The following is a 114,779-nucleotide window of genomic DNA, read 5'->3' as shown; positions in this document are numbered from 1 at the left end:
GAGTCGTTCACCAGACTCGGGAGGCTAGGGCTTGCTGCTGTCGGGTTATTTTTTTTGGGGGGGTGCGGGAGGAGGAGGGACCATAGCCCCTCGGTGTATGAGCTGCCTGCTCAAACAGTGTCCTGGAGCCATGACTGAAGCGGCCTACACGTCAGGCTAGCTATCCTCACCACATAGGTGCAGGCCATCCTGTGCCCTATCCCTTGTCGGCAACCTTTGGCTGTTGTCATAGGGCGTTTGTGCATGTGGCCCATCCTGAGGAAGTCTGTCCCACAGCAGGACTAGGGCAAGAAGCTCTGGTCCGGGAAGCAACTGGTCACGCCCATGCATTCCGTAGGCTGCACCTGAGTTAAAGTGAACTTTGTGAGTTTACCAGCAGGACCCTGCTAGTCACAAGAGATGCCTGACTGGCTCACCCTGCTCCAGACTTGGGACCTGGGCCTGTCTGAGCAGAGCTACCCCTGCCAGGCCTTCAGTAAATACCATCGGCCAAGCAACAGACCGCGGGGTAAGCCGTAAAGCGTTAGAGGGAGTCACCCTTATGAAGTGGGGGAACCTTTGAGGATGTGTGTCCATGACATCCAGGGCGGCATACAGAGCTCCTGTTCCCACTACTGGACCTGGGGAGACCATGCGAGACCTGAGCCCCTTGTTTGGTATTTGTGTGATGACATAGGTCTGTCACCATCCTCAAATTCCCACCCGCCCTTTTTTTTTGGGAGGGTGGGGAGAACGAGGAAATATCTCGAGGAGCACCTCTTCCGCCATCGCCTGTGGGACCTCTTCTGCTGCTCCTGGCTGAGGTGGCCTCAATCTCCTGCCTTATCTTGCCAAGCTATCTTAGGGGCCCAGTGAGCCGAATTCTGGTTCACCCACACCTAAAGGAGAGTATAGGCTAGGGCGCTGCCCTTACCTTCACCAGCAGGGGGGCCTTTCTGATTGCCCGGTAGCCAAGAGGACCTTTATTGAGGGCCTAAGGAGCCAGTCAGGGTGGATGGTATCTCGTAGACCCCCTGACTCGGTCCCCTTGCCTATAGGTCGCAAGACGGCCATGGCTGGCACCTTCACTGCTGCTGTCCCTGGAGACCTCCCTGACACCTGACGGTCTGTGGAGCGTAGCGGCCCAGGGAACGGAGCATGATCTAGGAGTCCCTGAGACCATGCAGCTCCGCCTCTATGCAAACGAAGAGAAGGCTGACCTGTCGATGGAAGAGCCTCTGGTGTGTTGCTGGACCTTTTTGGGATAGCCTGGGATTGCAGCCACTAACCTCCGGCCATGCTGATGGTGGAGGTAATGGCTCTGCCCACCGAATAATCAGCAACTGAGGGTGGCAGGAGCGCTGCTCTAGCTTCCGCGGTAACCTGTTCTGCAATGGCCTACAGGCTCAGCATCTGCTTCCGGGCAGAGCCTCAGCAAAACAGCTCACTGAGGTGAGCACCTTCCACTTGCTGGTAGTGTTATTGAATAAAGTTTTCCCAAACAAGTCTGGCTTGCAGTCGCCCTTATTGTCTGGAGTAGAGCCCATTTGCCCTGCCTATCCCTGTGGCTGGCGGCAACCACCACCAGGGACCTGGGGCAGGGTGGCAAACAGTATTCAAACCCCTTGGCTGAGCGTAATACTTTTCACGGCTCATTTAGGCATCGGGATACGGAGGAGGGGTTTTGCCACGAGACCCTCGCTATGTTGGGCGTCCCTCTGTAGTCCAGGGTGGCTACCACTCTGTAGAGCCCCTTGGTAGCATATTAAAGGTTGTCTGATGCCCCTTTTGCTCCTTCACCTCCAGCCCCCAGGTGGAGGCCATCTCCTGAGCAGCTCCCGGTGTGCCCTAGAAACACCCAGGGCTCGGGAGCATGTTTCTTTTGGCCGGGGGGGGGGGGCCTGCAGGCCGCAGCCCCTCTTCCTGCCGACAGGCGGTCCCCACAGAAGTCGCTGCCCATGGGGCTGAGTCATTGTGTGAGGGCGTGTGGTGTCCTTGTACTTGAGGCACTGACTGCATCCCTGAGGGGTTGACGGACCAAGGTCCCGTCCCCCCTTGGGAAATCCCTTGGGCCCCCATACAGCTATTGGAGTGACCATTGCCTTTGAGGCCATCCGCCTGGGGTTCTGACACCTTCGTTGATGGTTGCTCCCCCAGGTACTGCATCCCCAAAGGAATACTGAGGCACTGTTGACAGACCACTGCTGGGGCTGCCCAAAGCCTGTTACTGTGCAGTGCCGTCGCTCAAGAGAACGACCCCTCGGCAATGACCACCTCGACTACAAGGTTCATCGTGAGTGCCGTGGCCAGAGCAGGGGTAGGGACCATGCTCCGGCAAGCTGGGGTGACCCGAGCATCATCTCTGCACCAAGGACTTTTTGCACTCTGCATGTGTCTCGGCGCTGAGTCAAGCTCCAGGGACCAGCTCTGCCCGCATGCGTCTCAGTGCTGAGTCAAGCTCCAGTGACCAGCTCTGCCCGGCCTCGGTGCAGGGCAAACTCCTCAGTGCTGAGTCTGTCTCCGGCCACCGGGTTTGGCGCAGCCTCGGTACGGGGGCGAAACCTTGGTGCCAAACCTGTCTCCGGCATCCGGGCTTGCCTCAGTGCCAGGTTCATCTCTGGCATCCGAGTTGGTGCAGCCTTGGTACGGGGGGGGGAAGAGGGGGAAGACCTCGGTGCCGAGGCTGTCTCCAGCATCTGGCCTTTACCTCGGCGCGGGGTTGAACTTCTCAGGGCTGAGTCCGTCTCCGGCATCTGGGTTCTGCACTACCCGGCTCCTCGGTACCGAGACTGTCTCCAGTGACCGGGATCAGCACCATGTATTTACTGGCAAACTCTTTGGTGCTTAAGCGGTGGGATGGACCTCACCCGGTGCCGGGGGGGGTCGAGACCGGTGTTGGGCGGGTGATTTCGCTCTCCACCTCGATGCAGGTTGGTCTGGCGACTGCGACCTAAGATGACTTCTAGGGGAGCGATCCTGCTCTACCCTAGGAAACCGGTCTGCAGATTTTCCTCCCCATACCGGGGATCTCCTGAGCCATTCAGGGGTCCCAACGTGGGCTTCCCCTTAACGCCAGCCCCTTCTCTCTCGTGGAGGTATGGGCAGCGACGGCATATGCAAGGCCAGCATGGCTCTTGCCACCCTTTGGCCACTGAAGTCGACAGTGCCGGTAAGTGCCGAGGGGCTCCCCCACTCCTCGAGTCAGGGGAGGCTCCCTGGCTGGAGACGCTGGCTCCAGCAGCGGGTCTCCATGATCCGACCTTGGTGTGGATCGGTGCTGCACCCCGCCTGCTCCGACAATGCAGGGGAGTCCGAGTGCTTCCGTCTCTGCGGTGCGTTGGATACTGCAGTGAAGCGGTTGGCTTGGAGCCGCTCAGGGCTCCGTGAGCCAGGCTTTCAGGTGGAGTTTCCAGAGGTCTGAAAGCCTTATGATCCGTTCTCTTACTTACAAAGAGCTTCCCCCTCCCCCCCCACACTTCAGGCAATGGGGGTCAGTTAGCGCTGGAGCGCACAGCTTGAAGCCATGACACCGGAGCATACCCGCTCCCAGTAAAAAACTAAGCTAGACTATCTTCAAGTGTCTAACTACCACTGCAGCAGTTACTAATCTAACTAACTAACTAACAAACACAAAAAATCTAGTTTAAAGTTTAAACATGGGGAATAAAGCGCTTACAATGGAAGTGCAGGCAGTTCTAGTAACCGCCATGGGCGGAGAGAAGGAACTGAGGGGCCGGAGGGCCAGCAGTGCCTCATATACTGCGGCATGTGCGTGGGACTCCGGGGGCACCAGAGCCGGCCCTACGGGATCTACTAAGGGAAAAAAAGTTCTGGTAGCTGTGCACGGAGGTGTGCACACACCTATAATGGAATGGGCATGAGCAATCACTTGAAGAAGAACTTGATGTTCTTGTCATTTGGCTCTAACTATTTTTAAAAGTTAAATGGATTCATTCAAAGATTGAAATTAAAGTGTAATATTTCTAGTATCCAAAAATCTTTCAAATATGTTCATGTAAGTGTTTGAGTGACGCAGAAGTTAAAAAAAATGGAAAAACCTAAAAATACATTTTTTCTGGAAAAACAAAGTTTCCCCTAAGCATATGTGTGTTATTCATAAACCTGGATCTGACACTTTTGAGAGGTGGAATCAGTTGTCACTGTAGCAATATTTACAAGTGACCTTTTTATTTATTTATCAAGGTTTAACAACAGAACTGACAAGATTGTGTTTTTAAACTAGTCACATATGCTAGCAGACAGCACTTTCCCCTTTGCTGCTATGGTGGTGAGAAACAATTTCAGCAAATGACACTCAAAAACAGTAGGGTGGGAGAGCTCAGTACATGAAAGAAATATGCTGTTCATCTTTTACTTGTTGCAGTGGTTAAACAAATGTACATGCAAATTTAAATCAAAACAGATCAATCTTGATTATATTTCCAAATCTATTTCATACAAATGTGCTGGCATATTAGATCGAAAAAAAGGGATCACCTGTGGGAGATAGGAACTCAAAGAACTCTACAAGTAACATTTTGAAATTGTAGCAGCTTTTATAAACATTAAAGCTACACAATCCCTTTATATGTAGGCATCATTAAACATAAATATATTACCATGCCAAAAACTATATTTAAATGGTTGTTTTTGAATACATAGTCATTACTTTGAAACATAATTAGAATGTTGTAGTTAAACACAAAGAGTTATTTGAAAGTCAGGAAATTTGGAGTTGAAGTTATAAACATTTCAAAAATAAAAATTAATACTTGACTGATAGTTCTAAAATCATATGTCAGGTAGTCTGGAAATTCTTAAGGTTGCAGTTCAAAACAGAACTCTACCCCTTTGCCTTTACTTTCCAATAAGAGAACTCCACTAGTGTCAACGTGAAAGAAACTCACATCTTCACTGTTTTGAATGGTTAGATCTCAATTAGCCATACTCCAGTTACCGTAACTTCAATCCTTGGTTATCCTGTATGTTACCTGGTGAAATTCCAAAATGAATGAAACTTCACAGACCAGAGCTCTTGTGCAGTTTAGTAGGGCACAGCTTCTAAACAGCTCCACAGGAAATGAGCTCATCCGGTGGAGCATCTAAAACTCTTTAGGATAGAATCTGCAGAATTAGTAGTTTTGGGGATGCCTGCCAATCTAATAGTATGCTTTATGCAGTATAGTTGTATCTGTATTGGTTCCAGGATATTAAAGAGACAAGATAGGTGAGGTAATATCTTTTATTGGACTATTGTTGGTAAGAGACAGAAGCTTTCAAGACACACAGCGCTCTTCTTCAGGTCTGGGAAAGATACCCTGAGCACACAGCTAAATGCAAGGTGGAACAGATTGTTTAGCATCTTTCCCAGACCTGTGTGGCTTGAAAGCTCTCTCTCACCAACAGAAGTTAGTCCAATAAAAGATATTATCTCACCCACCTTGTCTCTCTAATCTACCCATATAATCAAATAATTTCTAATTGTGGGAACTGCTATGAACACAGGCTTCCAGGCCTGGCAGTTTGGCTCTCTCAATTTTCCAAACCCCCAACTATCTGAAGGTTTCAGAATATTTAACAAGGAGAATTCCAATGCCCAATTCATACATTCTGCCATGATGAAATGAACTGTATTGATTATCTCCCACCCCATCCCCACACTCCTAGTTAATTTAGAAAGTTAATCTGAGCAACCTTTACTAACAACCCTATCACTAAAAATCAAAACAATTGCTAGTTAAGCCAGTATCAACAGCCAGAACATCTTCAACTTCAACATCACCACCCAAACATTATAATACCCAACCAGAACAACGAATGCCACAGATGTGCAAGACTCCTTTTCAATTCCAACATAGAATCACTCCACAATGCACACATCCAATACCTCAGAATTACATTGAAACGCAAAAACTTAACTGTCTTCATATAAAGATATATTTCTTATAGATATGCATGTAGTGAAAAGTATGATGTGTTATTTGTACATTAATAAATAAGAGATGAAAGCTAGCGCTTTGCATTTAAGTGCTTGGGGGAAGGGGAAGCAGGGCTGATGGTCACAGGAGATGAGAGTTGTCCCGAGGCATTCATGGCTTTCATGGCTTTTTTGTGTGTGTGTGTTTTTATCTTAAAAAAAAAACAAAACAGGAGTGAGTCCATGGAGAAAGAGTGCATGTGATTGGGAGGATGTAGAAAATCAGAGGGAGTGGGAATTAATAGGAGAGGTATGGAAGGAGAGTGAATGTGTGTGATACAGATCATCGGACAGAAAAAACTGGAGTTTCTGCTGAGGAAGGAAAGAAGCCGGAGGAGGAAAAAGCTGGAGAGAAGCTGTGCACCAATAAGCTTCCTATTATTCCACAGGATACCAGAGGATCACTTTTTCCCCAAAGTTCCTCTCTAGCCTCATTTTTTACCTTCTTAGGTGAACAGGGAGCTGTGGGAGGGAAAATGGAATAGGAAGCAATAATGAGAGATATAGAGATTGGCAGGGATGGGATACTGGACTCTGCAAAAAGGTTGAGATCAGAGCCAGAGTCAGCCACAGATTTAAATATTTTGGGGGGCCGGGGGAAGGAGGACTCCTTGTTCTCTCCTTTTGCAGTCAGGCAACCCTCTGCCCCTCTCAAAACCAACATCCACCTCTGCCCCTAACAATGATGGATAAACACATTAACTGAATGTCTCTGGGCAGCAAAACAGGTAGCTTTGACATTTACATTATCACACCTATATTTCAGACTTAACATTTGAAATAAATGGCAGTTCATTCCCTTGGGCTATTGTTTCAGGTTACGAGCACGCTCAGGTGGACACCACATTAGTTTATATTCAGAAGACTGTCTTGTGGTTGGCAAAGGATTAGATATTTAATTTTTTAAATATTTAAGCTACCAGTGAGAAGCTAAATTCTGTGACAAGGGATGGATCCTTGGGCCAGTTCCACAATGGTAAATATGGGACCCTGACTATTTTAATGTTTTCTCCAAGAACTATTGTGGCCTTCAACACTTAAAACCAAGATAAACCAAGACCAAAATCAAAATTGCTCCTGTAATTTGTACTTCATTCTTAAACAAAACCTTCCAATTCCTATCCAAAATTGATTCAACACAGTCTTTTAGTCCTGATGGTGTTGAATATATTAAAATATAAATTATCATAATATGTGACATGAACAACCATTAACAGAATTCCTAATGGCATGTTTCTATAATTATCAATGTATTGTGCTTTAAAAGCAAAGCTTTAAAAGCTTAGTCAAAGTTTTACAATAAATTATCAGATGTATTATCTATGCAAACCCATAAGCTAAAATGTAGAGAATCCAAGTGTTAATGGCAAATTACTAGCAATGTCCCAATGTCTTATAATTGACAATATTACATTGCACAACAGTGTATCCACAACCTATATGAAATTGAATACAGTCATAGTCTATATATCAGTTCATGTAAAATACTACAAATTTATAGGTAATTGCAGTTGTTATTCTATAATAAAAAGTTACAATTTATTTTAAAAAATACAGCCAAAATAGAATTTACAATTTTAGTCAGGTTTCAAGACATTTACAGTAGCTTTTATACAACAGCAAGACAATCACTGTGACATTCTGATGCTTACATTAAAACTGAACTACTAGTAAGCTGTAGATGTGGGATGGAATGAGCAAACTAATGACTTCCAATGGCACTGAAGAGAGAGGAAACAGAACAAATGCACTAACAGGACAGGAGAGGTTTGTGATGCAGCTGACGTTACAATAAGGTTTTTTTTTTGAAAGAGTTCAAAATGTAACTGTAAGCTGTCCCAGGAAAAATACCAGTAAGAAACATAATATAGCACATTGTGCAATAAATATTTTTAAGAAAAAATGATTTTTGAACTACTTAGTTCATTATTTAGAACAGTGCTCCCATCTTTAATTGACAGGAATCTGAAATGTGTAAAACTATTCACTTTTCCATTCAAACTGTTTACACTAAAATTCAATTTTTTTCCTTAAATAAAAAATTATAAACCTGTTGCAAATAATTTTATCCTTCAAATGGCAAAGAGGCCATTCTTTATTGTCTGGTAAAGACTATAGTTCAACATGTCTTGACTAGATGCAAACAAGTCAGATTGGTAAAGATTGAATGCTGATAATAAATAAAGTGTGTGTGATGGAGGGCATCCTCCAAAAACTTGTCAAGCTACAGAAGTTTTAAAAATGTCTTTAATGCACATGATTTAGTCAGTTCCAGATTTTTATTTTCACTAGTAGGCCAACTGATGTTACTGGACTGTAACAAAATAGGAATTAAATTGACCAGCCTTTTATCCAACTTAGCTCAGAAAAAATTTAAGGGCAGACAGCAGAAGCTGAAAACAATCAAAATGGCAATAATTTGAGAATTTGTGGACACTTTGTGATCAGAAAAATGTGACTGTTTAGAAAAAAGTTATAGGCTTCAGCTGAAACTCGTTTAAGCTGGTACCTTTATCTAAGCAGCAGTAAATTTCAAAGCAAGTGTCACTGCTGAAAAAAGCCCATAAGACACCAAAGTGCAATGATAACTGCAACAGTTAAAATAAATGTTGATAAATGAACAAAAAATGAATATAAAAATAAAACAATCCCTTCATTCATCTGTTTTATTAAGATTATCCCTACTAAGAAAACCCAGCTCCCCCCAGCTCCTGATCAGAAGCATGAATTTATATAACAAGAAGTGAAAATGATTTATTCAAACCCTGGGAGAGGGAGAGAATGTGGTGGAGAGGACAGAAAAATCTGCATTACAGGACCTCAGCCTCAGGTCATAATAAATAGAAGAATGATGGCCTACCAGGCACAGAACAACCTGAACTCTAGGCTCAGTCATTACTAAAAACTTATTTAGTTAGAAAAATACAACTGAAATCCGATACAATAATAAACTGTCTTGGAAAATAGTTTAGTCAGTTTCCCACTGTATAAAACAAATAACTGGTATCTACCAACATACAACACTAGAACATATCAACCCCTTGACATCCAGAATATCATCAATCTGATTGCCAATAATGGAGGTACACTATGATCAGCTGCATTGAGGCATTAACAGAACATAAACAAATCTGTATGCTTTCTATGATTTCCCTGCCCTTTTCATGGTACCAACTGCTTCATTAAACAAGAACTTCATCTCTTTTCAAAGTAGCTGAAAGAAAATTGAATTTGATTACAAAGGTCTCATTTCAACTGAAATATTTTTGCCCTTTTAGGATTTGACCATCATGTTCCTTTCAATCAGTGAGAATGAACTATAGCAAAACACTGAAAACACAACTCAGAGAGGAAGGTTAATTTATTTTTTCTAAAATTAGGTTGTGACACCTTAGTTCAGTCAACACTCTTCTTCACCAGGCTGGATTTTCCTATTTGTTTTGGAATTCATAAACAGTATTCCAGGTTCATCTACCTACAAAAATAGGGTGGATAATTCTTGATTTTCATTAAATGCCAAATAATTTACAAGTCCTTGAAAACCAGACGAAAAAAGAAAGTCATCCTGGATCCCTCAAGACACCTTCTCAGCACTTCCCAAATGTACAGGAAAGGAGGAATTTTAGGTCTTCTTTAAATTTTTAAAGTTGCTGGGGAAGGCTTTTTGCCATCTCTTGGAGACAGAGTATGCATTTACATCACCATGACTGCCATGGCATAGAATCCTTGTTTTCCACCTTTATACAGAATGACCAATAATTTGAGAGTTGTAGTCTGCTGTCTCCATTCTTAGAATATATGGGATGATGCTGTCAATCTGAACATTTCCAATCAGTCCTGCAAAGAACAACTCTTCTGTGATGGTAGCACTCATCAGTCTGAGGGCAGGCAATCGAAGAAGAAGCCTAGATAGCCTGAAAAACAGGTTTGGTAAAACAGAATTACAGTTTAATAGGCAAAGTGAGGCTTTCTTTTGATGTTATCCAGTTATCAGTAAAAAAAACAAACATATAAAGGGCTACACTTTTGGTCTGGTTCAATAAAAGCCCAGTTCTGAGGAGGTCTAGTATTAAGCTTTTGTATGCATGGAAGACAGATCAAGTTTTAAATTAATCCAGTATTTAAATTTATAGCCAGTCACATCTTTGACAGCAGCGCAAACAAAGATCTTAATAGCCGTTTCAATATATGTGGGTTGCACAACTTGCTAAGGCCTGCAGCAGGCAAAAGAAAACAAATGGAAGACCCGTCTTCAAAGAGTCAGGTACGTACAATTTAAAAAATTTAAATAATCTGCATAAAGTTTAAATTTTAAATGTAAAATGCACTAAGTTATTTTTAAAATGATTGGAAGTAAAAATAAAGTCATATACATACAGTGACTAAGAGAGGGACGGACTAAGGTTTGTCAACACTTATTACTTAACTGATTCTCACACTTCTTAAAATGAAATACTTCTCAAATCAAGATAAATGAAGCTCTGAAGAAAAAAATCAAGCATGTGATGATTATAATTTACATACCTGTATGTATCATCTGGATATGCTTTTGTTACATAATCTTGGAACTCCATGTAAGCCTTTTCTTGAAACTTCTCAATTTGTATCACATTTTCTAGACCTGGGTGATCTGAAACACAATCTATATTGTTATACCTGTTCTGGATAAGATGCACAAAAAACAATAAAGCCCATCTGAGGCAAACATCCTATTAATTCTTTTGCAGCTATAGTAACTTCTGGTTGTCTGACAACTTTTTATATGCTGGGTTCCTCCCCATATTTCGATTCTTTTCTTAGATGACTGTTGGAGGCCCAGTGCAATTTGAGTTGCCTGACCACTGTCCTACAGGCCTACCGTAGCTTTAGTTGGTTGTTTGGCTATTCTGACCTCTGTAGCATGACATCTTTTGGTTGGCAGAGATGAATAGGACTACTGAGTAACCTTGCAGATGTCTCAGTTTCTGCACACCATGGCACATAAGACAAAATACACAACATGTATGCTTGCAGCTGCACATAGATAATGGTGATGGGAACAACAAGTTATCCTTGAACATCTGGGGGTACACTTTTTCATTGCCAAGGGGCATATTTTTACACCGCCCCTCCTATCACCAGATTTTTTTTGACGACCCCAATTATGGTGAGAATGGAATGTAGTCAATCGTAAAAATCCAATGTAGGTAATTAGCACATATGATAATGAGTAGACAGGTAATTAGGTGAAAGCTGTTTATGGAAAGGTATAAGAAGTTACCATCAACATCTGACTCCACAGGAGGTGCTGCTGGTCAGACCAGAGCCACTGACTCCCTGGCGGGGCCCCTGAAAAAAGCCGTTCCTGTATACGGCCTTCTGAGTAACTGCTTAGCTCTCCAGACTTAGTGATATATTGTAGTTAATTTTAGGCTTTGTATTCAACTAGTATATCTATAAAAAATCTTGTACATTAAACTTTATTGATCTGCAAATCAGGCGTACCGTGTCTCACTGGTATTCACACTGATCACTAAGCGTCCAGTATCAACAATGACGATCTATTTTATTTAAATTGCTCAGATGAATATATCAAACAGCTCTAGTAGTCCAAGCAAATGCAGTTCTTGCCATGTGTAAAACTATTCATATAATCTCATTCACTTCTGATCCAGTTTCTGCATTGCAACAGAATATAGCAGCATTATTTTGATGTGTTGACAGTTCATTGGAAAGTTGTGTGCTTAAACATTACATGGAGTCTACAGCAAAATGGTTTACAGCTGAGATTATTTGAAAAAGCTGAATAAAGGCTATGCAACATTTGAATTCCCTAGTCTTGGATGATGATTTGAAGCAGATAATTCTTTTCCAACAATCCAGAGTAACATTTTAAAAAACGCCTAAGTCCTATTTTCAAAAATGACATAGGCACTTAGGTTCATTGGCTTTCAAATTGGCTTTGAAAACAAGACTTAGACATTTCTGAAAATGTTATCCCTTGTCTATAATTTTTAATCCACCTTGTTTCATGGATGTTTCTTACTGTGAATAGATCATGACAGATTATGTGGATTTTATTCTTCAGAAATGGAATAATAAACAAACTGCCACACCACATCAGAAAGAGAGATAACTTACCAACAGCAATTCTTGTGCTCTGAATGTATTGCCTGCATAAACCCATGATTGGATTTGTGGGCTTAGTTACCTGCCCACAGCATGGCAGTTAGGTGGTACACACAACAGAGTTCTGCATGGGCCTAATTTTAAAGCCTGACCTGAACTCAACTAGACCACAGCCAATATGAACCTGACTGGAGCCTGAGCAAGTTGGGTTGTTTTCATACCTGACCTGAATCTGACACTTGTAATAGGGTCCCACTGGGTTTGGGTTGGGTTACTGCCATCCCAGACTCCATTTTCTTTACTTTGTTTCTTTTGAGGAACAGCCGGGGCTAGGTACCCCCCAACTCTGCTCCCCTACCTGCAAACCAACTTCCTCCAGCCCATTATCTGCTTCCCGTTTTGGTCCAGCCCCGCACATCTGAAGGGTGGCCAGTTCCCCCAAATCTGTGTCAGTGTTGATGCCTTGTCCTATGGGCTTGGTGTGCTGGAGGCTTCCCACTCCCCAAGCCTTGTGCCTGTGATTTTGTCTGCGGCTACCTCCTGCCTATGAAGTCAGTGCAGTGGCCGCTGTATGCCCTGTTCCTGTGAGCCATTGTAGCCTCACTCTGCTGTAAGCATTGTGGACTGAAAGGTGGCGGCGGCGGCCAACACAAATAGGCCACACAGCCACTGCCGCACCGACCCCCCACAGGCAGGAAGAGGTGATTAGAGACGACCTGACCCAACCCAGGGAACATCGGGTTGTTTCTATACCCAGCCTGAACCTGACACTTGTAGTCAGGTGCCATCAGGTTTGGATTGGGTTGCAAGGTGCTACCATTCCCTCAAACCCAATATTTTACAGTTCAATGGTATAAATCCTGTCCTGTCTGATGATCCCTTAATTTCTTAACTCCAGAAACGTATATAAAGCATGGTTCCAAAGTAAAGAGCAGAAGGCAAGGTCAAGTGTGACTGTGTAAAGGCAGTGCTTCTCCTTCATGACATTGCTTTCAGAACCCAACTGCAGATCAGCTAGGAATGAACTCCCTAAAATGGTAGGCTGAGGAACTCTGCTATGTCAACAATGACTGAAGCATTGCCCTGCTGCTCCTAACATGTATTCTTGATACCATGTGGAAAGAACAGCCATTTGTGAAAGTGTGAATTGAACTCTGTGTAGCAGCCGTACAGATTTTAGATAAGGGCATACTGTAATACACTGCCACTGGAGCTGCTATCCCCCACTAGGTCAGTTAGTCTTGAGGCATTGAAGGCACAGAACCATCAGCTAGTTCAGAACTTGACTGGATGAACATTCCTTTCCAGTTAGAAAAGACTTCCAGGGATATTTCTGACAACACAGGAGACAGGAGAAAGCAACTGGAAACAGACAGGAAGCTAGGTCAAGCCTTTGACATTTGAGCAAACTTTTAAAACCTGTTCCACTTGACAGCGTTCCACTTCCTAGTGAAATGTTTTCTAAACTCCCACGACTCTTCAGATAAGACAAAACATCTTGTCCTAAAACCTAGCAGTCATGCCGTCAAGTAAAGGGCTTTGAGGCGTGTTTGCATCACCTTGTTGCTGTGTTGGAGCAAGATATATCAACACAGGGAGGGTGAATGGATAATTTTTGGATAGAGAAGCAAGCGTCCCACAAGGAATAAACTACCCCCTTGTAAGATTAGGCTCTTATGAGCCAATTGTGCCCACAGGAAGACTTTGATGAATCAGATTAGTTGCAATACCATCAAGCAACAGGTGAATACAGGGGCAATACTTTGTATTAGTTGTGGCTGCTGCACTGCTCATGAAACTAAGGTACTTCTTGTGTTTCTTATCTGAATGTAGAAGCAAGCATATTAAAGATCAAGGATACAAATCAGCTCTGACATTTGAGAGCAAGGATTATGCTCCCCCACTTTTTTTTTTTTTTTTTTTAACTTTTCTTAGGTATCTGTTCAATATAAGGAGGCTCAGAATAGGGGTATGCCTTTACTTTTGGGACTTCTTTCTGGTACCTTTCTTCCAGGGTGACTTCCATTTCCAACATGTCCTTTTCTCCCACTAGTTTTTCATGAGAGATCTCAAAAATAAATCAGAAGGTAGGTAAAGTTTTGTCATGCTATGAACTGCAAGGAGTACTCCTTTAAATGCCATTATCTTTAGGACTCAACTGCCTGAAGAAATGTCCTCTTATGTCTGAAAATATTGGAACAAAGAATCCTAAAAGTCTGGGGTAGAAGAGGAAGAAGGATGAGGACTTGGGTACCCCAAAGCTCATTAAAGGCCCTGGCACATCCTCAACTAGCTGCCTACATGTAGCACCACCAGTAAATGGAACTACTGAGGCAGAAAAGGACACCTTTTCTTTCTACTGAAGACAAAAGGGCTTCGCAGATTGTCTCTGTGTTTGCTGGTACTACACTTCTGAGCCTGAAATCTCTCTTCGACATGACAACCATAGCCAAAGATCTGGCTGTAGCATCCATGATATCATGGGAAGTCTCCAGATAATTTTTGGACAGCTCCTAGCTTTTCTGGTGTAAGTCTAGAAATTCCTTGGTTTGGGGAACATACTGGGTCCAAGTAACAGCTTTGGACCAGAACAAAACATCTTATCTTAGCTTATAACTCTAGCAATTTGGTCTCTCTGTGCCCACATTTTGATGACACTGTCCCAGATCTAGGTTTGTCATTTACAGCAGAATTCACAACTGGCCCATAAAATACTGGAAAAATAACTGACACTTATGCTGGGAACCTGGTATAAGGAATCTGGCTTCCTTGAGACAGAAGCAGCAAAGGAAGAGTGATTCCAGACCTCTTTAACCAGCTCATTGACAAGGAGAACTGTTTTTTACTCTTTGTTCTCCAAGATTTTTAAAAAATGTATGTGGCTTGCTAAACAAAACTGCCAGTGGAATACCAATATCATAGCCATTCTACCCACCAAATTCTGAAAGGCCTTGGCATAACTTACAGAAGAGGACTTCTTAAGACTGCGTCACCAGTTCCTGCTCCTCAGAGAGAATGCATCTGATTTCAAATCAGGCACTACTACTGCTCTTGAAAATTTAAAGTAGAGGAGTCCCAGGGACTTCTGCAGAGGCCTTCACTTTCTTTGCAGGAGAAAGCTTCCTTTAGGGGAAGAAGACAATGTTGGTCTTCCATCATCTCATCACAGAGGCCACTTAAGAAGGAAGAGAACCACAGGACCAAAAGCCCCAAATCAAGTTATCTTTGAGGTGGAGCTGCAGCAGACTGGGAAGTGCCTGATTTTCTCAGTTCCAGGAAATCTACAGCACAATCTTGGAAAAGGCAGGAACCATGGATCCAATGATGGCTCCTCCATATAATAACCTGGGGCAGATTCATTGTGGGATCCTTACCATAGCACCGCTTTCTCTCAGAGTACAACTTTTTAGAATGACCAGTGCCACAAGATGTGCCTTCTTTGGCTCCATCTGAAGAATTCATGTCTAGCTGGGGGAATGTGCTTCATCAGCCTGGGATTTTATGGTAGACATTAGCACGAAGGAAGGCTTAAGTGTCTACATTACTTGTGCCTGTGAATAATAATTTTTACAGAGGGGCACACTCCACCAATTTTGGTAAGTCGTCACGGGCTGCACATTTCTGTGCGGCTGGGAGCAGGGATCAGGCGGGAGGAGTCCCACTGGTTTGTGCTGGGAGCGGCAGGGCGGAGCTGAGAGCGGCTACTGGGCAGGAGGTGAGCAGCTGCAGCATGCCTCCCAGCTGCGTGCCAGGACCTGGCAGGAGCCCACAACCCCCCTAGGAACAGCCGATTGCCAGGAGTCATGGTGGGCTGGACTGAAATGTTAAACTTGCTGGATATGGCCCGTGCCTTTGCCCACCCCTGGTGTAGATAATGTCATGAAGAATGTAGAGGCATAGTGTGATGACTAGTGTGTATGGTGGGGGGAGGAGGGGAGAAACTTCCTTCTTATTACTTCCTGTTCCTTGTTCCCGTTTGTTTGTGGTTCCTGCTCCAGGGGTGCCATTTAGGGGGGAGGATTCCCCCCACGAGTTTTGTACAGGAAGTCTGATTGCTGTGCACATCCTAGCCCCAGGAGGCAACCTGAGTGTGTAATGTGAGTTCTGCAGAGGAGAGGGGCTACTCCCAACTTGTTCCCCTGGGGCAGGGAGTGAGGCCTGGTCTACGCTAGGGTGTTTTATTGAAAAAAGTCAGCTTTTTTCAACAAAACAGTGCTGGTGCACACACTGCAATCACCCCCTGCTGACAAAAATGCCCTGGTTTTTTTTTTTTTGACAAAATAAAACCACCTTGATGAGAGGTGTAGGGCTTTTGTCAGCATAGTTAGGGCAATGCATTGTCAAAGTAGACACTATGTACCCTTACATCAGTGGTGGGGTTGTCACACTCGTCAATTAAATTGACAAGAAAACCAGGGTGGCTGGTTCCTGGTCCCGGCTGAGGGTGGGGGCGAGAAGCCCGAGCTGCTACAAGCCGGGGTGCTGGTTTCAGCTCAGGCTGGAAGGGGCAGCCATGTCAATTTCACGGCTCAGCGGGGAGCAGGTGGAGAAGCTCCCTGTCTTCTCTGAGACTAGCAGCCCTGGCTTCCTGTCTTGCTCCTAGCTGGGACTGGAAACCCAGCCGCCCCGGCTTGCAGCAGCCTGGGCTTCTTGACCTGGTCCCACCTTGGAGAAGGGTCAGAAGCCAGGGCTGCTGGTCTCCACTCTCAGCTGGGAGCTGGGGCCAGAAGGCTGGGAGCTTCTCCACTAGCTCCCCACTGGGGCAGCCTTGTCAATTACACGGTTGAGCCATGAAATTGACTTGACTGCCCATTCCAGCTAAGAGTGGGGAACTGAGAAGCCCCGTGCCCCCAGCAGGGAGAGGGGAGAAGTCCTCGCTTGGCTGCCCCCGACTGGGACTGGGGAGGGGAGAGGTCCCCACCATCTGCCCCTGGCTCCCGGCTGGGATTGAGGACTATGGGGGCAGCCTACAGGGAGCCCGGGAGCCTGTGGGATCCCAGCAGGGATCTCAGAGACGGTGCTCTCAGCTCCCCACGCTGCCCCTTAGGTCGGTGGAAGAGCTCCTGGTGAGAACACACTCCACCGACCCAAGGAGAGCAGTGTGGAAATTAGCTACCCCTATAATTATAGCTGTGGCTGTAAGCTGACATAACATATGTCAACTTATTTTTTTAGTGTAGAGAAGGTCTTGGTATTTTTGTTTACAAACAGAGGCAGGCTGATTAAGATAAGAAAGGGTGGTTAGATTAAGGATCTGGAAGTCCTTAGATGAGCCTGTACACAGGAATCCCTGGGGGAATAAGGGATGGGGGATTAAGGGTGTTGAAGAGTGAACACAAGGGACTCAGAAGAAGCCCTCTGAGCCAAGATTACATTTAGAAAAGAGGGAGATGTGAGATATCTAGAAGTGGAGACGCTGACGGCAATAGAAGTTTTACCTGATTAAAGACTGGAAGATTTGACTAGCCAACTTCTTTTCAAGAGCAACAGCTGCCCAGAGCTCCTGTGCCTATTTATTTTCCTTTCCTGCCTGCAGTGGCCCTGATATACTTCAGAAGACTCAATTTTTTTCTCAACTTTAAAATATGGAATTTTCTTGGTGTTCGGTTTTAAATAGTCTCCTGTGATAACTGCAACTCAGTCACTGTAGTATTGTGTTTAAGAGTCTTCTGGAAAGTAACTAGCCTTTGAACAGAAGTGAAGGCAGTGTTGCCAACTCTCATGATGTCATGAGTCTCATGATAATTATATCTTCCTTAAAGCCCTAGCTCCTGGAGTCAGGTGGATATGTGATGATTTCAGCCTTCATTCTTATGGCTGTGGAGAAAGCTTCAAAATGTGACCCCAGTGTGCTCTAATGGCTCAAAACGCAGAAGGCAAATAAAAAGAACACCAAATCTATTATTTTTTACATAATCTCATGATTTAAAGCCAATCGTATGATTTTTGGTGAGCCTGACTCATGAGTTTTGAACATTTGAGATTGGCAATACTGTGAAAGTAACTTGAAAGTGTCAGTTTAATGCCTGCTTAAAGTCAGTTTCTAGTCTATTATTTGTAGTATTGTAACACCCCCAATAGCCCCAGGCAGGTGCAGTATAAACTCACAGGACCTTGCCATAGTAGAACGCTTCCAAAAGTTATATTATCTATTCCAAGCTTGGTGAACTGCAAAAAGCAAGTTGCCTAAATGATAGAAAGTAATCTAGATTTTTCTACCATTGTTTCAATTGTATTAAAGAATTGGTAACAAAAAAAGTAGCCTCTGGAATCACAGTTAAAGTTGCCCCCCAACCTCTAATCTGAAACGGCATCTCTGTTCTGTTCCCCGAACTCAGTGTTCCAGTTCCTGTTCCTGTGCATATATAGTGTTGGGTGTGATAGGCTGAAGACAATGGAAAAACCTAAACAGGAAAATAGAATGTTTTCCAGTCTGAGTGATCAATGGTTAAGTATAACAAATTCCTGGTGTTTAAATAATCTATAGTGAAGTGTTATATAACACAGATATAACCACTGTAATTCTACTGTTGTCTTTATTGTCTATATTCATAGATACAGCACACATAGTAAAAGCTACACAGCAGCTGCCTTGTATTCCTAAAGACTTACAAGTATGCAAATATAGGATACAGATTATGATGCTATTAGCATAGATGCTAAAATGATACTACTACTAACAGAGTGGTATCCAAGGGGAATTAATGACTTTTTAAAATTCACTTCTGTTGGATATCATCTTCAGAAAAGGCAGAGCAATGAGGAGGACATACTTGTTGTTGATTTTAGAACTTTTATGAGAAAAATAAAAACACTGCAGACTTGCTCAATAAATATCACAGAGTGAAAAACTATTCTAAACACAGAAAAATATTTGGCAGATCATGTCTCCCTATAACAATTTTTGTTTTTTTCTTTTTGATTATAAATCTTTGGATCTGTAAATGATGGATGAAAATCCTGGGGTCAAGAGATGGCATCTTGGAGTAAATCAAATTACACACAAAAAACTACAATAATAGAACATTAAGGTTGCAAAGTCAAGTGCTCAAAAGTCAGGAAAAGCCAGAATTAAGGTTAACTTGGACCCCTTGCAAGTATGCTATATGATACTGTCTTTAATTACATCATCATCACACTTTTCACAGGACCTCTGCTTCAAACAGTGAACATGACAGACCATGCTCAATGAATGAGCAGCTATTCAATATTTTATTTCATCCTCATTGTTCAATGTGTGCTGCTTCCTCTTCCCCCTTTATATACTGCACACTGTTCAAACCCTGGCTCTGAATACAGAATTATTTATTTCTTCATGAGGCTTTCTATGTTGCTAATCACTACATTATCTGAGTATTTCACAAACACTAAATTAATTTAATTTCACAACCTTCCTGAGAGATGAGGGAATAGTGTTCTCCCTCCATTTTTCACCTGGGGAACTGAGGAGCAGAGGGATTAAGGTCAGAAGTATCCATTAATTTTGAATGCCCAATCTGACATATCTAGGACCTGATTTTTCAAAGCATTATATAGCAGCTTATACATTCAAAGAACACCTTCCATTGACTTCTGTGGCAGCAGAGATTGATCAATACTTCTGCAAATCAGGCCCTATAGTCTCATTTTGGGCATCCAGAAAATAAGGAAGACACAACTAGTAACAAACTGTGAAAAGTTTGGTTTAAGTGACCTGTTTACCATCACACTGGAACTCTGGCAGAGGCAAGGATAGAATCCCTGTCCAATTCTCTAAGACAGCATTCAATTTCCTTATCCATCCTTTCTTTTCCTGATATTCCCTGCCTCATTCACTATATCCCTTCCAACTTCTGCAACAAATGAGGCAGGAGTCTTACAGACGACAGCCTCCTTTTCTACCCAACACTAAATCATTGCCAGAGAAGGTCCACCTTGTGCACTGAATGGGGCATGGGTCCTGTGGAAAAATAATATGTGATCCTATAATAAAGGTTAAGGTTTTGTCACCGTTATTTTTAGTAAAAGTCACAGACAGGTCACAGGCTTCCGTGAATTTTGGTGTATTGCCCGTGACCTGTCTCTGACTTTCACTAAAAATAACAGGGCAGCAGCCGGGAGTTACTGGGGCTTGGGGGCGGGACCACAGCGGCTGGGAACTGGAGAGGAGGGATGGGGACAGGCAGAGCAGCTGAGAGGCCTGCTGCCCGCTCCAGGGTCCCCCCTGCAGTGGCTTGGGGCTGCGAAGTCCCCCCGCCGTGGCTGGGAACTGCGGCTGGGAGCACCCAGGGCAGTTGAGAGCTCCGGGACTCTCTGGCATCAGTTGCCATGGGCAGCGGTGGGACCCTGGAGGTCTGAGCCACAGCGGGCAGCAGAGACCCCAGGGCTCTGATGTCCCCCTGCTGCCCGGGGCATGGAGCTGCAGGGCCCACCACCTGCATTGGCTTGGGGCTCCACCCGTGGTGGCTGGGAGCTGCGGCTGGGAGCACCTATGGCAGCTGAGAGACCCACCGGCTCTGAGGCCCTCCCACTGCCCACAGCTCAGAGCCGCTGGGTCTCTGCCGCTGCTGGCAGCTTAAAGTTGGGGGGTCCCAGCGCCATGGCCTGGAGCTGTGGAGTGTCTGCTGCCCACGCTGCCGGGGATCCACGCTGCTTGCTCTGGCAGACAGCAGCAGGGCCCCTGTAGCCGCGATGGCTCGAAGCTGGGGATCCCCACCATGGCTGAGAGCTGCTGTCTCCCTTTCTCCCTCTCTTCCCCCAAAATCCGGTACCCTTGCCGTCTTTGGTGGCTGAGAGCTCCGGTCCTCAGAGCCCCCAGAAGCTGAAAATGATAATTTCATGGAGGTCTCTGGAAGTCACAGAATCCATGGTCTCCATGACAAAAACCTTATCCTTACCTATAATTAAAGATTGTATCATAATGCATATGCACAAAGCAGCTGAATCAAGGTTGCACAGGCATTTTCTAACTTCTGAATGCTGGACTTTGCAACCTTAGCATTCTTTTAATACATGCCACTTTCTCATCCCCTGCCCCCCACTCTTCATCTGATCTCTGCATCCCCCAATCCTGTCTCAGTCTCCCCTTCCCCTCCCCCCCTCCAAAGGCTTTTTGTCACAGTCTCCTAGTGCTGCCTGCCCGCCCCCTCCTCTACTTATCTAATGTCATCCCCCAACTACCTAACTGGCTCCTAAGTCTTCCCTCTTCCCAATCTCTCCCCGCTCCAACTGATTCTCAGGAGCAGAATTAGAGAACATGACCGTAAAAACCACTGGTAGTCAGTCTACCTTAGCACATCTACCATTGCTAGCAACTGTTGAGCTGCACTGCTGTTACAGCAACTGTGGGAGAATTGCCTAAAATTCTCAGTGTAGACGGAACCTTTGGTAGACTGAGAGGGATGACTTTTATATTTGAAATTAGCATCTAATTAAAATAAAAACAGGTTCACAGATTTGTTGCAGCTATACAACCAAAATGTCAGTAATGCATGAATTTACATACAAAATCACTCTCCCCTCACACCTTAACTGAAAGCTTGGATTTTAGAAAAGGCAAATTTTACATATACCGTAAATACTCAGATCTCAATTGTCACAGAAAAGAACAAAATTTTAAGTTAAAAATAATTACATACCAGGACTGAAGAGGACGATTGCTTTCAGATAAGCATACTCATACCCATCTAGGCAAAGCTTAACCATACTGTTACAGAACTCTTGCAGTTTGAAGATATGTTCCATCACTAGCTTTCCTCTATCTGTAGACAGCTTATCTAGATTAGTACAAAAAATTGCAAAATGGGTATTTTGGATAAATGGACTCCTGATTTTTAATGATTAATACAGCTGATAATATAAGCCATCTATGAATCAATATTCTTCTTCTGAAGGAAAAAACTACACACCAATTAATATATATTTTTTTATACTTCATGATTAGTCTGATAATCCTGCTAAAGAGTATAATGATCAGAGGTCAACTAGAACCTGAAATATTAATCACTAGAAGGGGGAAGATGACTTACCATAAATGGGATTCCCCAAAAGCATTACGTCCCTGCAGATGTACTCCATAAGAGTGACGTGCCATGCTCACTCATCACAGAAGCGTTAGCTGTATCAAATCTATTAAAGTGCACTCCTTCCATATTAGGATCTGAATGTTCTAGAATCAGAGTCTATAAAAGGATCCATCCCATGCCTGTCTTAGCTGTATTCCTAAACTATCATTTTAAAATATATGACTGCATTGGGAAAGGCTTTTTGGATAGTAGCATGATTATTTTCCTTTCCTTAGAAGTGAGATGAATCAATTTTTAGGAAACCAAACCAAGCTGCTAGGTGAAGACTTACAAAACATTCAAGATCTGGATAAAGAATCTGGCCCCATTTAGGGGTATGAGATCTGTCACTATTACGAGACATATAGGGAATTCTCTGGAGTGGTCTATGAGGCTATGTCTACACTGATGGCGGCAAAGTCACCGCCGTCAGATCGACTTATCTGGATCGACTGAGCGGTCAGTGAAGAGCCGCTCAGTTGATCCAGAAGTCAACGTACTAAAACCACCTCAAGTGGTGTAGCGCTGCATCGATGGGAATGCGGTTCCTGTCAGCGCAGTGCAGTGAAGACGGCACGCAGAAGAGAAGCACAGAAGTCGACAGGAGTTACGCAAGTTCTTTGCGTACTTTGCGTAACTCCTGTCAACTTGCACCAAATCGCCGAGGTAAGTGTAGACCAAGCCTGAGTTTAATACCACAAGAGCCTGGCCCATGCTAGAACAATTAAAGTAACTTGAGCCTCAACTTAACGATTATAACTGTAAAACATAAAAGCAAATCTATTTATTTTTTAGACATACAGAAAAATCGAATGTGCGAATGTGCCCCAAAATGAAAATTAGCTGGATATTTCCACTAAAAGTATCAGCAGTTAAAAAATTATTACAGAATCATAGAATAAAATCATAGAAATGTAAGACTGGAAGGGACCTCAACAGGTCTTCTAGTCCAATCCCCTGCCCTGAGGCAGGACTAGGTTTTGTCTAGACCAGTGGTTCTCAACCATTCCAGATTTTCAGGAGTCTGAAGCCTGACTGACCCTGCCACCTGGGGCTCAAGCCCGAGCCCTGCTGCCTGGGGCTGAAACATGCAACTTAGCTTTGCAGGGCCCCCTGTGGTGTGGGGACCCAGGCAATTGCCTTGATTGCCAACCCCTAACACTGGCCCTGCACATGCAACCCCCATAAACCTGTCCTTCGACACCGCCCTACCCTGGGGTTCACAACCCCCCAGGTTGAGAAACACTACTCTAGTTGAGCTGGCATACCCCCTGGAAGACCTCTATGTATGTATCCCTGGTTGAGAACCACTGGGCTAGACAATCCCTAACAGGTGTTTGTCTAACCCAGTGGTCTTCAACCTGTGGCCCAGCCCAATCAGCACACAACTGTGGCCCATGTGACATCTTCAAGGCCATACAGGTAGTATTGGATGCGGCCTATATAACACATTGTGAGCGGCATATGTGGCCCAAAATGGTAAATAGGTTGAGAACCACTGGTCTAACCCGGTCTTAAAACATCCAATGAGGGAGATTTCACAAACCTTCCTAGATAATTTGTTCAGTGCTTAATGACCCTTACACTTAGGAAGTTTTCCTAATATCTAACCTACATCTCCCTTGCTGCAGTTTCTTGTCCTGTCCTCAGTGGATAAGGAGAACAATTTATCACCTTCCTCTTTATGCCGACCTTTTAGGTACTCAAAAACAATTATCTCCCCCCTCAGTCTTCTGATCTCCAGAGTAAACAAACCCACTTTTTAAAAAAACTTTCCTCACAGATCATGTTTTCTACACCTTTAATCATTTTTGGTGCTCTTCTCTGGATTTTCTCCATTGACATTTATATTGTCCGGCTGTAGTGTAACTACCCTGAATGAAGGAAGGCGGTTCACATCTATTTTTGAGCTTTTATCTATTGCCATCTGCATCCTCAGGCAGCTATCACTGAATCAGTTTGCATCCAGTCCACATTCAGAAGGATATTTTTCCATACACAAAAGGTTTAGAAACTTACTTGTTTTTTTTGGAGGGAGGAGGTAGCGTTAAATTAAAACAAATTCTTGGGCACAGTTATGGGGCAGCTATAAATAGAGCCCTGACTAGCATAGCTCCTTGGATCATGAGTATGTTATACCAATTCATGAAGGAGAAAAAGAATTGTTACCTTTCCCTTAACACATTTCAGTCAAATTCAAGTACATTTTAAAGTTAGGACTAGGGTAGTGAGGTGCCTGGTTGAAAAGGGAACATGGCAGCATCCCATCAGCTATGTTGACTAGATACTAAAAGTCCAGTTACTTGCAGCAATTGGCATCTGTCTCTGGGGGGTGGGAAGAGCAGCAGGTGCTACTCCAGCTGCTTGGAGGAGCTGCTCTCTGCTTAGCACCTCAGTGGAACAGTGGCTGGCTTCTGGACCAGACTGCAAGAGGTAAGTACCAACGCTCCCACCGCCACCCGGGGGAAGGAGGAGGTGGATCCTGTCTCCCCAATTGCCCTGGCCCCTTGCTCTGGGGACCCACCCCCACCATGCCCCAATTGCCCTGGCCCTAGCCCCTTGCTCTAAGGACCGACCCCCATCGTGCCCCAACTCGTTGCTCCAGGGACCAACCCCTGCCATGCCCCAATTGCCCCAGCCCTTCTCTCCAGGGACCAACCCCTCCCTAACCCAGCCCCTTGCTGCAAGGACTGACCCCTACCGTGCCCCAACTGCTCCAACCTGTTGCTCCGGGGACCAACCCCTTCTGTGCCTCTTACTCTGGGGACCAACCCTTGCCATGCCCCAAATTCCCCAGCTCTGGCCCCTTGCTTCAGGGACCGACCCCCACCGTGCCCTGACTGAGCAGGCAGGCAGGCTCTGCATCAGCTTCTCCCAGCTTGGCTCTGCACTGCAGTCAGCATGTGAGTGCTGGGGGAAGAGGGAGTGAGTGGGGTGGGGAAGGAGTAAACAGAGGACAGAGCCTCAGGGGAAAAAGTGGGGCCTCAGGGGGAGAGGTAGGGTGGGACAGGGGTGTTCAGTTTTCAGAAACTAGTTAGGACTGAAAAGAAGCAACTAAAGAAAAAATACTTAAGTCTCCATGAACATGGAGAATCAAAATAAGAGCCCAGTTGATACGCTAAAAGTTCTTACACTATAATCTGTTTCTAGATTTAGGAACATATTTTCCATGATTTGTCATAATGGAACTTGGGCAATAATAGATTTTAAGATCAGAAGGGACCATTGTGATTGTCTAGTCTGACCTCCTGAATAACACAAACCATAGGATTTCCATGTATTAATTCCTGTTTTAAGTCAACAGTAGCTGTGCTTGAATGAGCATGTAATCTTTTAGAAAAACATTCAATCTTGATTTAAAAATTTCCAGTGATGGAGAATCAACCACAACCCTTCGTAAGTTGTTCCAATGATTAACTATCCCCACTTAAAAGCTTGCGACTTATTACTCTTTCACTTCTCAAATCATATAAGCTAGCTGAGTACATACTGCCCACTAAGTTTGTGAAATCTCAATTCTACTGAAACTCAAAGATTGCTTTATACCACACAAAACAGTAAGACAATTTTATAGAGACTGATGACTGAATGCAGGATGTAAGTCAATTGTCATTACACATGTTTTCCTTGTAGTTGCTCAGCACGTCTCACTGAACCTTCCATTTTTAATTAGAACAATTATTTGTATATAAAATTTTGAGAGGGGAAGGGAGAATGAAAAGGAAGGGGATGTATTTTAATAGAGTTTTTTTTTTCATTAAATGTGACTGACCTCTACGTTTTCTAAAATTTTCCACATTTTTGATGGACCTTATAATATTATTTCAACAGTGGCCATTCAACTGTGTACATAATAAATTCCCATTAACAATTCACAGACATCTAGTAAACTTCTGTGCAGTACAGAAATTAAGCAAACATTTAGCTCATGCTATTATTTAACTCCCCACCCATGCCTTGAAAAATGACAGGATGCATCTTACCTTGCTGTAGGCTACCATGCAGGTGATTAACAAATGCAGTTAATATCGTTGCCACATTCATCACTTGTGAACACTGTGCAAGACCAAGTGTAAAAAGTTCATTCCAGCAGGCTTTTACTAATGATATGCTGTTCTCTTGCCTATTTAAAGGAACAAAAAATTTCAGTTAATTAAATTGTTTAGTTGCAATTATAGAGTGCTTCACATCTGCAGAGCACCGTACAAATAGTAACAATTAGCCATTGCTACCACTCCCAACAAATCAAGACCCAGGTCAAAAATATTTTTATTTGCATGTTACAATTAAAATTCTCAGTTTGATGTTAAAAGTGGCATTTGTGTAGAAGTTGGTTTGATTTTAAAGAACTAAAAATTAATAGACCGCAGCACAGAATGGACCACCTGAATACACTGAGAGAACCTGCTTAATTGAATTAAAGTACCCTCCAATTGCACACCCCTAGTTGTCATCTACCTTTCCATGTCAGAACCCATAGGGGATATCAAACAACTACACCCATAGTCCTGAAAACCCCTCTTGTAGCCTTCAAATAACCCCCAACCTCTCCAAGCTCAGAAGCAGCAGTGAAGCTCCCCACAGACCTGGATACACCAACTTAAAGTGGCACCAGACCCTGCCAAAATAGATGCAAAACCTGCAGACATATCTCCATTGCTACAATGAGCAACACCCCCATAGCACACCTTTCAAGATCCCTCGGTCATATACATGCCTTTCACAACATGTGATGCACGAAATGCCCCAATAACAATTATGTGGGTGAAACCAGGTGCTCTTGAATGAACTCACACAGGAAAACGATAAAAGACAAAAACAAAGTATCACCTGCAGGTAAACACTTTTCATAAAACGATCACTCTATCTGACCAATCAGTCCTCATTCTCAAAAGAAACCTGCACAACACTTTCAAAAGATGAGCCTGGGAGCTTAAATTCGCTAGACACTAAAATCATGGATTGAATAAAGACACTGGATTTATGGCTTATTACAACTAGCTATAAACCACTAATAGCTCCTCCCAACTGTCTCCCCCTCTTTTCTCCCTCCTCCCCACATAACTGGAGGGCTGTTAATTGGCCACTTCACCTTGACATATGTGTTAACTACCTCTGCTAAACAATCTGTTCCACCTTGTATTTAGCTATGACACACTGAGCATGTATCCCAGACTTGAAGAAGAGCTCTGTGTAAGCTCGAAACTTTACTCTCTCACTACAGAAGTTGGTCCAATAAAATATATTACCTCACCCACCTTGTCTCTCTACACATCTCTAGCACAAGCAAGCTGATAGACATGATTAGTTGCATTTTCAATGCATGCTCTATCACTTTAATTTGCTCAGGGTTTACACTAGTTTTTAAATAATATTTACATGCAGTGTCAGAAGTTTATATGGCACCAGTGTTGAAGATGCTGAATGCAAGTTGAAGGTCTTTTTTTTTTTTTTTAAATCTGAAAGCTGGCATGTTGTTGGATTTTTTTTTTTTTTTTTTAATAAATTGAGCTGAAAGTCAACACTGAACATTGAGTCACTGGCCTTCTCATTGGCATCCTCCACACCCTTCTCAAGTTCAGTTCCAGTTTTGAAATTTGGATTTTGGGGTACTATATATATAGAAATTAATTTTGGGGTGTTAAACTCTAAAATAGATGTCTAAAGTAATGGCCAATATTTTCAAATTTGGATGCCTAAAATGAGACAAATCCATATTCAGTAACCTCTGAAATATCCTGATTTTCAATAGTGTTGAGCACCTAAACTTACTGTCAACAAGAACTCAGCACCTGTGTAAAGGAGTTTACTTTATTGAGATGTCTTACTTCAGGCACCTCTATTTGAAAATTTTGGCTAATAAATACAAATTATGGGAGGTAAAAAATCTATCTAAGGAGAGAAGTGTTCTAAAGCTAAGACTTCATTTGAGAAGATACAACAGACAACTGAATCTTTGTACGAAGGTTAATGGAATTCTCCAAGAAGCAGCATTTATTATTGATTGTAATGCTATTTATAAACTGAATGAGTGATTAATGTAGAAAGCTTTCTAGAACAGTCCAATGCTGTATTAAGCCTTACCAGGCTAGATTCTTTGGTTTGACCCAGTTCCCTTTGTGCTGCAGGCTGTCTCTCTCCAGTGGGCATAGAGCTGAAGCAGTCCATTCCTACAACTGTTGCACTCCCCTGCAGCCCTGGCACAGGATGTGTGGTGGGGCATTACTGTAACATGATGCACTCTGCCATTTCTCAGTTGGTGTACATTAGGGATTATAGCCACGTAGCATAGGTTACAAGCAGCTTTTAGGCTGTCCTAGTGAGGCAGAACAGGTAGACCCAAAGAGCTGGGGGAGCTGTAGCTGGCTACTTGAAAATCCTACCACCAGTGTCTTCGGCACCAAACAGCTCCTGGCACAGGAGTGAACTCAGACTCCTATTATTACATCATTAACCAAATGAATACACAAAACCAACAAACCCAGCTTGCTGGGGGTAAAGAGCCCAAACCAACTTCCTTAAAACTCTTATTACTGGAGGGTCATTATGGAATTTGGGGGGAATCACTGAGCCCTGGGGGGAGATGAAACAGAGAGAAGGAAGAAAAAGCAGTGACCAGGCTTTCTGTTCAAGACTGTGCTGTTCTGAGCAGGAAAATAAGCTAGATACAGTTCTGTATTCCCTGACAAATAACTGTTGGCTGTGGTTTGGGCCATCAGCTCCTCCCAACCAATCATTAGTCAGGAATTTGTACTGTAACAGTTGTTGCTTAAACATACAAAAATAGAAAATAAAATAAGGTGTCAATTAAGACACAATTCCCCCTCCTAAAATAGTTAACAAATACAGTAGAAAACATGCTGAACAAAAATGTGAACAATATGTTAAAAATGTTAAACAAACCTCTGGCAGCCACCATTAAAAAAAATCTATCAAGATTTAAGTTGTCACGGCAAAAATTATATCTTAGTATGTACTTGAGCAGTGCCTATAGCTTTACAGGCCCCCAATCTTGATGATGGTGTTACTGCAAAATAAATATTAATAAATAAGCTCTTCTGTCTTTTCTAAATATATTCCCTTTCCTCAGCAAAGCAGCCAAACTCTTCAAAGAAAGGATTATTCTCCTAATACCTTGATGAATGTGGTAGGATTTTCATAAGCTTTTTGTCACTTCCTTTGCAAAGATTCAATCTTTGAAACAGAAAAGTCTTCTGTGCTTTGGATTTCTCTCAATAGTTTATCTTCATTGTTTTTATTCTAAAACCTTCTGTAAAGGAACATATGCTATTTACTACTTTATTAATTTGTAAAGTGCTTTGGAATCCTACTGGATAAAGTAAGCTATTTAAATAAACTTCAGTGTTGTATTTAAGATATCTTATTCCACTTCTTTATTCTTTGTATTTTTTCATTTTATGGCACTTCATTTTCTGGAGGAATTATTTTTACTCCCCTCCCCTACCTTTCACAGGGGAAGATTTCAGTTACATGAGACAATATTTTTCCTTACGATTATACTCTGTGTATAATCAACTGTACTTCAATTAAGTAAGCAAACAGGCCTGGTTCGAAATCAAGCCTTAGACAAGCAGGCTGGAAAACGGGCAGCTCACCATTTTCATAAACAATGCTCCAATACCATAGATTTGCAAATAATTTTGACTGCAGAGAGGAACAGTCTGTGTTTTCCTCTTTGTGCTCCAACAGATATGTGAATCTACTCACAATACCACTTAAAGCCTTGATCAGCTCTCATCAGCTGTTTCAGTATCTGATTCAGTGACAAAGGGGAAACTGAGACATCACATAAGATAATCACAAAGAATTTATCCAAGGCATTTTAGATGTGAGCAGAGACCAATATGACTTATGTCTGGATGAAGGTTAACTTGCATTTTTCTACATTTTTATCACAGTTGCTACAGTATTTTTAACCATTTGATTTTTTTTAAGGAGTATATTCTGAAATTACTTTTTTCTCATAAAATGACATCTAACTGGAAAGTTACAGAATGCACACAAGATGTTTCCCTTTATCTTGGAATGAAATGCATTTCCTCTTGTGATACAGATCTACATTATACCAGCTAAAAATTTTAAAAGAGTTAATGGATTTTGCTGGACGAAGTGCAAGCTCATAAGAAAATATAAAGAGAATGATAAAAACTGCTTTTAGCTGAGAGAGGCAATTTATTTCTGGTAATTCCCATGATCAGCAATAAACCCCCCCTACCTCTCAATGTTTGGTAAAACTTGCTAATACTTCTCACTATCTTCCAGAATAGGTTAATAATGGTACAATGCCTACCACTAATTGAGATGCAACAGAAGAACAATATCTGATGCCCCAGACACACAGCGTCTCTCTCTACCTTTCTTTGGTGATTCTCGTCAGCATCCCAGCTGCAATTGCAGGCTGAGTGCAATCTCACCACTTACAACTCAAAGTGCCACTGGAAATCATGAGATATTAAAAGATGATTTATTCAAGAAATAATTATATGCATATACAAGTTCAGCTCTCTGGCAACAACCAAACATGGGTTTTCATTTTCTAATGCAATGCAATGATCTTCACTTTACGCTTAATGTTTCTAATGCAAACTACTCAACAGTTCTAACAAATGCATTTAAATTGTTTAGTTGTATTGTCAGGGATTTTTTTAAACAGCAATATAAAAGTGATTTTTCAAATGTGCAAGTTTACAATAATCCAAACCTAATTCAAGAACATAAGAATGGCCATACTGGGTCAGACCAATGGTCTATCTAGCCCAGTATCCCTTCTCCTGACAGTGGCTGGTACCAGATGCTTCAGAATGAACAGAATGGGACAATTTATCCAGTGATCAATCCACTGTCATCCAGTCCCAGCTTCTTGCAGTCAAAGGTTTATGAACACCCAGAGCATGGGGTTGCATCTCTGACTATCTTGGCTAATAGCCACTGATGGACCTATCCTCCATGAACTTATCTAATTCTTTTTTGAACCCAATTATATTTTTGGCCTTTACAACATCCTCAGCAACGAATTCCACAGGCTGACTGTGCATTGTGTGAAGAAGGACTTAATTTTGTTTGTTTTAAACCTGCTGCCTATTAATTTCATTGAGTGAGCCCTGGTTCTTCTGTTATGTGAAGGGTAAATAAAATTTCTTATTCACTTTCTCCACACCATCTATGATTTTATATACCTCTATCATAGCTCCCCTCAGTCATCTCCTTTCTAAGATGAGCAGTCCCAATCTTTTAATCTTTCCTCATATGGAAGCTGTTCCATACTACTAATAATTTTTGTTGCCGTTCTCTGTACTTTTTCCAATTCAGTATATCTTTTTTGAGATAGGAAAACTGGAATTGCATGTAGTATCCCAGGTGTAAGCATACCATAGATTTATACAGTGGCATGATATCTTCTGTCATGTTACCTATCCACTTTCCTAATATTAGTTCCTGTTAGTTTTGTTGACTGCTGTTGAACATTGAGTGGATTTTTCAGAGACCTATCCACGATAATTCCAAGTTCTCTTTTTTGAGTGGTAACAGCTAATTTAGACCCTATCATTTTGTATGTATAGTTGGGATTATGTTTTCCAATGTTCCGTTGACATAATATATTCCAGAACAAATGGTATATTTAGTCCATTGATTATATCCAAACATTTTTTAACACTCACCCTAGTGCTTGGAAAGAAGGAATGGAGCGTGCCCAATGCATGGACAAAAAGAGCAGTCTGGAGGCTGATTCACAGATGTAATGAACATTCAGGTATTCTGGCATAGGAGAAGGCATGGTGAGCTAGTGCAAAGAGGAGTTGTAAAATTAGTTATATTACTTCTTGTTAAAATTTTTAACTAGAAAAAACAGTCTTAGTTTGGTAGAATATCTTGCAAAAAAAAGGAAAGTAATGTATTTTTAAAATAATATGGATGAGATACATACCACCTTGAAATAAACTGCATGACTGCCTTTGTTCAATATTAGCCACAACTGTTAAATCTTGTATATAATTACAGAGCAGTGAAAAAACGGCAAATTTACTTGAATTTCATACTTTATATAAGTGATCATATATCTGGAAAATTTAGGTATGAACATCCCAAGTAAATTACATTGCAATCTTTTGAGATATTTTTGAGAAGACTGATACTTTAGAAGAAACACCATAAGTAGGATTATTTTGATAAAATGGCTCCCATTAATAGCTATAGATATAAAACAATACAAACTGGGAGGTATCATATCCTTTCCATAGTTTGCCCCAGAGGAATAGAATAAATGGCCTGAAAAATTAGTGGAATTTCCAAAATTATTAGTTTTAGGGGGCAAAATAGTTATAAAAATTATTTGATTTGTAGTTTTTAAAATTACTACTTTAAAAATAAATATACTGTTCTAATATGTTAATATGCTATATCTGATATTCAGCATGTATAAATTGCCTGATGTCCTAGCACTGCTCATGTAAAAAAGATGCTCACATTAAACATAAATGACCAAGCCTCCCAAGTGACTCACACATGTAGTTCCCTTGAAGTCAACAGATTTATTGCATAAGGGCAGTAAGATATGACCCAAAATGGATATTTAATTATAATGCAGTAGCTCCAACCCCCGAACCCCCGGAGATTAATATTTGGCTATATATAAAATGAATACAATTAAAAATAGTTTTGACTAAAATAACTTTTAAAATGTAGAAATTGTGTTCTAGTATAAGCATTAGATTTGTATTTCCAAGGGTGACCAAAGAGTGCACTGGTGGGGGAGGACATAAAATCTAATGCAATGCTCTGTGTTTAAATGTTCATATATTCAAAGTCTTTTGATTTGCTCAAGTGGTAGCTATGAGCTGAAGAGGAAAAAGATGAAGGAAATTCTATAGAAATTCTAAAGTGGAAATAAAAATAGGAAGTATTTGGTTCCTCTCCCCAAAAAGGTTGTGGAAAAAAGGCAGAAACCCACAACAGTTAAAGTCAATTAATGTCCTGAAGCAGTGAGATAGGCAAGCAAAGGAGAAGTCCTGTCACAAATGGAGTCCAGAGCCTCAGTTCTAAGTCCTGCATGCTTGGCTCATATGTCAAGAGTTACTTGAGTTACAAGAGTTAATATGTCACTGTAATATTTATGAATCTCTGTTTTTCTGTAACTACATGGTGCTGTAGATCCATTTACAGGGTTTACAAACTGATTTTGAGGAAAATAAGCTAAAGAGATGATTGCAGCAAATAGTGCTGTTTATATAATAAATTGTGCTGCAAAAACACTCAGGAGGGATGTTAATGTTCCCGAACAAGACGTAGCTAACCATTGAACAAAAGCAGAGCATTCCTCAAAACATGAATGTTAGTATTTCAATATACATGGTTATTCCTTAAGAAATTCAAACAAACGAACAAATACATACCAAATTCTTGGACTTTTAAAACTACTACAGAATTAGTTATAATGGTTATAAGTTAAAAATATTAAAAACATAAAATACCCGGAAAGCTACATGTGCATCGCTGAGAAGAGGCCCCTCTATTTCAACGAAATTCATGCTTGTTTCTCCACCAATCAGATGTGCATTGGCTTCAATACTCTCTGCAGAGTTTTGACATGCTGGACTCTCTTCTGGGTTTAACGCTTTCGCAAGAGTATCAAATGCCCTATGAGAAGACATTGGTATCGAATGAGTTCAGTCAAATCACACAGCAAAAGCAAGGAAAACGTAAAATCTTGGCTTAGTGTAGGGTTCAGTCTAGACATTTGTATAAGCTTGTACTTCCAAATGCATTACGTTTTGTTCCCCAGTCTTATAATATGAAAATCACTAAAGCACTGCTCTACCCTCACCCCTTACTTTGTCTGCTACAAGCATTATTTTAAAAACAAATATTGGGGGGTAGAGAAGGAGAAGAGGGAGAAGGTTGTGGACACAAGTTCCCAAGGCAGAAATAAGCTTTGCCTTCTGCTAGAACATCTAAGGAGCAGACCCCAGGGCTCCCTCCTGGCAGCATTGGGGGCAGTGAAAGGACCAGGAATGGCAGCCCAGTGGCTGCCACCATGAGAGCCTATTCAGGGCTCCTTGAAACTAGCACACAGCAAGACAAGAATCAGCTTCCATCTCTTTGCCCAAAATACTTAGCAGGAGAGGGAGCAGCTGCCACAAACAGGAGAGACAAGGCAGAGACAGAGCCCTACCAAAACAGGTGTCTATATGGAGGGTCTAAATAACGCTACTGCTGCCAGAGATGGTGTCAGGGAGAGCCAGCCAAAGCAATCCCCAGGGCTCTCGGATCTGCCTCAACCCTCCTGTCCACTTCAGTTTGGGCTGTGTAGCCCCTTTCAAGCACCCTGGGCAGGTGGCAGAATGGTGAAATGTCTGCACCCATATTCCCTTCTTTAGAAAAGGAAATAAGACTTCAAAACTCATACATTAAATGTTTGTCTCCAAGGAAATCCTTTCCCCTTCTACACCATAACTCCCTCTGCAACAATAAGCCAAGTTTTACAAGCTCTGCTCCCTAAGGCAGTGGTTCTCAAACTTATTTGATCGCACCCCCTTCTTTGTGACTGTAGTAGTTTAGACGCCCCCCCCTACCCACGAGAACATGTACCGCCACCCAGCTCTGAAGGCAGAGCAGAGAGTGGTGGCCAGCCGGGCACCTAGCCCTCAAGGCTGCACTGCTGTCAGCAGCAGCACAATGCCATACCATGCAACCCTTAGTTCTGTGCTGGTGGCGGCGGCACTGCCTTCAGAGCTGGGTGCCCGGCCAGTGGCCGCCACTCTCCTAAAGCTTCTCATGTCCCTCCCCAATACATTCCATGCCTCCCCACCCCCCACAGTGGCGCACCCCTCAGTTTGAGAATTTCCACCTTAAGGGTATATCTATACTGCAGTTAGACTGACACCTGTGAATGGCCTATGCCAGCTGATTCAGGAACCCAAGGCTCAGGCTATGGGGCTGTTTAACTGTGGTATACATGTTAAAAGGTTGGGCTGCAGCCTGAGCTCTGGGACCCTCCCACTTTGCAGGGTCCTAAAGCCCAGGCTTCAGCCTGAGCTCAGAAGTCTACACTGCAACTAAACAGCCACGCAACCTGAGCCCCATGAGCTGGAGTCAGCTAGCATGGGCCTGCCACAGGTGTCTAGCTGCCATGTAGATTTACCCTAAGGCAGTGGTTCTCAACCTTTTTGGCTCGAGGGCCACAGATTTTACTATCCTGAAGGGCCACTAGTCTCCGCCAGCAGTTCCTCTCCCCACCAACCCCAGCCAGATGGAAGAAGTTCAGCGAGGAGGCTCTCCCATCCCCCTGGCTGCTGCAGGGGAACCACATGCATCCTGTAGCCCTGTGCGCTCCACCTGGGTCCCTAGGCAGTGGCTCCCTTCTGCAGCCAGGGGGATGGAAGATCAGTTCTCCCCTCCTTCTGGCTCCAGCAGGGACCTGAGCACATAGGGACCCAGGCAGAGTGATTTGCTGTACTCCCTGCTACAGGGGGAAGGGAGCGCTGATCTCCCATCCTGTTGGCTGTAGCAAACGGCCTGCACCAGTCTTGTAGTCCCACGGCAACACGCTGTGCCTGGGTCCTTAGGCAGCATCTCCCTTCTGCAGCCAGTGGGTGGGGAGCAGTGGGCCACTTTGAAAGCCCCCCCTTCAGGCCACAGGTTGAGAACCGCTGCCTTAAGGGCTCAAGTCCTGTAGCCCTTGTTCATGTAGGAAGTCCCATTATTTTCAACATTTACTAGCATGAGTAAAGACTGCAAGATAAAGTTCTAAAGAAAGGAATGCCTGGAATAATTTTTAGAGTGGACAAAAAAATAAACCTGTAGCTCATTAAATGAGACAAGATGTGTTCAGAGTAGTTGTGCATAGTATGGATTTCCTTTATTCTGAGTAATTCAAGTTCCTTTCTATCTCCTTCATTCACTGATGGGTATATAGATTTAATCAAGCAGTAGGGAAGAATAAAAATGGACAATTAGGTTGTTATCCAGCTAGAGAACAAAAGGAATAGACTAAGTTGCAACAAAAAGAGAATTAGAAACTGGAAATTTAAAGCGTGGCTTAAATTTATTGTAGGAAAGTAAAAGTTTTATTTTGGGTTTGTGAGCACCACAACCAACAGATGATAAGAAAGAACAAATGACTAGAAAATCAGTTTGCCTTCTTGAAAGGCTTCAACTTCACTTTCCTTTGAGTAGTCTCTTAGAAGAAGTTTGGGTAATATTTGAGGAAATTATGTGAGATTTAGGCCTGATCTACTCTACTAAGTATTACCAGTAAAGTTTGCCTTATGATGTTAGCTCATCTTTGGGTGCATTCACACTCTATTCTGAATCCTGTCAGTAAAGCTCAGCTGTCTGTCAATCAAGTTACATCATGCCTCATAAAACAACATAAATCCTGTATTGGCACAGTTCTACTGGTATAAAGCCTGTGTGAATGCTGCATTACCTGTACTGTTACAAAAAGTCCTCCAGAAACAATCCCACAATGACCCTGTTCCTGCAACAGTGACTACTCTGGTCCCGATTCTGAATTCTGATGCCAGAAGGTCAGTGACCAAAGGCCATCCCCCTTTAAAATCTCCAGTGTGTTTTGGAAATGCTTCTCTTCCTACTGGTTCTTTCACACACAGCTGCTTTCACATACAGCTAAGGCATCAAGTAAAGCTGCAGCTAACAGGTGTGGGGGATGGGGAATCAGGCAAGAATGTGCTGCAACCTGTTCTAGGAAAGAAGTCCGGGACTTCCCTCAATGTATAGAGAGAAAAGGCAGTGCAAGCCTAGCTGTGGAACTGCCGCAGGAATAAAGATTATTCAGACATTGCAGAAAGGATGCAAAAGCTGGAATAGGACAGGAAAAAGCAGCAATGCTGGGCGAAGGAGAAGGAACTGCACCAGTCCTACCAAAAGGCAAAGGAGGCCAAGGGAAAATCTGGGGCTGCCCCTTCACACCTTCTGCAACTATGTGGCACTGGATGCCATAACTGGACAGATAACCAACCCTGCAAGTGACTGTAGATACCTCATGAGACACAGAAGAAAGAACCCATCAGTACACAGCAATGAAGAGTTCACAGTCGAGGGGGATATAGAAAACGCAATCCCTGCAGAAAACAGGGAGCTCTTCTACAGCCTGTTAAACTAACCCAGACTTGCCCAGAGGAGGAACCCATTGAGGAAGCAGCAAAGAGCTTAGGGAGGCGTATCGAGCTTTTAAAAAAAATATTTTGTTCATGGGCCTCAGACACCTCCCCCCCCCCTTTTTTTGGAGTTTTTGGTTGATCTTGGAATAAATCTCTTATCATTTGGCACAATCTCAACAAAGTTTTCAAGTAGGATTTAAATTTTGTCTGAACATTTCTCAGGAGGACTTCTTTGTTTCTTCCACCGTGATAGGAAACTTTTCCATCCACCCCACAACAAGCACCTACAGCACCATTGGTGTGACAAGGCCGGCAGCATATGGACCCAGACGGCCTTAAGCAGTTACTTCCTCTGGGCCTTTGGTATCCTCATGAATGATATACATCAACCAGAATCACCACTGCCTGTAATAAGTTTAGCAATATTTACTGCACTACACTACCTACACTTATTACCCAGGACACATGGCAGACCATCCCAAAATCTTCAGAGCTACAAGTTTTGAAAAGTGGCCCCCATATACTCATTATGCTGTTGAACTGTCCTAAAGCAAGTCTGACCCATTGCATACTTTCATGAATATTGTTATGGCAATTTTTTCTCTTATTTCCTACTGACTAACCCTTTAACACAATATCTTAGAGTCTTGTTTATCAGCAGCCTCAACTGAGGTATCACTGAGAGGCCCCCCTCCACACCTGCTGAAAGACAGACCTTGATCAAGAGGAAGAAGAAATGGACAGGGGAGAACATGTTTCGATCTCCCCAGGAGCTCAGAGTCTGTGGCCCATAAGACAAGGAAGTGGGGGGAGTAAAGACTGGAGGAAAGGCACATATATGAGGAGTTGCATAGGGAAGTTCACCAAGACATTATGCAGCTTCTGAGACAGCAAAGGTAGATGCTACAAAGTGTTATGAACAAAGACTTACTCTCCAGCATCCACTGCAACACATAGACAATTCTGTTTCTGCAGCCTGGCCCATACACACCTCACCCACCAAGGCGCCAGCATAATATGTCACAGCAATCCCTTGCACTCAACCCGAGGGGAAAATAAGGAGAATTGGTATGACTGTACATTTACTGCGCTGTGATTCATACAAGAATGGTCAGCACTTTGCACTATCTTTTTAAATGGTGTTAAATGTTCTTAGAACTAATTTTCTTGTTTATTACTGTTCAATAAAGTTTTTTTTCGTGAAAATCAAGATTTATGTTGTCTTTCAGAACAGCTATGTGTCCTCCACCATTGGATTCATAAAGTGCGTTCAGAATTCATTTAAAACTAATATACAAACCAAGTACAATTTAATCATGAAGTGACACAAATTAATACAAACCACCATGCTGAATATGGGGTGCACTTTTAAAATGCGCTCTTAAGAGCTCCCTTAAACATCTAGGATCTTGACAGGCTCTCGTAACTGTCCAGCTGTTCAATACCAGCAGTCTTTCTATTTTCCCTCTCCTCTGCCCTGCTGGTAATGTTTCCTTTTGCTTCACAAATATTATGTAAAACACAACAGGCAGCCTAGTCATGATGCTTCTCCAGCAACTGGTCAAATCTACCAAATGCACACTCAACAATCATCCTGCACCAGCTCAGACAACAGTTAAATCTTTCCTTGCTGCTATCAAGGTTCCTGGTGTATGTCTTCATGAGCCAGGGAAACAAAGGGTATGTCTACACTGTGGAGTGCAGTTGATTTATTTTAAATCAACTTTCACCTGCCGAATTTTAGAAGTCAGAGGAGCCTGATCACACCACGCCCATTGCGTTGGGGGATTGCATCCCCATTAGCTGTGCTTGGGTTGACAATCAAAGCAGTGCACTGTGGGTAACTATCCCACAGTGCAACTAGACACACAGGCTTTTGGGAAGGTTGTCGTCCTCCTATGATGCAACGTACTCCCCCCCTTCTTGTCCCAGTCCAAACAAACAGACTATCACCTTTTCGTGCCATTTTTTCAAACCCTTCACTCTCTGCTGTGTGCACACCATTGCCTGAGAGGAATGGAGCCTGCTCAGCTCTGCACTATTATTGTGAGCATCATAAATACCTCATGACTTATTCTGCAGTATTTCCAGGGGCAAGACAGGAGCCGCACCGCTGAAAATTGCGATGTTACAGAGCCCACCTTGCTAAAGGCCACAGAACGAAACAATTCCTGTTTGATGCAGGCTGTTGTGCACCATCTGCAGTCGGTGGAGCGCTGCTTCTGGTCCCCGGAAACAAGCAGTGACTGGTGGGATCACATCGTTATGAAGGTGTGGGATGATGAGCAGTGGCTGCAGAACTTTGGAATGTGAAAGGCCTCTTTCTTTGAATTTTGCAGAGAGCTCTCCCCAGCCCTGAAACACATGAATACTCACTTGAGACCAGCTCTGACAGTGGAGTAGACAGTGGCCATTACTCTGTGGAATCTAGCAACACCAGACTGCTACTGGTCAGTTGGGAATCAATTCAGAGTTGGTAAATCCACCGTGGGAGCTGCTGTGATGCAAGTGTGCAGGGCCATTAACAGACTTCTGCTAAGAAGGATAGTGGCTTTGGGAAATGTGGAGGACATAGTGGAAGGCTGTTCTGCAATGGGGTTCCCAAACTGGGGGATGAGGGGACATAGATAGCACGTACATCTCTATCTTAGCCCCAGACCACCTTGCTACAGAGTACATAAATTGAAAGAGATACTTCTCAATGGCATTGCAGGCCTTTGTGGATTACAGAGGACACTTCACCAACATCAATGTAGGGTGGTCTGGAAAGGTGCATGACGTGTGTATTGTGAAGGGAAAAGAAGATGGGGTCTCTGTTTCTTATCAGAGCTGATCAATAGAAATGGCTGCAAAAGCCTGAGATTGAACGTGCCTTTCTAGCAGAAGTTTAAATCTTACAATGTTAAGGGTTAATAAGGTAGTTATGGAACCTAGACGCCAGCAGGGATGGAATGCAGAGAAAGACTTTGTAACGTGGATAAGGAAAGTTGAAAATACTGAGCTAAGAAAATTCCTAGATAAGCAGTTTTTTTAGTATGTATGACCATGGAAACTGACGTATAAAGACTTGTTTGTGTGAGGCTATAAAAGCTCTTAGAATTTTATGTTAAGTGGTCGCCCCTTACATTGAAGGGACCACCTTCTTTACGTAAAGAATAAACTTTGACTTTGCTAATCTGTTGCTTGGCTTATTTTGGACTAACCATTGGGCAGCGGACTTGTAAGTAAGGACCCCAGAGTTTGGGTTCTTCCACAGTATCTTTAGGAACCCAGGTCTGTTCAAAGGGCGGGCAGGCGGGCACTTTCTTCCCTAACCAAAAATAAATATTGGCAATGTTGAAATGCCAATGGTGATTCTGGGGGATCCTCCCTACCCCGTGCTCCGCTGGCTAATGAAGTCCTATACCAGGCATCTGGACAGCAAGAAGGAGCATTTTAATAATAGGCTCAGCAAGTGCAGAATGGTGATGGAATGTGCATTTGGACGTTTAAAGGCATGATGGCGAAGTCTGCTCACTAGGTTAGTCCTCAGTGAAAAAAACATCCCAGTAGTTATCTCTACCTGCTGTGTACTCCATAATGTCTGTGAGACAAAGGGAGAGAAGTTCCCATTGGGTTGGGTTGTGGAGGCAGATAGGCTGGCTGCAAATTTTGAGCAGCCAGAAGCCACTGCAATGCTGAGAGCCAATTGCATAGCGCTGCGCCTCAGGGAAGCATTGAGAAAACACTTTTGCAAAGAGACACAATAGTAATGTGCATTGCTGATCTGTGCTGTGCTTTCACTTTGCACCCCGTCTATCCCCCACCGAGCCAGTTCCCTTCCTTCCCTGACCCACCATTCCAGTCCCTCCCTCCTTCCCCCTCCCCTTATTCCTTTCTTATCAATCAATAAATAATGAATTGTGAAGCAGTATGTTTCCACGAACCTTCCCCCTCCCCCTCCGATCCACTCTCCCCCCTGAACTTCCCCCTCCCTTTATTCCCTTTTTATCAATAAATAAAGAGTAATGAATTGTAAAGCAGTACTTTCTTTATTGCTGATCCTTCGCAGAAGGGGAAATGGAAGATAATGGAATGTTCCACATGAATTGTGTGGGATGAGGGATACAGAACCCATTTTGGCTGTGCACACACGAAAGAATCACACATCCCCACTCCTTAAAGGAGCCATCACCTTTCTGCTCCCCTCAACTGGTGAGGAGTGCAGCATGTACTGCACCCTGCTCAACCTCCAGGAAAGAATGTGTTAGCTCAGAGTTTTGCAGAGGCTGCAGAGGGAGTCTGTCTTGCTGCTGAGCTTCCTGAAGCTCAACCAGATGCCTCAACATGTCTGACTGATCACCCATTATACGCAGCATCTCTTCTTGTGTTGAATGATCATACTCCTGTGCTGCCTTCCTGTTGTCCATGTCCATGTTCAGTTTGTCAGATAATGAAATCCTCCACGCTCTTAGCTCTGTGTCAGCAGCCGCGGAGGTGTTCATTACCTCATTAATCATGTCATCCCAGGTTTTTTTTTTCCGCCTTCTTATCTGCGACAGGCGCTCTGCAGGAGTATGAGACGGTGGTGTGTTGAAGGCCATGTTGTCCACTGTGAGGGAAGCAAAGCACAAAGTACCCATTGTTAACTCATCCCATGGACGAAAAGCAATGTTACAATGTAAAAATAAGTCCCCTGAACATTCCCAAAGGAAGACTACAACCGCATACCATTGTCTGACTATTGCAGGGGTTGGAGTGCCATTCCAGCCATGGTAAGTAAGGGGCGAGTGCATCTATGATAGGGAAATCCCTGAGGCCCATGCTGCACAAGTCCATCCTCTCTAGAACAGCATGAAAGTCGGGCTCCCAAATGATCAGGCTTTTAAAAGGTGGTGGAAAGGGTATCGGGGGGGATATGGGTTAACTGTCTCTGGAAGAAAAAATGGGAACCCGTTTGCAGGTGACCAAAGCCCATAGGAACAACGTCCTGCTTAGGGATTTGTGGTGTGCTGAACCAATAAACCATTCCTGGCTGTGCAATAACACACACTTTAAAAAACTTTCTTGGGTGGGTACTGTAAATGTGCGCCATCTTCCCTAGGTAAACACGAGTGATATCAGCCTGCTGAGGGTCACACAGGCAGAAAGGGAGGATTTACACAAACATTTGGCTACAGGCCTGGCCCTTATGCTGCTATGCTGTGTTCCACGATGAGGTCTGCACAATTAATAACAGAGTGGCAGGGGAAAGTGTCCTATCACGGTGGAAGAAATAAGGTTGCCTTCCAAAGAAACCTTCTACAAAGGATTGCAGAGTACCCGCATGAAAACTTCCTGGAGATATGCATGGAGGATTCTCGGAGCATCCCTGTGCACACAAATAATCTTTTCCGGGGTGAACCCAATGCTTAAGCACACCAAGTATGAGGAAGCACAGCCCCACCGCCACACACACCACTTTTTCACGCTGGTACAAGATTATGGACAGAGGATATAACCAAAGACATGCAATTTGCAGTACATACTCACCAGATGTGCCTTCCCCAGCATCCCAGTCAGTCACGGTTTCCTGTGTCTGGATGGGCTGCTCCTGTGTTGCAAATAGCGCCTGGCTTTCAGGGAGAAGGGATACCCTGTTCTCATCCTTCTTCTCCTCCTCCTCTTCATCCACGGACTTGTCCTCATTCATCCTGGCCTCGGATTCCCCCGAGGTATCAATGCTGCATGGTGGCATAGTGGTGGGGTCTCCGCCGAGTATTGCATGCAGCTCCTTGTAAAAGTGGCATGTTTTGGGTGACAAGTCAGAACAGTTGTTAGCTTCCCTAGTTTTCTGATACGCCTGCCTCAGCTCTTTGATCTTAATGCGGCACTGCTGCGTGTCCCTGTTGGGCCCCTTCTTCAACATGCCGTGAGATATCTTCTCGTAAATATCCAAATTTCTTTTGCTTGCTCAGAGCTGAGCCAGTACAGACTCTTTGCCCCACAGACCGATGAGATCCAAGACCTCACATTGACTCCAGGCTGGAGCATGTCTGGCGCGTGCAGTTGCCATGATAAGTTGTGGGGGCAAGCTCTCCCCTCGCTGACCAAACAGGAAATGGGAATTCAAAATTTCCCAGGGCTTGTGGAGAGGAGCTGTCGCTTGTTTATGTGGCCACAATGTAGCAGACTGCGAATGTGCACAGCGGTCACGACAGAGCATTATGGGATACCTCCCAGAGGCCAATGACATCGATTTACGTTGTGCTTTGCCTACACTGACGCTCATTCGACCCACAGAATTCGACTGCCGCGCTCCACCACTTGTGGAGGTGGTTTTATTAAGTTGAATTTTACTATGTTTTAGGTTGGCGGAACTGACGTGCCAGTGGAGACGCACACTTTATGCGGCCGACGTAAGCCGCATTACGTCGACCTACATTGTCAGTGTAGACCAGGCCAAAGAGTAGGATGGGTCTCCAATAATCAGAGTTGATATTGGAACCCCACCAACGTGAATGTGCCAGTCTGGGAAAAATATGCCTGCACATAGCTTTTTCAAAAGGCTTGCATTCCTAAAAATGTGGGGATTATGCACCTTCCCTGACCACCCTATGTTAATGTCAAGTAAAACATTCCCAGTGAACCACCAGTGCTTGCATAACCATGGAAAAATATCCCTTTCCACTTATGTACACAGAAATAAGGGTGGGGCGCCCAGAATCAGGATATGTGTCCTGTCTATTATTGCAGTTGTTCTCAAACTTATTTGACTGCGCCCCCCTGTGTCTGTAGTAATTTATGTCCCCCCTCCACACACACATGTATATGTACTGCCACCCAGCTCTGAAGGCAGTAGCCAGCAGCAGTAGAGAAGTAAGGGTGGCACAGTTTGTGAAGCCCACTGCACTGAATCCATCTATTATTTCCTGTAACATTGCCCATAGTCACAATCCTGTGCAGCAGAACAGGCCTTGTACACCTGAAAGATGACAGCCCTCACCATAGATTTTCCAGCAGTAAACAGGTAGTCCCCAGCTGATAACAATCGAGAGTCGCAAGCTTCCATAGCGTGACTGCCATCCATTTTTCCACTGTTAAAACAGCTCTCATTTGGTGTCTCTGTGCTGCAAAGCTGGGATGAGCTTGACACACAACTCCAGGAATGTGACATTCTGCAGATATCAGTGATTGTCTACATACCCAGCTGCTGTGGTAGTTTTTGAAGAATCCAGAAGAATCAGGCGCCTGTCTCTAAAATAGACATGAGAACTCCACTGACCTGTTCAGCATCCATGCTTCTGCCAGCAAGATGGCAGAAAGATTGAAAACCAGCTTGAGGAGCTGTGGATATTTTAAAAATAGCACAAAACAAGACAACTATGGTATGGAACAGACTGTAGAAACTTGACCTCAAGCTCCCACAATTCCTTTAAAGGAGTGCTGGTATTCCACAATACCCTTCCAAAATATCCCAGAAGGCAGTGTGCTGATGGTAGCATGAGACACATTGGAAGCACCATTTGTTGAGAAAACCTCACCCTATAAGAATACACGGCACCGATAAAATAAGCCAAGTGTGCAAGTGCTCTATTGAAATTGCCACACTGGCAACTGTATGCCAGCAAAAATTCTACCAGTAAAACTTTCTAGTACAGACGTGGCCTTAGATCAAATCTTCATTTTTATATTTGAAACAATTTTTCCTCAAATGTGGATTATCTGAGGTGAAACTCCCTTTTAATGACTTATGAGAAGGATTTATTATGCAAGGTTAAAGCTCTCCCATCTTGGTCATTAATGTAGACAATATATAGATTGCAATTTAAAAAAAATATGTACAAGAACATTAAAGGGTGCGAAGTTAGGCACTGAAAAGTGTAAGGAAACATGAAGGTTGCCTGTGCTATCTTACTTCTGCCCCCTTGTGCATGTGTACACTTTAGTCTTAAAGTACATCATCACATACTATTATATTCTCCAATGTCCTGTCAGATATGGTATACAGGTTGATTAGTGTGCAGTGAGGGCCCAATGAGGCGCCTATTGATATCAATGGAAAGACACACACTGACTTCAGTGGAAATTGGGTAGGATACTGAAAGAGGTAGGTGTACATAATGAAAGAAACAGGACAAGAATTCTGCTTGCAATAATAGAATAAATACAGAATAAAACAAACTAAAGTCTAGATGCCAGATTCTCAGCTGCATTAACTGGAACTAGACTAGTTTGCACCAATCATAATGCCAATGGATCTATTCTAAATTTACACCGGTGTAATACAATAATTTTTGGCTCTGAGTGTACAGAATGGATGGTATACAGTGAATAAATACTACCTTGGCTGCTGTTGGGCCAATGCTTGAGCTGACAGGAAAGATTGGGTTAGATTGTGCTGGAAGGATTAACTTGACCAGCACTGCTGAATTGCCCACTTATCCTACCTACACTAGCACTGAAATGGTTCAAACTAAAACCAATGCAGTCAAAGGATCTGTAAGATGTACTCTAGGTAAATGCCTCTGTAATAGTACTGAAAAGATTTATGAAGCACTTCTGTATGGACAGAAAATATTTTATGAGCATTCCAGGTGACTGAACTGGCATTGTTTAGGCTAAGTTCCTGTGTAGATGGGGCTTATGAACAAATAAATTTTTCTATGTGGAACAAAGTACTAAAAGAGTATATAGTATATGGGCCAAGGCCTACTACTCATGACAATCACGGGAATATAAATCAGCCACCAAAGTTACATTTAAATTCCTTCAAAACACAAACATAATTTACTCATATTTATTTCTAAATGGAACTTCACTGCAAAATTATACTCAGAACTCAATTAGCAACTTCTGTATGGTTATTCTTCATCACATATTCAGTATGTTAAGGTAATGATTTTTACAGAAGAGGAACTGTCTGCATTGTTTGCTTGGGTACTTGAGTGAGATTACCAAAAAGAATTATATTTAAACATGTAAATACTGTAGTGCGCCTTACCTGGTAACATCACCACTTGCTTGCTCTTCTTGATGGAGTTCAGACAATGATGTATCTCCGTTGCTTAAACTTTCAATCAAAGACATCTCAGCACTACTTTGAGACATGTCTTTGGACTTACTGAGAGTTGCTAATGAGGTTACCACATTTGCCAGTGTGCTTAAATCTCCTTGACATGCCTCCACCTACGGAAAAAAAGTATAGCTTTAATCCTTTCACACTGGCAGCACCAAAGACCAGGTCTACACTACCACTTACTTTGGTATAACTTACGTTATAAGCCACCCCGTGAGCGACTGAGGCCTAGTCTACACTAGAAAGTTTTGTCGACAAAAGTCAGCTTTTGTCGACAAAACAGTGCTGGTTTACACACTACAGTCACCTCCCCGCCAACAAAATTGTCCTGTTTTTTCAACAAAATAAAACCAACTCCATGAGACGCGTAGGCCTTTTGTAGGCAGAGCTAGGACGATACAGTGTCAGCGTAGACACTGCGTCCCCTTAGAGCGGTGGAGGGGTTGTCATGGTTCTCAATTTCACCACTCTACTAGAGCAGTGGAACTGACAAATAAGAGGTGGGACGAGCAAGCCTCCCACCTTGGAGCTGGGACCAGGCAGTACAACGGTAGCTGCTGCTGGGCTCCTGGCTGCGAGCCCCAGGTGCGAGAGGCTGCCCCCTGGCTCTGAGCTAGGGTGCAGGCCTGGGATGCGAGCAAGCAGCAGGGCACTGCTGCCCAGCTGTGAGCCCGGGAGGCGGGCGGCTGTCACCAAGCTCTGAACAGGGGTGTGGGCGGCTGCCGCCCTGCTGGTGCTGCAAGCCTGGGATGTGGGTAAGCCGTGGGTGCCTGCCGTCCAGCTCTGAACAGGGGCATGGGTGGCTGCCATCCCACTGTCAGCCCAGGATGCCGCAGGCGGCTGTTGCCTGGCTACAAGCCCAGCAAGGCAGGCAAGGTGTGGGTGGCTGCCACCTGGCTCTGAGCTGGGGCATGGGAGGCTGCCCCCAGGCTCCCAGCTGTGAGCAGGTGCGGGCGGCTGCCGCCCCCCTGCGAGCCCAGTATGCAGGCAAGCCGGGGGTAAGTGGATGGGTTGGTTGAGATGAAACTGGGATACAACCTTTGATAAAAACTTGAGATGTAGGCACAGGGAGACCTTATTCTAATGGAAAGTGGTGAAAGGAAGGTCCACCGTCATGGCCCCAAGTTCACCTATCTTCTCACCAAAGTGATAACTACAAGGAAGGCGACGTTAATGGAAAATAGAAACATAGAGCATGAAGCCAGTGGCTCAAAGGATTGTTTCATTAGTGCCGATAGAATGAGGCTGAGGTCCCACTGGGGAGCGATAGGTTATGCAGGTACAAACATTTTGATGAGGTCTTTCCAAAATCTAGCAGTCAATGGGTGTGTAAATACAGAGTACCCTTCCACTGGGGAGAGCAGTGGGGAGGAAAGGGGGGAAGGCGGTAGAAGGTGCTAATTGCTGCTAGGTGGACCTTGTGAGAATTGAGGGCGAGCCCCAATATTTTTAAGGACAGAAAGTAATCCAAAAGAAGGGAATTTCCACTTCCTCTAGGGAAAGCTCTTTCTGTTGGGCTCAGGAGGTGAAATGGTTCCATTTGGCTCATTAGGATCACCTACTGGACTCTTTCCTACTGCTCGCTAGGATGCCTTGCACTTCTGACGAACACATACATTCTAGAGAAGATGCCCATCCAAATACAATGCTCTGAGGTGAAGTGTCTGCAGATCAGGATGTCTGATCTTGCCATTGAATTGTGTTAGCAGCTTGGGGAAAGTGGGGCTGGGAAGTGGCGGGACGACTGACATATGGAAAAGACTGGGAAATCAAAACTGTCTGGGCCAGAATGGGGCGATCAGGAGGACTGTTGCTCTCTCCCACCTGATTTGTGGAGTACTTGTGACAGGAGTGATGGTGATAGGGAAGGCGCAGTTGATCTGGTCTGACCAGCAGAATATGAGAGTATTGCCTTGAGAGTGGACAGCAATAACATCCTGGAGCAGTATGTGCTGCATTTGTTGTTGGCATGGGAAGTGAAAAGGTCTCTGATCGGAGTCCCCCATTGGTTGAAGATGTTGCTTACTCCAGTGTTGTGGAGTTCCCACTCATGATTGCCCACTAATCTTCTGCTGAGAGAGTCTGCAATCACGTTCTGAGACCCCAGAAGATAGGCTACAGATAACAGGATCTTGAAGGTGATGCATCAGTTCCATTGATTGACCACCTCCGCATACAGAGTGGTTGACTTTGTGCCCCCTTGTTTGTTGATGTAATAAACAGCAGTGGTGTTGTCTGAAATGATGAGCACATGATGGGAGCAGATGAATGGGAGAAATGCTTGGCACACATTCCTTGCAGCCAGAAGTTTCAGAAGTACCATTGGAATCTGACTGACAGGTTCTTCTGCCATGATCGTTTGGAGTGCCTACTTGAGGGTGGTCTAAATGGGGAAGGAAAAGCGAAGTCTCCCTCGCAGAATGGGCAGGTTCCATGGATGAGTATTGGGGTCAGGATCCCGAATGATGGTCAGCATGATGGATCCAGAGGGTGCTGCAATGGGCCCAAGGGTATGTGGAACCAGTGGCTCCTCTGCAGTTGGAGAGGAGGATATTGCCACAATGTAGATGACCTCTTCGGATACTCATAGTGACAGTAAGGGATGGGTGGCCCCTGCGCTTCATCTAAATCCTCTGAGGATGAAAACTTGGACCCTGGTTCCATTGGTGGTACTGTTGGAGCCGGTGGAAGCATGTAGACCACTAAAGGATGTGGCAAAGAGTGCTTTGACTGCATTATGTCTTTGGTGGGAGATCTGGCCTCCATAAAGGTAGAAGAAGATGTGGAGATCTTGATTCTCCCATGGCAAATAGTTCCTGGGGCTCTGGCACGTTTCCCAAACTCCCTAGCATTAATGGTACCTTTCTGTAGCTGGAACTGGTGCCAAAGCGGTGGACTTCCCATACCTTAAGGGAGGCCGATGTTGACAATGTGTGCACCTCAGTACCCAGTACTGGCAGATCTGCTGGTTTGTGTGGTTTCCTGTCATGTTTATACATCTAGAGTGAGCTGCTTCCCTGTGGCTGGAACTCATGGAAGGTGTGTCCTCCTTCTTTGGTTTAGAGGAAATCCTACTGCCATGCTTATGTGCATTACCTCCTGACTAGGCCCTGGCATGTGGTCGATAGTGGTGGTACTACCAGAGCTGAACTTGATCTCTGCAGTCAGAGGTGCACTCTTGATTGTCTCAGGCCAACGTACAGGGGGTGTTCCCCGACCTGGGTCCGACTGAGGTCTCATGGCAACTTCCATGAGGTGTTTCTTGAGGCAGAGAGCCCAGGCTTCTCAGGTACACCTCGGGAAGGACTGGCAGATCCTGCACCTGGATGAAATGTAGGCCTCTCCTAAGCAGTACCAGGCAGTTTGGATTGAGAAGGAATACGGGCTGGAAGTGCAGATTTTAAAGCCTTGGGTCTTTCGCATAGTCCAGTACCTGTGTGTGGGTATGGGGGAGGGAGGGTGTTTACAAGTAAACAGATTCCCCCAAAAGTCCCAAATCAACTCTAAATGACTACTAAAATGACTAAAAACTATGCAAAAAAAAGTAAAAAAGCTAAATACTACAAAAAATTTATATACAACTATACTCTTTTTAAAGGTGCATCACACGCAAGAGGACACTAACCATGCGGCGGTGAGAAGGAACTGGAGACATGGTTAGTCTGCCCCGGGCTTTAGCACTTTGGATGAAACCAAGAGGCAAGGCAAAGAATGGTTACTTACTTTGTAACTGTTGTTCTTCGAGATGCGTTGCTCATGTCCATTCTCAGTTTAGGTGTGTGAGCATGCCATATGCACTGGTGCCGGAAAACTTTTTCCCCTAGTGGTATGCGTACATTCAGGCTCTAGCGCCCCCTGCAGCAGCATTCACATGCACCCATACATAGGCACCGCTAGCTCTCCTTCCCCTCTCAGTTCCTTCTTGCTTGAACTCCGACTGAGGGGAAGGAGGGCAGGTGTGCAATGGTCATGAGCAACACATCTCAAAGAACAACAGTTACAAGGTAAGTAACCGTTCTTTCTTCGTCGAGTGCTTGCTCATTTCTATTCCCAATTTAGGTGACTCACCAGCAGTGTCTCTGGAGGCGGGTAGAAGTTCATGGACATGACACTTGAAACACTGCTCTACCGAAGCCAGCATTGTCCCGAGCTTGCTGCGTCAAGGCACAGTGGGACGCGAAGGTATGTACCGATGACCAGGTAGCTGCCCTGCAGATGTCCATGCAGGAGAGTGTCCCCGTTCTGCGTGGATCTTCTTCGACCTCTTCTTCAGAACCGGGGAAGGAGATCAGTGCCAGGAGGAGGAAGAGGGCACTGGAGGGGCACTGTGCGCCAAGGCTGTCATGCTCGGTGCAGAGTCTGACCTGCCAGGCTTCGACACTGGTCTAAGAGCCGACTCCCATCAGAATGGCCCTGAGATGGATATCCCAGTCTCTCTTAGTCCATGGGCAAAAACTTTTACAGATTTTACACCTCTCGCGGACGTGAGCTTCCCACAGACGCTTTAGACAACTTTGATGAGGGTCGCTCCTTGGCACAGGCTTTTTACACAAAGTGCAGGATTTAAACCCAGGGGAACAGGGCATGCCCTGACCCTGGGATTCAAACAACAAGCAAACTAGAACTAACTGTAATCAAACAAGTAACTATACACACTAAAACAATGAATAAACCACTAGGTTTAACGAAGAAAACTTGCAAAGGCAAGTCTCATTCCAGCACCATCACTGGCGGCAAGAAGGAACTGAGAGGGACGGGAGCCAGCGGCGCTTATATGCTGCCGCTGCAAGGGGGGCTAGAGCCAGCTTGTACAAGTACCACTAGGAGAAAATTTTTCCAGCACTGGCGCCTGTGGTGTGCACACACACGTAAATTGGGAATGGACATAAGCAAGCACTCGAAGAAGAAGGGCGCAGGCGCAGAACAATGGACACTACTATTTTCAAATTCTCCAGCTCCGGACGCATGGTACACATGAGTAAACCCTCAGTGGAATACAGTAAGGAGCATCACTTGAAGAACAAGACAATCTCTATGATTTCGAATGAACTCAAACAGAAAAATGATAAAAGACAAAAACACCCTATCACTCGTGGGTGAACATATCTCACAGAACGATCACTCCATATCTGACACGTCAGTCCTCATCTTTGTAGGAAACCTGCACAACACCTTCAAAGATGAATCTGGGAGCTTAAATTCATAGCTTTGTTCGACACTGGACTTAATAAAGACACTGGATTTATGGCTCATTACAACAATCTGTAACCCACTAACCTTCCTGGGGTCAGCTATGGGTCACTCTTCTATAGTAGACAGTGCCATCACACATGTTATATCAACACAATTTCTACACACGCTACATCCAGTTAATAAGAATCATTAGAAGCAGTCATAAGCTGCTTTCAGCAAACTCTTTGGTGTAATCAATACAGAAACAGTAAGTATAAATAGAATCTGGTCTGATATATCACATGGTACTGGAATGGTGCAAAGTCAAAATTGGGTATACAGAGCAGAAAGAGAGAAAAAATATGGGGAAAGTGGTAAAACGCAAAAATGTATGTAAAAATGTGGGGGAGGAGGAGCAGGAAAATTGAGTGCACAATTCAGGGTAGCTTCATTTATTATTCTGTTTGTATTGTGCCCATCACTGTAATCCTCTAGGTAAATTACAGATTAAGTGTAGCTAATAAATGACAATTATTGTCTCTACCACCCCGATTCACTGTTCAAATACTTACTGGCACTTGGGCTATTGTAACTGAATATGATCTTTTCAGCGTTTCATCTGTAAAATTTCCTTGATATGTTCTGTATGTTGTAAGCCAGTCAGAAGTAGAGGGAGGATGTTTGTGAAGAAGAAATGGATGAGAAGTCATGTCAGCCTAAGCATGCAGGGAAGCCATACCACTACAACAAAGTATAATTTTTTTTTTAACTTCTTGATTTAGCTGCTAAATAGCCCATAAGTTACCCAGTAGCTTATGGTAGGCAGCCAGTCAGCAAGCAACCTTTTCCCCCATTAAAAATTACTTTAAGAAAAGAGCATGCATACCTGCAGGCAACAATGAAGCTGCCCTCTCCAGTATGCCATGTTTTATTTAATTACTTATTCATTCTTTCATTTTCACTGTCCTGCTCGTAAAGGGAACAAACATCTTTTGACCAGATCTTTGCCAGATGCAGCAAGCAGGGCAAAATGCATGAGAACAGAATAGGGGACGTGAACATTAGTTGAAGAAAGAAAAAAGCATTAGAGTAAATGAAGAAACCACCAGAACTAAGAAACTATATTTTCTTTCCCACCCCAATGACTGTCATGAATTCTGAAACAGTACTTAGTTTCATGAGACTATATACATGGTTCAGCCAGAATACTATTAGAACTAAAGGTATTTGTGAAATGCATTCAGATAGAGCCATAGCTACCTCGGTAAGGGATTCCAGGTCACACAACCTTAGTTATATTTTCAAATAATCAGCATATGAAAGCAGGAATGCAATTAAAGATGCATGATTCAGAGACGCTATCCCAGAACATGTGCGTGTAAGATATTGCTAACATACTGCCAGTCCAAGTAGGAAACTGACTAGCCCATGTTCACCAACTAGTCAGCACAAAAAGGAAAAAAGCCTGCTGTGCTCAGAATCCAAAATACAAGAAAAAATGTCTTATTGCAAGAGGAATAAGACTTTCTATTGCCAGCAATTTTTAAATGAAAAAGAAGAGAGGTAACCTTTATCCAGGTTTTCTAAAACAGGTAAAAACTGCAGGAAAGTGCATACATACTTGGCACAGCTAAGCCATTCCTCCCCTGCTGCTACTTGTGATACTGCAGCTACACTGGTGTTTATACTTGTTAGCTCAATGAGAGCAGGTGCAAATAAGTCTAAGTGAGCCAGAGAATCACACCGCCAGCTTGTAGGATTAGTATTTTATTCATGTCATCACATACCTTATCTGGTGTCATCAGTAAAGTAGGCTCACTTTTTATTCCAGACTGATGAATATTCACAAACATTCCTGACTCTAGCAGTCCTGTTGATCTGAAGAAAAAAAATAAAGTACAAATTTTAATCTTCTAATGTTTCTGAGATCAAGAAACTATTAGTCCTGAGCAGCATTTACATACCTTGCTGTTTCATTGTTTGTTACAAAAGTTGGAGTTGCAGCAAGTGGGCTGCGCAGATCTTTTCGGATGTAGATCTTTTCTGTAGAAGCCGCACAGTTTGAAGACTTTTCTCGTGATACTTCAATTGGTTTCCTCTCACACTGAACAGCTAACAAAATGGTGGGATGAACAGTCAGATGAGACATCACAAAGTGTTTAAGAAATTGTTTCCTGTTTTTCTAATTATTGCTGAAAAATCTTGCAATTTAATATATTTGTGTTTTTATACAGACGCTATACTGAATAACAAATGTGCATAAAGATCATTATCTATGACTGGATAAACAAACACACTTGTTTTTATGGTTACTGAATTGGTGACAGTCAAAGACTGAAGGTCAAACACACAAAGATCACTAATTTTAAACTTACGATGAAATTAAAAACTGTCCCTACTGAGTTTTCACCTGTCTGAATCCTTTTGAGGAAGCTTTTTTGTTTCATATTGTCTCAGTCTGTCTCCTTTTGTCTGCTAAACTCACATGCTCCCTCCCCAGACGGAAAGGGGTCACAGAGTCTCCTTTTTATGCTCCCTCTGGAAATTTAGTCCACAACTACACAACCTCTTGGTTCAATGCCAACAAATATGGCATAATTAAAATAAACTGAAAAATATTCTACCACATGGGGAAATTGGAAACTTACACAATTTGATTTTAAGAGCTCAAAGGGAAAACTTCTCTTTCTGAGGAAATAACTGCTTATATACTTAGAACAAATGTTTTGTCATTGTAAAACCAAAATACTTACTAAAAATGTTTACCAGATGGAACCCCTTAAACTATATAGGGACTTATTCTCCCCTCTGTAACATGACTTGTAGGATGGTGTAACTGCATTTACTTCAATGGAGTTACACAATGGAAGAGAGTGGTGACCCAGGCCTGTAAACTGTAGTTTCAACCCAACACATAATTTAAAATAGGCACCATTACAACTGGCAACTTTAGAGGCATCACCCCCTAGTGACTGCAGTGTAACATCCCACATATAAGTACATAATGTTTAATATAAGTTTGGGATTGCTTTTGGGGGTCTATTTTAAGGCAGTGAGACCATAAACGTCAAAAAAGAAGGATTAAAAATAAGCATGATCACATTAATCCATCATTTATTTTTTTAAATTACATTGTCTTTGGGAATGTACATTTTTAAAATCTGCCAGCACAAGGAAAATTCAAAAAAGAACTTAGATCTGCAAGAATTTAGTCACATGTGCCTGCTAATCTGTGCCTGGGAGATACCTCTCTCTGCTGTGCATACTAGGCAGGGTGCAGAAACTGCTGCTAACATGACTGATGGACAAACTGAAGGGAAGGTGCTGTTATTCAAAATTTCTTCAGCTGCTACGTTTACAACCAGACAATTTATCACAGAAAATGGATGCCTGCTTCCTAGAAGCACTTTTACTCTGTGCTGCATGTTTTTAAGGTTACTGCAGTCCTTGACAAACTGTCAAAATTCAGAGTTTGGGTCACCCTGGATTTTTACAATTCTTTAAGGAGAGATGATCAAACTATTTCATAACAGAATTAAGGTAAAGCCTGATTTGCATTCCTTTATTACAATATATGCTCCACAGCACAAACCTTGTCTTTTCACACTACCAGATTTATAGAGCTTACTCATACTTACAGTCCTGTTTCATTCCAAATGCGATGCATCTCTGCAGCCTACAGTATTGACATCGGTTTCGATGGTGTTTATTAATGACACAGTCTTTTGTCCCTCGGCATGAATAAACTAAATTCTTTCGTATGCTTCTTTTAAAGAATCCCTTGCATCCCTCACAAGTTACTGCTCCATAATGACGCCCTAGTTCAGACCAACATAAGTCAACACATTAATTTTACAGTGTTTATAACATTCTCCCTCTTTTAAAAAGAAACTATATTTTCAAGTCAGAAAGTATTTATGACCTTACATAGACAAGTCTGCACAAATGAAAAAGGCCTGGATGTAATTTTTAAATGAGTTACAGAAATTAAGATACTACCAAGTGGCTAGAAAATCATGTAGACAAGCAAACTAATAATAAAATAGGCCAGTAATAGTTTATTAACTTCTTGGCTCTAGTGTCTTTGTTGCTCGCTATTGCAGACAGGCCAGAAAACTGGCTGCCCCCTGCTCCAAGAGCATTAGGATAAGTTACCTTAGTTATTTGAATCATACATAACTTTAGTAATTTTTCTCAGTGTCCCTCTAATCAAGTTTATTTTTTATGATCAATCACACAATTTAGCAGCAAAATTACATGATTTAAAGATGACAGAAAGACTGCATATGTAAAGAGCAGACATTTGATAAGAACATCTGTTATGTCAAAATTATCTAATTTTATTTTTTAAATTTTATCTTTTTAAATGAGAGATAAATCCATATTTCTCTTTTATAAAGAAAGTATGCAGTGATGCAAGTAAACAAAACATTTGTTAAATCAATAAAAAAAAGTCAACATTTCCACAGCTTTTCTCATTGCTATTCTGTCCATACAATTCAGATTTTATTTTTTCTTTTAAAATCATTATTCAAAACCTGCTTAGATGAAAAAATAAAAACCTGAATATGGCTACAAGAATATTGCATTTACAGATTAAGGAATTTTTGGTCATTTAAACACAGCTACTATACATACTCTTGATTTTATAATCCAGAAAACTAAAATCTAAAAAGCAAGCCCATACAGAAATGTTCAAAAATACAAATTACGGAGGTACCCTGGCTGCTCTTTTAATTAAGCAGGACAATACACAAAAATCAATTTCAAATGTGGATTAATTCAAGATGGATAAATGTTAATTTTCCAGGTACTTTACTCACTCTTTAGAGACTTCCATTCAGATGTTTAGAAGAGTAATAATAGCTTCCTCTGGAAATTTCCAGAGATTCTAACATGTCAGATCCCTCTAACATAACCATCTCACCTACCACACACACATGAAATTTTACATAGAGTTTCACATCACAAAGAAGGTAGTTTTAAAAATAAATACTTATAAATAAAATGGTTTACCATAACTCTTTATTTTTCACCTCAAAGGGTGACAGTATTGGTTCTTTGCAGAGTACTACCATTCTTTGATGCAGCCTCTCTGACTCCGTCGTTTTCTTCCTGGTTACCAGGTTAAAGGACCTAAGAAGCCCCTTTACTTGAGCTGCCTCTATGATCCCTATCCTTATGAATGCTCCTTCAGCCTCTCCTGCTCTGACCAACCAGACAGACTGCCAGATGGAAAAACTGCTTTCCTAGTGCAGCTAATTCTAGCCAATTCTCACAAAAGTTAGGCTAAAAGTCTTCCCTCTCCATGTCCCCTTCCCACTATACCCTATTACTAAGAAGGTACACAGAGAGGGGATAATTCACAGCGAAACCATACTGGAGAAGCAGGGCTTGCATCTCTACTAAAAAGGAAGCTTCTCCCTTTAGTGAGCTTTTAGACGTTTGTGTGAGTGCAGTCCAGCTCTGACAGACCCTGGAACACCAGCTACTACGCTTAACACATCCCAGAGAAACAGTGGGAGGCATGGATGAGGGAGGAGAGACAGGGTTGGCACAGGGCTGAGATAGACAATGGAGCTCTCCATAGAATCCCTGGCCTCCAATGCACACGTGGCGTTTAGTTTTCTACTTTCATTACCCCCTTCCATCTTTTGCAAAGGGCATTTTTTTGGTTTTTCCCCTTTTACTTTAACATTCCATTTTGATCTCACACACACACACACACACACACACACACACACACACACACACACCACACCCCTTACTGGAATTATAAAGTATTTTCAGTGTTTAGGTAATTCAAAAAATGATGACTCAAACTGCTTAGCACAAACTCGTAAGAATACTTTATAAATAATATTTCTATGGTCTTGCCTGATTGTGTCTGTTCTGTATGATAAACAATCAGCACAGTTTTTCACAGATATCTTAAATCTAAAGAAATAATTTTTAAAAATTCACTTGACAATAACAATGGACAAGTCCATCATACATGTCTTTTTACAAAAATGTCACAATGGCCAGTAATTAAGTATGGGACTGCAGCCAATCAAGTAATTTGATTGGTCAGTTACTGTGGTGTGTAATAATACAATACTTACCTGGATAGGCTTAAGCTACACATGAAAATTGCTTTAAGATGATCGTTTAAACAAATGCAAATTATTAAAGTTAAAATGAATAAATCCCATTTACAGACAGTACAGCTACATTATACTAGGGCTGTCAATTAATTGCAGTTAACACAAACTTAACTCAAAACAAATCAATTGGATTAAAAAAATTAATTGTGATTAATTGCAGTTTTAATTGCACTGTTAAATAATAATAGAATACCAATTTAAATTTATTATAAATATTTGATGTTTTTCTACATTTTAAAATATATTGATTTCAATTACAACACAGAATACAAAGTGTATAGTGCTCACTTTATATTATTTTTATTACAATTACTGACACTGTAAAAAAGAGAAAAATAGTATATTTCCAATTCACCTCATACAAGTACTGTAGTACAATCTCTTTATCATGACAGTGTAACTTACAAATGTAGAATTTTTTGTTACATAACTGCATTCAAAAACAAAACAATGTAAAACTTGAGAGCCTACAAGTCCACTCAGTCCTACTTGTTCAGCCAATCGCTAAGACAAACAAGTTGGTTTATATTTACAGGAGATAATGTTGCCCACTTCCTATTTTACAACATCACTTGAAATTGAGAACAGGCGTTCACATGGCAGTGTTGTAGCCGGCATTGCAAGGTAGTTACATTCCAGATATGTTAAACATTCATATGCTCCTTCATGCTTCGACCACGATTCCAGAGGACATGCTTCCATGCTGATGACAGGTTCTGCCCAAAAACAATGCAAAGTGGTGTGGACTGATGCACATTCATTTTTATCATCTGAATCAGATGCCACTAACAGAAGGTTGATTTTCTTTTTTGGTGGTTCGGGTTCTGTAGTTTCTGCATTGGAGTGTTGCTCTTTTAAGACTTCTGACAACATGTTCCACACCTCGTCCCTCTCAGATTTTGGAATGCACATCAGATTCTTAAACCTTGGGTTCAGTGAGCAGCTATCTTTAGAAATCTCACATTGGTACCTTCTTTGCATTTTGTTAAATCTGCAGTGAAAGTGTTCTGAAATTGAACTTGTGCTGGGTTGTCATCCAAGACTGCCATAACATGAACTTCATGGCAGAATGCGGATAAAACCATGGCGCAGGAGACATACAATTCTCCCCTAAGGAGTTCAGTCACAAATTTAATTAACACATTATTTTTTTAACGAGCGTTATCAGCATGGAAGCATGTCCTCTAGAATGGTGGTCAAAGCATGAAGGGGCATATGAATGTTTAGCATATCTGGCACGTAAATACCTTGCAACACCAGGTACAAAAGTGCTATGCAAACATCTATTCTCACTTTCAGGTGACATTGTAAATAAGAAGCGGACAGTATTATTTCCCTTAAATGCAAACAAACCTTTGCATTTGCCTTAGCACTGAATGGACTTGTAGGCTCTCAAGTTTTACAGTTTCATTTTTAAAGCAGTTATGTAAAAAAAATTCTATATGTGTAAGTTGCACTTTTACAATAAAAAAAATTGCACTACAGTATTTGTATGAGGTGAACTGAAAAATACTATTTCTTCATCTTCTTTACAGGCAAATATTTGTAATAAAAAAGAATATAAAGTGAGCACTGTATACTTTATATTCTGTGTTGTAATTGAAATCAATATATTTGAAAATGTAGAAAACATCCAAAAATATTTAAATAAATGGTATTCTATTATTGTTTGCCAGCGCAACTAAAATGCTATTTATTGTAATTATTTTTTTAATCTCGTGATTAATCACGATTAGTATTTTTAATCGTTTGACAGTCCTACTTTATACAATATTCACTTCTTATTAAAAAGTAACTAATCAGTAAAAGAATGTGTGTATGTAAAAAAATTACATTGTTACTAAAGAATAACTTGAAACTGCTTTTAAAAAGTGCTCCTGCTCAAGAATTTACCTGATGCTTTGTCTCCACATACAACACAGAGTTCAAATACTTTATTTAGGATCTGTTCAGTGGAAGTGTTGTCTGTTAATATCTGGAAGAAAGTACAAAATTATTTCACTTTTCCTTCTCTCTCTCACCCTAAAAAGATGAAAAATAAAAGTAAATCTCATCCTTCAAATGCCTCTCTCTAAACTGAGAACCCAATCCTGTGAAGCACCAAGTCCCCTCCATTACTATGTATGACCCCAACGGTTGACTGCGTATCAGTGCCCTACTACGCCAATGCAGATCCCTATTCAGGATGGGACCTAAATTTAACTATCAAAATCTTTTTAAAAGTATAAAACAAACCTTATCCAGAGAAGATTTTGGCAGAAAGCACATTTATTTTCAAAGCTACATTTGTCAAGCCTTCTGGTCATCCATGCTTTCACCATCGCTACATTCACGTCTTTCCTTAGCATTCATTTCTTTCACTATGTTTGCAAGAGTGAACCAATGATAAATATATTTTGAAAACACAATATATTTAATTGTATTTCTCATCATCAAGAGGAGCAAATGCCTCTAAACTGAGTAACTATGATGTTATTACTGTTACTTGTCAGGCTTCACCCCAACCAAGTCTGATATTTATTACCCTCATTCATTATGTCGTGTCTAAAATTAGATTAATATAAATAACACTTCAGGGTAGGAATCCTAGCTTTCTATTTCTTCTTTAAAAGATCTAGCACACCGTGACAGTGTAAAAGTTATAAACAACAATAAAGCACAACTTGCAATTAAAAAGGGACAATATGATTGCATAATTAGCAAACACCATAATCTGACAATGCAAAGCAGGACCAAAAGAACTGATATTCTCATTAAAAGCATTGGAAATTAGAAACACTTCTGAAACTTTCCAGTTTCCAATAAGAATGTTAATTCTTTCAGTCCTGCTTCAGATAATCAAAACAGGGCTCTGAAGATAAATATAATTAAGAAAAGCACTACTGAGAAAGGCGATAACCCTTTTCTCTGAAGAGAGATACAGAAAATGTTGCATGAATTTCTAAAAAGTGCTTTGAAAATTCTCTCTCTCTCACACTCCCTCCCCCCAGGTAAATATTTATTTAGCAACAGCACCTAAAGTATTATATATAATCTTTTACAGCTACTACACATCACTGAAGTTTCTTGTAATTCAACATTAACATTCTTAAAGAAAAAGTTGGCTCAATGACAAAATATCAACCATTCATTAACTTTTCATTTCTCCTCATTTGCTATTATTATTTAGTGCTATAATTGTACATAGCATTATACATAATATACAAGAAATTCCTTAAGTCCTTCCATAGACAAAACTTGCACTAATGTCATCAGGAGTTTTGTTTAAGCAAGGACTCCAGGATTTGGCTGAAAATCAGGAAAAATGCCTGCTTAAAAGAGCTCATAATTTTCCTGGACAAACATGACATACAGAAAAAGATGGAGAGCCACTCTTGGTGAAACAATTAATCAAGGAAGGCCTTCCACAATATGTCGATTTAAAGGAAGAATTTGAAAGAGAGAGTACTTTGTGCACAGGAAGTGGAAGGCTGTTTCAAATGAAGGGTGCAGTATAAAAGAACATGCAAAACTGCAAAGGGGAGGAGCAGTTAGTTAGAGAAGATATGAAAGAACATGAGGAGTATGTAGGATTAAATAAAAGCCCTGTGTACAATGAATGGAAATTTAGAAGCTGACTTCCCATTAAAATGATTGTTACTGCACATTTCAGAAAGGGCTTGCTTACATGTTTCATTAGTGTGCACCAGCTGGGATGTAAATTATACTGTGCACTGCTCGTCAGACATTAACTGGCCTATGTGGACCCTGTTGGTGTGCATTAGAAGTTCCATAGCATGCACTGACGTAGTACTGTTTGAAACAGGACTACATCAGCTCACACATGGGAACTTCTAATGTGTAACAGCAGGGTCCACATAGGCTAGTAAGTGTATGACACACTGATGCCCACTAGAATTTATACCCCAGTTGATATGCACTAACATACCGTATAGACAAGCCCTAACAGCAAGGGACAGAGAAATGCATATACTCCATAGGCCTTACATGTTCAGCTTGTGAAAGCACAAAAGTTATAAAATATTCTTTCCATTGCCTCCCCAATTCCTTTGCTCTGTATAAGCTACACAACTAGATCCCACTTTTATGTTTTCCTTCCATACTACCCATATAACTAGATCATGCTCCCTAACCCAGTCTGACATTCCTCCACCCTCTAATTCTTTAAGTCTCACAGTGGCATAACAAGGCCCCAGAAGGCCCTGGTGTAAGAAAAGGTTAGGGGCCCCCTTCCTGATTCTAAAATTGAAAATTCAATTTACACCCAACACCAGAACCCCCAACCTACCCCAGTGCTTCCCACCCCAACACTCCCCACTCACCATAGACCCCGAGCAACCCATCCCCCAGCCCTTCACCCCAGTGACGTTCCTGGACACTCACCAGCATCCACCCGCCCACCCCTGGCTCCGGGCTCCATTACCATCCCAAGCCCCCCCAATCCCAGCCTCTCATTAGTTCTGCTCGCTCCCACTGCCCAGCCTGCATTCATACAGTACAGGCCAATTTAGAGCAATGAGTGGCATTACGACCTGGCACACAGGGTCACAGCGCCACTCAAATTTGGCTTGGCCGCCCTTCTATCATGACGGAGGGGTGGCCAGACCAAACCTGAGTGGCGCTGCGACCCCGTGTGCCACGTTGCAATGCCAATCAGATTTGGCCCTGTTTCCGTCAGATGGAGGGTTGGAGTGGCCAAATTTGAGTGAGTGGCACGGCAAATCTATGCATCAGCTAAAATGCTGGAGCACCACTTGTCTGGTTGAGCCCCCAGAAGCTCGTGGGTCCAGGAATGATTGCACCACTTACACCACTGTAGCTATGCCACTGAAATCCCTTTTCAAAACATTTTATGCCAGAAGCACTTTAAACCTTATCTAACTGACTCCCTTACCTGTTGGGGTTTACTTAAAAAAATACAAAAAATTATGACACTACAAAACACGCTGAAGTTCACCACTCAATTTCATTGATTCTCTCTCCTGCTCTTCCCCCTGCCTTTGTCTACTTTTATCTAAGTCAACAGCTCTTTGTAGCAGAGACCTGGTCTTATTATCTGTTTGTAAAGCACCATGGTTCTTATACAAATTTAAAAATACCTAGTACAGTGTTACACTACACTGTGTCTTTCATAAAGGTTCTCTCTGAAAATCGTTTACCCAGTTAAACAATAGTTACAATGGTAAATAAAAACTAAAGCAAGAGGAGTGAAATATTAAGTAAAGGCAAGGGAGAAAATGGTATGTTTTCAAATGATATTTGAAAGCAGATAGATTCAATGAGGCAGAAATACAAATGTCTATTCCAGGAGCTGAGACAAGAAGGTTCTTGCATGAAAAGTACAAATAAAATTACACATTTATAATATTTTATATCTTGGCTCATGAAATACAAATTCAAAAATAATAAATTTCAAGGAACAAATCATTCTCTTCATTGTTTCTAAACAACTTTAAGTCTTGCTATTAAGGAAATGTACACAGCAAAAAAACTGAAAATGTAGAAACAGCACAGAAAATATTTAAAAATAAAAACATCTCTTCCTATCCTATCTGAATTAATATTATGAAATAAAGTGGATTCTCTACCTGGATGTGTTGTGCAGATATATCGGGGGATGCAAAAAACAGTTGGTTGACACCTGCAGCATCTGGAGTTGCTAGGAAAACCTTTCCTGGAGTGGAATCTTGTCTGGCAAGGATCAACTTGCTTGAGGTAGAGCCATCATGATTTGTTAAGATGAACTGCTTGCCTGGTGTGCTCTGATCAAGTGCAGTAACAATCTGAATCTTCTGGCCCGTCTGCTGATCTGTGACAATCTGATAATACATTTATCTCAAACTGTTATAGTCTTATGTTCATGTTCTTTTAGTGCCCCATCTTGCACCATCATAGTCAATGGGAGTTTTGCCTTTGGCTTCTGGAGTTGCAGGACTTGGTCTCTTCATGAGTTAAATTCAAGCAAAAACCTGAATCTAAAAAAATCCCAATTTTGAAAGAAGTCCAATCTTTTTATAGAAGCCAAATAAAAAGCCCAGATCCTAACCGCTAAGTGTTTAAAATCTGTATGTAAACGTTAAGGCTCAATCCCTTTTCTATGCAGGCATTCTATGCATTCATTTCTAAGCATTCTTTTCTATCCCTATGAAGTGCTGAGCTCCCTCCACTCCCACTTAATTCAATGGGACTTGAGAACACAGCATACCACAAAGTGATATTCAACACCTCAGAGGTTTAGTCCTTAATGAGTTATCTTCCTTGTCTAATCCCAGGATTGTACACTTCAGTGCTGATTTTATTCATTTAGAATAGGGCAAGGAACTATCTTATTTCAATATACCTTAGTTTATCACTTCTACACTCCAAAATAGAAAAGTCAAACTGAAGTAGCTGAACTGAACAGTAACCTTTCTTTTTGCCACTTTTTTCTTTTTTGACAACAAAGAACCTCTTTTGCTTATACTTCATTTGACAACCAAGAACAGATCAACAGCATTGTTACTTCATTTTTAAATACTGTGTAGAGCCTCATTAACTTGCCCTTCGCTAAACTGCGCAGTTTATCATATTCTGACAAACTTGATAATACTCTTTCTTCATTTTTTATATATATAAAATTTTACACTTTTATACGTCCTCCTCCCCATTTTTCACTCTCCAGAAGGCTATGTGATGCTGGGGGATATCCACTGGTGTCACATAAGATTGAGCTGAGTGCACACGGGCTGATACACGGCTCCCTGATCTGCAGCCCTGTACATGAAGGCTATGCATACGTAGACACACCTAGGTAAATACAGCTTTGCTGTAAAACTTTAAATACAGTAAAATACCACTGAATTCTAAAGAAAAAGCTAATTCAGCAACCACAAAGTTCAAAAGGACTCATTTACAAATCTGGGGCAGCGTTAATGTTTTTCAAATATGTACATTCTGTTTATTTAAGAGACTCAGTGTATTTGAATAGTTGTTTCAAAATTGTTAAAAGGTGGACATGTGTGTCTGGGGACGAAGGATGTGTGTAGGTAATGCGGGAGTTTTCATTTTGTTTTTTAACTCTGTAATGTTCCTTAATTCTTACACAGCAGTAAACAACTTAAAATCTACAAAAGTTGCCTTATTATTGCTAAGATTTCATTATTGGTTACAAAATATACTATAGGATTATTTCTGCAGTGCCCACAAGTATGGTAGGCACTTTACAGTACTAAGTACATTCACTAGTATCCTATAAAGTATCGTCATCAAGACGATCAAATAAATGACAAAATAAATGAACAGAAGTACATTTTATGATGTATTATGTTTGCTTTTTTCCTGTATTTTTGTCACTTACTTGTTAAACTCACAAACTACATTGTGTCTCCCATTTGTTATATGGCCCCAGTTCTTCAAAGAGGCTCCCCATGAGTGCAGGGATCTGCCAAGGCAGATCTCACTGTAAGTTCAGTAATTTAATAGATTTCTACCGTATGTTACTTTAATGGCTACTCAAGAAAACTAAGTCTACACAAAAGCTCCCCTTCACAAACCCTACTCAAACATTTGGCAAATGAAAAATGCATTATACAAAAGGACAGTTTTAATAATTAAAAGTGCAATTCCCACAACTGAATCTACGTGGGTGAATCCTTGCAACTGCACAGAGCCCCAGTGAAGTCAATGGGACTGTGCTTGGGTACAGGGGTCTACCTGAACAGAATTACATGCAGTAGTATCAGGACTTGAACATCTAACAACAGAACATTAACACAGCAGTCCCTAATGTAAATTTGTCTGAGTTCCATGACAACATATTTCTTAAGGATTTGAAAATGAACACTGCCCTGGGATTAATTTGATTACATATGGAAATTATTCATTGTTTTATGTTAAAATGTACATTTTCTCATGTAATGTTTCATTTACACATCTTTATGGTATTCCAGGCAAAATTTCTCTTGGCTGCTTTTTATGCCCTCAAGCTGCTTTTTAACAGTATTTTCTGTTAGAGACCGTGGATTCCATTTGGACAGTACTTTAACCCATCTGTGAAAACTGCTATATGAAAAAACTAGTGAAATACCTAAGTCAATGTGCCTGTTTTAGGAAACAACAAAAAGGAAATATAAAGGACTATTTTCATACAATTTATTTTATTTTGATATAATATTTATAGAAAACAAACCTGAAAAGCCAAAGTTTCCCATGAAATGAAAATTCTGAAAAATGTTGGTTTGGGACAATCAAAACATTGCATTTCTAGAACATTTAAAGGGTGTAAGAGCATTATTTAGCTTTTTATATTATATTAAATTATTTCATGTAAAATATGTATAATATAAAAGTCAAAGTCAAAAACAAAACATTTGGACTTTTGCCTGTTGATTTTACCAAAATTTTACATTTTCCTGCAGAACATATCAATTTCAACAAAACTTCATTTCTCAATGGAAAAAATTGTACTTTCAACCAGCTCCAATTATTTATTATGACTAATTATTGTTTGTACTGTGTAATGCCTAGAGACTCCAGTCTGCAAGGTGCTTTACAAACATATAGTAGAGAGAGTCCCTGCTCCAAAGAGTTTACAGTCTAATTAGAGACAAGACACAACAAGTGAGAGTGACAAACAAGAGAAAGGAAGGGGTGAGAAAAACAAAATCACCCAGCTACACTAGACAGCTACTGTATAATTTGAAGGACCCTGAAAATACTTCACTTTTTAAACACAAACCCCTCTTTCCCTCCATCCCCAACATGACACATAACCAAACTTTCACTGGCTGACTGATTTACTGCAGGCATAAATCACTCCTATGTGGTGTGGCTCTCTGTTTCTCTCTACTGGATGGATCATGCAGGGATGTGTACACTGTGGCTGAGAGGCACGATTCCTGACACAGGCAGACAGATTCAAGATAGCTCTGCTTGAGCTAGTGTGCTAAAAATAGCATTGTGGACATTGCTGCACAGGCGGTGGCTCAAACTAGCCACCCAAGTCCAAGCCTGCCCGACTCACTGGGTTCAAATACCAATAGAGATTTATTAGTCTGCTACAGGCTCTGAGCCAAGACCTAGTCTTTTAGATCAAGCAGTAGAGATTCATGGGTTTAGAGCAAGAAGTCCCAGATTCAATTCCTAATGCTGACAACCAAGCCAAGGACATCATATTATATGAGCATAAAAACAAATGTGGGTTTAAGGAGGGAGTTAAAGGAGCAGAGTGTAGTGGCTTTATGAATTAATTAAGAAAGGTATTCCATGAATAAGGGCTAGGATGGAAGATAGCATAGAGAGGGTTGAAAGATGGGTGGTCAGATCGGTATCATTGGTGGAACACAGGAAGCAGGTGCAGATGCAATAAGTGACAAGAGGACAAATAGAGAGGGACTGATCTGTGAATGGCCTTGAAGGATGGGACAAGAAGTATATGAGCAATGCAGTCAAAAAAGGAGGGCCAGTGGAGAAATTTAAAGGGAGTGATGCTGTCAGAGCAATAGGCAAGGAAAATGATCCTAGCAGCCACATTATGAATGGAATGTGTTTATATGTAATATGACAAATCCCACAGAGAAAGTCAGTTACAAAAAAGATTTTAAGGTGAGATATAAAAAGAAACAATATTTGCAGGGCCTCAAATTTAAGTTCCTTTAATTAAAAAAAAAAAAAGCAAATCCCATCGCAAAATCCTCCTGATGCACCCAAATATGGCACTAGACAATATACAAAGGTGGTGAGTACCCACACTGATTTCTTCTGTAGAAAGGTGTGACGGACACCCAGGACAGTGCTCTGGAATCACTTGGGACGCAGCCAGTCAGGACTCTAGTGGTTGGAGTCTACCACCCTTGGGTCTTCACACACCAGTGCAGCCACTTCCTGAGCCCTCCCCTTGCCCATCCCGTCCTTTGTCTCCTTCCCAGGTGAGATGGCCACTCCTCTGGGTCTCCACCTGCTCCAACCTGTTACACCTGGGCAGGGAGTCCTGGCTAGGTCTGCGTACATGTGGCTGGGAAAGGCCCATCTGCCCTCTAGTGGTCTCTGAAATAATCACACACCTGGATCCCATCACCGAAATCCATTGTCACAGAGAGGGGCCTGAACTTCCCCAGGTCACTGGCTGAGGTGACCCCACTCAGTTCGGTCTCGAAGGGGGCAGAGATGTGACGAAGTGGAGATATTTTTGGAGTTTTCTCTGAGTGCTGTGTGCGTGCCTCAGTCTCCCCCATATGTTACTCATGTATCAGCTATAACATTGGCATTCCCTTTAACATGGACCACCTCCATAATCTTGGAGGGTCAGACTCATGAGCTTGGCATTAGCCCTTTTCATCTGGTGTAGCCAGGTCAGAGGCGGGTGGTCTGTATACACAGTGAAGAGCTGGCCAAATAGGTATGGCTGCAATTTCTTAAGAGCACATGCCATGGTCAGGTCTTCCTCTAGGACATCATAATTCTGTTCTTGGGGCATCAGCTTCTTGCTCAGGTACATGATGGGGTGTCTCACCCCTTCACATTGGTTTGCATCAGTACCATGCCCAGCCCTGTGTCTGAGGCATCTGTGAACACTATAAAGAGCTTGTCGAAATCTGGATTTACAAGAACTGGGTCCTGGACTAGAGCCTCTTTCAGTGTACAAAGGGCTTTCTGGCACAGCTCAGTCTCGAGCACCTTGTCTGGCTTCCCCTTCTTACATAACTCAGTGATGGGGGCAGCTATGGAGCTGAAGTGAGGTACACACCTCCAGTAGTACCCCTGCATCCCAATAAAGGCCTGGACCTGTTTTTTAGTCTGGGGGACAGGCCAGTCTCTAATTGCCTCCACCTTAGCCAGCTCTGGCTTTAGGCGGCTGCTCCCCGCCTCGTGGCCCTGGTGTGTAACCTCAGCCATCCCCACCTTTTGGCAGGGGTCACAGGACTGGCAGTACTGCTGGACTGCATCAAAGATCCCTAGCCAGTAAAAGACCTGCAGCAGCCTCTGCCTGGTGTGCTGGATCCCCTGGTGTCCTGAGAGAGGGACACTGTTGGCAAGGTACAATAGCTTGCGGTGGTACTTCTGGGGGACTGCCAGCTGTCTTCTGATTCCTCATGATTCTACCTCCCTGGAGGGAGCCCATTCCCAGTACAGGAACCCCTTCTCCCACAGGAATCTTTCCCTGCAGTCTCCCCCAAGGGTTTTCCAGCCCTGTGGGCAGCAAGTTCCCTCAGCTTCGTTAATGAGGGGTCCTTCTGCAGCTTGGTCTGGAATTCGGCTGTTGGGGACGGGGTTGGAGCCTGTCCCCCTCCTTTTTCCAGGTCCGGATTCCCTGCCCCGCTAAGCCCTGGCAGCACCCACATTGCCATGGCAGGATTCCCCACCTCTGGCTGGGGGGTCTCCCCGGTGCCAGGCTGGGGTGCCCCTTTCTGGCTCTGGCAACAAGTAATGGCCAAGGTGCTCTGGGGTTCGCCTGGCCAGTCCTCCAAGTCACTCCCCATCAGCACCTCAGCTGGCAACCAATTGTGTACCCCCACTTCCTTGGGGCCCTCCTTGGCCCCCCACCTCAGATGCACCTTCACCATGGGTACCTTAACTGGGGGCCATCAGGGTTAGGTAAGGTATCTGGCACCACCCGGTCTGGGCCCACCACCTTGGGCAGGGCCAGCATCACCTCAGCTCCCATGTCCCAGAACCCCTGGACCTTCCTTACCTCCACCTGAAGGGGGATAAGGTGGCGCTAGCTCCTTTGAGGCAGCCCCACATTCACCTGGCAGATGAAGAGCTCTGAGTTGGGAGCTCTGCCCTCCGCCAGTGAGCCAGTCTGGCAACCTCCTCTCCCTGAGAGCCTGTGATGCTGCCAGCCGCACCCCCCTGGGCAACCAGCTCCTCCTCCCGGGAAGCCCCACCCAATTAACCCTTTGAGGGGTTGGCTTGCCCCTCCCATCCTTGACCCATGGGCATCACTCCCACTTGTGGCCCTCCTTCCCACAATAATGGCACCTCCAGTCTCGCTGGTCTCTGGGGGCTAGTCAGTCTGTCTCAGTATTGGTTGTCCCTCTAGGGGGAGATTTCCCGGGATCCGTCTTCTGGGGGCCCATTTGGAGGATCCCCTGTTGCATCCTCGACCTGGCCCCATCCCTCTTTGGATCCAGTCCATGTTCGACTAGCTGTCCACAAACTCATCAGCCAGCTTGCCTGCACTCTGCAGATCCTTAGGCTTCTTGTTCACCAACCACTGCTTCAGGTCAGGGGGACAGATATCATACAGCTGTTCCAGCCCATCAGTTCAAAGATGTCCTCCCTGCTAACAGCCCCAGCTCCAATGCCCCATTTGCAGATGTAATCTCCTATCAGGGTGGTGGTTTCCAGGTAGATCACCCACAGGGTCTTTCGCATGGCCCAGAATCTATTCCGGTACGCCTCAGGATCAGCTCACACTTGAGCAGTAGAGCATCCTTGAACCACTTATAGCCCCCCGTCTCCACCCTGTCCATCTGGCTGAACACACCTATGGCTTTTGGCCCCAGGAGGGGTTTCAGGTACCACAGCCAATCTGCAGGGCTACCTGGTTCAAATTACAAGCCTTCTCGAAGGCAGTGAGGTAGGCATCTATATCCCCTCCCTCCTTGAAAAGGACACACTCTCCGTTTGGGGTTAAGACGTAGGCTCCTCCGCCTCCCGGTACCGCACCTCTGAGCCTTCAGCTCCCCACCCCTCTTTGCAGCCTCCTCTCTGCGAGTCCTGGACCCTTGGGGACAGCTCCTTCATGCTGACATGTCACACTTTGTGGCTGTGAGCCCTCTGCATTAGTCACAGCATCAGAGTCAGGATGAGCCACCTCTCCCGTGTGCGGGAGGGGGAAGGAGAGGGGGAGGGGGGCGGGCAGGGATCATCCCTCGGTCCCACTCAACTCAGGGGATCTGGTGACAGGCAGGCAGGCATCCCAAGCCAAGCAGCTCCTCCCCCTGTCAGCCAGGTCATGTGCATTTTCACTGACCACTTTAGTCTCAGCCGATTGATTCCCTGGATTCAAATCCAAATCCTTGCCAGTTACAGGAACATGGATCCTGTCTCAGAGACACAGTCTCTCCATAAAGTAGGTCCAGGCTAGAATTTTGGGGGACCCCCTATTGGTTAGGGATGCAAGTCTTGAGGATGCCAGCTGCTCCCAGATCCCCATCAGCCTCATCTGGGTGACAGTCTGCTCGGTTGCTCTCCTCCAGCTAGGCAATTAGGTTAACTGCACCCTGGTGAGCCTTCCAGTAAACAAACCTCTCTCTCTGCTCAGCTTGACAATGTCCTTCTTACGGAGATGGTGGTACTCCATCTTCTGCTCTTCCCCCTAACTCTCCTCTTAGACACATTGTTCCCGAATCATTTATTGCCAGATGCTCTATTTGTGGGGTGCATTGAACCATCCTCTGGCTACCACATGTGATGGAGTCCCCAGAACAGTGCTCTGGAATCACTCAGGACGCAGCCAGTCAGGAGTCTAGTACTTCGGAGTCTGCCACCTTTGGGTCTCCAGACACCATTGCAGCCGCCTCCTGACTCTGGTCTTGCAGCGTTCAGCACCTCTGCTCTGCCCGAGCTGCCCCTATGAGCCCCCTTTCTGGGACTCTGAGGAGCCCTACACGCCACCAAAGGGCCATGCACCCGTTCTTGCAGTCAGAAGCAACTCACAGCCAGCGTGGAAGTCAGAAAGGTTTATAAGTTCTCAGAATCACAGCGTAGAAGGACTTTGCTAGCTTCTTAACTAGGGCGTGGTCGACACTGGCAGCTGATTTCGGAGGCAGCCAACGTGATATATGCAAGCTACGTACAGTAACTTGCATATCTCCGGTTGACTTCCTAACATCTACTTACCACAGTGTCTCTACTGTGCTGCGCTGATGGGAAATGCCCTCCCGTCGACACAGTGCTACACTTCTTGCTGGGGTGGATTTAGAGTCGACTTCCAGGTTCGATTGAGCGAGTCTTCACTGCTGCTCAGTCGAATCTGCAAAATCGATCCTGCGCCACCAGCAGTGTAGACATGGCCTAGGAGTTACAGCAGCAACCACCTGGAGAGCCCCATTCTTTGGGCTCCCTCCTGCCGGCCTTTCATGGGGGCCTGGCCTCTTTCCCCCAGCCACCCCGAGCCATCCCCTTGCCTCTTCCCAGTCCTTTGTCTCCCTCCCAGGCCAGGTGGCCACTCCTCTTGGTCTCCACTTGCTCCAACCTGTTACAACTGGGCAGGGTCTGGCTAGGTCTGCGTATGTGTGGCTAGGGAAGGCTCATCTGCCCTCTACTGGTCTCTGAAATGATCACACACCTTGGATCCCATCACCTAAATACGTGAGCAACATATGGGGGAGATCGAGGCACACATACAGCACTCAGAGAAAACCCCAAGAATATCTCCACTTTGTCACAGTGGGTTTTTTGGGCAAAGCAGCTATCCCTGAATAGAGTCTCAATTCGAGGGGGACATTACCTGGCCATACTATCAGTTATTCTGCTGGGGTGTGGGATTTTCCCAGTGTAATCAACAAACATTCCCTACCAAAGAGTAATGTGTTTTAACAAGTAGGCTGGCAACACATTTTCATGACATGTATTGATAATACAAAGAAATATATATTTCTTGCTATGATCCACAAGTATTTTGCAATGACACACCAGAGAGCCTTTCAAACATGTCAGCTGAATCACCAAAAATAATTCAGCCTTTTAACAGTGTTACCATGTTATGCCTTGTAACAGTTTAAACCATCTCTTTGGTGTTCAACAGGTAAACTCTTGGAATGGAGATTGGATCCCTTTTTTTAAAAAAAAAAAAACATAAAAGAGGCCTCGTAGCTAGCTTTGACTCCAACAATACCATTTGGAGACTATGAGTGATGCACAAGGCACTTATAGAAGTGCTTCCAATGCAGCTCTTCATCTTAGAAAGCAAGAAACAATGTGAAGCCCCACCCCAACTCTCCTCCACTAGAAAGAGGAGCAGTCTCTCTCTACCCCTCTGGGTAAAATTTTCACATTTTAAGAAAAGACAATTAAGTATTCACAAAAGGAAGGGCACAGGAAAACAGGCCAAATAAAGTAGTTCACAGATTCTTTCAAATTACTTTGGATTAAACATACCTCTATGCGTTGTGGAAAAGAGAGACCTGAATCTGCTGGGACAATCTGTAGTCTTTGTGCAGTCCCATCCATTAGTGTTTGAGTAACAGCTCCTTGGGAATGCACAATCTAGAAACAAACAAATAAATAACTGGAATGACAGCCATGTGAAAATATTGCTATGGCACTGAGCCAAAATGGGTTAAGCCACTAGCAGGTTGCATGACCCCAATTCAACCTTTAAAGACATATTAGAAAAGTAATGGAATGGTAATAAGGGCCATTCTTTGCAGATAATTAGCCAGACCATGTTAGTAGACCCAAGTGTTTGAAATGCAAGCTTGTACTGTTAGAAATTAGAAGTAACTACTAATTATATTAGTCTGTGTTTACCCATATTTGTTAAAAGTTTCACAATATGATTTTATTAGCTCGTAGATAAACTGCTTTTCCTGTGTATCATGATGGTCTATTGATTCCAAAATCAAAAGGGAATATTAACATTTAGATGAAACTTGGGTGTAATAATATCATTGTCTTTATGTCTCTTTAAAGTGTGTAGTAAACTACTTTTGAATGGATAATTACCTTATGCTAATCAATGTACTAGTTCCTTGTGAATACATAGGAAATAGAAAGTGTTGACTTCAAAGCCATAATAATTGCCTACTGCTGTCAGGAAGCTAACAATGGACTGCTAGGGATCTGTAAAAGGACTCTGGGGCCCTGATCCTGTTATCTTAGATTGGCTTACGCCTTGACAGGGGAGGTTTGAGTCACAAGACTAAGGTAACCAGCTCTTGTCTGGACTGCCCTGCTGCTTCTTATGGAAGAAATTACACAGACTCTGCACATGAACTGTCTATTCTATTGGATTATATAACCTATTAACTGATTTCTGGAAAAAACGTTTGCAACTCAGCTTATCACCTCTACTATGAAACTGAATTATAGACTTTTTTCTTATCTGTATGTATAATGATCTTTTAACCAATACTGTATTTTTTATTTTTCAATCAAACTTACTTTAGTTAATAAGAATTGACTGTAAGCGTGTATTTGGGTAAGATCTGAAATATTCATTGACCTGGTGGGTAATGTGTCAGTTTCTTTGGGATTGGTAGAACTTTTTATATGATGAACAAGATTTTCAGTAATCCTCAATATTTGACTTGGCTGTCTCAGTGGAAGCTCAGGACTGGATGGCTTTAGGGAAACTGTGTTTTTGGCTTCTGGGTAACCAGTAAGGTATATAAATGCTGTTTTGTTGCTGGACTGGTGAATCTCCTTGGGTGAAAACTATTCTCTACCCAGCTATTAAAATCTTCAGCTTCCCCCCGACAAATTCTACAAGGCAGTTACTCATTTTCAGTATAAAAATCTGCAGCACGTTAAATTTAAAATTCAGAGGCAATGTAAAATAATTTAAATTTAAAGTAAACATAAATAACACAATACTAACTGGATTGGTGACAGTTCCACATACACTAGGTCAAGTATAATGTACACAATAGAGGGCTTTAACTATTTCTAGTACTTTTGATTGTTTAAACAATTATATGACACATTTCAATTATAATACATTTGGGCTATTAAAATATAAATACTATTGCTAACACGATCCACTGTCTACAGCCAAGCCCTAAGATACAATCGGATTTGCTCCGATCCCTCAGACAGAGACAAACACCTACAGGATTTCCATAAAACATTCTTAAAACTACAATACCCACCTGGAGAGGTGAATAAACAAATTGACAGAGCCAAATGGGTACCCAGAAGTCACCTACTACAGGAAACACCCAACAAAGAAAACAACAGAACACCATTGGCCATCACCTACAGCCCCCAGCTAAAATCTCTCCAACACATCATTAAGGATCTACAACCTATCCTAGAAGATGATCCCTCACTCGCTCAAACCGTGGGAAGCAGGCCTATCCGTGCTTACAGACAGTCCCCCAACCTGAAGCAAATACTCACCAGCAACCGTACACCATACAACAAGAACACTAACCCAGGAACCTATCCCTGCAACAAACCCCGTTGCCAGCTCTGCCCACACATTGACTCTAGTGACACCATCACAGGTCCTAACCACAACAGCCACACCATAAGGAGCTCATTCACCTGCACGTCTACTAATGTAAGATATGCCATCATATGCCAGCAATGCCCCTCTGCCATGTACATTGGCCAAACCAGACTGTCACCACGCAAAAGAATAAATGAACACAAATCAGACATAAAAAATGGTAACATCCATATACCAGTAGGAGAGCACTTCAATCTCCCAGGACACTCTGTAGCTTACTTGAAAGTTGCCATACTTCTACAAAAAAAAAAAACTTCAAAAACAGACTTCGCGAGAAACTGCAGAGCTTTAACTCATCTGCAAACTTGACACAATCAAACTGGGTCTGAATAGGGACTTGGAATAGTTATCTCATTACAAGAAGTAATTGCCACTGATCACACATTCTCACCTTCTAATCAATGGTTGTGAACGGGCCTCATCTATTCTAACTGAATGGACTTTGCTAACACCTATCCTCCCCATTGTTGTTCCTTACCCTTGAATGTATATTATACCCCCTATCTGATTTCTATTTCTTGCATCTGACGAAGTGGGTTGCAGCCCACGAAAGCTAATGCCTGCAGAAATTAAATTTGTTAGTTTTTAAAGTGCTACAGAACTCTCGTTGTTTTTGCTATATTGCTATACCATGCTGTTGCATAAAGATAGCTCTCAATAAAGAATCAGGATTGGAACAAGTTGCCCCTCTAGAAATCTGTCTACAGTTAAATCTACCCAGCCAATCTGAGCCAGAAAGAGGAAGGTACTTACCTTGTGCAGTTAAAATGGTTCTTGGAGATGCATTGCTCTATGGGTACTCCACTGTACGTGTGTCTGCGTCCCTGTGCCTCTGATCAGTGATTTTAGGTAACAGTGTCTATTCGGCCTGCATATGTACTCTATTTCCTTTATGCTGTGTCTTGAGGCCAACTAGCACTGCGCGGGCAAACCACCTTCAGTTCCTTCTACACCACAGAGCACCTATTGAGAACTCTGAAATGGGGAGAGCAGGGGGTTGTGGAGCACCCATAGGGACACACGTCTTGAAGAATCCTTGTTCCTGCACAAGGGGGATAACTTCCTCTTCTTCTTCGAGGAAGTCATGGGTTCTCCACCATAGGTGACTCTCAAGAAGTATCCCTGATGGAAGATTGGGGCTTCAGAGTTGAGTCTGTTATGGATGACAATATTGTGGAGCTGAAGGCATCGGAAGCTGAGTCTCTAGTAATTACATAGTGTTCTGTGAAAGTATGAGCAGGTGCCCAAGTTACCACCTTGCAGTTTCTGGGATAGGAACATTATTAAGAAAGGTGACAGAGGCGGAAACTAATCTTGTGGAATGTGTACGGATTCTGGATGGAGGTAGCAAATCATGAGCATGATAGCAGTAGTAAATACAGTTTGAGACCCATTTGGAAAGTCTCTGAGCTGATATTGTAGTGCCTTTTGACCTGTCCACAACCAAGAGAAAGAGCTTAGGGGATTTCCTAAAGACCTTTGTCCTGTACAAATAAAAGGCCAAGGCTCTCCTAACATTAAGCGTTTGTAGTATAGTCTCACTGTGACTATACTATATAGGATAAAAGGTGGGAAGTTGAATGACGTGGTTCATGTAAAAAGACAAGGTCACCTTGGGGATGAACTTTGGGTGTGACCTCAGAGTGACTTAGTTTTTAAAGAAAATTGTGAAGGGGGTGTGCCATTAATGCCGCTATTTCCCCTATTCTCTGTGCCAAGGTGATGTCTACTAGGAACGCTCTCTTCATTGATAGATGCGTAAGAGAACAAGTGGCCATAGGTTCAAAGAGTGGTCTAGTTAGGGTCTTTAGAAATAGATTTAGGTCCCATGTTGGAGTGGGGTGCCTGGTTTGTGGAAAGAGGTTTCCTATGCCCTTGAGAAACCTCTTTCAATAGATGGGTACTTGGTTTTCGCCCATCCATCTGTTGGTGGAAGGCCATTAAGGCCGCAAGATGTACCTTGATGGAGCTAAGAGAGTGCCCCATCCTCTTGAGGCTTAGTATGTAGTCCAGCATGAAGGGAAGGGAGGAAGATACCAGGACAATTTGTTTGGAATTACACCAAAACTTGAATCTTTTCCATTTTTGCAGGCAAGTGCAGCAGGTAGATGATTTTCTACTGTGTAATAACACTTCCTGCACCTCCTTGGAACAGCAGTTCTCTATATGTTGGAACCATGATGGAGCAAAGCCTTGAGCCAGAGGATCTGTAGGTTGGGGTGTGTTGCAGCACAATTCCCAGCATGCCCGCCCCTCGCCCCCCCACACGCTCAGTGCTAACAGTAAAACCGTGACCTGACCTTATTAGGCTGCATCTGTTGTTGTCAGCATTTAGTTGTTATGCTGCTACCCCCCCCATATGAAAACTGCCTACGCATCCCAGTGCCTCTGTTGTTCACAGATGTCTTTGTTACCCACCGATAACGGGCTATGTATCCAGTGCCATAACAGCTCCACCCAAGGCCACATGCATCGTCATAGTCTGGCAGGTACTAATGTATATCCCTCCTCCAATCCAGAGCTACTAAACTTGTGACGCATTCTCTAGTATAAAAAGGGGTACGCCCCATGCCCAAATTGAGAAAGCGTCTGCCAGCCTGATCACCTGGTCCGCCCCGCCTCTCCTGCTCCCGTACTCTGAGCGCAAATCGTGTAAGCCGGCCCAAGACTACGTTTCCATACCGAACGATATGCTGCGACTCCTTCTGCTCCTCGTGGTGAGATATAGAAAGTAACTGCTTTGCCTTTTTCTCTGCTTGTTTCATATAATAATCTTTTAAGCTAAGTATTAAAGCGTGTACCCCATATCCCTTAATAAAATTTTGTTGTATTATCCAACTGACTCATTATTGACTCTGGGGGATCCATAACCTTTTGGGACAGGGTGGAGGGTTCGTCCATCATTTTGGGAAAGGAGGTGTGGAATGGGTTGAACAGGGATTGGCAGACACATCGCTATCTGTGCCAGGTATGGATACCACGTCTGTCATGGCCAAATAGGAGCAATCAATATATCTTTTGCTTTTTCTCTTTTTATTTTTATTAGGACTTTCAGCATCAGAAGGAACAGAGGAAAGGCATATAAAAGATAAGCAGCTGACATGAGAACATTGTGGCGAAAGGACCAATTCCATAGCGTTAGTGCTTCCGTACACAGGGAGGACGATATGGCGCTCCCTTGTCGATCTATGTAAAACATGCACGTTATGTTGTCTGTCATGATTTTTGTGTGAGTGTCCTTGATTAGTGGAAGAAAGTGTGTGCAAGCATTTCTGACCACTCTTAGTTCCAAGAGGTTGATATGGAGAGTCACTCCAGGGGGGACCATTAGCCCTGAACCTTGTTGTTGCTCAGATGGGCTCCTCAACCTATTAGAGATGCATCCGTTCTTAGAAGCAATGTTGGGGAAGGGGGTGAATGGGATCCCTGCACATTCATAGGGTCTTTCCACCATTCCATGGACTGTTTGATCCTGGAGGGTATCAACATGGTTTGTACAGTCTGTCTCTGGTGTGTAGACAAACCTGAGTCAGGCTTGTAGGCAACTCATGTGTAGTCTAGAGTGAAATATCACAAATGTGCATGCTGCCATGTGCCTGAGAAGCTGGAGACAACGTCTGGCAGGCATTTGTGGACTAGCTTGGACTCTCTCTATTAGAGAGGTGAGGGTGTGAAATCTGTGTTTCAGGAGGAATGTTCTTGGTTATACAGTGTTGAGATTGCCCCCCCATATACTCCAAGTGTTGTATTGAAGAGAGATGGGGAGGAAGGAGGGAGGTGAAGTGGATAAGAGTATCTTCCCCTGGATCCCAGTATAGCTACTGCGTAGTGGTACCCACAGGTGGCCATACAAGGTTGAGGCTCGAACCAAGGGTGCAGCTGAGAGAGCCCTGGCTGATGCAGAGATGGGCCAAGGTTTGAGTGTAATGAGAGGATATCATCCTTGTCACAATCTGAGACCTCGCTGGACAACAGTAGAGCTGATAGATAGAGAGATTGGAGGAGAATGCCCTCATGCTAGTGGTGATTCTGGGCATCAAGATGTGCTCAGTACCGGGACCCAGTACCAAGCAGCAAGGACTCTGGAGTCTCAGCCACCATGAAGGCTCTAGAAAAATGAAACTACTGCAGTACCATGGTGATTGGTACTGTCAGAGCTTGTCGATGCTGACTTGCCAGTACTGAGGAAATTGGCGGAGATCTTGTGCGAGATGATCAATCCAATGAGGGTTGTTTGGAAGTAGTCAGCACTGTGGGTTTCCGCATCAGTACTGCCTTTGCTGAGATGGTACCGTTCTTGCTCTTGCCTATGGCAGGTGGTGCGCTGCTTCAGAGCCCACGGCCTTCAGGTCTTTAGGCTTATAGGGGTTGTCTGCACCGGAAGACCCATGTGTCCTATGGGTATCATGTTTCAGAGCAGTCGGTACTGAGGTGACCAACTGTGCTGGGGTTCTCCTCTGGCTAGTCAGGAACTCAGTTTGAGGGCACAGCCCTTTTTTTGGAAACTTTGCAAGGGGAGCCAGAAGATTTCTTCCTTGGCTCTCCTTCCTTCGAAGTTGAAGGTTCTGGGGATGATCTTCATCCATGGAGGGGATTCGGGATCGGATGCCAGTTTAAGAGTACCCTCCATGAAGTATTTGCTGGCAGAAGGTACACTTCTGTGGAATATGAGCCTCTCCAAGGCACTGGATGCAAAGGGAGTGTGAGTCTGTAATCAGTATTGCCTCCCTGCAGGAGAGGCTCTGTTTAAACTCGGCGGGGGAGGGGGAAGGGGAGGCCCGGCATGCCCCTTACTGGGGGTGATACTCAGATAGGGCTAAAGGGGGGAAAGCAGAGGTCAGGAAAAAAGTTTTCAGGGCTTTTTGGTAGATTTTCCCCACCTGTTAAAAAAAACCAAACAGAATGCTATAAAGCTAAGAAAAATCTAAATGAAACTCTGAGGAAAAGAGAAAAGTGGACTGATACTTGATCCTTTTAAGGCCAGGGGCAGCTGAGAAGGAACTGAGGGTGGTTCACCTGTGCAGTGCTAGTTAGCCTCTAGACAGAGCATAAAGGAAGGAGAGTGCATGTGTAGGCCAAACAGACACTGCTATCAAAAACCTCCAATCAGAGGTGCAGGGACGCAGACACACCTACAGTGGAGAATCCATAGGGACGCTACTCAAAGAAGAATTATTTACAATCCTAGAATTTAAGAATTTTAGTCACAATTTAGATAATTTTTTCAGCAAAATAATAACTAAAATTGATTAAATATGACTGCCATCTATTGCAAAAAGACATCTATTTATCTACTTCTTCACAAAGATGGGATACCATGATGCAGAGAGGCTTGAATAAAAAGCCTCATCAGTAACAATAGTGGGGTGTCTCATCCATTGAGAGTAAATGCAAGTCTTTTTTGTCTGTCTCAGAATACATAAGGAAGTAATAGACTTCTGTATGCCCTGGTAAGGCCACTGTTGTCAATAAGCAACAAACTAGATCTCACTGCAAATTTCACCTTTAGATTTTGTCAATGTTTAATTTCTTAGAATATGAATTTAGATCTTTTTTTAAAATGCACATTAGAAAGCTTCACATTATGTACCTAATAGCTTTGATCATGCACATAATTGAAAATACAGCAAAATAGCAAATTTTTAAAGTGTATCTTCTCATTTCCATGCCCAAGTATTATCATCAAAATAGAATTCACAGTGTAAAAATTCTTGAAGCCCTTAAACAGACATTTGCACTTTATTTAAGCAAGGACTTTTAAGGTTGGAAGAGTAATCTCTGTAACTAAAATCTCTAACATTACAGTTATCAGTAGAGGAATTGTATGCAACTTCTCCATGCAGTGGAGCTGCTGCAAACTCTAGTGCCCCCAGACATCAGTAGTTTTCTAAGTGAAAGTCAGAAATTATGAGTCTGGAATAGAATTAAAAGGGAGAAAAGACGGGATGGAAGATAAGATACACCTTTATTCAAAGGCAATAACAGTTTTAAAAATAAATTACAGCTCAAAACAAGTGCTGGATCCCATTGGCAATCTTCTCTTCCCAGCAGTATAAAGCTCCTGTAAATAGCCCTAAAGAATTGCAAGCTGGCAGACCTAAACCTGTCAATGCTTTAGGGCTGACTACTCCTTGTCCTGGGGTTCATCTCAAGGTAATTTTGGGGAAGATACATGCCACATTTAGATGGGAGACAGGAAACATTTTTTGCAGGTTGTTTTAGAAAAAACAAAAAAAAAAAGAAAAAATCCAACGACAGCAGTCATTTGAATCTTTCTCAGAGGTCTGTACTAGTGCAAATAGAGATGGCACAGCTGGATAAGTGGACAGTTTACAGGTTAAGTAGCCAAAGGTGAAATAAACAAACACATACACACACACACTTACTTCTTAGAGAAGAAAACCTAACTAGAATACTATAGCACAAAAACTATTTTTAAGTCAGGAAATTATGATTTAAGGTCCCCAAATAACCTTGCCACACGTCACTGTTAAGCTATGTCATGCAGACATGTAACTATGGTAGGTATTTCAACTACTTTTCAAGCTTTTGAAATTCTGAACAATGAAACATAACAGAGCATGCACGTCAATTATCCTTTTCAAGGAATAGATAAGATATTTTGTTGCCTAATTCAGATCAAGACAGTTACTTGGTTGCATCTAGGAGCTTGTTCACACTTACCCGGAAATTCGGCGGCAGTCGACGGGAGTTATGCAAACCACGACGGGAGTTACGCAAACTACTCTGCAACTGCTTCTGTGCACTGTTCACACTGCATTGTTCCCGTCGGCTCAGCACTACGTTAGTTGAGGTAGTGGACTTATTCAGTCGACCCCCTCATTGATTGAGTGGGTCTCACTGACCGCTCAATCGATCATGAAAGATCGATCTGGTGATGGCGAATTGTCGCCGCCAGTGTAAACATAGCCTGATTCAGGAGAGATTGTTCTGCACATCAAGGAGGTTAGTAATTACAGTGCTTGCTATATCTTGTCTGTGTAGTGAGAATGGTCAGGATAGATTGCACTTTGTAGTTTATAGTGCAATAGAGGAAGCTTGTGTCTCTAAAGTTTCCACGTTCCTTAAACCTGAACTATTTGTATTAAAGAGACAAGGAGGGTGAGATATCTTTCACTGAACCAACTTCTGTTGGTGAGAGAAACAAGCTTTCGAGCTACACAGAGCCCTTCTTCAGATCTAAGAAAGGTACTAAGAGTGTCACAGCTAAATACAAGAAAGCAGAGACAGTTTAGAATAAGTAGTTAGCACAGATTCTAAGGGACCAGTCAAGCTCTGTGCAGCTCGAAAGCTTGTCTCTCTCACTAACAGAATAAAAGATATAAATCTGCAATAAAATATATAACCTTCCTCCTTGTCTCTCTAATATCCTGGGACCGACATGGCTACAGCATCATTGCATACAACTATTTGTCCTAAGGAGTTTACAATCTCTGCTGATTTTCCAAACTCTTCAGACTGAAATGATTTCAATTCTAGTTTAAAAATTCTGTTATATGTCTGCAGAGCTTGTAAATGCCATAAAACTGATCAACAAGTCTATAAACTCTGCCAGGAGCTCTCAGATGTTCACATTTCTATAGTTAATAGCCATGCCCAACATTTGAACTAGTCTAATAAAAATGGATCTATTCACTAGATTTCTCCCAGGACTACTGAATAAACAAACACATGAGGTTTCTAAACCAACTCATTTTTGCGATTCTACATTACAAAAGAGTCAGACTTTACAGAAGTGAAAACCCCTTTACAAATGCCAATAAATCAAACACTTTAGTTAATTAATTTCAGACTTCCCAAAATACTTTTTTGGCTAAAGACCACAATGAAGAAATTTCAAGCAGAAACAAGAAGGTTCAATATTGATATTAGAATATAATACAAATAAATAACATTTTAGATTTATATAATGATTGGGGGGGACACACAACAAACCCTTTGAGACAAAATTTTCTGAGATACCCTCCAAATGACCTGTACTGGTGGTAATTTATAGGCAGCTAGTGCTTTGCTATTACCTTGTGAGAATGCGTCTTATTCTAGACTTTTCTTTTTAGTGTTCTGTAGTCCTTCTCTATATATTCTCTTATACTGGCAGTGATGATTCCCGTACTGCTATAGCTACAGAATTACTTATTTATTTCAGGACTGAATTACAGTTGTTTCTTTAAAGCTCTCAAAGATATACTTGGCAGAAAATGAAACTGCTAATTATCACCGCACAGCAGTATGAGTTTAACCCTTTTAACTTTATATCGTTTATGTGTGCATTAACAAAAACATTAAATACTGTTTGTCACAGTGTAACCAGTGTATTTTTTAAATATCCAAGTTTTATGTATTTGTGGTGGATACTTTTTTGCTTTCACAGACATTAACCTTTCTGCTTTGAAATTGGAATTTGGCAGCACATGAGGAAATGGATAAACTGCTATATAATTACTTCACAGCTCCAAGGATTATGAGAGGGAGCTATTGCAGATTCTTGACTGGCAGAACTGTCTCCCTGGTTTGGGGATAAGAACTACTCCATTCCTAGTAGGAAGTGGCTAGTATTGGGCAGAAGATGTATGGGAAGGTACTCTATGTAATGCTACATATAGGCAATGATAATTTTTTTCTTTAAAAAGCTACATGTTCTTTTGTTTTTAATCTGCAAATATTTCGTAGGTTTTGCAAACTACATCACTACCATCTATTCCATGTATCCAAAGATCATGCTCTTACTAGGGCTGTCATTTCTGAAATGCTTTATGAACAATAATTATTATCGAGGAGTTACTACCCCAACTCAGGATGCTATTAGTGACTTCAGTACCCTAATGAAACATCAGGTCTGTGAATAGTCTCAGTTTTCTTCAAAAATTGGGGGGGGGGGGGGGGAAGAATCTCTTTTGTGCTTGTATACCCCACACTGGATTTTGTTTGTGAATTCGGGAACACTGTTTCATCAATGTTCACATGAATTACAAGCGCTATTGGAAATATTGGCTCATCTTCCACACAGTTTCAAATATGGTTTCGAAGGATGAGTCACAAGCTTGTATCCAGCATGAGTACAACCAGACAGAAGAATAGCTGCTTCCCATAGGTTAACTATAGATGAAGAAGGCTGCTATCTGAAAATCACAATGTTGGATTGTATATAAACCCCAAATTCCAAACTATATTGGCAAAGGTGAATATACACTAAAATAGAAGATACACTCGACACGTAGTTCATTCTTCAAGGCGTTTCCCTCCACCTGTTAGCACTGACTCGGAGGCCAGTTTGCTCCCATCTACTTTACCTCTTTCAGACACTGAAAAAGCAACAGATATTGCTGCATTTGGATAGAACAAAAGAAAAATATACAAGTGTCATCTGTACAGGGATAAATCGTCTCACTATTTCCCTTAGCAGCCATTAATACACATGAACAGGAAAGATAGTAAGATAGAGAGCCTCATATGCAAGTGACTCTAAGGAGGAAGAGCAAGTACTCAGCTACTATTTGAGACCTTCCAGAGAAGCAATCAATTCACAGAATATCCTTCCCATCAACTATGATCAATGTTATCGAAACTGATGATTGGTCTAAAACACCATAAGGAAATTTTACTTGTCTTATTCACTAGTAGTGGGTAGTTAACCATAGATAACAGTACAATCTCCAGACTAGTCACTTCAGAAACCAGACTGGTAAGAGACACCTATGAGATCAAAATATGACTGAAGCTGCTTCAGTAGATCTAGGCTCATTTATATTGGCACCAATAATACTTTCTGAATAACCTTATCTAACAGTGGTAGTTAGAAACTGGACAATAAAAGGTGAAGTTATTAGTATCTGGAAATGCTTAATAGAGAAATGTTTTCAGCACCACCTGCTTAATATGCTAGAAATCTGCCTTCACAAAAGGAAGATGTAGCAATAGTGTACAAGCCTGTTTGGACTTACTGATAATGCCTTATATGGGTCAGAAACGAGTTCCTCCTATTTCATATACCAAAACAATCAAATCCACACACATTCAAGAAGAGAGGTTACTGGCTGTGATGAAAACAGCACAACTGCTTCCCTTCCTCTCCTTTAGGGAAGACAGTTGTGCTCTTACTAAACTAACAGGTAAAATACAAGAACCGACATAGAATAGCATGCCAGGACTGTGTCAGGGAGAGCAAGTAGGGCCTATACTTCTAATTAAAATGGCCTCTCCTAAGAAGGAAAGGAGATTGAGACAAGCAACATGGCTGGCTTGCACTCTCCTCACCAGTTGAGTATGAGTTTGGCTTTCGTTGTTTTTTTGAACTGGATATAAACTTGACTGCTACTGTGAACAAGAAGACACAAGAATCTGAGATTTTTTTTTATGTATATCCGGAATTAGACACAGACAGACTGAATTCTGGAGTCAAGTTCAAAGTCTCAATCCTTAACTTTGAGGGACTCAATGGCCTGGGCCCAAGATATCTAAAAGATTGACTAAAGCTCCTGGATGAAGACTGTGGTCGACATCTCCATCCCTCAGACACAATAGAACTTGCTACCATAAGGGAAAAGGTTGTCTGTTCAGGGACAGAGTTTTCTCAGGGGCTGGTCCAAGACAGTGGAACGAAATCCCATAGGCGCCAAGGACCAATACAAACCTCACCACTTTCCACTCCAAAGTGCATTTCTTCAGTCTGCCTTTTCTAATATAAACATACAGCCAGCGTGTACTTTCAAACAAAAAATAAGCCAACCCCCCTCCACTCCCTCTAAATCCCCACCCCAGACTACACAAACACACACACAACACTGCACATATAATTCTCCCTCTGGGGAGAGGATGAGACAGAGAATAAACCACATATGACAAACGTTAATCATGTTGCTTAATGCACCGTGGAAAGCACTCAGATAATACAATAATGAGAGCAGTATAAGAACATACATAAAATTAACACAATCCAAGAGAAAGCTTTCCATTCAACGTTAAAACTGATAGAAATTGAGTTTGAAATCACCTGGAATACTTCACTGGACTGTAAAATAAGATAAATCTAAATTAACCAAGAGCAGAAATTTCAAGTAAACAGGTGTCATGTTTATATATTTTTCTACTTATAACTACACTTGTATTGATTTTGAACAGGACATACAGTAATGAATCCGTGTTTTATATTTTTACACACACACACACACACACACACACACACACACACACACACACACACACACACACACACACACACACACACACACACACACACACACACCACTAATTTTTACTATCTATTCATGCATTTCTAAAAGCACTTATTACTGCAATATTAAGGCACCATACACAGATTAAAGAAAATAGAAAGAGCTGCCCATCAAGAATAAATTCTGTCCTCTTTGGCTCATACCAGGCATCCTTGCACTTTTCAAATTATGGACCACTGCCACTTCCATCTGTGATAACATAACATCATGGTCGCAATTAGGACAATTGCTTACACAAATGCATTTTTAACTGTCAATACAATTTTGCAGATAAAGGAGAAGAAAGCCTACACTGTCTGACTAAACAGCTCTGTGAAGACAATCTGTGGCTCACTGCTGCAGAACCACTGATTTAGTCAATGATTTCTACTTTTGGAAACATTGCTGCATTTTTTTTAACTCAATTTCTTTGGGGAATGCTTTGACAAAGACACAAATTTTACATCGTTATGTGAAGATAGCAAGAACAGGGTTCTTGCTAATCTCCTATGGGAGGGTCTTCTGGAGCTTTGGGCCCAATAGAGACCATACTCTCTTGTGGCTTTGATCTTTACATATGATTATTATGCTTTATTGTCCAACTTGTCTCAAACAGGACTAAATATGTGTGTGTGTATATATATATATATATATATGTACCTCTCCCATTTGTTGTTCAATAATTTGATGGGCCACTTCCTCTATGGTTGCCATGATCTTTAAATCACCAGAATTTCCTGTCAAAGAAAGAAGAAGGTTCTTAAAATCTATAACCTTAAAGATGAAAATATCTGGGGGAAAATATACTTTACATAAATAGAGTATATCGAGTTGCTTAAGTGAGCCCAGCAACTAATTTAAAGTGCGGTCATACTTTAAACGTGACTCTAAAGAAATGGCATCATATACCAACCATGTTTGTGTTTCAAAGGCTTCCAGATAATTTTGCTGTTTCAGTTTTTTAGGGTTTTTTTTTTTTTGTTACAACAGAACTATAAGCTCACAAAAAGATTTCAAAGAAGTATTGTGTCGTCTTTGGCTTTTATATCATTCCCATCAATTTTGACCCACTGAAGGGTCTAAATTAAAAACTTACTCAATTGGAACTTAGCCAACTTTCTGTTGATGTATAGCTTGCTCTCTTGAAGCTTTCTTGGTTTAGCAGTGCTAACAGGAATAATTAAAAATATGTGTTTGTCATTAGAAGACATTTCTTAGATGATAAAAACAGGTCTGTGAAATAAGATGATACCAATGTTGCTTTAGTGGTCATAGTATGCTTTAGAGAGCAGAAATTTGTTTGATTCAAGTCTGCTCCCCCCATCCATGTGAAATATAGTCCAAGTGACAAAACTCAAATCATTACCCAGTGAATATTAAACCACTGTTATGTAATATTAAATGTTCATATGTAAGGTTGCTATGTTTGGGCACGTATTTACATTTTTACATTAGTCAATATGTAAGAAAGGTGCATAAGAGTTTTGAAGCATCATAACCACTTGTTTAAAGTCATGTAAAAAAAATTCATTATAGTTTGTAAAGCACTAGAAATTGAATCTGCTTTATGTACCAAGCCAATACTCTTATATGGAGACCTCATCTACTTCAAAAGTTGTACTGTTTTAAATATATTAGTATAGTTAAAATAATATAACCTCCCTAGCGTGGAAAATATTGTCTTAGTATAAACATGTTTTATACCTGTAGAGGAAGAGTAAATAAGCTGCACCTGTATAAGGCCCTTTACACTGGTAAAACTGCATCCATGCAAGGAGCTGTATCAGTTTAACTATTTTGGCTAAAACGAAATAAACAAACAAATCACACCCCTTACCAAATAATTATACCTTACAAAAACTGTGTGTAGATCAAGCTTAAGATACATAGGTTATTTCTTCTCGTTCCCCCTATAACCTTGCTGCAATCACATCACGTCACATTCCCTGTCCCAGAGGCCCTGCATCATGACCAAACTACTAGCCAAAGACTCATTCTGGAGCCAATTCTGCTTCTGAAGTCAAATAGACTGGTGCTTTTTGAACAATGAGAGAACCACAATTCCTACCAGTATGCACAGTAGCACAGTGGCTCTCAACCTTTCCAGACTACAGTATTCCTTTCAGGAGTCTGACTTCTCTTGTGTATCTACAAGTTTCACCTCACTTAAAAACTACTTGCTTTCAAAATTAGACATAAAAATACAAAAGTGCCACAGCATACTATTGATGAAAAATTGCTTACTTTCTCATTTTTACCATATAGTTATAAAATAAATATTGTATTTGCATTTCAGTTTATAGTATATAGAGCAGTATAAACAAGTCATTGTTGGTATGAAATTTTAGTTTGTACTGACTTCGCTAGTGCTTTTTATGTAGCCTGTTGTAAAACTAGGCAAATATCTAGATGAGGTGATGTACCCACTGGAATACCTCTGCATACCCGCAAGAGCATGTGTACCCCTGGTTGAGAACCACTGCTGTAGCATACCTAGCTAGCTCTGTTGACAGAGAGGGAGAGAGAGAATGGAAACATGTTTTCACTTTGCAGAGCACTTCTAAACCACCAGCAAACTTAGTAGATATTTTCATTAGTACACAGAAGGAAAGAGTGAAGACAAATCAAAACTTCATCAGATGTGTATATAAAAAAATCTTCTCATTTTACAAACATTAAAAGCTTGTCAATAAGTCTGTAGGAGCACTATGTTATCCACATTTTACAAACAGTGAAACTGGATCACAAAAATAATCCCTCAACCAAAAAAACAAAATTCAGTGTTTCAAGTAAGGTCTTATATAAACTTTTTCTTTTTCTGTTTTTAATAAAATATTCTCCAAAACAGAATAGTATGTGGGCTGCCAGAAGTGATGTTACTGATTCCATAAATAAAAACCAATGCATCAGACTGAGATTATGTATACAGCAGAAGATACAATCTTTCCGGTCAGACTTGATGTTCTGATCATTTTAAATATAGTTTAATAGTGTTGTGTTCTGAGACATCATCAATTTAAAAATCACATTTGTCTGAATTTTGAATCTAGAGTCACAACACCTAAAACTTCTATAACTTAAATTAGCAAAAATTCAGTTTGTTTATTGTACATTTGACTGCACTTTGTCAGTCAATTTCTTCCCTGCTGGAAAACCCTTAAGATTTTAATTTTTTTTTTTAATTAGAACATAATATTAAAAGGGCAATCAGAAACTTCATTTTTTTTTTTAAAATTACGCAAATTTGCCAACTCATCTTTGGCTAGACTTTAGTGTAAAAAGTGAGTGCTTTATATAGAAGAGCCTAATCTAACTAGTTTTTTTCCAATAATTCCCACTTAAATTAATGGAATTTCTTTAAGGGCTCTGTGTCAGAGCCACACCCATAATCTGTACATCTTTTTGGGTCTTTCCTAACAGATAATGTATGTATGTAATACACTTAGGAATGATGCATTATTAAGAATCTGAAAAATACTCCCACTAGATTGATATTTCAGAGTCAAGATTTTGCCCTCAAATAAGTGGCATTACATTGGAACTGTAGCACAAAATGAAAATCTTTCAAAAGATGTCGATAAAATTCTATTTGAAGACATAAAAAGTCAATTTGGTTTTTTTTAATTATTTAATATTAATAATGTAAGGTTCCATAATTCACTTTTATACAATTTGCCTTGATTTTTAAAAACCTTTCCTAAAAAAATAGGGATTATTTCCTTCTATTTTCTTGATGGCTGAAGGTGTCTTCAAGGATTATGCTGTCTATACAGGAGAAAACATGAAACTTTCTTTACACAAATTGCTGTCAGATGCACAGAGTAAACACACTGAAATCTCAGGTGTTACTTGTACAAATGCACAACATTTTAAAAGTATGATTTTCAAATTAACTGTTCCACTTTAAATAGATGAAAAGGATTTAGCATACTATGCCTATTAGACTGATAGTATCAAGCAAGCAGAGTTTTTGAACATGAGATTGCACATCATTTTAAATGATAATTTTACTCCATTGAGTTTCTAGTTTTAAAAATAACATACTTGTAAAGTTCATTTTGAATAGTTTAGGCAATTTTAATCCATCAATAATGATAACTATGTAAGTAAAGGTAAGTGGAGAATAAATTTTTCCTGAAGCTAAACTTTTTATTTAGTGATCAAATTTTCCATTTTATGGTCACCACCTAGCACATCTTCTGCATTCTTATTCCCAAAGAAATGGAGAGTAGGACAAGGTCATTATTCCTCCATCAGAAAGGCTTTGACTAAATTCTTTCCACAGTGAAGCCTCCAGGGTAACAATCATTTCAGTCATATTTACTAACAAAGGCTATGGTCATGCTAACTTTCTTCATTTTTACCTCTTTTCTAAATCTTTTGATGTTACAGCCTGCACAGTGTTGGCACATTCTGATGCAAATGCTGAATACTAATTGCTATTGCAGTAATTACCCTCCATCAACTCAGCAGCACATGCTCTCAAGCAACGTTTTGCAATGAAAAGGAAGTGGACAGTTCTTCTTTTGTCTTTGCAAAGGCTTAAAGTCAAATACTGAACTTTCACATAATAGAAGAAAAAACAAGAGTTCTGTGGCACTTTAAAGATTAACAAATTTAATTATGTTATGTTAGTCTTTAAAGTGCCACAGAACTCTCGTTGTTTTTGCTGTATACAGACTAACACGGCTACCCCTCTGAAACATAATAGAAGGTGATTAGTGCAGTATCTTCAATATAAATTGTCTCAAAAACATAAATTAGAAAGGCAAAACTCATTTATCTTACCTTGAGTCATTATGCAATAATAATTAAAGATAATTAATTTATCTCCTTATACCATGCTCAACAGAATATCTAAATGTCTTCAAAAATTAAATGAAGTCAACATAAATGCATGTTGATGTTTTTCATCATAAATCTGAGGAGCAGAAAAGTTATGGTCTCTGATTTTTCCAAGTCTCTGACTATTTTGGCCAACTTCTTATTTGGGGCAGCAGGGCAAGAGGAACCAGTGAGAATGTGTTTTCCTTCCAAGCCTCCTTAAGGAAGTATTCTTTCCCATCCTTGCCATATTTGGGAGCAAGGAATTCAGTGACGGCTGAGGAAGGTCTAGAGATCTAAAAGTGTGATGGATTAATGAAACCTGTTCATCAGCGTTAAAGATTCCAAGGTTTGCTTTTTGGAGAAATACAAGGAGCTTCTCCTTCCTCTTAGGGGAAGTGACTCAAACTCTGAAATACTTGCTTTTGGATCCTGACTTACTAGAAGTCTGGATAAGGAAATAAGAGTCAAAGAATGAAAAAGGCAACAAGCAACCTTATGGGACAGAATGGGACAGGTAGCAGGTGTCACACTCTTCTCCACCTGCCACAGAATGAAACAGTGTCTTATCTTGTCATTTTGAGTGCACTTTTTGTACCATGTAGTAACAATGTAAGATTTGAATGAATAAAGGGAATTTCTATACATTTGTCTTCCCAATGCTAACTAAATAGTTTGGCAGTTTCCAAGATTTCTATGAAATACCATCACATATAGAGTAAATAAATGCTAAATTGTATTCAAATGTCAGCAATATTCCATAAATCTAGGATAAGCTGCTTTTTTCTGAACTACTTTAAAAAAAAAACAGACAAGAATAATTGGTATTCATTACATTTTGGAGAGGGAAAAAAAACCCAAATCTACATGGAGACTTTTTGATTAATCAAGCCCCATGACACATGGCAATAATGACATTCTGCTGTGGCCAACTACAGAAGGAGAACCATAATCTTGCAATAACATTTTTCTCTTGCTGTCTGAATCCTGAACACCATAGAATAGTGACTGTCATGGAGAGTGAAGCAGATGAAACAGACGGTTTAGTGGTGATTCTGGATTCTCTTTGGACATTTTTCATGGAGAAATTCTTCACTAATTGATGGACTTTGTTTATTTTCTAAAGCAAATCATGGAAGATATGTTTTGCCATGAATGTTGTTTAAAACAATGGTGGCAAAAAGTGAAGTGTACACAGATTCAGAACAGGGTTCAGGCAGAAAAATCAAGTGATATGTCCTACATATTTATACTCCAGAAAACTAGAAGACAATTGTGTGACATCTGAAATAAACTAAATTACAAAATGAAATCCTGCTATTTAAACATTATTTATGACTTGCAGATTTCAGATGAGAATGATGACTACATTGGTGTGGTTGTGGAATATATTCAGTGAAATGTATACAATGTGTAAAATATACAATGAAAATTTTTCACTAACATCCAAGGCCAGAATATATTTAGAACTCACACTTATTCTAAGCTGTGTGTGATGACTGATGTAAAAACTATAAAATGATGTCATTTTGAACCTAAACATTCATGAATGAATTCAGGACTTCACAGATAAAAGATGGTAATTCCTTAGGTCTCAGCTTGCTTCTTCAAAAACATTGCATCTAAATGGAAAACAAAGTATGTTCATGGCAATTATATCAACCCTTTGTACTCAAGAAGCTCACCACATGCTCACCTGTATGTAAAACTCTGGTTTGTATATATGTATATGAACACAATTTAATATTAATACAAAAATAGTTTAATAGTTTACAGATTGCAAAAAGTCTAATTATTTTCCAAAAAATACCATAGTTCAGTAACAACATGTTAGTCTTATTATTACAAAGGTCGTAATAATTTGCCATCAGAGATTTGTCACAATTAACTTTCACAACACACTACATAAAAGGAGTTAGATTTTCACTCTCTCAGAGTAGTGAATTGAACCTGTCAATTTCCATAAAATCAATTTCAATGTTAGATTTGACAGTTTGGCTATGTACAGGATAGAGTTATTTAATATAAAATCATTTCCCAGCCATACTTGGTATCTACAAGTATTATTTGTTTTACACATTTGGCAAGTTATCATCCACTCTTGCTGCTACAGTGCCCCCTCCTTAATTTCCCTCAAATAGCTTATCGTATCACATTTAATCTCCTTGTCCTCATTTTAAAATTCCTACTTTCATTTTATTCATCTTTTGCTCTTGATTCCTATGCTTTTCCTAATTCTGACTGCTTTGTTCATCTACGCCTTCAACTTTACTTCTCCTTTCAGACTGACTGAGCACTTAAAAGTCTTCCAAGTCTAACCAAAAATTAAATAAATAAATAAATAAGGTTTCCTCACATCTACTCACTCCACATCCTTCCCAAACTAAAATTTTGTCCCCCATCTAATAACTGTTTTTTAAATCTATCTTATGCAGCCTAATAAGACATTCAGGTCAGGGAACATCCCTTATTCTTTTGCAAAGTTCTAAATATATTTATGGTGCCACATAAGATGATTAGTAATAGCCTGAAACTACAACATAATTTTTGCCCCTACTTTTTTGCAGATGCAGTTCTATAAGAAACACCTCATATAGTTCACTTAAATTTATTTCCATATCCTTGGGTACTGTTTCAATTGGGTGAGAGGAAAAACAGTTTATGTTTGCATACTTCATGTCCCAGATACACTGGTCCAGTCAGTAAGTCCATATATGCTCTAACAACTTAAAAGGATAATGTTAATTCAAAATTGGCCCCAAAATTAAATTTTATAAAAAACAAGTTTTTTACAAAACTTAAGACCATAAAAAAGTTTCATTTCTTAAAAAGAAAAGAAAATAGTAAGTTTTTAAACAAATACACATTCACCTGCACTGATCACATCTCAATGTTTCAAAACTTAGAATTTAAAAGTGAAACTGGATGTGTTTTCATTGTCCCAACAAAATTCAAGAATTGAACAGTATATAAATGGTGAATAGTAAATTTCTGCTTTTTCAATCCCTTCTCTCTCTCCCCCCTTCTAATAACCTAAAATGTTGTTAAAAACACACGGGTAAATAAATGTATACAATACGAGTTGAAGCTGACATTGTCCTTTTAAAGCTTCAGCTGATTTTCACTTCCACCTCTCAATTTTTATAATATGACTGCCCATTCCCATGCTACAAGTATTCATTCTTGATGTACAGAACAAAACATGTTGTGCACTAGAAGAAATAATTACATCTCATGCAGTAAGTGTGCTTCTTTGAGATGTGTTGTCCATTTATATTTGACTGTAACATGGTATGTTTCACTGACTTAGCACCTCCTGCTGGTTATCTGGGGAATCAACTCTCAGCCAGGCAGACACCCCTCCCTGTGGTGTCTCATACTCAGTCCTGCCTCTGCTGGCCCTCCTCATGACTCAGTCCTCCGAGTGATTCACAATCCGTGCTCCCTTCCATTCTGGGGGATTCTGCAGTCTATTCAAGCCACTTCCCACTGTGGCCACTGCAGTCCTGCCACTAATCTTATTGCAATCAGGGGTGGAGAAGGTACCCAGGACCACCCACTACTCCGAATCCCGGTCCACAGACCAACGTATGTGGCAGCCTTTCACAGCGTCTCCCCTACAGCTCCTCCGTAGATTTCCCTGGGCTACTTCCCCACAGCCCCAGTACCTTCTCCACCCTTGCTTCAGGGCATTTGGCTCTGCTAAGTCCCAGCAGCTAGCCACTTCTCTGTCCAGAGTGCTGACAGTCCTTCCTCTTCTAGCTCCTGAAGGGCACTGTCTTTGCTCTGCTCTGCAGCTCCCTTATATGCTGGCCTCCTGGGCCCTGATTGGCTGCCATGCAGCTCCTTCCTATTGGCTGCCTTTTGCATAGCCTCTTCAACAGCCCTCTTAACCCTTTCCTGGCCTGTGAGCGGCAGGCACCTCATCACACACACACCCGTTAAGCCTGCCATCCTCGGGGGGTAGAGATGCCTCATGCTCTGTGCTACCCAGAGATGGCCTCTCAGGGTCTCTCACTGGTTCTCAGTGTCCTTTAAGCGCAAACACACCTCCTCCTTCTTTCACCGCAATCCACACCACTTGTTCAGTAGCTACCAGTTTCTCCTGAAACTGTTTTATCTGACCCACTGAATCCTCCAGCACCCTCTTCTCCAATTTCTGGGTTCCTTCCTCAGCCTGTTCGGCTCCCATGTGAGTTTCCTTATTTAGCTTATTTAGCATCAGCAGGACCTGGATTTGCCCTGTTTGTCTGTCCTCTTCATTGGGTTGGCCAGTCCAAGGCCCAGCTGGGGAGGGTTTTGCTCCCTTCAGCAAAGAGTGGCTCTGCATATTGCGGCTCCATCATTTCGGCACTTTTTCTGTCTCTCAAATACTATGCTGGGCAACTTTCCCAAAGGTCTTCTATCCATATATCTTCCGTTATATCAGGGATGACCGTGTTCCAGCATTCTCCACCACATATAACACGGTACACCTCACTGCCTTGGCGCTTCCTGCTGGTTATTTGGGGAATCAGCTCTCAGCCAAGCCGACGTCTCTCTCTGCGGTGTCTCGTACTCAGTCCTGTCTCTGCTGGACCCCCTTTCCCGTGACTCAGCCCTCCAGTCAAGTCACAATCTGTGCTCCTGCCCCCTTCTGAGAGATTCTGCAGTCCATTCTAGCCACTTCCCACTGTGGCCATTGCAATCCTGCCACCAGTCCAATGGTGATTGGGGGTTGGGGAGGGACCCGGGCCCGCCAACTATTCTGGCCCTATGTATGTGGCAGCCTTTTGCGGCATCTCCCACCGCAGCTTCTCAGTAGATTTTCCTGGGCCACTTCCCTGCAGGCCCAGTATCTTCTCCACCCTTGCTTCAGGGCATTCATCTCTGCTGAGTCCCAGCAGCCAGTCACTGCTCTGTCCAGGGTGCTGACAGTCTTTCCTCTTCGAGCTCCTGGGAGGCACTATCCTTGCTCTGCAGCTCCCTTATATACTGTGCTTCTGGGCCCTGATTGGCTGCTTTTCACGCAGACTCTCCAAGGGCCCTCTTAACCCTTTCCTGGCCAATGAGGGGCAGGCGCCCCTCACATCCACTCTCAGTGCACATGCTCATGTGCTCACATTCAGAATCTTTTGGCCAGCAGTGTCAGTTGGGGCTGCACCTGCACGCCGTGTCTTTGTGCTTCCCATGCATGGGCATAAAGGGAAGGGCAACCCCAAGTGACCATCAGTTCCTTCACCAATACAGAATCCAGGTTTTGTAATATTTCATAGTAGCAGGGTGGGTTATGGAATATATATGGAAAACATACACTGAAGATTCAGCTAACAAAGTAAGTTACTGTTGTTTCCCTTTCAATGCTTGTCCATATATATTCCATTCTTGGCGACTCACAAGCAATGACTTAGATGACAGGAGGTGGGTGCTTGGAATCTACCTAAACAATGACTGTAGGACAACGCTGCCAAAATTAGCATAAAATCTTGATGCTTCCACTATAGTCTTGTTCTTTGTATGGCTGACGTAAACATAGAGCAACAACTATAATTTTACATTCAGATGGTTAAGCCAGATAATTGCATCTGGAGTAGCAGAGTGTATTGCTGCGATGCCTTCTTTGTATTTGTGAATTGGGCATTGAGATGTTATATGTTCCATGGTCTGTTCTGGGTGACCACAGTAGCACACTGGAAAGTCTTTTCCATTTGTGCAGCAAGTGTCCGCATCTGCCATCTTTTGTGTGAATGCGGTTTGGGTGTGGGTTCAAAAGGGCTTACGTGATTTCAAACAGTGCTGAGGAACATTGTTAAGGTCCTGGTGGATGGGAAGATGTTTGTTTTCCATGATCCTTTGGAATATCCAAAGGGTTGCAGCATCACGGCAGATGGATGGGTGCAATGTGCGATAGCACCGGAAGCCAAGGTGTTGGGGTCAACTTGAGGGTTCCAGTGACTCCAGTGACACACTGAATTGCAGTGTTCACTTGGACATGAAGAAGTTGAGTATGGTTACTTCTGGTCCAAACTGATGCACAGTGCTTGGCTACGGAGTACATAAGGGCCATCGCTGATATCTGTCACACTGATGCTGATGCTCCCCAGCTTGTGCTTGCCAGTTTCTGGATCAGGTTGACTAGTGTCTTCGTCTTGGCAGCTACCTTCTTCAGATGGTTGTGAAAGGTTAGCATGTGATCCAGCTTCACTCCGAGATAGGTCAGAGTGGGAACAAGTCGCAGTGTTGCCACAGATGGTCACTTTCAGGTGAGCTTAGTATTCCTGTTAACAAGATGGAATGCAATGATTGCTGTTCTCTAAAGATTTGGCTTGAGCCTCCATTTCTGCTATTATTTCTCCGTGGTATAAGTCTCTATTCAAAGTGGACTCAATGTCACTGAAGGTGGCTGCTTGGGTTGCCTGTGCAAGATCATCCGCATATGCAAATATGCGCAACTTCATTGGCGGCATGTCGCTAGTGTAAACATTGAAAAGCACCGGCAAGAGTACCGAGTTTTGTGGCAGTCCACTGTTGAGGAACCAGAGCAAACTGACTTTGTTTCCCAATTGGACACACAGCCACCTACTGCTCAGCATCGGCCCAATTCCATAGCCTCCAAATTGGTGGACAGCACAAAAGGACCACTCAACAAAAACACCAAGCGAGAGATCCATCAACTACACTGGACAATGACTTCAATCCCTTCACAAGACCCCATCGCCACCAGTACAGATGAAGTGAAAGGGGGTTTAGCCGCAATGAAGAAAGGGAAGGTGGATGGTGGAGATGGTATTCCCCCAGAATTTCTTCTTCAACTAGGCTCCAGGGGACTCCAATGGCTGGTGAAACCGTACTCCAAAATCACGGAATCTGGATGCATCCCAAAAGCCTGGAGGGAAGCGATAGTCATTGCCATATTCAAACTGGGCAAGCTGACCTACAACCTGGGAAGTTGTAGGCTAGTATCACTCCTGTGCATTACTTACAAACTCCTAGAACATACCATCCTTTGGAGAATCAGTCCTCTTGTCGAGTCTGTGATCCCCCAAGAGCAAGCAGGATTCTGGCCTGAATACCATTGTTGCAGACAAGTTTTGGCCCTTGTAATGCACTTCAAGGTTGGATTCCAGAAGAACAGTAAGTCCGGCGCAACCTTCATAGACCTTTCATCGGCCTACAATATGGTCTGGATTATAGGCCTGATGCTGAAGCTTGCAAGGATTACTACGCTTGCTATGGACGATACTATAGAGTAATATTGGGTAAGAGTATGTACTGAAACTCCGTGTTGCTGCCCTACAAATTTCCAAGGTTGGAACATTTCTCGAAGAAGCTGCTTGAACTTTACTAGGAGTAAAGTTGGCTGTAAAATAGCTATTTTGTAGAATAATTCAATATAGACACAAATCCAATTAGATAATCTGTGAGTTGATATTGCCTGACTTTTTACCCTATCCACATAAGCTACAAATAACCTAGTGGCCAACCTAAAAGACTCAGTCCTATCTAGACAGACAGATAGCACGTTAAGCACATTCAATGTGTGAAGTTTAACTTCCCCTCTGATAGAATATAGGTTGGGAAAGAAGACATGCATGTGTCTTACTTGGTTAAGATGGAACTCAGAGAGACGTTTGGCTAAAACTCTGGGTGAGGTCTCAAGGTTGCACAAGCTTGAATTTACACACATCAGTATGTTACAACTAAAATTCCCCAGGCACCAATTTTTATGACTTTAAAAAAAAATAAATTTTTTTTTGCTTTTAAGATTATCAGAGAAATCCTGGCACTTCAAAACTTTCTATCTATATATTTTACGTTATTTTTAACAGTAAATTATCAAACAATAGTACAAAAAAATTAGTGATTTTGTTCTGCAGATATATTTAAATCAATACTAGTTAAGGAAGAATATTACAATGCTATGGAAACTATTTTATAATGAATTATTACAACAACAATCTTTTGATGCACTTGATTACTGTCAGCTCTTCAGCATTTTCATGAATGTTCTAGAATATAGCAGCTTGCTGCCTCTCTTTAGATGTGGCATTTATTGACAAAGCTCAAGAGGATAAAAATTGATCATAATCAAGAAAAAAGAATGTATTAGCTTCTCTACAATGCTGGATAATAAAAGGTGTGAAAATAAAATTAAGAGTCTCATGCCTAAACATTCAGAAGTTCTTTTGCGGTTTTTTGATAAAGCTTTAAAACTTTGTTTTCACTGTTACTTTAATGAACCCTCCCAATAGCTTAAAAATAAAATGGCTTTTCTTTCTGGTTGGCAAACACTGACACATTTCTATATCCCCCACACTAGTCATTTATCTGACAGATTGAAATGAACTCCTTTTGTTAATTTTCTTGTATCACCATTATTAATGTGAACTAAGGAAAAGAAGTTTGTTCATCCCCTCCATCCCTTTTTTATTCTATTTTCAGATTTGTAACAAAGGTCTGAAAAATGTTTCCTTCCTTCAAAAAGTTTTTTTAATGATTGTTTAGAAAAAAATCCTTAAAAATATGAGGAATATCAAATCATGTTGTTCCTGGCTTTTTTTTCTCCTTGGTGAACCACAAAATAAGACAAAAGCTTTCTTTGCCCTCATCTAAAGGAATGAGGACATGAAATCTTGAGCAAAGACTTTTTTCTCTCAGCTGGCAGATGTCTAAATTAAACGGGTGTTCGAAGTTTGAAACGGTCTTACTAGAACCATGTGCAGCCATTAGATGAAACCTGGTTTAAACTGGCTTAGATCATAGAATATTAGAGTTGGAAGGGACCTCAAGAGATCATCGAGCCCAACCGCCTGCTCAGAGAAGGACAAACTAGAGGCGGTGGGGATTGAACCTACAGCCTCATACATGCAAAGCATGTGCTCAAACCACTGAAGTTTGCATCAGTAAATATTTAAGTAAATGTAGTCCTTTTCTACACAAAAAGTTGCCCTGGTTTAACTAAACTGGCACATCACCACATATTTATACTTATAAAATTTGCTAATTTTACTAAGCTGGGAGAGGTTACAAGTGCTTTGGAGGATAGGATTAAAATTCAAAATGATCTGGATAAACTGGAGAAATGGTCTGAAGTAATTAGGATGAAATTCAATATGGACAAATGCAATGTACTCCACTTAGGAAGGAACAATCAGTTGCACATCTACAAAATGGGAAATGACTCCCTAGGAAAAAGTACTGTGCTGAAGAAAAAGATCTAGGGGTCATCGTGGATCACAAGCTAAATATGAGTCAACAGTATAACACTGTGGCAAAAAAAAGCGAACATTATTCTGGGATGTAGTAGCAGGAGTGTTACATGTGAGCAAGACACGAGAAGTAATTCTTCTGCTCTATTCTGCGCTGATTAGGCCTCAACTGGAGTATTGTGTCCAGTTCTGGGTGCCACATTTCAGGAAAGATATGGACAAATTGCAGAAAGTCCAGAGAAGCGCAACAAAAATGATTAAAGGATTAGAAAACATGACAATGAAAGAAGATTGAAGAAAACTGGGTTTGTTTAGTCTGGAGAAGAGAAGACTGAGGGGGGCACATAGTAACAGTTTTCATGTACATAAATTGTCATTACAAAGAGGAGGGAGAAAATTGTTCTCTTTAATTTCTGAGAACAGGACAAGAAGCAATGGGCTTAAATTGCAGCAAGGGCGATTTAGGTTGGACATTAGGAAAAACTTCCTAATTGTCAGGGTAGTTAAGCACTGGAATAAATTGCCTAGGGAGGTTGTGGAATCTCCATCATAGGAGATTTTTAAGAGCAGATTAGACAAACACTTGTCAGGGATGGTCTAGATAATGTTTGGTCCTGCCATAAGTGCAAGGGACTGGACTAGATGACCTTATGAGGTCCTTTCCAGTCCTATGATTCTGTAGGTCGACAAGCCCTTATACAAAACTAAACTGCTCTTAGACATTTTTAAACTAATGTAAGTATTCCACAGAGAGTTTGTACTGGTTTAACAAAATCATTTTCTATCTGATTTTAGTTAGGCCTGGTCTACAAAGTTATACTGATATAATTAAAGGTTTGATTTTATACTAATTTAACTTAAAGCAGAAACTTCTTTGTGTAGACAAGCCTCAAATGCGTAAGTTTAACCTTTCTTGGTAAATGATGTCTTAACCCTACTAATTCTTCTGCCATCCACAAAAAAAAGACCTGTGTTTAAAGTGTAAAAAACCGAGCTGAACTTTTAAAAAACCAAAACCAAAACCCACTCCCCTCCCCCACAAAGCCATCTTTATACATCAAGGAAAGCATTTTAAAAATATTATACCAGCCAAGCTTTATTCTTGTTTACAAGTCAATTTTAGCAACTTCTTCTGTACAACCAATAGAAGTGCATCAAAGGGTGCTGTGTATATCTTGCATAAGTGGTGGTTATTATTCTGTGACCAAATAGTAAATTTTAAAGTAATTCAAAACAACCCAGATTGTTTTAATCTATTTTAAGGCTGAGCACATTTTATTTGACAATGTGGCTTGAAAGTCAGGGAAGAGAGATTAATGTTCTGATTTTTGAAAGATGCTGAATATCTCTAGTTCCACTTCAACAGGACTCCAGTGCCTCTAAAATATGCAGATGTGAAACTCAACTATATTGTAAAATAAAAATGATTAAAATCCATTCCCTCCTTTACTCACCTGCTATGGCTCACATAAAAAAAGACTTATATGTGTTTAACTTTACATATTGAGAGTAGTAGCATTGTAATCAACAGGACTACTTGCTGTACATAAAGTTAAGCATGCGTGTCAGCTTTTACAGGATTACTGCTTTAGGCCTTGTCTACATGAGAAAAAAAGTCAGCATAGTCTAAGATATGAATTTAAACCACTGTAATTACACCAGTATAATTCCCCACATAAATACTCTTATTTCAGTATGAGTGTTTTTTTTCAGTTTAGCTCATGTCACTTGGAAAGGGGCTTAAGCCAAACAAAATAACCCATACTTACACCAAAGTAAGAGTGTCCAAACAAGAGGTTATAGCAGTATAACTATGTTGGTATAACTGGTAAAACTTTCTTGTAGCCTTAGCCTTGAGTTCAGTGTTCCAGGTTTACTCTGTTACAACTGATGACATCAACACCGCCTGAAGAAACACTGAGCAATATTTAAGGGAATTTTGAAGTTACCAGGGCAAACATGGAACCCTGAATTAAGTACTGAGAAAGTAAGTGCAGAAGAAAAATTTGGGATATATATATATGTGTACAAAGTGTTGGAGTTCACCTTTAACTTACCTATGGTACCTAGATTACACTTCACACCTCATATGCATAATCACACACTGGAGACTCCTGTGATGAATTAAACAAAATACACAGCATTTCAGTTTTGTAGTTGTTGTTATACAGGATTACAAAGATAGCATAATAATTTTGCATTTTTAAACTGTTATCCCTGAATTAGTCTGGCAAAAATGCTGACTTTTGAAATGAATAATTCAATATTTTTTCAATGTGAATGAATTCTGAACTGGTATTAAGAGCATCTATCTGAAAATGGGAAATACTGTTCTCAAAACATTTGGCGTTACATTCCACATGAAAGAGGAAAGGCCACTCCAAAGCATTTTACTTTCTTCACATGTATTGTTGGGCCATCTGCTCTACTGATGCAGAAAATAATACACTAATGTAGGCATTAGGCCAATACTGGATCAATACAGCTTAATGGAAGATCCCTCCTTCAGCATGAAAGCTCTCCAGCTATTGAACGCATTCCAAGTTTTCCCACAAGCTCATGAACTATAATGCCAATGGGAGCAACAGCCAGCTAGCACAGCTCCATGATGCTATATGCACCAAGGCTCATGAGAACTAACAAACATAGAAATGCTTTTCAACAGTAAAGCTTTGGTGCCTACCAAGTGTACAGTGATCCAATTTTTTATTTCCTTATTTAAATCAGGCAGTTTTACATAATCTCATACTTTTTTTTAATAGATTCTGGTCTCTCCTCTTACATAATCCCTGATAACTGCAAAATATATTCTGCTTCGTTGCTAATTTTATGACTCCTGCAAATACAGTAAACACCTGCCTCTTTCTAATCAAGGCAAGGAAACTCACGAGAATTAATCTTTCTACCTCTCCTCTGAAGAGTTCTCAGTACACTGAGAAGTAAAACCTTGTTGCTCAGACACAGATTTCTAGATAATTCAATTTTTTTGTCCCACATGTGCCTCCCCTCCCACCCCCAAAGAATCTGTGCTTTTTGCTACTGCACCTGTAAGCAGTTGGCATTGTGTGAAAGCAGTATTTTAAATTCTGAAGAAATGAGAATAAGCAATAGTTATTTTAATTTCATGACAAAAAAAAGTATTTTTAAATTATTACTTCAGTGGATTTTGAATGGAAATATCTTCAAAACATGAATTTTTACATAATTTGAATTCTGGGCTTAAATATTTGAACATATTCTTTAAGGAGGTTCAACCTAAACTCTGAATTTCCTTGTTTTCAGTAATAGTCTTATTCCTATTCTTTAATTCTAAGCATGCCCACAACATGCTAAGTGCTTTCTAAGGCATATTTCTTGCTCTGAGGAGCACACTTTATAAATTTTTTTGTTTTCTATATTAATAATAAAAAGAGACTGATAGCGGATTTTTGTTGTTGTCCCCCTACTAGCCTTTTAAAGCAGTGTCACAGTTAAAAGGAGCAATGATGCCAATTTTTGTTGTCCACATATTAAATATTCAGACAAGTCCTTTGTACTTTCTCCCAAGATGGGCCTCACAATTGCAAAGAGTTCCCCATAAACATCCCCAAATCTACTTTATCATCTTCTTTCCTATCCCTCCTTAAAATTCACCTTTGCAGGGATGTCTACAAAAAATTTGATAAGTCAATGCCACCCCACTGAAATTTGGCCAGGCTGCCCTTCAGATTAACACTCTTTGATGCCGAAATTGAAAAATACTGCCCTGAAAAACTTTGTGGATACTAAGATATGTTCTTATTTAAAATGTTTTCCAGTCTATGCACAGTTGGACAGCAGATTCAAAGGACTGATTTATTTAAAGAAGAATCCTTTATTGGAATCAATGTATTAATGACCCAAATTCCATCTAGATTATATTGGAAAGTCATATTTTGTTTACAAAAAAAAAGTTGGGGGCATGATTCAAAAAAGGTTGAGAATCCCTATGTTAGCTTAACATGATTGAAAAAACCCCATCCTTTTTGCCCTTCAAGACAGGGCCGTAGTAGTTTGTTCCTTCCAGAGTGCATAACGTTAGACTTAGTCTTACACACAGTTTAATAGCAACCTCTAGTGTTCTTGCAGTTATACCATTATAGATTGTTCCCCTTCCTGTACAGGAATAAACTAAATCAGTACTAACACATTTATACCAGAATAATTGTATTCACAACTAGAGGCTGTACTGCTTCAGCTACATTAATGTAGTTAAAATTGTGCAATTTGTCTGAGCAGATTTAGTCTGCTGTGGAAGAGCAAAATTCAAATCAATGGCTCTCCATCTTTACAGATCAGTCTGTGCTATATAGCAGGGATCTAAAAAGAACTATTACCTTAAAAGAAATATGCATGGTCACATGTTCTTACTATATGATACCTGACTTTACTCTCTTTCTAAAAAGCATCCTTATTCTCTCAGACCCTTCTTTATGCTGATGCTTATATGTCAGGGGTTTGTTTGTTTCTTAAACTGTTCATTCAACTGACATCCACTTCTAAAATTATGATAGAAAAGACAAAATCACCAGGAAGCCCAAAACAATTAAAATACTAACGGATGCTTTATGTTTAATTAATATTTCCAAAAATGTTCCGTTATAAGCAATGTAAATGAATATTTAACACCACGTGAGGGAAACACACTGTAGAGAACTAAACACCAGGCCCTCAACTCCATTTACAACTCCTATTGATATTAATGGAAGCTGTGCACATACAGGTGGGTCTTTATACCTAATTTTTACGTTAATATATCTTCTTACTTCTAATTTATTATATGGCTTCAAAGTCTGCATAAAACTTCATCAGATTATGCCAGATTTTCACCTAAAATCTGTAGAATTCTGTAGCTAATTCATTTTACATTACAAGCTTTAAACAACAGCCCAAGTTTTAGTATATTTAGGAACATACTTATGAGGATGTGTAAATATTACAAAATAATCATAGTGCTGTATGTACACCTGCACTTCAACTACGGCTGGTGGCATAGGAAGTTATACTGGTATAAGACACAGTGTGCATTTAAACTGCTATAGTTATTCCAGTGTAACACTTCATCTGGGCACTCATATTCTAGTATAAGAGTGCCTTTTCTGGTTTAGTTTAGGTTGTATTAGAAATGATTTAAGATAAGTTAAAAAAAATTACTCTTACTATGGAATAAGTTTGGGTTATAGCAGTATAACTATACCAGGTATTATTTGAAAAATCTCCTGTGTATCTCTCAGACAACTGTAAACCATTGTAGGAAAGCTTATCACCCCGTTCAACAAAACGTTAAGATTACGGAAAGTTCAGTGAAAAGACTATTTCATTTCCCTGTACAGTCATAACACCTCAACATGTGACTGCATTAGGTTTCAGAAACCAACTATGTATGGAGCTAATTCTTTAAATGAGAGGTCTCCAAGGAAACCTCATAGGGATTACAGGAATTGATGACAATTCAGTAGATGGTTTGTTTTCCTCTGAGCCAGTAATGAAACTATTGTCCAATATGGGATGTTGCCCTTTTTCATGAGATGTAAAACAAAGGTTCTGTTTGGTAAAATTCCCAACATTTCTTGCTATTTTAACATGGATCATTTGCCTAAATCCCTTCTGCACTTTAAAACAAAAACTCTATTCTTCATTTTCATTCCTAAATTACTGCCCAGTGTAACTATGTCCTCATTAGAAGGGTGGCATAATTTACTCAGATTTGCTGATTATATATAAGTAGGCATCAGAGTTTGTCAAGAACTTTAAGATCCTTTATGATTAAAGTGCTAAATAAGTAGAGATGTAAGTACTTATTTTTCTAAGGCCTTATCTACATTAGCATTTAGCCAGCAAAACTTTTGTTGTTCTGGATCACCCAATATCACGCTCTCCAATTCATCCACCATTCTTAATATCCATGATGAAAAGCAATAGTGATTTCATAACTCTTTGTTTTACACCAAACTTTGACTTGAACCAGTTGCTTAATTTTCCACCAATTCTTATGGCACTACTGAAGTTTTTGTACCTAACTTTTATAACTGCAGTTATACTGTCTGGAACTCCATTACATTTTACTACTTTCCATAATGCATCCCTCCAAACTGAATTAAATGCCTTACTAAAGTCAGTGAAAACAGTAAACATCTTTAATTCCCATTCTCACTCCCTTTCTCAACCTCCCACCACTATCAGAGTGCACATATCTGAACAATGCAACTTTGACCTGGTCTGAAGCCTCACTGTTCCTCACCTGTTACATCCTCTAAAACTGGCCTTAATTTGTTAAGAATTACTTTCGTCATTTTTCCTGGCACTAATAATGAGCTTATACCTCTATAATTATTTGGATTGGAAGATCTCCTTTCTTCAAGACTGGTACAACTATTGCCTTTATCCAGTCATCCAGTACCTCCTCTTGTTCCCAAAACTTTTAAATTATCTTCTCTAATGCTGATAGCACTTGTCCCACCAGCTTTTAGCTGCTCATTATATAAATTAAATTGTTTATTCTTGCAGCTTTCCCATTATTTTCACTGCTATTTCTATTTCTTTTTCTGATGGTGAGTCAGTGTGATATTCATTTTGCCTTGCAAGCTTCCCTGTTCATCTAGCGCAGTGGTTCTCAACATTTTCAAACTACTGTACATCTTTCAGGAGTCTGATTTGTCTTGTGTATCCCAAGTTTCACCTCACCTAAAAACTTGATTACAAAATCAGACATGAAAACACAAAAAAGTGCACCAGTCACATTAAAGCATCTTTTCCTCACTGCTTAATACTACCCTGATATTAATTTTTCATATTAAACACCGCAGCTGGAAGAAAGATAAGTGCAAAGGACTGCTAGGGAAGGTGATCAGTGAGAGAAGCCACCTTCTGGAAAAAAAGTTTTAGAAGCACTGAATTAAAGTATGATATTTTACCAGGCTAGGGGAAGTAACCTATTATATCTTATTCCCCCTCTGCCCTCACAGTCCTATATTCCACAGTGACATCCTTCTCTTTTTCTAAACACTGTAAAAAGAATCTTCCATACAAATTTTCACAAATTCTATTTACATAGGAATTACTTTTTTATTTGAAAATGTATTACAAATGAAGTGTGTACTTTTTTTTTTGTGCTTATTACGTATGCATTAAAAAAGCTGGAAAGTTTTTTAAAATAAATATTTGCTCGTTTCTCCTTTACAAATAGTAGGCATTTACAACAGTGCCCACAATGTAGCATACAAATGTTAAGGAAGACACACCACTTGTCCCACAGTGTGATCTTTGCAGTTATCCTTTAATTTCTGAGATCTTGCAACCTTTGATTGAAGGAGCAGGCATTTTTAATATTTTCAAGACATTTTCTCCTGTAACTCTGAGGTTAATAGGAAACAAAAAATATTTAAACAGACTGAATAAAAATAATTTCCCCTTTCAATCAGGTTTCACTTATATCTAACGTCAAGTTTACTAGTTCTTTAGCTGTCCATGGAGCTTCAGAAAAAAAACCCAAAAAGACTAGATCTGAATTTTTCAAGCAAAGTAGAAGATATAAAACAGAGGTCCTTGTGTACTTTACAGCAGGGGCAGCGGGCCAAATCCGGATTGCTAGATGCTTTAAGGGACTGCAAAATCTTTTTTATTTACTTATGCTTACTTCACTGTTGCTGGCGTTTTAAGCTCGAGCTGTCAAAGGCAGCAACAGAGGATGCAATTGCGAGGCTGTCAGCCCCGAGTAGCAGGGCTTCGAGCTGTCAGTACCCCACAATATCCCACATTGTCAGTTAAATCAGTGGAAGTGCTCCTGGTGAAGATACACGCTAGTGACAGAAGTGGTGTAGTGTGGACATGAAAAAATGCAGTAATTACTGTAGTGGCTGTTTGTCAACTTCACTCAGGTTGACTTGATTTTTGTAGTGTAAACTTGTCCTTATCTTTATTGTTATAGTGGTGAGAAAAATATTTCGCTGGAGTCTGAACCTTAACTATACCTTGAGCAAGAAATTTGAATCTTGACAAAAAAAAAAAATACTCTCTCTGCTTTACAGCATAAAGGAAATTCTGCAGCAGTTTCACTTATATTTATTTTCATGTTTAAATTTTAAAAAAATCTCACATTTTAAATTCAATTTGTATAGCACCCCAGTTATTTGATATTAAATTCATTTTTCCAGTCCACACTGTTTTTGGTATGCCACAAAAGATTTTTTTTATTGAAAATACATAACTGGATTATAAAAGGGGAATCAGGCAGTTTTGGCACAGGATGATTGGTAATGGTATGGAAAACACTTTAGGATTGTGACATGAGCACATTATCTGAATATTTCTCTTAAAGCAAGTCAACAGTGAAATATGTTGACATTTATAGGGTCATCTTTATGTTTGAAAATTAACAGCTGAGGTGAAGGGAGCAGTTTATACCTCTTAGAGCTATTGTTTCAGACAACAATGCATTGATTTGAATTGCATGGGTTCATTCTTTTAAAAAGGAAAAATGTAAAACTGGTGCAAGTTGTCGAACACAGACCAGCCCTAACCCTTACTTAAATTTGTTTAGTCTGCATCAATTACGAAATCAAGCTAAACCAATTTAAGCATATAGTTATGCTGGCTTAAATGCAGCTATACTGGAAGACAACACCAGCCTAACTAGACTGATTTGAGATCTAGTTAAACCTATGCAATAGACCAGGGGTGGCCAACCCGTGGCTCACAAGCCGCACGCAGCTCTTTGCTTATATAAATGCTGCTGGCAAGCTGCATGTAGCTCTTGAGACTGTAAGTGAAAGTGACCAGCTGCCGCCGAAATTGACGCATCAGTGTGAATTTTCGGTGGAGGGTAAGAGACTGTGGCTTTTTGCGATATTTACACCTATTTTTTGACTCTTCGTCTCTGACTGGTTGGCCACCCCTGCAATAGACAGTCCTGATATGAAGGAGCATAGTTTTGCAGCAAGGAATAGATTCCATTTCAAATTCTGGAGCATGACAATACAGAAAATTGATGATAAAGAAGCAAAAAAAGTACAAACTCAGAGATATTTGTCCCTTTTAAGCTATGCATTAGATTCAGAAATAAAATACACTCCGCAGCAAAAATTCACGGATCTCTTAGACAAACACATTTGGAGGGCAAAACTCTTGGGATAGAGTTGGGGATTTTATTACAATGGTGTTTGCACAGTCACGTTGAAGATTTGTACGGGCAGAATTTGGACTGCTTGATGCATCCTTAAGAGAAGAATGAAGACAGTACACACTAGGTTTTACTGTTTTAACTTAAGGTGTTATTTTATATTGTTAGTTAAGCAGTTCAACTTTATATAACATGCTTACATTGGTTAACCTGTTTTACAGCAATTTAGCTTGTGCCATTAAATGTACAGGTGCAAGCAAAACAGATAGAAAGATTTAAATAGATATGAGTTCACAAACAAAAGTTGCACTGGTTTGACTAAATCAGTTTTACGTTTAAACTGGTTTAACTTCCACATTTAGATAAACCCTTAAGGTGCATCTACACTGCATGCTTCTTTTGGAGGTGTGTAGTACACATATGCACACAGCCCCTAACATGGGTATAAACAGCAGTGTAACCACCCACTGCTTAGGTGAGTATCGTATAGACACGCCTAAAAAGCGTGGGTGTGTGTGAGTACATACCCTACATGGCTTTCTACTGGCCCAAGCCAGTGCCTCCCTGTCTATCACTGCTACTTTTAGCAACTGGTCAAATGCCCCCATCATCTTTGTAAGCATGCTGGAAGAAGATTCTAGGATTAAATGAAGACATCTAAAACTATATACTGAGTATCATGGCTAAGAAACAGTGAGAGTTTATGGTTTTCCTTAGGCAAATATTCTATATTAAGTGTACAGTGTTCTTGTTCTGACATTTACTAGCTGTAGCTTTCACTCTCTCTCAGAGCCAACATCATTCTTTCATCAAAATATAAACAAGATGCTGTGAAATCCTACCATATTTGTCTTTAAGCTTTGCAGAATCAAGATGAGAAAACCTCAGCTACTTATGGCTCAGAAGCCAGGAGAGTAAGCATGTACTTGACACTATTTTAAACTCTTAACACAGAGATTATTCCCGTTTCTGGAAATTGGTCCTACTTTTTCAGAATCAAAATATCAATAGACCATAGCTTATCTGTTCTCCCGTGTTACAATTTGCTTCACAAACAGTAGTAAAACTACAGCAACTTTATTAGATGGAGAAAAGTTACATGTTTATTACACATTAATCAATGCAATGCAATGCAACTAGTAAGTAAAATAACTAAAAATAAATATCCCAACATACAAAACTTAAACAATGGAATATTCAACATTGTGTCAGTATAAATAGCTTAAATCTTATGTTACATCAGGAAATCAGTATTAACAAAACAGGTAACGCTGAATTGAAATAATCTGTAAATACATTTCACATTCGAGCAATAGTGACAGACTTTGTCAATAACTATAATACCTTTATTATTGAGCCATCAGTTCCAATAGCTTTTTTTCAGTAATCTACAGAAAAATTTAGAGTTAACTGAAGATAGATTAGTTGGAATCACTTTCCAGGAGAATAATCTCCATCAAAGCACTATTCTATAGGAACCATGATGCTCAACCTCAAGGATGATGCTCTTAAGAGCAGCCAACAGCTTTTTTGGCACCAGGACCAAAACTATGGAACTCATTAAAGAAGATAAGAATGCCCACAAAGCTCATTGCCTTCAGGATGAAGAGTAAAACCTATTTCTTTGATATAGCTTTCTCACAACTACAAGTAAAAACAGTAAAGAATTAGGAAGAGAGGAATAAATCTGTTAAAACATAGCCCCAGGAGTCAGAAAAGGGAAAAATAGAGAGAATAGTTAGATCATTGGCCTAATGTGATTTTTGTTCTCTTGGAGACATTCAGATACTATGTAACAAATACCAATTTAAGATGATTGTCTCTTTCCAATAGTCTATCATCCACAGCAATTCTTTTCAGACAGGAAACACTGCCTTCAGAAAACTATTTCAAATCATAAGATGTGGCAAAAGCAACAGGGAATGACTAAATTAACTTTCCCTACAACAGAAAAACTACAAAGAAAAATGTAAACAGAAAGGCATCACAAAACAGAACAATGTCATTTCTTTTGGCCCTGCAGTGCTTTGATATTTCATTTTTAATAATGTTTTCTATGGAATTACCCAGTTCCAACTGACTAAAAAGTTCAGCAATCATTTTTTTTCTTTAAATAAGTCAGCATGAGCAGAATGAGTCCAGGTCCACAACTGGGGCTCCTACATGCTCCAATAATACTAATACATAAAAAGAATAGTGCCAATGCCTAGAACACCACTGTGCTCCTACCTCCTTTCAACAGTAACTACCAGCTGCAAACACAGTTTAATATGCAGTCAAGTCTGGCTAGCTTTGCCCTGTACTAAAGTCAATGTCAACTTCAATAAATGTATGTCGGCAAAATTGAAACACTTATTACAAAATATGTAAGTGTTTTACAGGGCACAGACTGTGCCTTTTGCATTTGCTCAGTATGTAATGCATTTTGAGCACTAGTGGGTACAATTAATGCAATAAAAAACCACCAGAGCAAAATGAGGGGCAAGCAGTAAGTGTCCCCCTATCAACTATACAGAAACCTGTCAATATTTATAAGGCAATTTCCATTCTACTTTATATTGTGTTAAGAATGAAATATATCAGTCTCCACTAAACCTGCATGCAGTGTAGTTGTAGCCATGTTGGTCCCAGGATATTAGAGACACAAGGTGGGTGAGGTAGTATCTTCACTAAACCCGGACAATCAAGGGATTGTAAACAAAATGAAGCCTTACCCCCTCCAGATCTTATTCACTATTTTGTCTGGACCAGATCTAGACCAAGAAGGCAAGCAGCAGGTTAAGTTCATGGGGGAAAGGGGTGGAGGAAGAAAACAAAGAACTTTCCTGTGTGCCCTATAAGCCTTTTGCCTAAAACCACCACATTCATTCTGACAGGTCCCCTTGCAAGTTGAAGCAGTCTTGGTTTCACAGTGACATGCAGCAGTGTCTGCCCAGGTGTTTTCTAGCAAAATGGCTGCTAGGGTTACCCTGATGTCCATTTCGCTTACAAAGTTGAAATGCAGCCAGCACATTTCACAGCCCAACCATGGGGAAAGCTTCTTTCTCTGTGATGAAAGAGACACAAGGCGAAGCGGGGCGGGGGCAGCTTCCACCGGACACCTCCCCGCACACACCCGGGGCAGGGAAAGTGGCTGGCGCGGCCTTTAACCCTGTCACTTGAAAGTCGCGTTAGAGCAGCCTCTCCGCCGGCGGGGAGGACGTACGGCGCCCAGCCAGCTCGGGCCGGCCCGGAGCCAGCCAGCTCCCTGCCGAGCGGCGGCCGAGGCGGGGCCCAGCCTCCCGCTCTGCCCGAGCGGCCGCAGTCAAACCCGCACGGGCCGCTCAGCCCCACACAAAATGGCTGCTGCGGGAGGCCGTGCGCTAGCGGGGAAGGGGCGAGCCGGCGGAGGGGAACGGGGCAGCTCAGGCGGGCTGAGAAGCCAGAGCCAAAGCCACCGCCCGGGGAGTCCCGCAGAGGAGCCTCCGCCGCGGCCGCCCCCCATCCCCGGGCGGGGCGGGCCCCAAGGCAAGGCGGGATCCGGGGAGGGGAGACACAAGCTTTTCCTGTAGGTGAAAGGTCAGGAGGGCGCGGAGCCGCCGCCCGGGGGAGCCGGGCCTGGAGCCGCCCGCCCTGGGACAGGCACGGAGGGAACCGCTCACTGAGCCCCCCGCCCCGTCCCCGCCCGCGCGGGGTGAGAGCCACCCGCAGGCGGCCCAGCGCCGTCGCGCCAGGCCCGGCGCCGCTCACTGCCCGGCCCGGCGAAGGTGGGGAGGCGGCTGCAGGCCAGCCCCGGCCGCTCTCACCTGGCAGGCCCGGCGGCTCCCGGCAGCTGCTCCGGGGGCTATTTTAGTCGGTAGCGGCGACTCGGCTCCGGGAGGTCAGAGTTCGTGACCCCGCCCCCTCCGCTCCGCGCGGCGCTCGGCTCCGCCCGCCTGTCCCCGACCCGCGCCTGCGCACAGCAAGCCCCGAGCCCGCCGGGGGACGGGACGGGAGCGCGCCGGGAGAGAGAGCGAGAGCGCGAGGGAGCCTCGGGAAGGGGCCGGGCCGAGACGCGGCCAGACAACTGAGAGGGCGCGCGCGCGCGCGGGCCCCGGTGGGGAGCCACGTGCTGTCGCGGGGCGGGGCGGCGCGGCGGCGCCTGTTCCTCTCGCACGTGGTTCTCCACGGCGGGCCGGCCCCGGGCGAGCCGTTCTCGGCAAGGACGGGGAGAGGAGCCGGGCCAAGGTTCCCCGCCTCCGGGCGCGGCTCCCTCCTGGTCCTGGTGCCGCTTCTTGTTCTGGGGAGCCCACCGAGCAGTGCCCCCGGCGGCCCGACCAGCTCGCTGCGCCGCCCCGGGCACAGCCCCTGTTACTGACGCGCGGCTGGGGGGCGGGCAGAAAACGCCCCCCCGGGGGCCCGGCCGTGGCGTGGGTAACCCGTAATCAGTCGGTCTGAGCCGCAGGGTCAGTGGCCTTCTGGAGCCGCGGAGACCTTGCTGTGCCCTCCTGCACCCTGAGGTTCGGGGTAGGTCGGTGTCCGGGTCGCAGGTGGACCCTCACCCAGCCCACGGCCCCCAGCCAGCCGGGGTAAAAACACCTCTTCCGTCTGCCTCTGTCTATAACGCCGCGTGGGCGCCCAGCGTGGACACCCCTCTCCTCCTCCCCCTCGTGTATGGGGCATCCAGCGCCCGTTTTGGCCTGGTGTTCACACCGTGTTAGGAGGGAGAATGCTGCTCCGAAAAACTGCTCTATCGTTGCTTTGCTAGGGCGTGGGGCCTTAAACGTACCTGTTAAAATTGAAAGCGCAGAAATTAGCAAATTTACGCCAATGGCTTCATGCTTTATTTTGGCCTTTGCTTAATTTGCTGGAGAAATAAAAATGGCCATACTGGCTGAGACCAGTGGTCTAACTAGACCAGTATCCTGTCTTCTGACAGTGGGTGGTGCTTCAGTGGGAGTGAATAGAACAGGGCCGGTTGAGTGATCCTTTCCCTGTCATCCAGTTTCTGGCAGTCAGAGATTTAGGGACACCCAGATCATGGGGCTGCTGTGTCCTTGATCATCTTGACTAATAGCCATTGATGGACCTGGCTTCCATGAACATATTTAACTCTTTTTGAACCCAGTTATACTTTTGGCTTTCACAACATCTCCTGCCAATTAGTTCTACTGGTTGACTGCAGCATGTGAAGAAGTACTTCCTTATGTTTGTTTTAAGCCTACTGCCTATTAATTTCACTCTTTAATGTGAATTAGCTCATTTACATAGCAGCCCCTTGCTTGGGAGCTGGTCTGGTCTCTGGCTGCTGCTCTCAGGCTCCTGTGTGGTCACTTATCCTATGTCCTTATGGCCAAGGAGCGATGGCTAGAATACTTCCCAGACACCCTTAGCCATAGCTCTGACTCCTTGGCCATGAACTAGGCTCTCAAGGCTGAATCTGTGGTGAAAGGCACCACAAGACCTGTAGGGTTGAAGTTCTGGAAGATTCTAACTATAGAGATCCTGCTTACAGCAGCCCTAAATATACAGATGCTGTCTAGAGCATCCTGCTAGCTCTCCAAAGCAGGAGACACCAGCTCCTGGTCAGAAGCAGTGCCAGGAGCAGCCAAAGGTGAACATCCCAGCCCATCAAAAGCTGTAATAGGTTCAGCCTCAGGCATTAGAATCTCAAGGTGTCCT

At 41.9% G+C, this 114,779-nt stretch overlaps 2 protein-coding genes across 10 annotated transcripts; both read right to left on the bottom strand.

Moving 5' to 3' along the window:
* Positions 1 to 9,299: 9,299 nt before the first annotated feature.
* NR2C1 (nuclear receptor subfamily 2 group C member 1) lies at positions 9,300 to 113,879 on the bottom strand. Of its 8 annotated transcripts, none has more exons than XM_067559796.1 (16): positions 112,925 to 113,877; positions 102,061 to 102,117; positions 86,652 to 86,728; positions 72,687 to 72,794; positions 63,191 to 63,421; positions 59,496 to 59,577; positions 55,095 to 55,274; positions 53,421 to 53,568; positions 53,244 to 53,334; positions 46,210 to 46,394; positions 33,609 to 33,762; positions 31,788 to 31,909; positions 26,091 to 26,230; positions 21,682 to 21,819; positions 10,481 to 10,586; positions 9,300 to 9,870 (listed from the first exon to the last, which is right to left on the bottom strand). In XM_067559796.1, exons 3-16 carry the CDS (start codon positions 86,703 to 86,705, stop codon positions 9,696 to 9,698), a joined length of 1,914 nt encoding a protein of 637 aa, XP_067415897.1. In that variant the 5' UTR covers positions 86,706 to 86,728; positions 102,061 to 102,117; positions 112,925 to 113,877; the 3' UTR covers positions 9,300 to 9,695. The 8 variants fall into 8 exon arrangements, with proteins under 8 accessions (XP_067415897.1, XP_067415895.1, XP_067415899.1 ...); XM_067559794.1 differs by having other exon boundaries at positions 33,597 to 33,762; positions 112,925 to 113,875; XM_067559798.1 differs by lacking the exon at positions 63,191 to 63,421 and having other exon boundaries at positions 33,597 to 33,762; positions 112,925 to 113,873.
* On the bottom strand, positions 41,290 to 44,360 carry LOC137160868 (uncharacterized). Of its 2 annotated transcripts, XM_067559804.1 has the most exons (3): positions 44,212 to 44,356; positions 42,759 to 42,999; positions 41,290 to 41,838 (listed from the first exon to the last, which is right to left on the bottom strand). In XM_067559804.1, the coding sequence occupies exons 1-3, from the start codon at positions 44,293 to 44,295 to the stop codon at positions 41,435 to 41,437; spliced, it is 729 nt and encodes a 242-aa protein (XP_067415905.1). In that variant the 5' UTR covers positions 44,296 to 44,356; the 3' UTR covers positions 41,290 to 41,434. The 2 variants fall into 2 exon arrangements, with proteins under 2 accessions (XP_067415905.1, XP_067415904.1); XM_067559803.1 differs by having other exon boundaries at positions 42,759 to 44,360.
* Positions 113,880 to 114,779: the final 900 nt, after the last annotated feature.

This window comes from Emydura macquarii, unplaced genomic scaffold (assembly GCF_026122565.2).
Source record: "Emydura macquarii macquarii isolate MOO-44397 ecotype Brisbane River unplaced genomic scaffold, CSIRO-AGI_Emac_v2 contig_2205, whole genome shotgun sequence".
NCBI classification, from domain to species: Eukaryota; Metazoa; Chordata; order Testudines; family Chelidae; genus Emydura; species Emydura macquarii.
This window is presented reverse-complemented; position numbering and strand designations above follow the sequence as displayed.

Bases quoted from the DNA above. Each gene is read 5' to 3' on its own strand.
- LOC137160868 (XM_067559803.1), bottom strand. From the start codon at position 43,134: ATGTTGAAGAAGGGGCCCAACAGGGACACGCAGCAGTGCCGCATTAAG. The intron at 41,839-42,758 runs GTGAGTATGTAC...CTTCCCTCACAG, and splicing joins TGCTGGGGAAGGCACATCTG to TGGACAACATGGCCTTCAAC.
- NR2C1 (XM_067559794.1), bottom strand. From the start codon at position 86,705: ATGGCAACCATAGAGGAAGTGGCCCATCAAATTATTGAACAACAAATG. The intron at 46,395-53,243 runs GTATGTGATGAC...TTTTTTCCGTAG, and splicing joins TACTGATGACACCAGATAAG to GTGGAGGCATGTCAAGGAGA. The intron at 10,587-21,681 runs GTATGTAATTAT...ATTGTGTTTCAG, and splicing joins AATCGTCCTCTTCAGTCCTG to ATCACCCAGGTCTAGAAAAT.